Below are 123,896 nucleotides of genomic sequence, written 5' to 3' on the forward strand. Positions count from 1 at the left end.
AGAAGGCAATGGCACCCCACCCCACTGCCATCCATGGGGTCGCTAGGAGTAGGACACGACTGAGCGACTTCACTTTCACTTTTCACTTTCATGCATTGGAAAAGGAAATGGCAACCCACTCCAGTGTTCTTGCCTGGAGAATCCCAGGGACAGGGGAGCCTAGTGGGCTGCCATCTATGGGGTCGCATACGATTGAAGTGACTTAGCAGCAGCAGCAGCAGCTATACAATGAAGCTCCAGGGCGCTTCCCTGGTAGCTCAGAGGTAAAGAATCTGCCTGAAATGAGGAGACCCAGGTTCCATTCCTAGGTTGGGAAGATTCCCCTGCAGAAGGGAATAGCAACCCACTCCAGTATTCTTGCCTGGAGAATTCCATGGACAGAGGAGCCTGGAGGGCTACAGTCCATAGGATCACAAGGAGTCGGACACCAGTAAGCAACTAACACTTTCACTTTCAATGAAGCTCCACACTGTTGTTGTTCAGTTGCTCAGTGGTGTCCAACTCTTTGCAACCCCACGGACTGCAGCATGCATGCCAGGCTTCCCTATCCTTCACTATCTTCTGGAGTTTGCTCAAACACATGTCCATTGAGTCAGTGATACTATCCAACCATCTCATCCTCTGTCACCCCCTTCTCCTCCTGCCCTCAATCTTTCCCACCATCAGGGTCTTTTTCAGTAAGTTGGCTCTTTGCACCAGGTGGCCCAAGTATTGGAGCTTCAGCTTCAGCATCATTCATTCCAACAAGTATTCAGGGTTGATTTCCTTTAGGATTGACTGGTTTGATCTCTCTATATGCTCTTATTCTATTATAATGCATTACCATAATATTAATGTATTATCATTGTCTCCTTGGTGTGTCCTTTACTAAATCACAGCCTCCTTGAATTCAAGGGCCTCTGAGTATTCCTAAGAGCTAGTACAGTGACTAGCCATGGAGGGTAATTTTGGAGCCCAAGAAAATAAAGTCTGTCACTGTTTTCATTGTTTTCACACCTATTTGCCATGAAGTGATGGGACCGGCTGCCATGATCTTAGTTTTTTGCATGTTGAATTTTAAGCCAGCTTTTTCACTCTCCTCTCTCACCTACATCAAGAAGCTCTTTATTTTTTCTTCTCTTTCTTCCATAAGAGTGGTGTCATCTGCATATCTGAGAGAAACTAATAAGAAAGGTTTGGAGCGTTTTCCCGTTGGAGTACATGGAGGTACCGGGAGCTGGTTCAGGAGGTCATCTTTGCTCCTTTCCCCAGACCTTTGCCATAGCCTCTCTTCCATTTATAATAACTGAGTAAAGTACACTGTTTCCTTAAGCTCTGTGAGCCACTCTAGCAAATGAACTGAACTGAGGAGGAGGGTGTGGGAATTTCTGATTTATAGCTGGTCAGTCAGAAGCACAAGCGACCACCTGGACTTGCGTTTGGCCTCTGAAGCAGGGAGGACAGGGACCACCTTCTGTGACTGAGCCCTCCCCCAGCCTGTGGGATCTGGTGCTGTCTCCAGGTAAATAGTGTCAGAATGAACTTGTAGGTCTCAACAACACCCACCTGGTGTTGAAGAACGGCTTGATGAGCAGAAAACCCACACAGGCAGTATCAGAGTGAAGTGGTGTTGTAGTAGAATACTGAGAATAGAGGAGACACCCAGGAGCTTTTAAGGAGTTTTTCCTTCAGCCTCCTTAAGCCCCATCTCTTTCCCTGGCACATCAGTGGTTAAGACTCTGCCTTCCAAACAGGGGATGTGGATTTGATCCCTGGTGGGAGAACTAAGGTCCCACATGCCTTGAGGTGTGGCCAATTTTCTTTTAATGCACCTGTGTAGTCATCCAGCTGAAGTGCTGGGTTAGTTGAGGGGATAATATACAACTAACTGAATTCTTTGGTCCAAAGATTTGCCTTTCATAAAAAGGGTGGCTAACCTTTAATTTCAGAGAAGGCAATGGCACCCCACTCCAGTACTCTTGCCTGGAAAATCCCATGGATGGAGAAGGCTGGTAGGCTGCAGTCCATGGGTCGCTGAGGGTCAGACACGACTGAGTGACTTCACTTTGATTTTCACTTTCGTGCATTGGAGAAGGAAATGGCAACCCACTCCAGTGTTCTTGCCTGGAGAATCCCAGGGACTCGGGAGCCTGGTGGGCTGCCGTCTAGAGGGTCGCACAGAGTCGGACACGACTGAAGTGACTTAGCAGCAGCAACCTTTAATTTATTGAGGATGGCCATTGGCAGCTTTCTGAGGCTCAGTTTCTCCACTTATAAAAAGAGGATAATGATTAATATGAATAATTATGAAGACTATGCACCACCACATAATTGTAAGACATGAAATTATGTGTGCTCCATGAGTACAACCATTTAAGGATGCCTGCAGTTATCATAGCCCAAAAATGAAAGGGAAAACAAAAAAGGAAAAACAATTATTTTTTTAACAGAGGTGGGATTATGAATGAGCTTAATCTTTCCTCTAAAATTTCTCTGAACATTGTTTTATAAACAAATGTTTATTTACGAATGAACAGATGTTCAAAACCCCTCTAGACTTCAGCACTCCAACTTTCCTTTTATGTCTAAATAAAATGGCTTAATTATATATCCCAATATTTTCCTATGATATTTTTAAACCCCCAGCTTAGATGAGGGGAGATTTCATTCTCCTGTCCATTTCCATTTGCCCCCCTGCCTGGAGCTGAAGCCCATCCTCAGCACAGCTCCCTGAGCAGAGACCAGCCTCTCTGTCAAGGCAGAATCACCATTAACTCAAGGCTATTCATTCATTCTTATCTTGCTGACTCTTTGAAGAGACAGAGAGGATGACAGAACAGCACAGAACACAAAACAACTTGAAATTTGCATATTATATCCATTTTCAAAATTGTTCCTCCTCCATCTCTGACCAGATGAAAGGACCCTATAAATATACTCTTGCCCCAGCTCTTCTTAACATATAAAGCAGTTTTAATTCTGCATTCATGTGTGTGGTTACTTGGGTCACTCACTGTATTATACTGTACTTGTCTCTCCCACTGTATTATAAGCTCTATAAGGGCATGGTCTATTTTTGGTTTTGTTCATCATTGTATTATCAGCACCTAGCTTAGCACCTGATCTGTGGTAAACATCCCATACATATTTGCTGAGAAAATGAGTAGTGATTGTTAAGTACATGAGATTTCATAGGCACTCACTGTGCTCATGTGCTATGCCTGATCCAGACATTGTTCTCAGTTCTTTTGGTCAAACATCTCATTTAATACTCATAAATGAGATAATATTTTTATTATTTTTGTTACATTAATGACAAAAAAAAGAAAAAACTGAGGCACAGAAAGGTTATGTGATTGCCCAAGGCTACACAGCTTCTAAGTGGAGGATATGGGATTCAAGCAATCTGTGTTGTGAGCCCAAGATCCTAAACTGTATGCAAGCTAAGCTATTTAAATAGATGAATCAGTGAATAAAGAGGCAGATTCTTTGAATTATTTATCCTGTGGAAAATTATCCATCCATTTTTTTTAGGCATTTGGAATAAGGTACAGATGAGACAATTTGCTTTTCTCATATAGCTTATATTAGTGTGTGTGCACTTGAGTTGCCGGCACGTGAGATAAACAATCAACAAATGAAGATATACTATGTCAGCTGGTCAGAAAATAAAGCAGGAGAGGAAAACAGAGAAAAAAAGCAAGTTTTTGCCAGTGTGGTCAGGCAAAGCTTTATTAGGAGAGCTATGTCTAATAGCTGAGGATTTAAGTCAAAGAGAAGATACAGAGATGACTGAGAAATAAATGGCTCCATTAAAAGGATCTGAGAAGATAAAATTCAAAGCCAACATTTATTAAAGCTTCTTAAAAGTCCAGGGCTGGAGAAAGCAGCAAAATAACCTGGGAGGTCATTTTACCCAGCATAGCTGTGGTTGTTCTAAATTCCAAGGTATTGGCAATAAGGCGGCCCAGAAGTACTCCTTCTCTGTCTTTGGCTGGTTGACTGGGGTGCCCTCTACTGCTTGGTCCTGCCAGGCTCCAGGTGGGAAGCAGTGCCAACCAAAGAACACAACATCACCAGTTAAACTCACCTCTCGGGAATTCCCTGTCGGTGTAGCGGTTAGGACTCCGAGCTTTCAGTGCACAAAGCATGGGTTCAATCCCTGGTCAGGGAACTGAGATCCCCATACTATATAAATAGATAAATGCATGTCTGATTCATTAAACCAAATAGCAGTGCTTAGTCACTTAGTTATGTCCAACTCTTTGCAAGCCCATGGACAGAGGAGCCTAACAGGATTCTCCAGGCAAAAATACTGGAGTGGGTTGCCATGCCCTCCTCCAGCGGATCTTCCCAACCCAGGGATCAAACCCAGGTCTCCCACACTGCAGGTGGATTCTTCACTGTCTGAGCCACCAGGGAAGCGTGAGAATATGGGAGTAGGTAGCCTATCGCTTCTCCAGGGGAACTTCCCAACTCAGGAATCAAACCAGGATCTCCTACAATGCAGGCGATTCTTTACCAGCTGAGCTACCACGGAAACCCAAAGTGAAGTCATTTAGTCGTGTCCGACTCTTTGCGACCCTATGGACTGTAGCTTACCAGGCTCCTCTGTCCATGGGATTTTCCAGGCATGAATACTGGAGTGGGTTACCATTTCCTTCTCCGGGGGATCTTCCCTCCCCAGAGACTGAACCCGGGTCTCCCACATTGTGGGCAGATGCTTTACTGTCTGAGCCACCAGGGAAGCCCAAACCACACGGAAATCTAATATAATCTATACCTCTCCAGATCAGCCTATATGCTTGCTATCCTGTGACTTTGCAAGAAAAATGTGCTTTTTAAAATGTCTGGTGCGGCAACCCACTGAAGGATGCACGCATTTCCTTCAGATGTTTTGTTGATGCCCAGGTGGTAGGTTGAGCACTTGGACCACCTGACTCAATGTTGTCTAAGAGGAAAGTCTTGGGAACATGATACCTCATCAGAACTTTTGTTACTAAATCTTTGTGAGAAAATGGATTGAGAGAGATCCACAGAACAAAGTGTTGGTGAAAACAATGAAATGTTTTGATTCCTAAAGCAAGGGAGTTCTCTTTTAAGAAAAAAAAAAAAATCAGGTAGGTGTTGAATGGCCTCAGTTTCTAAACAAGGATGAAATTCACCCACTGGTGGTTTGGATTTTTTATTAATACTATAATCATTTCTCTCTCTTTTTTTTTTACCTTTTATAATTCAGTAGCAGTCCACAAACCAGCAAAGCCACATACAGGAAGCTGGTTAACCTAGACACCTTGAGGTTTTGGAAAATAAAAGAGCTGAACATTTCCTTTGTGCCAAAGGAGAGGAAGTTAAGACTGACTAAGATGCTGTATAAGAAGCCTATTTAGTCAGAAAGGTTTCCTGATTAAGGAGGTAAATTACTTGTTCAGTCTTTCCTCTATTGATCTGCCTAAAGGCCATTAAAATATAGATTATGTCTCAGAAAACTGGATTCAGAGATAAAAGTTCATTAAACCAACATTTCATCAGCAATGCAGCAGAAAGGTCCCTAACAACTGTGTCTGAGAAGGTGTCATCATCTGTTCCCTTGTCTTTGAGGTGATACTACTTACGACTCTTGGAATGCCTTTTTTGGGGAAAGGTGGGTAGTGAGGCTTGTAGGATCTTATTAATAGTTTCCTGACCAGGGATTGAACACTGGGCCCCCCAGCAGTGAAAGCCTGGAATCCTAACCCTTAGGCCACCAGGGAATGCTCTATGAAATCATTTTGGGCATCTTTTATGTATCACATGCAATGCCTGTTCCACTTATACAAAGATAAATACGGCCCTTTCCTGGAGATGATCATAGTCTGTGAGATAGAGATAGAAGTACAACAACTAGGAATAACAGAGACATCCTTGGTGGTCCAGTGGCTAAGACTCCATGCTCCTGATGCAGGGGGCCAAGGTTTGATCCTTGGTCAGGGAACTAGATCATGACTAAGAGTTTGTAGGCCACAAACTAAAGCTCCTTCATGCCGCAACAAAGATTGACGATCCTGTACATCACAACTGAGATCCAGTGCAGTCAAATAAATAAAGATTAAAAATAAAACAATTTAAAGAGTTCAGTCAGTTCAGTCGCTCAGTAGTGTCCAACTCTTTGTGATCCCATGGACTGCAGCATGCCAGGCCTCCCTGTCCATCACCAACTCCTAGAGTTTACTCAAATTCATGTCCATCGAGTCGATGATGCCATCCAACCATCTCATTCTCTGTCGTCCTTTCTCCTCCCACCTTCAGTCTTTCCCAGCATCAGGGTCTTTTCCAGTGAGTCAGTCCTTCGCATCAGGTGGCCAAAGTACTGGAGTTTCAGCTTCAGCATCAGTCCTTCCAATGAACACCCAGGACTGATCTCCTTTAAGATAGACTGGTTGGATCTCCTTGCAGTCCAAGGGACTCTCAAGAGTCTTCTCCAACACTGCAGTTTAAAAGCATCAATTCTTCAGTGCTCAGCTTTCTTTATAGTTCAACTCTCACATCCATACATGACCACTGGAAAAACCATAGCTTTGACTAGACGGACCTTTGTTGGCAAAGTAATGTCTCTGCTTTTTAATATGCTGTCCAGGTTGTTCATAACTTTCCTTCCAAGGAGTAAGCATCTTTTAATTTCATGACTGCAGTCATCATCTGCATGATTTGGGAGCCCAAAATAATGAAGTCAGCCACTCTTTCCACTGTTTCTCCATCTATTTGCCATGAAGTGATGGGACTGGATGCCATGATCTTCGTTTTCTGAATGTTGAGTTGTAAGCCAATTTTTTCACTCTTGTCTTTCACTTTCATCAAGAGGCTTTTTAGTTCCTCTTCACTTTCTGCCATAAAGGTGGTGTCATCTGCATATCTGAGGTTATTAATATTTTTCCCAGCAATCTTGATTCCAGCTTGTGTTTCTTCCAGCCCAGCGTTTCTCATGATGTACTCTACATATAAGTTAAATAAGCAGGGTGACAATATACAGCCTTGACATACTCCTTTTCCTATTTGGAACCAGTCTGTTCTAAAAACAGACTAAACAGAGTTAGTCATTGATTTACTTGATAAATACTTAAGTAAACACCTACTATGTGGATGCCATGCATTGTCCTGGGGATACAAGGATGAATAAGATACAGATTTTATACATCAAAATGAGTCATATTAAAGCAGCTTTTCTGATCTCCTCTGGCCTCCCAGAAAACTCTGGTTACATGCAATTATTAGGTTTTTTGGATAGATGCTACATCCTTGAAAGAAGTTTGATGAAAGTCAAGGTTAGCTATTTCCCCACAACCTTGCTTTCAGCTTACAACAAAAGTGTCTCAGACATTTATTTAAACAAACACTCAAAAAATAAAGACAAAACTAAAACAAATTTAAAAAAAGAGAGAAAGAGAAATAAAAAGCACTCATTAGTAAGCAGAGCCCAAATAGTTTATGCAACCTGGTTCAGAGAGGTGCACAAAGTCCCACCTTCCTGTTCTTTCAGATGTTCTGACTCCTGTCAGGTGTGGATGGTTTCTTTGGTAACTTTCCAGAAGCAATATTCTAAGCCCTTCCGGTAGGGATGAGGAAACTATACAGCAAGGGCTAGACAGAAGGCTATTAGAGGATCAAGCCTGATTCCTCAGGGTTTAAGTTACAACCTTCCTGAGGTCCTTGCGTACTATTTCTGCAAGCACGGGAGGATTTCAGAACGATTTTGGCTGACATGTCTTGAAAATCTTTAAAGTCACCAATTCAAGCCTGCTTCTACCATGACCATCTACCATGATGGTCAATAAACCATAACATCCGATAAAAACCCACTGCTGACGTATAGCGTATTAACTGGCACAACATGGCTTGTTGGTCTAAGCTGTTAACAACAGAGCCTGGAGTAGTCCCTCCTGTCCTGTGAGCTTCCTGATTTAAGTGATGGTGGGTGGACCATCCCTGGACTGTGGGTGGACCATCCATGGACCGTGTGTCCTGATCAGCACCTTGGTTATATGCTATAGGATAACCCATGTTATATGAATATAATACCTCTCAGTGTGCACTAGGTAAATAAACATACATTGGAAGAATAACAGCCTGAGTTTCATGCTACTGTATTCACCTATGTCCATCGTTCTTCTCTCATTCTCAAAATTGCTAAATTTGAAAATTTTTTTCTACCACTTTTCCAAGATAGGGTTTGAAGCTGAAGTACAATGACGAGTGCCTGTGTTGCAGTTATAGGATGTCAATGAGCTGAGCTCACTGCCCAGGCAAAGCCTGACTTGCAGGTTTGTTGTGGGAAAAGCCTTGCCTCTGAATCTAGTCCATGAGAAGCTGAATCTAAATCCTTATTTTATCAGTTCATTAGGTCAGGCTACAGGAGAATACTCACACCAATCAAAATCACAGTTTTGTTGCCTAGACCAGGTTTTCTTGGTAATCTATGTACCTGTAAGTCTGAAATAGTTATTGGCAAGCTGCCCTGTGACACCGGAAAAAGAACAGAAATAGATGGTAATTTGTGAGTATTTTATTCAAGTTATGGAAAAAACATAACTTGGATAAAATACTTTAACTTGGATAAAAATGATCTCATGAGTGTTCCACGTCTCATGAGATCAAATCCTTCTATGATCTGATGAAACAGAGCCCCCTGAACAAATTTTGGTCTGATAAATTCTTATTATACCTTATTTCACTGATTCTAAGATTCACATTTTTAACGTCTTTCAATATATTGCATGAAATATGGTAACCGCCTTTTTTATTACTCTCCATTCAGACTTCTACCTTTCCTGAATCACCTCACTATATTGTAATGAACATTACAGATATCTTGTGTCCCAACCATGAAGATCCATTCTGGTCACATGATCAGACCTGGAGATTTCCCAAATTCCCTTCATCCCCAGGTACATAAATCTTCTCTCAGATGGACTCTTTTTTTCTTTTTTTTTTGGCCTGTGTCCTAAGGTTGAGTGAATCTTAGTTCCCTGACTAGTGATCAAACCTGTGCCCCCTTCAGTAGAAGCTTGGAGTCCTAACCACTGGACCACCAGGGAATTCCCACCTCAGATGGATTCACTTCTGCAGATGGCTAAACTCTACCATTTTCTTCACATTTTTATTGATCTCCCTTTTAAAGATCTAAACTTAGCTTTAAATAGATGATAACTTTAGTACAGTGGTCAAAACATGGCGGTAAGAACTAAAGCCCATATATCAAATTTACCCCTGTCCAAACTCCCTATCAAGGTTCTTATCTTTGTTTTCAGCTTTAGCCAGACAACAAACACTTCTTGATGCACTTTTACAAGAGTGGACATGTTGTCTCATTGCAGCAAAATTTAACACATTAAAATGATCAAGTCTCGGGAGCTTTTCCATGAAGGAGTTAAGACCATAATATTGTCATTGCTTCCCAGGTGGCTGTGATAAAGAATCCATCTGTCAGGGCAGGAGACGCAGAAGACTCAGGTTCAATCCTGGGTCAGGAACACCCTTGGAGTAGGAATTGGCAACCCACGTCAGGATTCTTGCCTGGGAAATCTCATGGACAGAGGAACCTGGCAGGCTGCAGTCCATGGGGTCACAAAGAGTCGAACACGACTGAGCAACTGAGCACGCTCGCATGTCCTGGCTAAGGGGCTTGCTATTTCCTTTTCCAACTCTTTATTTAAGAACTCTGGTTTTGGATGAAGCATGACATAAAACAAGTTTATATAACAGAGCCTGCACCACATAATCACAGATTACAGCTGATGATAAAAGAAAAATAAGCACTTTACATAGGATGACGCTCTAAAAAGAATTTAAATTACAAACCTACACTGAAACCCTCTTGGCTTTTACTAGGCTCTAGAACTGATAATATCCAACTGCAATATATAAATTACTATGTTTAGAGCCAGCACTTGACTCTTAATCAAATCCTCATGCTATTTAATCTGAGATGTTAACACTTTTAATAATTGGTAGGTGATCTTTTCGTATAAGGACACATTATATTTATATATGGTTCAGAGAAGCACTTGAAAATTTACAGTTGGAGTCCAAGTCCTATTAATTTAGCAAGTAAAGATTATTGTAGCTAATAAAATATTCAACTTTTTAAAAAATGGAAAACTTTAAAGAATACGTTCCTCAGTTGTGGTTTAGAAGGAAAGAACACACTCTCTGAAGGCCTGGGCCTGGTTAGCACTGGATTTGCAGTGTGTTCTATGCTGCCTGCTTTTCTTGCTTTATGGATTATTCCCAATCACCCTAGGAAAGGCTGATTATCTTGTCTATAATGGTGAAAAAAGAGAGGCTCAGAGACGCTAAAACAAAAACAGAAAATTTGTCCCGTATACTAAAGCCAGTTTCAGAACTACTATTTTTTTTTTCTTAATGTTTAACCCAGAGCTCATGAGCTTTCCACTAGCAACTATCAATGAATTCCACATGTGATACAAAAGGTCTGCATTTAGTATGACAAATACTCTGACAGTCCCCACCCCAGGTATTGAAGGTAGGAATGTGATGTGAAATGAACAATTTTACAAGTCAGAACACCTGAGAGATCAGCGTAAGTAACTGGTAAGAAGTGTTATGTAATTAATAGTTTCAAAAACAACATCATCATAACTTGGTCTCCTAGACGCTGAAATCGGAAGCTCCTTGATATGATATGTAGCGTGGCTTACAAACAAAAAGGTTTTGTTCAGTACATGTTTTTGTGGGAACAGTGTAACTATGCAGCCCCTATAGGTCAACCAACACAGCACAGAGCTGACCAATGACTATGAAATCTATCCTGAGATCTCCCTCCTCAGTTTCAAAACATTCATCCAGCATTGCATTAGCGAAATAGCCAACAGCTTGTCAGTCTTTCCCCCTATCTTGACCTGGGTTCTGAACAGATTAGGCTTTTTACTTTAACTTGGAATTTAAGTCATTTAAAACATTTCACCTGCATTTAGGTAAAATAAAAATTCACCTAAGACAAGACAATCTATTATATATATATATATATACACATTATACTTACATATATATTTTTTAAATACTCTTTTGATTAATAGTAAAGTTTTCCTAAGTAGACTTAGAAGTTAGACTTTGAAAAGAAAAACCACCATAGGGATTTCCCTGGTGGTCCAGTGGCTAAGACTCCATGCTCCCAATGCAGGGGCCTAGGTTCATTCCCTGGTCTGGGAACTAGATCTCACATGGTGCAACTAAGACTTCAGGTACTGCAACTAAAGATCCCATGCCACAACTAAGACATGGCACAGCCAAAGAAATAAATTAAAATTAATAAAAATTTAAAAAGCCACTATACAGTAAAAGTAGCTATTATTCTCTTTCCTTCAACTTCCAGAAGGAAAATGAACCTTCATGGAAGATTATCTTGGCACTGTTTATGAACTTCGTCGGGCATTTGGGTCTTTTCACCTTTGTCTTTAAGAGTAGTAATAATGTTTACAGTGATTTATTATTTGTATTTTGAGCTTCAAATACCAGACTAACTTCTTTTTACATAATTATTATTATGAGATAGAAGAAAATATTTTGTTTTCCTGTGGACAACAGTTTGATATGCTTTGTTCTAAATTGAAATTATTTAGTTCTAAGACCAGGAAATCTAATCACATGGACCACAGCCTTGTCTAATTCAATGAAACTAAGCCATGTCATGTAGGGCCACCCAAGATGGACAGGCCTTGGTGGAGAGTTCTGACAAAATGTGGTCCACTGGAGAAGAGAATGGCAAACCACTTCAATATTCTTGCCTTGAGAACCCCATGAACAGTATGAAAAGGCAAAATGATAGGATACTGAAAGAGGAACTCCCCAGGTCATAGGTGCCCAATATGCTACAGGAGATCAGTGGAGAAATAAGTCCAGAAAGAATGAAGAGATGGAGCCAAAGCAAAAACAATACCCATTTGTGGATGTGACTGGTGATAGAGGAAAGGTCTGATGCTGTAAAGAGCAATATTGCATAGAAACCTGGAATGTTAGGTCCATGAATTGAGGCAAATTGGAAGTGGTCAAACAGGAGATGGCAAGAGTGAATGTTGACATTTTTGGAATCACCAAACTAAAATGGACTGGAATGGGTGAATTCAACTCAGATGACCATGACTACCGTGGGCAAGAATCCCTTAGAAGAAATGGAGTAGCCTTCACAGTCAACAAGAGTCCGAAATGCAGTACTTGGATGCAATCTCAAAAATGACAGAATGATCTCTGTTCATTTCTAAGGCAAACCATCCAATATCACAGTAATCTAAGTCTGTGCCCCGACCAGTAATGCTGAAGAAGCTGAAGTTGAACGGTTCTTTGAAGAACTACTTGTAGTTCTTTTAGAATTAACACCCAAAAAAGATGTCCCTTTCATTATAGGGGACTGGAATGCAAAAGTAGGAAGTCAAGAAACACCTGGAGTAACAGGCAAATTTGGCCTCGGAGTACAGAATGAAGTAGGGCAAAGGATAATAGAGTTTTGCCAAGAGAAAGCACTGGTCATAGCAAACACCCTCTTCCAACAACACAAGAGAAGACTCTACACATGGACATAACCAGATGGCCAACACTGAAATCATATTGATTATATTCTTTGCAGCCAAAGATGGAGAAGCTCTATACAGTCAGCGAAAACAAGACCGGAGCTGACTGTGGCTCAGATCATGAGCTCCTTATTGCCAAATTCAGACTTAAATTGAAGAAAGTGAGGAAAACCCCTAGACCATTCAGGTATGACATAAATCAAACCCCTTATACAGTGGAAATGAGAAACAGATTTAAGGAACTAGATCTGGTAGACAAAGTGCCTGATGAACTACAGATGGAGGTTCATCACATTGTACAGGAGACAGGGACCAAGACCATCCCCAAGAAAAAGAAATGAAAAGAAGCAGAATGGCTGTCTGAGGAGGGCTTACAAATAGCTGTGAAAAGAAGAGAAGCCAAAAGCAATGGAGAAAAGTAAAGATATACCCATTTGAATGCAGAGTTCCAAAGAACAGCAAGGAGAGATTTAGCCTTCTTTAGCTATCAGTGCAAAGAAATAGAGGAAAATAATAGAATAGGAAAGACTAGAGACCAGAGATCTCTTCAACAAAATTAGAGATACCAAGGGAACATTTCCTGCAAAGATGGGCTCAATAAAGGACAGAAATGGTATGGACCTAACAGAAGCAGAAGATATTAAGAAGAGGTGGCAAGAATACACAGATGAACGGTCCAAAAAAGATCTTCACGACCCTGATAATCACAATGGTGTGATCACTCACCTAGAGCCAGACATCCTTGAATGTGAAGTCAAGTGGGCCTTAGGAAGCATCACTATGAACAAAGCTAATGGAGGTGATGGAATTCCAACTGGGCTATTTCAAATCCTAAAAGATGATGCTGTGAAAGTGCTGCACTCAATATGCCAACAAATTTGGAAAACTCAGCAGTGACCACAGGACTGGAAAATGTCAGTTTTCATTCCAATCCCAAAGAAAGGCAATGCCAAAGAATGCTCAAACTATCACACAATTGCACTCATCTCACACACTAGCAAAGTAATGCTCAAAATTCTACAAGCCAGGCTTCAAGAATACGTGAACCATGGACTTCCAGATGTTCAAGCTGGATTTAGAAAATGCAGAGGAACCGGAGATCAAATTGCTAACATCAGCTGGATCATCGAAAAAGAAGAGAGTTCCAGAAAAACATCTATTTCTCCTTTATTGACTATGCCAAAGCCTTTGACTATGTGGATCACAATAAACTGTGGAAAATTCTGAAAGAGATGGGAATACCAGACCACCTGACCTGCCTCCTGGGAAATCTGTATGCAGGTCAGGAAGCAACAGTTAGAATTGGACATGGAACAATAGACTGGTTCCAAATCGGGAAAGGAGTACATCAAGGTTATATACTGTCACTCTGCTTATTTAACTTATGTGCAGAGTACATCATGAGAAATGCTGGGCTGGATGAAGCACAAGCTGGAATCAAGATTGCCTGGAGAAATATCAATAACCTCAGATATGCAGATAACACCACCCTTATGGCAGAAAGTGAACTAAAGAGCCTCTTGATGAAAGTGAAAGAATAGAGTGAAAAAGTTAGCTTAAAGCTCAACATTCAGAAAACTAAGATCATGGCACTGAGTCCCATCACTTCACGGCAAATGGATGCGGAAACAGTGGAAAGAGTGGCTGACTTTATTTTTCTGTGCTCCAAAATCACTGCAGATGGTGATTGCAGCCATGAAATTAAAAGATGCTTACTCCTTGGAAGAAAAGTTATGACCAACCTAGATAGCATATTAAAAAGCAAAGGCATTACTTTGCCAACAAAGGTCCATAGTCAAGGCTATGGTTTTTCCAGCAGTCATGTATGGATGTAAGAGTTGGACTGAGCACCAAAGAAAGCTGAGCACCAAAGAATTGATGCTTTTGAACTGTGGTGTTGGAGAAGACTCTTGAGGGTCTCTTGGAATGCAAGGATTTCCAACTAGTCAATCCTAAAGGAAATCAGTCCTGAATATTCATTGGAAGGACTGATGCTGAAGCTGAAACTCCAATACTTCGGCCACCTGATGCAAAGAACTGACTCATTGGAAAAGACCCTGATGCTGGGAAAGACTGAAGGCGGGAGGAGAAGGGCACACAGAGGATGAGATGGTTGGATGGCATCACCGACTCAGTGGAGATGAGTTTGAGCAGACTCTGGGAGTTGGTGACGGACAGCGAGGCCTGGTGTGCTGTGGTCCATGGGGTCGCGAAGAGTCAGACACTACTGAGCCACTGAACTGAACTGAAGACCAGGCAATGACATGTGGATGATATCAGAAATATGTTTGCTATCATATCAGGGTGTTACATAATTTAAAATAAAGGATAAGCAACAATTTCACTCTAAGGAACTTCTCTTATTATTGTAGAAACAATAATAATGAATTCCACACAACACCTTATAACCTAGTGACTTACCTGGTGGGCCTTACCTGGTTAAGCTTCCCTGCTGCCAGTGCAAGGGACACCTCTGGATTCTTGGTTGGGAACCAAGATGGATCCCACATGCCCCAAGACGAGACCAAAGCAATAATAAATAAATACGGTATAGTTTAAAACAACGCATTGGTTCTGACACTTTATGTTAAATATAAATTTTAACCCTTTTCATTTCTGTAAATAAATTTTTGTCCACAAACGCCTACGTTTATGGGCAAGTGGTAGGTATAGGCAATTCATCAACGGCCTGTTTCCCTCATATTATGGGATTGCTCTGAGAACCCAGGGGTCATTATGTAAAGGGCATTCTTATTAGCCAGGTACACTATTTTTCATCCTCCTGGAGGTTGACCTTTAGCATTGGGCGGAAGGTCACTAAAACAAGGATTGTGGAGGCTCGTTGAAAGTCGCCTGCAGAGGGTTGTTGACGCAGGAACACAGCTCAGGAATCCACACCCCCTAGTGCATGGGCCTTGCAGGAGGCTGAGCTCAGAGCTTTCGCACAGGGGAAGGCACAGAGGGTTCGGAGCGTGGTGGGCTGCAGCCTGGTTATCTTTAGGAGTCCAGCTCTCCTGGGGATACGTCAGCGGTGGCCTGGCCCGTACAAGTCCAGGACAGGAAGCCCTGAACCAGGTGGGCAGTGGAAGCGGCAGTCGGGCGACTCCCGGCCGGGCAGACCTCAGACCTCCAGCTGCGCCAGCGACCCGGGATTCTGGCGCAAGGCCGGTTGCCCGGGAGTCGCCATGGCAACGGACGCCGGGTTCCGAATTTCGCAGGCGGCGCACACCCTAGAGGCCACCTCCGCGACTCCCATGGAGGTCTATGGCGACTCGGCGCCCGAGACCGAGGAGTGCTGGAGGATTATCAAGAATCTCGAGTCCACTCTTGAACAATTCCGGCTCAGTCCCAGGTGACCGGCGCGACCTGCAGTACCCGGGCCCGCGCCCATGCCGGCACTCCACCGCTCCCGGGTTCTCTAGCTCCAAGCCCCAAGGCAGCTGTTTTGATATCTAAATAATACTACCGTGTACCAAGCACGGACTCTGGGGCCAGACTGCCTGGGTTCAAATCCTCATGACACTCTAAGGGCCCAAGACTTGGACGAGTTAGTCAGCTTCTCTGTGCCTCCTTATCTCTTCAGGAAAACAGCCAAGATGGTGATGCAGAGCGCCTCCTTCACAGTTCATAGCGAACATTCAATGAGTCAGTCGAAGATCGACGTACAAATAGGGTACATAGTACCGTGGAAGTGTTTGCCAATATAACTATCTTGTTCTTGACCCTTTCGAACAGTTTTTTCGTCTTATAATCCTTTGCCCTCCTCTGTCCCAGTTTTATTTGGATAATGTAGACCTGATGCTTGGGAGTGGGGGGAACGGGGAGGGAAATATTTTTCTTTCTAAAAACCTTTTGAAATCCCGTAAACGGCCCTCACTAGGTTAACTGCTCTAGGTGCCCTAAGACAGGGAGCCTCGTGGTGCCAGGTGGGCTGGCTGAGACACCAGCCCTGCAACTGGCGTCTCTCTAGGGTAGGATGAAGGGCCCAGAGCCCCGTGGTGGGGACTGGCGCAGTGAGATGGCGCTGCCAGCCCAGCTGCCCCCGCTGAACTGTATTAAGTGAGTGCGTTTGTGAAAAGGGACGGGGGTGCACTCAGAACCCGGTTGATTGGTGGTGTGAAAGCACTTAATTGGCGGTAGCGGATGGTGGGCACGGTGTTGAACTGCTCTAGTTGTTGACTAAGAGAGATGAGTTCCTACCCTGGATTCCTTGGTGTTCCTGGTGGGGAGCTTCTCCAGCAAAATGCACTGGCTGTGCTCAGCAACCAAACTGACAGTGCCTGGGGCTCAGCCAGTGCTTGTCTGAATGAAGGAGCCGCGGATGCCCCTGTGAGTTTCTCTTCACCGGCAGGACCCAGGCCGGTGTTGGTGCTCTGGTATCTGGTGTGCGTGGGAGAAGCTGCAGTCTGGTGGTGAGGAGAGAATCAGGCACTGGGGAGGCACCAGTCAGCCAACCGACAGAAGCCTGTCCTTTCTGAAGTTTACATCCCAGGCAGGAAACCAGTGATAAATAAGCCGACTCAGTAATAAAGTCAGTTAAGTGGTGGTGAGTGCTAAGGAGGAAACAGAGCAGAAGAAATAACGTGTGGAGTGGGGAAGGGGTTGTAATTTTATGTTTTTCGTCATACCACGTGGAGTGTGGGGATCTGCCAAGGATGGAACCCAGCCTCCTGCACTGGAAGTGCTGAGTCTTAACCTCTGGACCACCAGGTAAGTCTTACAGGGTTATAATTTTAGATTCTGTGGTCAAGAAAGACTTCTTGGAAATGACTTTGGGGAGAAGAACTGCAGACTTGAGGGGGGACCTTTCTGCTCTATCAGGGAGCAAGTGTTCCAGGCAGAGGACAAGAAGTAAAGGAGAGTGGGTATAGGTGTCACAGGACCAGCAATGAGGCTGGTGTGGCTGGAGAAGAGTGATGGGGGAGAGCAGCGGTGATGAATGAGCTCAGAGGTAAGAAGATGGATGGTGCTCATGGTGTGGAACCTAGATCATTGTAAGGACTGCAGCACTGACCTTGAATGAGGTGGTCAGATGTGGTTTCCCAACGCCCCCAAGCAATTCTCTAATTCTCAGCGGACAGCGATTGGGTGTGTCTTGTAGTTTGCTTATTTATTTATTTTACTTAAAGTATGGTTGCTGTACAATATTATGTATTATAAGTCACAGGTGAACAATAGAGTTATTCCTAATTTTTAAAGGTTATACTCCATTTATAGTTACTATAAAATGTTGGCTGTATTTCCCATGTTGTACAGTATATCCTTGTAGCTTAGTTCAGTCCAGTTGCTAGGTCATGTCCAACACTTTGTGACCCCATGGGTTGCAGCACACCAGGCTTCCCTGTCCATCACTAACTCCCAAAGCTTGCTCAAATTCATGTCCATTGAGTCAGTGATGCCATCCAACCATCTCATCCTCTGTCGTCCTTTCTCCTCCCACCTTCAGTCTTTCCCAGCATCAGGGTCTTTTCCAGTGAGTCAGTCCTTCACATCAGGTGGCCAAAGTACTGGAGTTTCAGCTTCAGCATCAGTCCTTCCAATGAACACCCAGGACTGATCTCCTTTAAGATAGACTGGTTGGATCTCCTTGCAGTCCAAGGGACTCTCAAGAGTCTTCTCCAACACCACAGTTCAAAAGCATCAATTCTTCAGTGCTCAGCTTTCTTTATAATCCAACTCTCACATCCATACATGACCACTGGAAAAACCATAGCTTTGACTAGAGGGATCTTTGTTGGTAAAGTAATGTCTTTGCTTTTTAATATGCTGTCTAGGTTGGTCAGAGCTTTTCTTCCAAGGAGCAAGCATCTTTTAGTTTCATGGCTGCAGTCACCATCTGCAGTGATTTTGGAGCCCCCCCAAAAGAAACTCTCTCACTGTTTCTATTGTTTCCCTATCTATCTGCCATGAGGTGATGGGACCGGATAGTTTGTATTATACTGCTTAATCCCCTATCTCTCTCTTGCCCCTCCCTCTTTCCCTCTCCCCACTGGTAACCCTAGTCTGTTCTTGTGTCCTGCAATTTAACTGGAGATAGTGTCCGATTCACAGGTTAAGGGCTCAGCCCCACAAGACTGTCCCTGTCCTCCCTCTTGAGAGGCTAATTGCAAGTCCAGGTTGTCACCTGTGCTTTTGACAACCAGGGCTAACTCAGAGGTTCCTTGAGTTCAGTTAATTTGCTAGAGTGGCTCATAGAACTCAAGAAACCAGTTTACATACTTGGCTACTGGTTTATTACAAAGACCATTAAAGGACATGAATGAGCAGCCAGAGGAAGAGATACATAGGATGAGGTCTAGAAGGGGGATTCTGTCCCTGTGGAATTTGGGGTGCACCCCATGAATTCATTCTTGTTTACCAACCTGGAAGTTCTCTAAACCCTATAATTCAGGGATTTTTACAAACCCTTCATTACACAGGCAAAATTGACCAAATCATTGACTTTTTGTGATTGATTCAACCTCCAGCCCTCTCTGGAAGTAAGGTTGGGGGAGGTGGGATTGGAAGTTCTAACCCTCTCCTTCTGGTTGATTCCCCTGGCAATCACCTCCATCCTTAAGGACTTTTCAAAAGTCACTTCATTAACACAAAATCAGGTGTGGTTGAAAGGGGCTTCTCATGAATAGCCAAAGACACCCAGTTCACCTTTTTCCCCTATTTCAGAAACTGAGGACAGCAGACCAAATATTACAATAAAAGATTCTTTCATTGTGCTTGTCGCTTAGGAAATTCCAAGGGTTTGGGCTGCTGTGAGGCAAGAAGCATGGATGAAGACCAATATATGTATATTATATATATATACATATAGGGCTTCCCAGGAGGTGCAGTTGGTAAAGAATCCACTGAGGAAGATTCTCTGGAGTAAGAAATGCCAACCCACTCCAGTATTCTTGCCTGGAAAATTCCATGAACAGAGGAGCCTGGCAGGCCACAGTCCATAGGGTCGCAAAGAGTCAGACATGGCTGAGCAACTGAGCATGCACATATCTATATCTATAAAATTATAAAACACACTGCAGAGATGGGAAGACAGGAGGGGAATGGAGCAGAGGAATCACATTATCTGGTTTATCTTTCAACCAAATTATTCTGGCTATTGTTTTGATATTAGACTCTAATGAGGGGAAACAATGGAAACAGTGAGAGACTTTATTTTCTTGGGCTCCAAAATCACTGCAGATAGTGACTGCACCCATGAAATTTAAAGATGCTTGCTTCTTGGAAGAAAAGCTCTGACCAACCTAGACAGCATATTAAAAAGCAGAGACGTTACTTTGCCAGCAAAGGTCCATCTAGTCAAAGCTATGGTTTTTCCAGTGGTCATGTATGGATGTGAGAGTTGGATTATAAAGAAAGCTGAGCACTGAAGACTTGATGCTTTTGAACTGTGGTGTTGGAGAAGACTCTTGAGAGTCCCTTGGACTGCAAGGAGATCCAACCAGTCTATCTTAAAGGAGATCAGTCCTGGGTGTTCATTGGAAGGACTGATGCTGAAGCTGAAACTCCAGTACTTTGGCCACCTGATGTGAAGGACTGACTCACTGGAAAAGACCCTGATGCTGGGAAAGACTGAAGGTGGGAGGAGAAAGGACGACAGAGGATGAGATGGTTGGATGGCATCACTGACTCGATGGACATGAGTTTGAGCAAGCTCCGGGGTGGGTGTGCTGCAGCCCATGGGGTGACCAAGTCAGACACAACTGAGTGAGGACAGGGGCAGAAAGAGGGAAACCAGTTAGGGGACTATGACAATAAGCCTCATGGAAAATGACTGTGATGGTAGCAGTGGTTGGAGGTCTGAGACTAGTCAGATTCTAGATTTATGTTGAAAGTAGAACTGATAGGCACAGAGTGCGTAAGATTCTGATTTTTTGAACTGACTAACTGGAAGGATGGAAGTGCCATGAGCTGGAATGAAGAAGATTGAGATGAATAGCCTTGTGGGGAATATCACAGTTCAGTTTAGTTCAGTCGCTCAGTCGTGTCCGACTCTTTGTGACCCCATGAATCGCAGCACGCCAGGCCTCCTTGTCCATCACCATCTCCCGGAGCTCACTCAGACTCACATCCATCGAGTCCGTGATGCCATCCAGCCATCTCATCCTGGGTCGTCCCCTTCTCCTCCCGCCCCCAATCCCTCCCAGCATCAGAGTCTTTTCCAATGTGTCAACTCTTCGCATGAGGTGTCCAAAGTACTGGAGCTTCAGCTTTAGCATCATTCCCTCCAAAGAAATCCCAGCGTTGATCTCCTTCAGAATGGACTGGTTGGATCTCCTTGCAGTCCAAGGGAATATCATAAGCTTACTTTTTTTTTTCCCCCTAATTTAGCTGCACCAGGGCTTAATTGTGGCATGCAGGATCTGTTTCCCTGACCAGGGCTTGAACCTGTATCCCCTGCATTGGGAACTCAGAATCTTAACCATTGGACTGTTATGCCCAAGGTCCCGATCCCCAGAACTGAGAGAACAAGACATCCATGGCAACGCAAATGCAAAAAAGGGAATTTATTGCTAGCTCGAGCCAGGGCCCTGGCTGCATCCAGCACAGTGGAATAAAGCCAGAGCCCCAAGCCCTATATTACAGTAGTATTTATAAGTTTAGGACGAAGACAGGGAATTGGCAAGGTTGGATTGGTTATAAGGGTTTCTTTGCATCTACTAATTGGCTAGATTTTCGCGTGCATGGGCTGTCTTAGGAGATATCTATCTTCGTCCCAATTGGCACAGACCAGGCTACTGGGAGCATGCTGACAGGCTGAGTCCTCCCGTCGGGGGTAATAAATTTTGATCCCGCCTGGGCAGTGTCTCAGCTGTTTCCGGGATGCTTGCTCCAGCCTATTTTAGTCATGGCCTCTATCAGGCCTCAACAGGACCACAAGGGAAGTCCCTGAGAAGCTTACTTTTGGACATAATATCTTGGAAGTAACTCTTAGTCATCCATCTAGGCTTTTTGGTTGTATGAGTCCTTAGGGCAAGAACAATAGTTTACCCTGTATTCTTCTCAATTCTTGGTTAAGACACCTAAAAAGTTTATTAACATGCATATCTCATGTGTACGTAGGAGTTACCTAGGAAAAATGACTAAAACTCTAAGATGGCCCAAACTACCACCTTGAATACCATCTTCAGCTAAAGACAAAAGATGTTGAGTGGAGGGAAGCCAGTTATGGGAGGTTACCAAGAAGAGCAGTAAGGGTAAGTTTTGTTATGCAAATTTGAATGGGTGCCTTCTCCATTAGTAAGATTCTCTTGTGAATTAGAATCATCTTCCTGGTAGGAGAGGAAGACACTTATAAGTGGAGATTTCCTTTATAAATGTAAATTTCTCTTACAAACAGATAACTTCTACTCTGCTTCCAGGGTTTCTCCTGTGTCTACAGTTTCTCAAAACAATTGACTCAAAACCATCCTTATGCTAAAGCATCATATTTAGGGGTGCTATATTCTGCTACCCTTCAAGCCTTAGGTTCAGAAGAGAGGTCCAGCCAGGTTGGATATACCAGTGTGGGAGTAATTGCCACACAGATGCACCTACAAATGGGAGACTTGGTGAGATCACCCAGGAAATGACTGAAAAGAAGTGTGTGAACCTTGGGACACTTCAAACTTATATGTTCTTTCAAGAGGAAAAAAGTGGAAGCAAGAGTGCTTTGTGGTTTGTTTGTTTGTTTCCTTATTTGAAATTGAGCAAGGATGTCCCTAGTGGTCCTGTGGTTAAGACTGAGCTTCCAGTGCAGTGGGTGCAGGTTCAATCCCTGATCGAGGAACTAAGATCCTGCATACCTAATAGTATGGCTGAAAATAAATTAAAAATTTAAACTGAGCAATACACCATTGTGAAAATTTAGTGCACTTAATGCCACTTTCTTGGACTAATTCATTAATGAGCATTTGTTAAGATAGACTATTCTAGGATTTAGTGAGAAGTGTCACTGCCTTCTGTTAATAAATATTCATGGATCTGTTTTCTGTAATAAGACAACATGTTAATTTTGTATCTCATTTATTTAAAAAAAGAACCTATAATTGCTATTTTTCCGAGACTATATTTTATGCATAACAACCAAGCTATTATTCAGAAATCAGATTGCTGAGGCTATAAATAAGGACTGTGTAGGAACCGCTTAGCTAGTTTGTTGTGATGTGGGTTTCCATTTTAGGCAGAGGGGTTGTCATCTAAAATTAGAGACATTTGGAATTTAAGGGGAAGCTGAAGAATGAACTTTCATGTTTCACTTGGATTCTGAATGAGTCAGAACTTTCTGAATCAGTCATTCAGAAGGTTAGGACCAGTTAGGGATAGTAGAGCATAGACCTGTTCTCACAAAGGATGGAGGATAAGACTCTCACTTCAGGCTTATGATTTTTTCTTTTCGGTTGCACTGTGTAGCTTGTGGTATCTTAGTTGCCCAACCAGGGATCGAACCAGTGCCCTTGGCCATGAGAATGTAGAGTCCTAACACCTGAACCGCCAGGGAATTTACAGGCTTGTGATTTTTAGATGAATTACTTACAGTCTTTGAGCCTCAGCTTCCATATCCTCAAAACAAAGAAAGGTAGATAACCTGAAAAGAGATTGTGTGTATTAAGACAGATGCCTTGACTAAGCATAGGGGACACGTTAAGCACTCAGTTGTTAAAAAACAAAATTTAACTGAGTAGATTTGAAGATCTGGTTGGCTTTGTTAGGTGATTCATGAACTGGACAGCATCCCATCCAGCAATTATAAGGGTGCTCCAAGGGGGCTGTACAAAATGGGAGGTTTTTATAAGGGAAAGGGTGGGACAAGGGAGATGTTAGCATAAAGGAAAAAAACCAAGAAGAAAAAAAAGCATTGTTTTTAGGCCAGGACTTACCCTTGCAGGGGAAAGGGCAAGGCAGGGGTTTTATGCAGATTGCCTCTTCTTCCTCTGGGGGCAGAGTGGAGAGGGCCCACACAACAGATAATCTTCTTGGTGCTGGCTAATTAAGGTTAACATTTCTGGGGAAAGTTGAAACCGAAATTCAGTCAGGTATTATGTCTGGATTTGGTATCATGCGCTTTAGAATAAGTAATGCCATTTTGAGCCTGTGGTTTTCTGTTTCACACAATAAATAGGCACTAATTTTATTTTTACCACCTGGAGGAGGTATCTATAAAATTCTTCAAACTGGTTTTAAAATATCAGACTGTATTACTGTAATATTATGGAACCAGAGAGAATAACTGAAAACATTATTCTAAGTTTCTAAATCATATCCTAACGATACATGTATTGGGGGTGATTTTTTTTTGCACTTCTATTCTTTTTCCAGCTTTGAGATATAACTGACAGGTAACATTGTATATTTATCGTAAAACCTGCTCACATTCATAACTTACCACCCACCCTAGATCTTTAGCTTAAAATGGGAAGGAAGGAAAGAACATACATGGTCAAGCTTATTGAAAGATGAAGCTGAACAATAAATAGAAGCTGCTTGGTGCTAGGGAAGGGGAGGAATTGCATCTCTCAAATCACGGAGGTCTGTTAAGTTGGAGGCATTGCAGAAAGAAACAGTTTTAAGTTTAGGTGGTGTTTGTATTTATCGTATTGATGCAGCACTCTGGGTTCAAACAGGAGATAGAAACCTCACCAGTGTTTGAACAAGGAAAAAATATTTCTTGTTTCTTTAATGTTGTTATTTACTTGTTTTTGGCTGTGCTGGGTCTTGGGTGCTTCGTGCTGCTTTGTCTAGTTGCGGTTGGCGGGGGCTACTCTTTGGTGAGATCCATCGGCTTTTCATTGCAGTGGCTTCTCTTGTTGTGGAGCGCGGGGTCTAGGCATGCAGGCCCAGTAGCTGTGGCTCCCAGACTCTAAAGCACAGGCTCAGCAGTCGTGGCACATGAGCTTAGTTGCTCTGCCGCATGTGGAATCTTCTTGGGCCAGGGATCCAACCCATGTCCCCTGTGCCTCCAGGGAAGTCCTATTTCTTGTTTCTAATTAAATATTAACAAGGATTTTTAGTTCAATTTAAAAAAAACCTCTAAGCAGCATTGCAATAGCAAATGTAGCTGTGACCCCGAGGGCAGAAGAAGAGTAAATGCAGACAGAACTAAGAATTTAAAAGGTCCCCCACTCCCACCAAATGCTGAGATTAAGACCTCTTGGGAGAGGATGTGGCTGGTGGTAGAGACACTTGCCAGAGGGTGCTGGCCAGAGCTGGTCCATGGGCATGACTTGTTGTGTGGCCATGGTGAACTTGGTGAAAGATACAGACAGGCCAAGGTTTTTATGTAGCTGGGAAATCCAAATAGTCATTCCTGAAGGTTCTGAGCCCTCAAGGGTCCCGCCTTTTCGGGGGAGTTGGTTGTATTTTTTCATTAATCTTTCCTATTGAGTGTGGAAATGCTCAGAGTCACTCCAGAGAATCTCCTAAGTTCCAGACGTAGTGCTTGACTCCACTGTGTACCAACAACCTGCTTTCCTGATGACCAGAATTAATCCCTTCAACCAGTAGTGTGCCCCCTTTCTCTGCCTTTGGTTTAGTGGTATCAGGATCACACGGTGGCCAGGCGCCAGTTCAATTCACTCTCATCTATTTCAGTAGAACCATTGTTGTGCTTCCCAGTACAAGCAATCTCCCTTTGGGAACTAAGACCTCCAAGCCAGTAGGTCATAAAGTTTCTGGGAAAGGAAGCAATGATTTCAGGGGTGGGTTATTAGGTATAATAGTGAGAGGAGCCTCTTGCATTTTTACCAAGATTCTTGGACCTACAGCTGTGGGAAAGATGGTCCCATGTGCTGAGTGAAGGAGAAGAAGAATATCTCTCCCACCATTTCTGCATTCTTGGCTGAGCCCTCCAACCCCCATAATAAAAGACAGATTAACTGGAGAAAAAATAACAGAAGTTTAATAACATCTATTACTCCTGTATACAAGGGAGATACCCAGGAAAACGGAGTAACTCCTTGAAATGGTTCAAACCACTACCTTAAATAGAATCTCTACCTAAAGACAAAAACAGATGTTGGGAGCCAGTTATGGAAAGTTCCAGAAAAAGCACAGTAAACAGGGGGATGGTTGTAATGCTGATTTAAGCTCATGCCTTCTCCATTGATAAGAGTTTCTAGAAATTTATGCCTAAAATACTGACAGTTCTGACTGAGTGGAATAGGCAGAATCTGAGCTTGCTTGAAGGTTGCATCTAACTTTTAAAAAATAGTTTACTTTGAAATAATTTCAAATATACAGAAAAGTTGTCAGAACAGAACTAAGAACTCTTCACCTAGATTCAGTTCCCAACATTTTCCCATGTTTGTTTTCTCTCTTCTTCCTCCTCACCCCTGCCTCTGTACACACACACACACACACACACACACACTCACACTCCCCCAGACATTCATTATCATCCGTCTTTTTAGAACCTTCTGAGAGCCTGTTACAGACATGTTTCCCATTAAGTGTGAATTTCCTAAGCATTCAAGTGTGTTTTTCCTAAAATGGATACTTTTCCTGCATGACCAGCACACACTCTCAAATCAGCAGACCCACATTGCATGGCCCTATCACAGCCTCCTTTCAAGCTGGGCCAAGAGTACCAGCAATGACTTTTTTTCCCTTTCTGGTCCAGGATCCTATCTAGCAGTGTGTGTAGTCTTTTCCTGTCACCTCAGACGCGTCCGACAGGAAGAGTTCCTCAGCCTCTCCCCACTGTTCATGTCCTTGACACTTTTTAAAAAGTACAGACCTTCTGTAGCATGACCAGCGCTACCTGGATCCATCTTCTGTTTCCTTATAACCAGACTCAGGCCATGCGTTCTTGGTAGGGGTGCCACAGCAGTGAAGCTGCGTATTCTCAGGGCATCAGTTGAGCCAGGGCATGTCATTCAGTCTATTCCCTCATTGGTGCTTTAACCTTGACCTTGCTGGGTTGGTGTCTCCCAGGTCTGCCATAAATTCACCATTCTTCTCTTTGTAATAAATTACTATTTTGTGTGTAGGGAGTGTGTGTGTGTGTGTGTGTGCGGTAAGTTGCTTCAGTTGTGTCCAACTCTTAGCGACCCTGTGGACTGTAGACTGCCACACTCCTCCGTCCATGGGATTCTCCAGGCAAGAGTACTGGAGTGGGCTGTCGTGCCCTCTTCCGGGGGATCTTCTGGACCCAGAGATCGAACCCATGTCTCCCATCTCCAACAGGCAAGTTCTTTACCATTAGCACCACCTGTAGGGCCTAAGTATTACAAAATTTCCTTTTCCTCTCCTGCCTCCAACTTTATTTAGATATAACTGACGCAGAACTCTGTAAGTGTGAGGTGTACAGTGTGATGATTTGGCACATTTTTATATTGTAAATAATTATCACAATAAGGTTAGTTGAAACGTTCATCATCTCACATAGTTACTTTTGTGTGTATGAAAACATTTCAAATTGACTCTCTTAGCAACTTTCAAGTGTACAGTACAATATTATTAACTGTAATCATCATGCTGTACATTATATCCCAGTGCTCATTCATCTTATAACTGAAAGTTTTTACCCTCTGACTAATATCCCCCCATTTCCTTTACCCTCAGCCTGTGGCAACTGTCTCTGTACTCTCTGTTTCTATGAGTTTGACTTTTTTAGATTCCACATATAAATGCAATCAAACAGTTATCTTTCTCAGTCTGCCTAATTTCACTTATGTAATGGCCTCAAGGTTCGTCTGTGTTATTGCAAATAACAGGAATTCATTTTCTTTTTTCATGACTTTTCGTTGTGCACACATATGCACACACTACATTTTCTGTTTTTTGATGTTTATTTTTTATTTATCTGTCTATTTGGTTGCACCATGACTTAGCTGAGGCTCGTGGGATCTTCGATCTTCGTTGAGGCCTGAGGGATCTGTAGTTGAGGCATATGAGATCTTTCAGTTGTGGCATGTGGGAATCTAGTTCCCTGATCAGGGATTGAACCCTGGCCCCCTGCATTGGGAGCATGGAGTCTTACCCACTGGACCACCAGGGAAGTCCACTACCTTTTCCTTATTCATTCATCTGTCAGTGGGCCCCTGGCTATTGTGAACAACATCACAGTAAACGTGAGAGTGCAGGTAGCTCCTTGGGATAGTGGTTTTGTTTCCTTTGGATATATACTCAGAAGTGAGACTGCTGGATTATATAGTAGTGTTGTTCAATTTTTCAACAAAATTTCCTTTTCCTAATCAAACTTCCACTGACAAGCTGTAGCTTTTTAGCTAAGCTTAACCCTAGCTGCCACTGATAACTTCCACCCTACTCCATCACCTCTGTAGTGGCTGCCCACTGGTGATTCTCTGTTTTCACCATTTTCTACGTTTACTAGAGCGTCTCATTCTCATTTGGACTGCTAGATTCCTGTTTTATTCAATAGGCTGTAATCTGATACTTTGATCATTTATTTTGATGCTCAAATTGTCCCAGATATGGCCAGTGGGAATCTCTTCAGTCTAGTTTCTGTCTCCATCATTTTTTTTTCACTCTTTCCCAACTTTTTGGAATAACAAGATGTTCCAGGCTCATTTTATGTTTTTGTTCTCCCAGCTTTGAAACTAGCCATTTTCCCAAGAAGCCCTGGTTCCTTTTAATGCAGAATGGTATTTAAAAAATCAACATCTGTGTTTTTGGTGTGTTCATTGCTACTGGGGTGTCATCGCTTCTAGGTTCTCACACTGGACAGAACTAGAAACAAATGTCCATCAGTATGTGCACATGTACATATGCACATATTTGTACCTATTACTATTTATCTATGTACATAATTATAAAAACCATGCCTTCATACCCAAACTTCCAGTTCCATTACATTGTTTCAGGGTATATCCTATTCTACTTCTTTTTTATGTTTGTAAATTTCATTTCTGGAACTGGAGAACTTGACTTCTATCATCTTCAATACATTTACAATATTTGTTCAGTTTATTCAGTCTCCCAGCCATGTTGCTTTGTTTTGTTTTTGGTCCCACCACTAGGCATGCAGGATCTCAGTATCCCAACCAGAGACAGAGGCTACTCCCCTTGCATTGGAAGCCTGGGGTTTTAACCACTGGACCGCCAGGGAAGTGCCTGTGTCCATCTTTTTAAAAGTGCATCATCTGTGCACTGGCTTTGCCCTCTGGCTCACCCCCTTGTGGTCACCAGACAACTGTGCCAGTTCCTGGCCTCATTTCCACATGTGGCAGTGTCCAGAGTCACAGACGGGACCTCTACCCTGGTGCTCCTGTGTAAAAAGCTTTACATGCCCCCGACAGGCCTTTTCTCCTGTCACACTCCTCAGAACCGAGTCCCATTCCCACTCCTAAAATACCTGCCCAGAAGATTGGGATCACTGCGGTGGGCTGAGACCACACAAGTGTTGCCCTTGATACTGGGAATTTTCTTACCCTTCCCTGAGTTCTGTAGATGTCTGAGACTCTGCCAGCAGCAAAAAGAGGGAAATTGCCATGGGGTACCCCCCATCACGATCTGCTCCACCTGGTCAGCAGACAAGGGAGAGTAGATACATGGATGCTCTCTCTACAGAGGTTGCATTGAAAAGCCTGGGAATGTTCCTTAGGCGTTCATGGCTCTCTTTTTTTAGCTGACATTTTAGAAACCAATGCTTGTGGTAAGTTTGGTCAAATTGACAAAGGACATCCAGAAACTTGGCCTTCTTGTTATGGTTTGACATGTCTGTTATTAAAAGTCTGTAGGAGGATTTTACAAAATACTTCTTTTCACTTTGATTTTGGGGGGGAGAAACTGAGTTTAAAACCAAATATAATAGAGTGGTGTGATCATCTTAAAGAAGTAGTTCTCAATTTTTTTTTTGTTTTGTTTCGGGATCTCTTTACAGTCTTAAAAATTATTGAGGCCCTCAAAGATCTTTAGTTTATGTTTTACTTATTCATAGTTTCCATATTAGAAATTTTAAAGAAGAAACATTTAAAATAATGATAAACCAATTCTGTATTAGTATAAGTAATCTATTTTAAAGAAAACTGAGCTCTTTTCAAGACAGAATCTTTAATGAGAATAGTATCATTTACATTTTTGCAAATCTTTTCAATGCCTGGCTTAATGGAAAATAGCTGAATTCTCCTCTCTGCTTCTGCATTTATCTGTCATCCAGGCACATAACCTGTAGCTTCTGGAACGCCACTGAACACTTGTGAGAGAATGATAGGAGAAAAGATAAATCCAATCTTAATAATATTATGAAAATAATTTTGACCTGTGGATTACTTGAGTGTTCTGGAAACTCCAGGAGTTCTCAGACCACATTTTCAGAACCTCTACCTAAAAGGAATTTTGCTTGCTATGCCCACGCATGATTTACAATGGCCTCAAGCAGCAGCATACATAAAACAGTGGATGAGATTTTAAAAGGAGGCTCATAAATTGGTCATGTCTCAGAAAATGGAAGTCAGATCAGTGTAGCAATGTGAAATAGTTCAGAGAATCTGATAATCCAACAGAGATCTAGGAAAAACCCCAAATCATGAGTAGATAATTAAGTGGTTTTCTCATTTCACCAATCCTTTGAATCTTTAAAATATGATTTACACAAAATATGTGTAAATATGTATCACTGCTGCTGCTGCTAAGTCGCTTCAGTTGTGTCCGACTCTGTGCGACCCCAGAGACGGCAGCCCACCAGGCTCCCCTGTCCCTGGGATTCTCCAGGCAAGAACACTGGAGTGGGTTGCCCTTTCCTTCTCCAATGCATGAAAGTGAAAAGTGAAAGTGAAGTCGCTCAGTCATGTCTGACTCTTAGCGACCCCATGGACTGCAGCCTACCAGGCTCCTCCACCCATGGGATTTTCCAGGCAAGAGTACTGGAGTGGGGTGCCATTGCCTTCTCCGAATATATATCACTAAATATATCTTTAAGGTAATATCTATTATATAAAGCACATTTAATCTCCCCCCTCTTTTATTTTTCAGATTTACCATTTCAGATGATTTGAAGGTTGGCTTTTTCAGCACAGACCATGCTACTCAAACAGATTCCAGTGAGATTCTGCCATTGAAAGAGTTGAGCTTAGCTACACAAAATCTAGTGCAGGTAAATATGGATTTATTTAGAAACTCCTGAGATAATTTGTATTATTTGCCTTCATGTTTCTTTCCTTGACAAAAGTGGAATGATTAACATTTTAAAAATATTAGCATCTTCTATAAACTGAGGTGGGTAACAGTTGTGTGTGTGTGTGTGTGTGTGTGTGTGTGTGTGTGTTAGTTATTAGTATAAACAACTACTTCAGGGGATGGCTACCCACTCCAGTGTTCTTATCTGGAGAATCCCATGGACAGAGGAGCCTAGCAGGCTACAGTCCATTGGGTCGCAAAGAGTCAGAGACAACCGAAGTGACTGAGCATGCAGCATACACGCTGCTTCTATCTGGGGCTTCCCAGGTGGCCCTGGTGGTGAAGAACCTGCCTGCCTACGCAGAAGACATAAGAGATGTGTGCTCGATCCCTGGGTTGAGAAGATCCCCTGGAGGAGGAAATGGTAACCCACTCGAGTACTTTTCTCTGGAGAATCCCATGGACAAAGGGGCCTGGCGGGCTACAGTCCATAGGAGTGCAAAGAGTCGGACACAACTGAAGCAACTTAGCACACACCCACTACTTCTATTTACATCCTATTTATTTCATGTATATTAACTTTTCTTCCTGGACTGCATGGTTTGCAGGATCTTAGTTCCCTGACCAGAGAGAGATTAAGCCTGGGTTCTGACAGTGGAAGCCAGAGTCCTAACCACTGGGCCACCAGGGAAGTCCTTATGCTAACTTGTTTGGTGAAATGTTTTCTTACTCTCTCTGTAATTCTTTTGCCATCTATGAACATTTTCTGTTTAGGATACTTTAAAAATTTTATAAAGTATTTTTGGCATATAGATAAATGTTGAGAATAATATAATGAATAACTGTCACCCATTGTCAGGGAGGAAGAAATTTTCCTCTATCCCTCTAAATTCTTCTGGCTAAGCTAAAAATCGAATTGACTTGAGACAGATTAACAGAAAATCCAACAAAAACTTAAATACCATATACCTAGGAGAGACCCAGGGAAATTGAGTAAGTTGTCTAAATAACCAAAGGTCTCACCTTCAGGTAAAGACGGAAGAGGATGTTGACGGTAATGGTATGGGACTTCAAGGAGAGGAAGGCAATTCACATGAAGATGGAAAAGCAAATGTCTGTAAACTAATGTTTGCTGGGCCTGCAGAGACAGTGGGACACAGAGAGAAACTTTAGCACAGTTTGCTGGGTTCCTGTCTGTCTACACACCTGTTGTTTGTCAGTTGCCAAGTTGTGTCCAACTGTTCTTGACCCCATGGACTGCAGCACACCAGGCTTCCCTGTCCTTCACTGTCTCCCAGAGTTTGCCCAAGTTCATGTCCACTGAATCAGTGATGCCATCCAACCATCTCATCCTCTGTCTGCGTACCTAGTTCATGTTATAATACAGGTATCTATGATGCTAACTCCCTTCCTGAAGCAGGTCCTCCATCTCATTCTTTTAGGAAGTTAAGGGAAAGTTTAAGGGTTCTTCCTGAGTCTTTGGGTCCTTAAAAATAATCAGCCTAAATAAATACTCTTGCCAAAGAAACAGTTTGTGATGGCACATTTTGCTCCCCTATACCACCATATACCTTTGTCAAATCTGATGCATATGTCTATGCTAAGTCGCTTCACTCACGTCTCACTCTGTGCGATCCCATGTGTGAGCAACTCTGTAGCTTGACTCCTCTGTTTATAGGTTTCTCCAGGCAAGAATACAAGAGTGGGTTGCCATGCCCTCCTCCAAGGGAACTTCCTGACCCAGGGATCAAACCCTCATTTCTTAACGTCTCCTGCATTGGCAGACCAGTTCTTTACCACTAGCGCCACCTGGGAAGCCCCAAATCTCAATATTCTATCATATTTCCTTTGGGACTTTAAAAAAACTTTTTTCGAAGTGGTACTTCTGTGGTTGTCCAGTGGCTGGAACTCCAAGCTCCCAATGCAGAAGGTCCAAGTTCAATCCCTGATCAGGGAACTAGATCTCACATGCCACAACTAAAGACCCAGTGCAGCCAAATAAGTTTAAAAAAAATTAAAATAAGTAAATAAACAAATAAAATTTTATTGAAGTATAGTTGATTTACCATGTTGTGTTTCTTACAGCAGAGCCTTGGTGCTTTTTCTGATTGTAAAGAAACAGAACACTTCATTGACATCAGATATTAAGAGTTATTATTAAAAGTCCTAACCAATAAAACAGTGACATAGGGTGGTATACTACTGTAAATAGTATTTTTCTTCTGTTTTTTTCACTTAGTAACATAACTTGGGAATCAGTTATGTACACTGGTGCATAAAGAGCTTCTTCATCGGTTTTACAAGTACATCATACCACAAACTGGCATCATTTATTTAGCTATCCCCTCCTGACGGACATTTTGGTCATTTTAGATCTCTTATCACGATGAATAATTCTGTACATATTCACATGCCAGTAAATCTGGGGTGTAAATTCTTAAAAGTGAAATGTCTGAGTCAGAGGATGCATGCATTAGTCATTTTGGAGGATGTTGCCAAATTGCCCTGCATAGAAATTATAGCAATTACACTCCCACTTTGGAGGGTGTCTCTTTTCCCACACACTTCCCAATGTATTGTATTTTTTTTTTCTTTTTTACTGCATTCTGTGGCATGGGGGTTCTTATTTCCCAGATTAGGGATAGAACCAGTGGCCCCTGAAGTGGGAGTGCGAAGTCTTAACCACTGGACTGCCAGGGAAGTCCCAAGGGATAGCTTATTCTCCCTGGTGGCTCAGATGGTGAGGAATCTGCCTGCAATGTAGGAGACCTGGGTTTTTCAATCCCTGGGTCGGGAAGATTCCCCTGGAGAAGGGAATGGCAACCCACTCCAGTATTCTTGCCTGGAGAATTCCATGGACAGAGGAGCCTGGCGGGTTACAGTCCATAGGGTTCCAAAGAGTCAGATGTGACTGAATAGCTAATACTACTATGGGAGGAAACTGCTGGAAGCCTCCTTTCCCTTCCTCCATCAGCATCTGTTAGTTCTGCAGATTAACTGGAGTTCCCCAATGTACACGACTCTGGAGATGTAATCTTAGATTCAGGACAGGCCCCTGACCAGGTGCCCAAGTTATCTGCCCAGAACCAGGCCAGGTGTTGGAATCTTTACACAGAGTGCCCTTAAGCTCTTTAATGACCTATGTTTTTCCACTTTTAGATTACTAAATCCCTACAGGTGGATTTTGGGTTCCTCAAGCAATTGATTCAGCTGAAGTTTGAGGACCGTCTTAAAGAGGAATCTTACAGACTCTTCTCTTCTCTACGTGACAGGATCATGACCATTGAAAAACATTACCAACAGGTAGAAGTTCTCTCATTTCCTCTGTTTTAAAGTAATTAATTTTGTGGAATAATTTTGTGTTTAGTAGTGTAGGTACTACAGTTTTTAGCTTGGCAACTTATGAGGGTGATTTAATTTGTATATGTTGTCTCTGATGATAGTTACAGGGCTTCCCTAGTGGCTCAGATGGTTAAGAATCTGCCTGCTATGTGGGAGACCTGGGTTCAATACCTGGGTTGGGAAGATGCCCTGGAGAAGGAAATGGCAACCCACTCCAGTATTCTTGCCTGGAGAATCCCTGTGGACAGAGGAGCCTGGAGGCCTCAGCCCATGGGGTCACAAAGAGTCAGACACAACTGAGTGACTAAGCACAGCACGCGATAGTTACATAAACTGTGGCACCTATAACTTTACTATGTGCAGGAACGTTTGTGTGTAGTCTGTGTACAAACTCATTTAAGCCTCACAACTAACCTGATGAAGTACATACAATTATTATACAGATGAGATCTGTATTATATAGATACAGATGAGGAAACCAAAGCACAGAAAGGTTAATTCACCTGCTCAGTGTCACTGGTTAAGAAACCACCGGGGTTTAGGTTCAGGTCAGACAGTTTCATGCCTGAGTTCCAGCCTTTAACTGTAATTTTATATGATCTTATTTGTGCTTTAATGGCTCTGTAGAAGCCAAAGACATGAAAACTCTGCTGTTCTGAGGAATTCTCCAAAATCTTCGATCATGTTAGCATATTCATCTGTCATTAAAAATGGGCATTAGTGTTGCTTTTCTGCTATAAAACAAAATACCTACGTGTTGTTGGCCCTACCATTTTTTAAAAGTATTTTTAAAAATATGGACCATTTTTAAAGTCTCTATTGAGTTTGTTACAATATTGCTTCTGTTTCTTGAGGGGGAGGGGGTTGGCCCCAAGGCATATGGGAATGAACCCGCACCCCTTACATTTAAGGTGAAGTCTTAACCACTGGACCACCAAGGAAGTCTCCAGAGTAACTTTTAATGCATTTCCTCTTTAAGTCCCCCAACAATCCTCAAGTGGAAATCCTGTTATCCCTACCTTACAGATAAGGAAATTTGCTTAAAATGTAAGCGTGCTTAAAGTCAGGCAGGTTAAGTGCTTGCTTAAAGTCAGAAAGATGGTAAGTTGCACAGTGACATTGAAATCCAGTTTTGTCTGATTCTGAAGCCCACTGATTGTTTACACTCCATGCTGGAAGCAAAATTGATAACAGAATCAAGACTATTTTTAAAAGATTTTCTATCTTTCATTTTTATGCATAACAGATAGGATTAAATAATTTGATTAATCAGAAAATCTATTTCTGCTTTATTGACTATGCCAAAGCCTTTGACTGTGTGGATCACAATAAACTGTGGAAAATTCTGAAAGAGATGGGAATACCAGACCACCTGACCTGCCTCTTGAGAAACCTATATGCTGGTCAGGAAGCAACAGTTAGAACTGGACATGGAACAACAGACTGGTTCCAAATAGGAAAAGGAGTACGTCAAGGCTGTATATTGTCACCCTGCTTATTTAACTTATATGCAGAGTACATCATGAGAAACACTGGGCTGGAAGAAGCACAAGCTGGAATCAAGATTGCTGGGAGAAATATCAATAACCTCAGATATGCAGATAACACCACCATCATGGCAGAAAGTGAAGAAGAACTAAAGAGCCTCTTGATGAAAGTGAAAGAGGAGAGTGAAAAAGATGGCTTAAAACTCAACATTTAGAAAACGAAGATCATGGCATCGGGTCCCATCACTTCATGGGAAATAGATAGGGAAACAGTGGAAACAGTGTCAGACTTTATTTTCTTGGGCTCCAGAATCACTCCAGATGGTGACTGTGGCCATGAAATTAAAAGACACTTACTCCTTGGAAGGAAAGTTATGACCAACCTAGATAGCATATTCAAAAGCAGAGACATTACTTTGCCAACAAAGGTCCGTCTAGTCAAGGCTATGGTTTTTCCAGTGGTCATGTATGGATGTGAGATTTGGACTGTGAAGAAAGCTGAGCGCTGAAGAATTGATGCTTTTGAACAGTGGTGTTGGAGAAGACTCTTGAGAGTCCCTTGGACTGCAAGGAGATCCAACCAGTCCATCCTAAAGGAGACCAGTCCTGGGTGTTCATTGGAAGGACTGATGCTGAGGCTGAAACTCCAATACTTTGGCCACCTGATGCGAAGAGTTGACTGATTGGAAAAGACTCTGATGCTGGGAAGGATTGGGGGCAGGAGGAGAAGGAGATGACAGAGGATGAGATGGCTGGATGGCATCCCACTCAGTGCACACGAGTTTGGATGGACTCCAGGAGTTGGTGATGGACAGGGAGGCTTGGCGTGCTGCGATTCATGGGGTCCCAAAGAGTCAGACATGACTGAACTGAACTGAACTGAACTGAATCAGAAAATGACTCTAATTTGTGGATTAGTGGCCCTAGATTTCTTTTCATGAGCATGATTCATCGAAAAAGGACCAGGACCAGAAGAGGATATGGATTCCAAATATACTTCACTATTTTATTTAATTATTTTCTAATTAAATTTTTATTGGAGTATAGTTGCTTAACAATGCCGTGTTAGTTTCTGCTGTGCAGCAAAGTGAGTCAGTTATGTGTGTATACACACACACACATACACACACATATCCCTCTTTTCAGATTTCCTTCCCATTTAGGTCAACACTGAACTTTAACTCTACTAGAGTTGCCTGTGCTATACAGTAGGTTCTCATTAGTGATCTATTTTATACAGAGTTGTGTATATAGGGGGGCTTCTCAGGTGGCTCAGTAGTAAAGAATCTGCCTGCCAATTCAGGAGATGCAGGAAGATGTGGGCTGCATGCCTGGGTCAAAAAGATTCCCCTGGAGTAGGAAATGGTAACCCACTCCAGTCTCCTTGCCTGGAGAATCCATCCCATGGACAGAGGAGCCTGGCAGGCTACAGTCCATGTGGTTGCAAAAGAGTCAGAAAGGACTTAGCATCTAAACAACTACAACAACTAAGACACTAAAAATCTGTGATATGAAGATGAGAGAACATGGTCACATTAACTGTGTTTTTTTTATCCATACACACTCTCTATTGCTTTGGTTAAGTGTAAGTGAAAATGGAATGTGTTGTTTTAGGTGGAAGCGTAAGGGAGATGATTTTATAGTGAGGTTTCAAGGGAACACGATGATTTGAATGATGGATACTTAGTCCCCCCCGACCCTTTGCCCCTTGTAGGTGTGATAATTATATTTGGAAATACATTGTGGTACTCTTTGTATTTATTTTTCATTTGCAGAATGAAGAGAGCTTACGAAAATGCTACAATCAGCAGCTGGCCGATGCCATAGGTACTATCAAAGGAATGTACCAGGTGAGTTTTGAGTGCTGTCAAGGGGCGAGAGCAACTTGGTATCCTGGGAGTGCCCAGTATGGGGCTCATCGTGGATTGCCAGTCAGCATTTTTTAGCTTTCAAGATCTGAGTCCTTGATCTTCAGGTCACCAAAAAGGGATCAGGTCCTCGACTGTTCGTGCTAACTTTAAATTGACCACTTGATGGTGACAGAACTTTCCAGAGACTGGAAACCTCCAGTCAGGTATCTAGCATACCTGGGCAAGTGATGCAGTTTGCCTGGTGAGCGTGCAGTTCGACAGAAGGAGGTCAGGGAGTCTCAAGAGAAAGTTCATCAGGTCTGTAGTAAATCCCAGGGAGCAGTCTCGGATCCTCAGTGGAATAACTTCTCTAATGACGGGGACACTTCGATCTGTCAGAAACTGAGCGTCCCTCTCCTACATGATGGGGAAATTCATCATTTCCCATTATTGTATTTTCATCTTAGTGAGGACCTTGAGATTCTTTTAGTCTTTATAACTATCATCTTGTCTTTCATTGCGGTATATTTGCATAAAGAAACATTGGTATTTATGTATTTGGCTGCATCCGGTCTTACTGCAACATGCAGGACCTTTTGTTGTGGCACACAGATTCTCTAGTTTGGGACTTCAAAGGGGAGGAAGTGGGAACTTCCCAGGTGACACAGTAGATAGGAATCTGCCTGCCAATGCAGGGAACACAGGTTCCCTGGATCGGGAAGATCCCACATGCCATGGAGCAAGTAAGCCCCTGAGGCACAACTCCTGGAACCCACCTGCTCTGAAGCCGCACACTGCAGCTATTAAGCCTGCGTGCTGATGCACTGAAGCCTGAGGGCCCTGGAGCCTGTGCTCTGCAACAAGATAAGCCACTGCAGTAAGAAACCTGAGCGTTGCCGCAGAATAGTCCCGCTTGCCGCAACTGGAGAAAGCCCGAGAACAGCACTGAAGATCCAGTGCAACCAAACATAAATAATTTTTTATAAAGGGGGTTGGGGGAGGAAGGAAATGAAGACGGAAAAGCAAATGTTTGGTAAACAAATGTTTGCTGGGCCTACCGAGACAACGAGGCACAGAGAGGACCTTGATCTCTAGGCCCTGCCAAGTTTCTCCCACCACACCTTGTCTATATATTTTTTTTTTTTTTTACAAAATATGGAAACAGGCCCTTTATCTAAATTCCTTAGGCAGCTAAGGAGAAAGTAACAAGAGAAACTTTCTGAGTTTTCTGTTTCTTAAAAATAATTAGCCCAATTAATCCTCGTGTCAAAGGGACACATTTTGGGGATGGCAAATTTTGGTCTGCTACAATTTTCTCCTGCCATTTCTTCATTTATTCATTCATCTCTGCCAACTGCACTGTTGGAGCACTTAGTAAAATGTTAAATAAAAGGGATGACAGCAAGGATCCTTCTTTTCTATTTTTACATCCTTATTTTTATCTAATCTTACAGGGAATGAATATAGCGTTTCAACATTACACACACTTGCTATAGGAACTTTCAGGCCATTTCTTTTACTATATGACTTGAAAAAAATCACAAATGCATTTTAATTTTGTAAAATGTGGGGTTTTATGAATCTATTGAAGGGCCATATGATTTTTTCCCTTAATCTCTTGGTGTGGTAAAATTAATTACTTAATTTTTATTTGAATGTTAAGTCAACCTTTCTTTCTTTGTATAAGCCCAACTTGATCATGATGTCCTTTTGTTTGTCTCTCAAATTTGTTTCTGAACTTAGTGTGTTTATATTTTGCTTAGGATATTTTAAATCTGTGTTCATCAGTGTGGTGAGCTGTACTTTTCTTTTTTTTATGCTGTTCTTATTGGGTTTGGATATCAGGATTATGGTAGCTTCACAAAATGAGTTGCAGGATATTATCTGCATCCCTGGCAGCATCTGTGTAAAATTAGAACTATTTCTTCCTTAAATATTTTAAACTGCCAGGAAAGCCACCTGGGCCTAGAGGCCGTTGCTTGATGAATATATTGGCATATTTTGAAGTCCTCATTCAATTTCCTTAACTGATTATGAGATAATTTGGGTTCTGTATTCTTTTTGAGTCAGATACAGTGAAGTATTATTTGTCTAGGGCATTTGTCTTTCTTTTAAACTTAAAACTTTGTTGGAATAAAGTCTTATGTATCTTACTGCTGTCAAATATTTTAATCCCACTAACCCTACTACATGTTTTTATTAGTATCACCTTATTGTCTGTTTTCATTGAGTTGTTTTTTTTTTTTTGGAGTGGGGAGGGCACTGCTCTGGTCTCCACTGAGGTGCTCAGGCTCTTCCCTTGTGACTTGCAGGGGCTCTAGTTGCCCTGTGGCAGATGGAATCTTAGTTCGCCAACCAAGCATTGAACCCTGGTCTGCTGCACTGGAAGGCGGGTTCTTTACCACTGGATCACCAGGGAAGTTCCTTGATTAAGTTTTAAAATATTACTTACTATGTTTTTTATGAAATGAGGTCCTATGTTTGGCTTGTTTGGTTACTTTTTAATGGTTCTTGCTCTTTATCTTAACTCATCCTGCTATTTCTATGCATATATTTCAATGTATGTGATCGATATTCCACGTCTTCCGTCTTTGAGGGTCTGATAAGTACTGGCTGTCTCTCATGATATGTCCTTTACTTTCGGGTTTTATGGTGTTTGACTGCAAGCTCATATTTCTGTGGAAGCTCTTTGAGGCCTGGAATAGAGGTGAGTCTCTACAGAGAAGATTCCTGTTTGCTTCTGTGAGACTCCTGTGTCTGTGACCACCTTAACCTAATCTTCAACTTGAGGCCTTTTAGACCACCCAGATCTACGAATGTGGGCCATCTCAACTTATAAAGCTCAGAAGACATTTTCTTCCCTCCTCTATACTTTGAGCCAAGTTTCCAGGTAGGAGGCGATTTCATTTTCCCTGGGGTGGGAGGCGGTGGAGGGTTCAAGGTGGTTGCTTCTAAGTCGTTCTCACACTGAACAGATCACCCTTTGGCTTCTCAGCCTTCATGAGGTGGTCTCCTATTGTTGGGAATCCCCATTTGGAGAGGACCTTTGGGATGCCTTTTCTCTGTGTCCTCTAAAGACATGTAAACCCAAGTTTAAATTTTCACCTGGTTTAGCGATGCCCTGGAGTCCAGGCCACCTTCAGTGTTCCACATACTTCTCTGGATGCCTGCATTCACTTAATTTTGCCCTACTATTCCTTACTTTGTCAGCTCATAGAAGCATTTTATCTATGGTATCCAGATTTTTTGTTGTTTACAAAGTAAAAGTCAGAATAACATATTTTTTAAACATAATTTTTTAAAGTTTTTTTTTTTTTAACTTTAGTTATTTATTTTTGGCCGTGCTGGGTCTTCCTTATACACTTGGGCTTTCTCTAGCTGCAGGGGACTACTTTCTGCTTTCAGTATGTGGGCTTCTCATTGTGGTGGCTTCTCTTGATCCAGCACATGGGCTCTAGGGTGCTCAGGTTCAGTAGTTGTGGTGTGCAGGCTTAGTAGTTTTGGCATACGGGCTTAGTTGCCCCTCTACACGTGGAATCTTCCCAGATGAGGGATGGAACCCAGGTCCCCTACGTTGGTAGGTGGATTCCTATTCATGGCACCACCAATGAAGTCCTGACTTTTTTTGAAACATGCTTTTATTTTTTTCCAGATTATTTACTTGTTTATATTGATTAAAGTATAGCTGCTTTACAGTGTTGTGTTAGGGTCTGATATACAGAAAAGTGATTCAGTTATATATACATGGATATATGCATGCATTCTCAGTCACTAAGTCGTGTAGGACTCTTTGTGACCCCGTGGACTTTAGCCCACCAGGGTCCTCTGTCCATGGGAATTCCCAGGCAAGAATACTGGAGTAGGTTGCCATTTCCTTCTCCAGAAACGTGCTTTTATAAATCTTTGTGTCTTTAACAATTTCTGGGTCACTAATAAACTTTTAGTGTGTATCAAATGCTCAAAACATATATGGCAGAATAAGTGACTATTACTCTTTTCTATATACTTTTTGTATGTCTAGAAGTAGAAAGCCCTGAAAGGATTAGATGCTTTATATGCATCAGTGTTTCATAAACATGTGCTGGTTAAATATGCTTAGTCAACAGTGTATTAATTGTGGTTCATTGGTTTATCTAATTAAAGAATTATTTTAAAGATATAAAAGTGATTCTTTGAATCTTTGCTTTGGCTTGTTGGCATCACTTTGATCCATGACCTCAGACAGCTTTCCAAATCCTGGCCACCCAGTTTGTTAAGGCTTAGTCATAAGAAAGAAAAGTTGAAAATACAGCCTGGATACACACACTTTTGGTTAAGAGGGAACTTTTGTTGATGTGAATGACTCTCTGCTGCCCTCTGGAGACCAGTTCAGGATACAGGTCCAAGTGATTTTTCAGCTGTGGAACAAGGTTTTAAATCTATTAAACTATTAAAACAAGTTCTTGTGTGCTATTATAGTATCTTATTTTCAGATAAAAGAAACTGTTTTGTTAAAACTTGCTCTTTATTTATCTTATTTTGGTCCTGGAAATGTATCAGCTCTGATTCCGATAGGAAAACATATTACTTTAGGTCCCTCAGACACTGAGGGATTTAGAAGCAAATAAAATCCTTTAGAGAGACTGGAGGAATAAAAGCTTGGGAGACTGCCACTAACTTTCAAATCAATAAGCAATTTTTCCAACATCATTTATTGAATATCTCCGCCTTTTCTATTGATTTTTAATGTTTTCTGCATGTAAAATGATAAACAGGCATATTAAATTTTTAAGAGTTTGAGCAAAAATAAATAAGTTATGGGGTTGTATACAGAGGGCTAAGGAATGAAGTCACTACTTCCTTACTGGGTATTTTTTTCTTCTGGAGGAAAATTCGGGCTAGATAGAGAGCCTTAGGGAACTGAGTGTTGAGGGGACTTTGGAGGAGAGGGAGTTGGAGGGATGTTTACACCAAGAAAGGACACAGAGGAGGGGAGGAAGTCCTGCGTAACCTATACGTGTGTCGTTCTGCACAGACCTGATCTCTTTGAATGTGACATGGCTAGGGCTCCAGTTCTTTGTCATAGGCGGCACTGGTGATGGAGCATTAGTTATAGAACCGTGAGTGGCAATGCTTGGGGAAACTTCCTCCTTTACCCAGGGCAGATAATTAATGACAGTGAAAGCAACTATCACTTAGTGACTTATTTACTATGGCCCAGGCAGTATGCAAAGTGCTTCATGTGCTTTTATATTTTTGCAGAAAGACAAAAAAGACTCGTTAGGCTCAAATGGATTGCAGGAAGATGTAAATTTTAATACCTAAGTTTTTATCCCAGTGCCTTCCTTTTTGGTGTGACTGTGATCAGCGTTCAGAAGGAAAGGTGGATGGGACTAACCCTCTTCTTCCACGTGTCCTCACTCGAATACTTGGATAAGACCCTAATATCTCATGTCTTCTCCCCTCTGGCTAAGCCACCATCTCCTGGAATGAAAATCACTATAAGTTGACTTCAAATATTCTCCCACGATATCTTCCTCATCAAATAATCACATCTTTTTTGGTAACTTTGAAGAGATCGTTGCAAACAACTCTTAGTTCATTTTTCAGGAAGACAACGATTCTATGGATAGCAAGTAGCAGTGCTTATTTCAGGGACAGCATTTCAGGTGTGTCTTCTTCCATACTTCCTGAAATATGGATGAAGGTTCAAGGAAGAATTACCCAAATCCATTCCAAGGCTATTATGTTAAACATGAGTCTGTTAAAATGGTAAAATAGTAAAACTATAATTAAAAGTCTCTGAAGGGAGATAGTATGTATTCTTACAATAGAAGCCTTGCTGTGTTGTCATTGTCTTCCATTTTTGGAGGATTGCAGAGGTATAGAAGATCCCATTTTAATGAGAGCACTAACTTTAGATTCCGAATTTTGATGCAGCAAATACTATCCAGGTGTTAAATAATTTTTATTTCAGATTAAAAAAAATTCCTAATGCAAAAAGATACCAATATTTTGGTGTTTGGAGGGGATTAAATTTTCTAGACTTTGATTTATGAAACCAAGATGGGCTTCTGCCAAGGGCAGGGCGCATCCTCTTGGATCGCCAGTAATGCAATGGCCTGAATGAGGCTTTTGTTGAAAAGACAGCGAGAGAGAAAACTGCTTAGATGAAATGACAAGAAAATAAAGACTATAAAGAAAAGAGTTGCAAAATAGGTCATCTCATACTCACTATGACACAAGCTGTAAAAAGCATCTTCCCCCTTAGCTCTGCCCTTTCTCCTGAGTGATCACCCCCTTGCATCCTTGAGTGCAAGCAGCAGGATGTGGGTACCCTTGTGATTAGGGTGTCCTTCTACCTCCAGATGCTGGGAGAGCACCTTTCTTATGCAAGGTTGATCTTCTGCTTTCAGGAAGACAGAAAGGAGGGTCAGAGTGTCCCTCTTGCATTAACCATTTCTTAAGTAACTTTAGTTCAAAATAATCAATATGCCATGGAGGCACATTTTAGGGCTGGTTGCACTGGTCCCCCAACAAAGGATGATGAAATTTTGACAAGCGTAGGGAAAATGGGGACAAGACAGGGAAGCGGCCCACTCGACATCATAGAGGCAATTAAGTTTCAGGGCACAGCCAGGGAACTGCCAGTCCTTTGGTATAAGCGGGCTGAGAAAGTGGTGAGAGCTGATATAGGAAAGGGAACCCATGGAATTGTTTTTTTAAGTCTTTATTGAATTTGTGACACAATATTGCTTTTGTTTTGTGTTTTGGTTTTTTGGCCATGAGATATGTGGGATCTCAGCTCCCTGACCAGGGATCAAACCCACAGACCCTGCATTGGAAGGCAAAATTTTAGCCACTGGACCTCCAGAGAAGTCCATGGAACTTATATTTTATCTCGAAGACATCAAATAATCATTATAGAATTCTAAGCAGCTTTTTTGTGAATTAATTTTTACTGGAGAATAGATGAGTTAGAGTGTTGTGTTACTTTCTGCTGTACAGCAAAGTGAATCTGTTATATTGTACATACACATATATCCACTCCTTTTTGGATTCTTTCCTCATACAGGCCATTATAGAGTATTGAGTAGAGTTCCCTGTGCTATACAGTAGATTCTTACTAGTTATCTATTTTAATATATTATGTATTTTTTTTGTGTGTGTGTGTATATGGCAACCCCAATCTCCTTGTTTATTCCTCCTCTCCGCTCCACAAGCAGCTTTCATGACCTGCTTTAGATTTGCAAACCTGAGAGAGAACTGTTACTGGAGTATTTATGGGACTTGATAAATAATACTTGTCCTCCCCACTCAGGTTCTGGACCTGGTAAAATAAAGTCAGGGAGCCAGCAGACGGAGGTCATCTGCTTCGCTGATAAAACAGACTACGCTGTACCGAAACCCAGAATCTGGCAGATTAACTCCCCTCACAGGCAGAATTGGGCTGGGGCAGTCTCTGTCTGACGGGGCAGAGCATCGGCTCTCCAAAGAGAAAGGCAAGGGGCGGGAGACTGCCAAGATGTGACCATGTGCCTTCTGCTCAGGTTTTAATCAGATAAATGGAGGCATCACTCCACGTGGAAGGAAACAACATTCCCTAGGTTTCTCTTCTTCTCTTAACACATTGAATTTAACCACTTAGCCTGTGACCAACTAGGCGTGTGTCTGAGCCTTAGGGGATGTGGGGAGGAAAGCCCACCCCAGTACCATCCCCCGCTCCTCTGGGCATCCTGAGACCACTGGTGCCTCGGAAGATTCATAATTGGGTTAGAAGAGTGCCTCATTTACATTAAACTCCAAGGTCACTTTGCTCCCCATACTGAGAATTTACCTCCTGGTCTGTTTCTCACCCTAGATTATGTCCAGCTGTGTTGACCAATATTATCTGTCAAGAGGTTGTGCCTGTGAGGTCAAATAACATCATAAAATTATTCTAATAATAAAAAAAACAACAGTTATGTCCCAGATTTGAATATGAACTCCTTACTTTCAACTGCCAACGGAAAAATATTAAATTTTCTTGTAAGACCAAAAGAATGAAAGTCCAAAATAAAATGTTCTTGCCATTGTGAATTAAAATACCGAAGACACACCCCTGCAGCCTTCCCCCTCACTGTTCCCTGCATCAGAGCCAAGTTCTCAGGGTGCATTGCGGTCAGGAGATGGGTGACATGAAGGGAGGATGGAGCAGATGTCAGTGCATCAAGCACCACAGGCTTTCTTCCTGCCAGAGGAAGGGGCTGTACTATGGAAAGGAGACAAGCCATCGTCAATGCTGTGGTGTTGGACTGGAGAGGAAGGTATTGGTGTGAATGTATGTTGTTTAGATGTAGATATTGTATTAGGAGAAATTAATTAGGAGAAATTGTATTACCAGATGGAGAACCAATAGGATGTATGGAGAAGAGATGGAGATTTAAGAAATTGGCTCCTGTGGTTGTAGAGGCTGGCAAATCTGAAATCTGAAAGTAGACTGACAGGCTGGTGACCCAGGGAAGAACTGATGCTACAGCTCAAGTCTGAAGACACTCTGAGAATTCCATCTTCCCTGGGAATCTCAGTCTTTCTCCCAGGGTCTTCAACTGATTGGATGAGGCCCACCCACCATATGGAGGATAATCTGCTTTCAGTTCAGTTCAGTTCAGTTCAGTTGCTCAGTCGTGTCCGACTCTTTGCGACCCCATGAATCGCAGCACACCAGGCCTCCCTGTCCATCACCAACTCCCAGAGTTCACTCAGACTCACGTCCATCAAGTCAGTGATGCCATCCAGCCATCTCATCCTCTGTCGTCCCCTTCTCCTCCTGCCCCCAGTCCCTCCCAGCACCAGAGTCTTTTCCAATGAGTCAATTCTTCACATAAGGTGGCCAAAGTACCGGAGTTTCAGCTTCAGCATCATTCCTTCCAAAGAAATCCCAGGGCTGATCTCCTTCAGAATGGACTGGTTGGAATCTGCTTTACTCGAAGTCTAATAATGTAAATGTTAATCTCATATAAAAAAAATGCCCTCACTGCAATATCTAGGCTGGTGTTTGACTAAATCTGTGGCTACTAGAAAAGGGACCCAGGCTCAACCCCTGTCCTCCCTTTTGGGCTGCAAGTCTAAGGGAGGCCAGAGCTGGGAAAGTTCAGATTTGATGTGTAAGAGTAGGATGGATAGGGATTTGGGATTTTGAGAGTTTTTTTTTTTTTTTGGCTTGCCCTTCTTTCCTTTCTTCATTACTTTCTTTCTTTTATTCAACATGGTTATTACTATCTAAGAGTTAAAAAAAAAAAAAAAGCCATGGCACTTTCCTGAGAGTTCTTCTAAGATGTTGAAACATGAGACAGGATATCAGATTTGAAGGGGTGGTGAAAAAAAAAAAAAAAACTGCTTTCTGCTACCTCCTCTTGAGCCCAGCTCATTCAGTACTCATAAAACATCAGAAACATTCCTGAAGAGAAATGAATCCAATGTGTTTGGGCCTTACAATTACTTTATGAAATGTCAAAAAGCAAAACTTTCTGTTCTTTTAAAGAACTGTGCCCTTCCTCCCTTCACCCCACTCCCATCCCCACCCTGAAGTCCAGAAGGGCTGAGCACATCCTAAAGGCAGGCTGGCCCCAGTGATGCCAAGTGTGTACAGCATCACAGCACAGTTTCTGGTGGGATTTTTTAATGTTTTTATTTATTTTTATTTTTGGTTGTACTGGGTCTTTGTTGCTGCTCAGACTTTAGTTTGGGCAAGCAGGGGCTACTCTCTGGTTGTGATTCACAAGCCTCTCATTGAGGTGGCTTCTCTTGTTGTGGAGCACAGGCTTCAGGGCATGCAGGCTTCAGCAGTTGTGGTGCACGGGCTTAGTTGCCGCTCGACACGTGGGATATTCCTGGATCAGAGATTGAACCCATGTGTTCTGCATTGGCAGGTGGACTCCCTACCACTGAACCACTGGGAAATCCTAGCAGGCAAATTCTTTACCACTGAGCCATAGGGAAACCCCCTGGTGGGATTTTTTTTAGTATTTATTTATTTGGCTGTGTCTGGCTTTTGTTGAGGCTTGCAGAATCTTTCTTTGCAGCACACTGGAATCTTTAGTTGTGGTGCACATGGGGTCCGTTTGCTGCTCCTGAGCTGCAGAGCACGCGGGCTTTGGTAGTTGTAGCAAGCAGGCTCAGTTGCCCCAAGGCGTATGGAACCTTCATTCCCCAACCAGGGATTGAACCCACATCTCCTACATTGCAAGGCAGATTCTTAACCACTGGACCACCAGGGAAGTCCCATGGTGGGATTTTAAATGAGCTCCCAGTGGTTTTTGTCATGTTATCAAGGAGACGACTCAGCCAGTTTATCAGAAGCATCTTTGTTAGGGCTTCCCAGGTGGCACAGTGGTAAAGAACCTGCCTGCCAGTGCAAGAGACCCAAGAGACGTGGGTTTGATCCCTGGGTCGGGAAGATACCCTGGAGAAGGAAATAGCTACCCATTCCAGTATTCTTGCCTGGAAAATTCCATGGACAGAGGAGGAGCCTGGTGGGCCATAGTACATGGGGTCTCAAAGAGTCAGACACGGCTGAGCACACATGCACACATGCTATAGGAAGCACTATAATTCACAGTCACATCACACGCCCTGGTGACTCAGATGGTAAAGAATCTGCCTTCAATGCAGTAGACCATTGATCCATGGGCTTGGGAGATTCCCTGGAGGAGGGCTTCACAATCCATTTCAGTATTCTTGTCTGGAGAATCCCATGGACAGAGGAGCTATAGTCCATGGGTCACAAAGAGTGGGACACATCTGAAGCAACTGAGCGCATGTGCACGTACACACACATACACGAGTGCACACACACACACACAGGTGGATATGCCTGATGAACAGGCATATTGTTGCCTGATTGAGATGCAAAAATCCTCAACAAATTACTAGTAAATCAAATTCAACATTTCCCATTTTACAGATGATAAAACAAACCCAGGGAACTTAAGAAACTTGTTCAAGAAAACAAAGCTACTACTAAGTGGCAGATTCATCTGCAGACCCAAGCCAACCTATTCTGATACCTTTCAGGAGACTGACAAGTAAGAGCTTAATAGGCGGCCTAGAAATTCCAAATGCATGGAGAACTGTGGTCCCACAGTACTTCTGAGAAATTGCGTGCTGAGTGTCAGCACTGATAAAATTCCCAGTCTGGTGAGGAAAGGGGAGAGAAGGCCAGCAAAAGTCAGGGATGCTATTTTGTCCATCGTGCTAAGGGAGTTAGACTTAAGCCTGTGAGGACAAGAAGTACTGTATTTTAGAAAGATCAGTTCAGCCACAGGGTGCAGATTGGTTGGAGAGGACAAAAGAAGAGTCAGGGAAGTCCCTGTGCTGTACAGCAGATTCTCATTAGTTATCTGTCTGTACAGCAGATTCTCATTAGTTATCTATTTTGTGCATATATCACTAGTGTATATGTGTCCAATCCCAATCTCCCAATTCATCTCAGTGCTCTGTGGTAACCTAAGTGAAAGTCACTCAGTCATGTCTGACTCCTTGTGATCCCACGGACTATACACTGAGTGGGATTCTCCAGGCCAGAATACTGGAGTCGGTAGCCTTTCCCTTCTCCAGGGGCTCTTCGCAACCCAGGGATTGAACCTAGGTCTCCCACATTGCAAGTGGATTTTTACCAGCTGAGCCACAAGGGAAGCCCATGGTTACCTAAATGAGAAGGAAATCCAAAAAAAAAGAGGGTGTAAATGTATTTGTATAGCTAATTCGCTTTGCTGTACAGCAGAAACTAACACAACATTGTAAAGCAACTACACTCCAATAAAAATTAATTTTTAAAAGTTAGATAGGTATTTAAAAAAAAAAAGAAGGAGGAAGTGAGTTAAGAGCTAGTGCAACAGTGCAAATGAACAAGACAGAGTCCTGTTGTAACCGAATGGGACCCTATGGGCCTTTCTGGAACAGACCCCTCCCCCATGTTCTCTGCTACAGCTCATCTCTGAAGCACCCGGATAACAGTATCTGATGCACACTTCCTGAGCTATTACACAGATGCTAAAACCTTCACCAAATGGGAGCTGTTAACTACTTAAAGACCATGAGCACACAGCCTGCCGGCCTCCTGGATCCTAAGGAATAATAATATTAATCCCTGTGACACCTCCCAGTTACCATCAACCAATCTGAGAATTTTGCACAAGCTGATCGCAAACCCTGGGGCTCCCCTCCCTCACCTGGCCTTTAAAAATACCTTGCTGGGGAATTCCCTGGCAGTCCAGTGGTAGGGCTCTCTGCTTTCACTGTTAGGGGCCAGGGTTCATTCCCAGGTTAGGGAACTAAGAGCCCACAAACTGCACAGCATTGTCAAACAAATAAATACATTTTTTAAAAAAACTGTTGAAACCCATTGGAGAGTTCAGGCTTTTGAGCATTAACTGTGCTGGACTCCTTGCTTGGCACTTAATAATAAACACTGAACCTTCCTTTACCACAACCTGGTATCAGCAGATTGTGTATGCTAAGTTGCTTCAGTCGTGTCTGACCCTTTGCAACCCCCTGGACTGTAGCCCTCCAGGCTCCTCTGTCCATGGGATTCTCCAGGCAAGAATACTGGAATGGGTTGTCATGCCATCCTCCAGGGGATCTTCCTGACCAGGGATCAGACCCAGGTCTCCTAAAGAATTGCAGGCAGATTCTTTACCATTTGAGCCACCAGGGAAGCCTGATGTCAGTAGATTGGCAGGCCCAAATTTTGATGGTAACATCAAGGCGGTGGATCAGGGAAGGAGAGAAGTAGGTTCAGGAGTGACTTAGAGGTGCATTAAGCTGGAGACATAAAACAGAGTAGATGTGAAGAATAGACCTTCATACTCAGTGCTGTTCTCTAGAATCACCCAATTAAAAACCGAATATTGTCATATGCTTGTTCTATTTTCACTCTTTCAAAGTCTACCGCATGTTCATTCACTGCTTTTTTTCATTAGTGTGGTAAAGACTGGCAGTTATTTGGGGTGTGCTGTGCAGGCTGTTCTCCAGTTTTGGCGAGCAGGGGCTACGCACTAGTTGGGGTGTGTGGGCTTCTCACGGCAGTGCCTTCTGTTGTGCAACGTGGGCTCTCGAGTGTGTGGGCTTCATTGGTTGTGCCACATGGGCTCAGTAGTTGTGACTCCTGTGCTCCAGGATCCAGCTCAGTTGCTCCGCAGCGTGTGGGATTGTCCCGGAAATGGAACCCGTGTCTCCTGCATTGACAGGCAGATTCTTTACCATGGAGCCACTAGGGATGCCCTAGCTTGACTCTTAAATGCTACCCGGATATAATTTTATTCTTCCCAGTCTGCCAGGATTCATCGTATAATATTAGAACAATTTTAGTTTTTAAATTTAACTCTTTAAAATACAATATTATGTATATTAGCAGATATGATTAAGTTTTACTATGTTTATTATAAGTCCATGTGGCCAGATATATTAGTAACAAACAGATGATGAGAATAAAAAATTCTTCCATAATTCCCAAAAGAGTCCAAAATGGACAAAATGCTTTTGCATGTCTGTGTTGAAAATGAGATTTTTATACGTTGGAAGTAAATAGCAGCATCCATTTTATAGCATTTTCCTTGCTTTGATTTTGTGACACAATTCTTCAGAGTCCTGACTGTGAATAGGCTAGCACCTCAAAATCACCTCAATGCTTAAAATAGGTTCAAGAAATGGTTCTACTTTTTTTCCACCTCTCCATTCCAAACCATCGAGGGAATTAGTTGCACCACTGAAGTACATTTCTTTTCTGTTTTACATAGTCAAATTTTTTGCTAGTTTCCTTTACTATTATTATTATTGGCAGACTATATTATTACTATATTATTATTGACAGATAGAGTCCGTGTAAGACATTGTGCTTTGTCTCTTACAGGATAACAGTGTGCTGTAATGCCATTGACACTTTTAGTGTTTTGGTCAATATAAACATCATAATTTACTAAAACTTGCATGCAAGTTGCAAAAATAAAACAACTTGACAAGACAGGAGCTTAAATAAAACATGAAATGGTCTCCGCTGGTGCTAGCTTAGTATCTGACTAGTATCTTTCTCCCCCCAGCAATACTTTGAGGTGGAAGAAGAGAAGACATCCCTGCATGACGCAATGACTGTCAAAATGAACATTTTGTCAAAAAGACTGAGGGAGAAAGAGGAAGTCATTAAGGAATTAAGAGAAGAACTAGACCAATATGAAGAACATGGATTTCAAAAAGTTGTAAGTTTCACAGCGAAGAATAATTTATGTTAATGAAGTTACAGCTGTCTAAAAAGCTCGGGTTTGGAATAAAGAGACTACAGTGGCTGTATCTTGGGTATCTTCTTCACAAAATAAGACAGTTTAACCCTTTTTTTGCTCAATGACATATTCTAGAAAATCCATAATAATTATAAATAGGAGCAGTATAATTGTTCTCAATTCTTATTTGTAAGGGAAATAAAATAACCTATCTTCCCCCCTAGAAAAGCACGTAAATACATTTTTGTTTTATTACAGAAGAGTCCCACCCTTTTTTCTTTCAGTCCAGTCAATCTGAAAGACACAAAACAATCTCAAGTCAGAGGCTTTCAAGAAACCAGCTTGTAACAGGATGACCTTCCACAGAAATGTCAAGAAGGGAAATTCTCAGAGGAGTTTCGCCCTGTTCTCCCTGTTGTACTGGGAGCCAGGAGCTGCTTTACTGCTCCAAGGACTGAAGAGAACAAACGTGGGAAGACAGAGAAAGCCGAAAGGAGAGTTTAGCTACCTGTTGAGGAGATGAATGAGAAGGATCTTGAAACTGTGGACCCTGAATACAAGTTTGTTTTAATCCCCAATCAACTCAAATAGCCATAGCGGGATTTTCATATTAGGTTCTGAGAGCAAGAAGTAGGTTGTTTGAGTAGGAGAGGTGGCCAGAGAAGCCAGAGAGTCAGCCTGCTGAGTGCCAGCTGGCAGGGGCACTTCCTCACCTCAGCTCAGTTTCCCAACGAGGGGGCAGAGGCTCACTCAGAGCATGCGGCTGGCAAATGCTGACGTGGCATGGAAACCAAGGTCCATCCGAACCCAAAGTCCCGCGTGAGGAGGTAGCTTTTTCCTCTGTATAGAGTAAGAATTAAAGGTTGCAATATACATATATATATATATATGTACACACACACATACACACGTATATATAGGTTGGCCAAAAAAGTTTGGGTTTCCCCATAGAATGTTATGGAAAACCCAAATTAACATTTTGGCCAACCCAATATATACACTCTTATAACTTATATATTTCTTATATGTACATTATATTATTATAATGGATTATAGTACTACAGTAATATATATAAATCAATATAACATATATAATTATTATAATTATAATTAAATGTATAGTGATCCCTGTGTATGAAAGTGAAAGTTACTCAGTCGTGTGTGACTCTTTGCAACCCCTTGGACTATATAGTCCATGGAATTCTCTAGGCCAGAATACTGGAATGGGTAGCCTTTCCCTTCTCCAGGGGATCTTCCCAACCCGGGGTAGAACCTAGGTCTCCTGCATTGCAGGCGGATTCTTTACCAGCTGAGCCACAAGGGAAGCCCAAGAATACTGCAGTGGGGAGCCCATCCCTTCTCCAGAGGATCTTCCCCACCCAGGAATCGAACCTGGGTCTCCTGCATTGCAGGTGGATTCTTTACCAGAGCTATCAGGGAAGCCTTGGTCACTAAGCATGTATCACTAAGTGTACATCCTTTAGTGTACATCACTAAGTGTGCGTTAGTGTATATCACTAAGTGTACATTACTTAGTGTATATCCCTAAGTGTACATCACTAAGTGTATAGTGATCCCTGTGTAGATACACATAAATATTGACTCATGTGTGCATGTATACATGTAGGTATATGTATGTATATATACATGTATGTATATGTACATGTATATATATACATATATATGTATGTGTATATATAGATATATATATATGGGAAAACTTTGAGAAGTAATACATTAAAATGTGAATGCTAGGAAGAAACACTTCCAGGTTCCAGGTTGCTGGGCTATTTAAGTGCAGTCCTTGGTTTATCTAAGTCCCACACTAGTATTCTTACTGAAAACCCTCAAAGTTAGAAAAGATAAGAAATTGAACTTGCACCATTCTAAAGGACTTTGTTTACTAACTGGGGAAAGAATACTTTGTTTAATCTATTAGAATTCTTTGTGTTCTATAACAACAGCAACAACAACAAAAACAAAAAAAGAATTCTCTATGTTCTAAAAAAAACAGAGCATCTTCTAAGCAATTTAGTATTAAGTATTCTTATCATCAGAGAAGGCAATGGCACCCCACTCCAGTACTCTTGCCTGGAAAATCCCATGGACAGAGGAGCCTGAAAGGCTGCAGTCCATGGGGTTGCTGAGGGTCAGACACGACTGAGCTACTTCACTTTCACTTTTCACTTTCATGCATTGGAGAAGGAAATGGCAACCCACTCCAGTGTTCTTGCCTGGAGAATCCCAGGGACAGGGGAGCCTGGTGGGCTGCTGTCTATGGGGTCGCACAGAGTCAGACACAACTGAATTGACTTAGCAGCATTCTTATCATAGATCTAATATAATTGAATATTATTTCTTTTTACATATTCTGATTGCCTTGGAGGAAGAGACACATCCAATTTTTGAATTTACTTTTCTTATCTTGGATCTACATTTACTCTTAGTTTTTTGGAGAAAATAATTTAATAGAATTATTAGTAGCAAATATAATAGAAAAGTTGTAATAATTTTGGCTTTTACTCCTGTCCTTGACTAACGATATCCAGCATTGATTAGCAAGGCAATTTTGATCCAATTATTTCCCACTTGTGAAATGAAAAGTGATCTCTGCCCAGCCAACAGTGTTATGAGGAGGATTTATTGTGAACCTGAATCCCTGTGAGTTCTTTGAAGAAAGGCATGCATATAAATTCTAGTTATCATGATGAGGAAATACACAAGTCCTTACTACCATCTGGTTTACTGTTGAAAATATCCCAGTTCTGTAATTGAGCTTCCAACACGAGGTCTTTCTTGGTGTGTTTACACCTCCGATTGTCCTCAGCCTGTTAACTGGTCTGTCTGGACATCCTGGGTAAAGATCAAGATGAGGTGGGCGGGGCTTGGTGGGGACCACAGGAAGCGGGAGGGTCTGCCCCTGCTGTTGTATAAGCAGGTGTTCTCTGCATCTGGTGACATTCTGAAGACCTTGGTGGTGGTTGTCGTTCAGTCGTGCCTGACTCTTTGTGACCCCATGGATTGCAGCATGTCTGTCCTTCACTGTCTCCCAGAGTTTACTCAGACATGGTCCTTGAGCCAGTGATGCCATCCAACTATCTCGTCCTCCATCACCCCCTTCTCCTCTGCCCTCAGTCTTTCCCAGCATCAGGGTCTTTTCCAGTAAGTCAGCTCTTTGTATCACGTGGCCAAAGTATTGGAGCTTCACCTTCAGCATCAGTCCTTCCATTGAATATTCAGGGTTGATTTCCTTTAAGATTGCCTGGTTTGATCTCTCTGCTGTCCAAGGGACTCTCCAGAGTCTTCTCCAGCGGAAGACCTTGGTTGTTTCACTGTAATTTGTCTCCATGGACACCACATCAGCATTGCTGTAAACAACTTTTAAGATTTGAGGAAGGTGAGACTCCTGATTAACTGAGTGTATACATTTTCCCCAGCACCAGAGGACCCTAGTGAAACATCATGCTAGGGCAATGCAGAGCAGGGCTAGTGTACCTTTCGGTAGGATGGACATGAACACTGCAAAAGCAGCCTATCTTTTTTAAAAAAAAATCTGAAATTTCTCTTAAAAAATCTTCTAAGGGCTAGCTTTCCTAGAACTCCATGCCTCTCGTTATAGGTGAAGTCACTCAGTCATGGCCAACTCTTTGCGACCCCATAGACTGTAGCCTGCCAGGCTTCTCCATCCATGGGATTTTCCAGGCAAGAATACCAGAGTGGGTTGCCATTTCCTTCTCCAAGGGATCTTCCTGTCCCAGGGATCAGACCCAGGTCTCTCGCATTGCAGGTGGATTCTTTACCGTCTGACCCACCCCGGAAGGCCTAAATTTGAAATTTCATCTAATACGACCGCTCCCTCTAGCGGTATAAAAAGCTCAGTACAGCAACTATCTGAAATTATATTTGGAAAACCAGACTTGGAGAAACAATTAGAAATTCTCAAAGCAGCAGTTGAAATAACTCACAAAAACAACTTGAAATAAGAAAATTGAATAAACAATAAGGAAAAGTCTAGTTTATTCTTCCTCATAGTCTGATCACATAAATTACTTCATCGTTACTAGTCATAATCTCTCTAAGAATGACAGGAAAAGGAAGGTTTGGTAAACATCTAGATTAGCTTATATTTATGACAAGATGGAAATCAGAAGAAGGAATCTCGTCAAGTTACAGAAGCCTCATCTCTCCAGGTCAGAACATCCTTAATGTTGAATTTTCCCCAAGAGGGCTTCACTTGGTGTCTCAGATGGTAAAGAGTCTGCCTGCAATGCAGGAAACCCAAGTTCAGTCTCTGGGTTGGGAAGATCCTCTGGAGAAGGAAATCGCAATCCATTCCAGTATTCTTGCCTGGAAAATACCATGGATGGAGGAGCCTGGCAGGCTACAGTCCACGGGGTCGAAGAGTCGGACATGCCTGAGTGACTAACACACACAAACACATTCAAGGGCTGAGTGTCTTTTCAGGCTCTGTGAACCCCCTCAATGAGTTAATGGTACTCTGCTATAGTCTGCAGCTTGCCGTGCTATATGCCGATAAATCCACTCAAGAATTGCTGAAGGAGCTAGCTGGTCAGGGTAGTGTGCCTGTGTGTCTGCGTACCCACGAACACGCCTGTGTGCTTCAATTGCAGTTAGAGTTGTTTCGAAAAGACTTCATTTTTCTTTCCTACCCCAACATGGATGAGCTATGCAACCATCATGCCCACCCACCCCCACCACCACCAATACGTAAACATGACTGTTTGTTGCTGACAGTTTTGAAACAGAGCCGTCATTCAAGAGAGGCAGCTCTGCAGGGCTGCACTGCCCCAGTGGGCCACTCTCTTGGCTGTCACTCACTGGGAAAGCACCTGCTCGTCTCTGTGCCTGTCACACAGCATGGGCATGCAGCAGAAACCCCTACCCCCCACCCCCAGCATCAAATTGAGACGTCCAAACACTGTGTGCAGAGCCTGCAGAATTGAGACACCAATGTGGCAAAAGGAAGACTGCTGGGAAGGCACCTGCGATGCCCCAAACAGTGCTTCTCAGCCTCTGCTGACTTTCTGTGTGTATGGATCACCTGCAGCTCCTGTTAAGATATAGATTCAGACAGGTCTGAGTTGGGGCCGGAGATTCTGCATTTTCAAAAAGCTCCCAGGTGATGCCGAGGCTCCTGGTCCTTGGACCACGTTTGGGGTAGTGAGGCTCTGGAGAACATCCATTTCCAGAAATGGTTCTTTCACTACTGTTTGGGATTCTGAGGCCTTGGACAGGGATACTGCCCATCCTGTGGCTGTTCACAGGAGAAATAGCATGTATGCCGGCACTTGGAAGTCCTAGCGTCCACTGCATGATAGAAGAACTCTAAATTGACAAGTTCCTTTATAAATTTTAAATCCCAGAGTGACCATGGATCGCACTGCAGGCTGTCTTCGGCAATAATGTAGCTTTAAACAGCTTTAACTAGTTAACCACCTTTTAATGATCTCCATCCTTCTTAACTTCGGTTTATTAATGCAGTTTGTTTTAAAGAAGTCGTGGTTTCAGTGAGCCCAAACTAGCGGTGTGGGCAGATGGTAGGAGAAACACCACCACAAAACCTGCCACTCAGAGTGTAACAGATGACCGCAGCCGCCCAGAACTATCCCTTTGTTCATTTTGCTAATGAGTGTCCCCATTGCTGTGGGAATCTGAATAGTTAATTACTTGCAGTTCCTGCAGCTGACAGATGGTGGGGACAGAGCTAAAGGTTGACCTCTCAGGAACTGGGGCTGTCCATGGATTTGTGGGAGGGGGGAAACCCTTGAGTTGGAAGTGTTGCCTTGTTTCTTGCTTTTCTACGAGATTTTTAGAAAACCCATTTAGGTGCTAGCTGCCACCTCTTGTAAATTTTACACTTCATCTGATTATTCAAATAGTTCTCATTTAGTTTATTATAATGGATGCTCACGTAATCCACAATGGATGTTCATTTTCTGCCACTGTTAGGAAATGTACATTTAAGCCAATTAAGACAAACGCTGTTGGCTTTTTAAAAAGCTTTTTCAGTCTAGAAATTCATTGTTTGATGTTCTCAAGTTGAACCATGTGGGACAAGAAAATAATGACTGAGATTATTTCTTATTAAGAAAATAGTGTTATAGTTATTAAATTTGTTAGTTCTCATGAGTTAAGAATGAATTGGGCTTAAATAATTTAAGTGGAATGGTGAATCAAAATCATGAAGATTCACAACTGAGCTTAGCGCAAAATTTAACGTCATCATTATAAACATTAAGTCTGGTATAACTGACTTCATTAAAAAGTCCCTTGTTTTTCAAGAGTTTATTCATGTACTATAAAACATGATAGCTACATATTTTTCTTCTGAACCATTATGATGACCACAGAGGAAACCTTTTTTTAATAATTTACTTTCAGTTATCTCTAAAGTTAAATAAAAATATACTTTCAAAAGGACACTAGTTATATTGGGAGGACAGACTTTTTGGGAGGAATGATTTTGTTTTTGAAGAGAGGAGATTTTATCCTTATGTATTTGCACATGGCATTGCTTCTAAAAGAATAGCTTATAATTCATCTGAAAATTAAAGTTTAAAAGTATTTCTAGTGTCCATATTGATTTTGAACAAAGGTATATAAATACTTCTGTCTCTTTTAATGTAATAATACAATGACTTTCAAGCATGTTCTTTACTATTTTGAGATTGTATAATCAGTTTAATATTTTACCATCATGAAATATAAAGTTTTGCATCAGCTTCTCCAGCTCATTACATCTTAATTTTAAAAAGAAGTGCAGCAAGTAAAATCTAGACAGCCATAAGCAAGTATGGTCAGATGTTTTCAATAGCTTTGAAACAGACGAGAAGAAGAAAAGAAGAGTCGCTGTCCCGATAAGCTTCTATTGCGTAAGAAAAAGCGTCTCCCGTAATGGACATGGCAAGATTTAAACAAAAGACGCACATAATAAAAATGTAAATGAGTTTGCTTTACCAAAACTATAACTTTAAAGTCTTTTGTTGTAAGTTATCCTGAAACCTTCTTACAAGGTAATCACTGTTTGCATAGAGATTTAAACCGAAGTCTTCAATAGCATTCAACGCCTGCACAGTCCCAGTGTGACAGGCATGAAAGCCACGTTAATGTTCAGAATATGAATTGCCTCTGGGTGGCTCCTCCACCAAGCAGAAAACCCAACTGTGTGGATATCCGTGTGCCTGATGGGCTCCATGCGGCTCCCAGCCTGGAAACGCCACCGCTTTGACATGCGGTGTGCTCCTCTTGACGCTGGCAGCGCGGACACTGGGAAATGCCACAAAGGCAACAAGCCCCTCCTTGCCGTGCGCTCTGCCCCGCCCCCGCCCGCAGCCCCTTCCCCCGGCGCGGCTGCCGGTCCGCGGGCTCCCCAGCCTGCCTGGTTACGAGCACTTCAGACGCACACAGAGGGGAGTGTGGGTGGAGGGGCCCCAGCTGCCTCCCTGGACGCAGCCTCCATGATGAATTGACCTGAATGATGAGGGCACACAAACAGTATGATATGCATTATTCCTGTCAATAAACTGTCCCCATGTGCTGTGGTCTTTGTACAGAAGGTACTGCAGCCTTTCTTCCAGCAAGCTCTATTTTACTCTCCTTCCCTTGTTACTATTCATATTATAAGTGTGTAATAGAATTCAGAAAATTATATGATAGCTCTTCTGTATCTGTATTGTCTCGTCTTGCATATTTAAATCCTTGGCTCCCTGCTTAGAAATATGGAATTCTCCCTCTTTTAGGATTCTTTTATCAAAGAGAGCAGCCCTCTGAGAACAACTCTAGAAAAGGAAAATTTGGAGTTCAAAATGGAAAATGAGAGACTGCTTCAAGTCATTTCAGAACTCGAAGAAGAAATCCAGCTCAATGTAAAAGAAAATTCAGTATTAGGTAACATTTTAGAGTAATTTTTGAGAAAACTTTATACACTGGGCACGTTTATAAAATTCATGGCCATGCTTGTCTTTTTCAAACATGTGTTTGTTACCAAACCATATTTACATTTAAAATATCAGCTTGTTAGCCACTTCTAATTTTCATTCTTTTCTTGGGACAGGAATTGGTCATACTCCCCTAGCCGTGCCTTTTTAACTCAGGGTGGTTATTTTTAAATCCAAGCATTGGCCTTTGAAAAATGTGCTCATCAGTGCTCAATATCACTTAGAAATATCATAAATATTAAAATTTCATGTGCTTGATCTAAAACCTAAAATTTCTAACATTTTCATATTTGAGCATATATATTGAGGTGTGCTTTGTGAAGAAACAGAATTGGCCCTTCAGGAAAATATACTCCTACTTACTACTTTATCTTCAATTTTTGGCACAAATTTTAAGTACAGATTTCCATCTGTTGACCCTATGCCCCCTTCTTACATACCATAAACATTGGCAAACATTGCATTTAAATCATTGAAGTTGGATTGCTTTAAAGCATTTACAGGCACTGCTATCATTGTATTTATGTTAGTTATACAGTTTTGCCCTTTGAGTAGGCAATATAAAGTTTGTAGCGAAACATTAATAAAATCAGATATGGGGCAGTGTTTCTTGGATATAAGTTACACCAGGCCAGTGGAGTTTCATTTCTCTCCTGATGTGGTGTAATAATGCGTCTTCAGGTTTTGGTAGTTCTTACAAAGTCCATAAAGTGCCACCTGCTAAAGCAGTTTGTATTGGCTGTGACTAACAGCAAAAATGTTCCTTGCTAGACTAGATGAAAAGCTTTCAGCCTTCAGCCACACTTGGATCTTGAACTTAGTTCTTAATCCCTATCTGACCAGCCGTCTGAACAGCAGGAAGAAGGCTGTGAATGTCAAGGGCAGTTGTGAAGGTCATAGTCCCGCTAGGACTTGAGTCCACCGTGCCTGCCAGCAGTGTATAGCCTGCCCTGAAGCAGGCAGATTGAATACAGGGCCATAAGCTTGTAATTTCATGGTTGGCCTCTCTCTCCTTTTGTTTACAGAAGATGAAATTATAAGTCTGAAAGAGATAGCAGAAAAGGATCATAAAACTATTCAAAAGGTACTGTAACTTTTTTACATTGATGAATGACTCTTTTCAATGGAAATATCAGCATAATTAATGAGATAACACTATGCCCCCGCCTTGTCTTGTGATGTCGAGAAAAGTTGATTCCTGTATTTAGTGTTGTTTGGGATGATTTCTCTAGTAATGAGAAAGGATTCCATCTTGAAAATGAACTCATACTTTCTTTCATTTGGCATAACTGTCTACCTTGTTGACTGTAAGGAATTGAAAAATCATATGACCCAGGGAGTCCAAAGATATGCTTGCGGAAAAATAATATTAGGAACGGGCAGCCTATTTTCGTATCAGATGTTGTTTTATCTCCATTTCTCTGTATGTGAATGAACTGGGTTTGAATTTTGCAGAAAATCTGTATTTAGAGCAGGGAATGCTTTTGACATCATAAAAATCAAGATTTCCTGGGGCATCCGATGTCACAGAACCACGGCAATTTCTGCCCTGCACACCCAGGTCAGAGTCCTGCTTTCAGCTTTCTCAGTTCTCAAAACCCTCTTCTGTGATGGTCAGTTTGCACTGCCAAAGGTCCTACAACCCAAAGACAGCACTGGTCTCTGATCTTTTCCCAGTGCTGAGCACTGGTACACTTAAAAATATTCTTTGAGTGATTTCATAGAATAAGAATGTATCTCTAGATAGAGTTCATATAATTTACAGATAAAAATGTGAATTTACATCCTCGAATTATTCCAAATAAAGTTTTCCACAAACTGAATCGAGTATCAATTTTTAAATGAAAATTAAAGTTAGATAAAATTAAAAATTGAGTTTCTCAGTCATGCTGGCCTCATATCCAGAGCTCATAAAGCTTAAGATTCAGATTTCAACCTAGATTTTGCATTTCTGGTATTCTTAGGTTTTATTTTTCATTTTTAAAAGTTTTTTTAAATTTTATTTATGTACTTACTTACTTTCGGTGGTGCTGTGTACATACAGGATCTTAGTCCTCAGACCAAGGATTAAACTCACACCCGTGCAGTGGAAGGGTGGAGTCTTAACCACTCAACCACTAGGGAAGTCCTAGTCTTAGGTTTTAGATAAAATCACTTCCAAGAACTGATTTTTATTTTTTGGCCACACAGCATGAGATATCTTAGTTCCCCTACCAGGGTTCGAATTTGAGCTCCCTGGATTGGCAGGGTGGAGTCTTAATCACTAGGCTGCCAGGGAAGTCCCAAGAACTATATTCTAAAGAAATGCATACTGTGATGGTCCAGAGTTGGGAGATGTTTCCTGTGATCACTGAATCCATCACAGGTTTGCACAACATGAAGTCATTTTCTGGTGCTTGAGCCCGTTTTCAATGGTGAGGGTACAAGTGTCATTCTTACAGAGATAATGAGAGTATAAGAATAGACCAGTTTAACCTTCTTGGCATCAACTTCTAAGGCTAAAAATGAAATCTCAGCTTTCTAGTTTTACTTAATAACCTGCAAGGGCATCATCTCAGTTTATGTAAATATTTCTCCAGTTCTCAGTCTGTGCTGTCACTGGTGAAGATGAGTCAGACAAGCTTACTCTTCTCTGGGAGGAGTTCAAGGAAATTAAAAAAAAAAAAATAAGTCTCACCATTAAGGCATCAATTAGAAAGAAACATCCTCACTGAGTGGCTGGTCATACCTTGTATGAGCTCAAGTATTCTGATTAAATGCTGCCTTCATTCTCTAGAGCTGCACTGCCCAGCGTTAGCCACGTGTGGCTATTGAAAGCCTATGTCTAGTGCAACTGAGAAAATGAATTTTAAATTATGTTTACTTTTAATTTTTAAATTTCAATATAAAATACTGATATTTGTTTCAGTTACTGAAAAAGTTTTATGTATATTTTGAATAATTTGAGCATGTGAATGTACGTTTCTATTTGTAAATTTTATGAAATCTAAATGCAGATCAAGTATCTGCCATAAAATTTTAGCCTTCAAATTGAGATTTGCTCTAAGTGAAAAATACACACTGGATTTCAAAGACTTAGGTGCTGTAAGAAATGTGAAATATTTTGCTAATGATTTTTAATATTGATTATTATATACTTAAGCTATTTTGCATAGCTATTGGTATAAATAAAATATATTATTAAAGTTAATATCACCTTTTTTTACCTTTTTAAGAAAGCTGTTTAAAATTAGTTATATATATGACACATTTTTATTTGACAATTTTGTTCTAGACAAATATAGCAAATCTGTAGTTTGTTTGATCATATTTTTTTTTTCCTGTCTCTCTTCTTTTTTTTCTTTATATGCACTAGGCCTCCACACAGATGTTGAATGTAGACATGACTTGGTTTTGAGCAGGAAAAATCTAGACCCTTGGGTCTCTGTTCCATTTCTGACACTATAGTTACTTGGGCCAGTTTCTCATTCTCCTTCTTCCTGAGTTTCGCAGATTTACTGTGTGGATAGAATGAGATAATGTACGTCAAAAGGTTTTGTCAATTGGAAAGCAGACCAGGAGCTGTTGATCAAACTGAGAGCTAATATTTACTGGTTTGTTTCCAATATCCTTCATTAAATCAATTGATTCAGCAATGTTCATTAGATGCCTTTTAGTGACAGACACTGCTGAGATACAGAAATTTTATACACACATACATACAAACACACACACACGGGCTTGTTGTGAAAGATCAAGTCTAGAGAGAGAGACAGTGACCATAGGGGAGTGTGATGGGGCTGTAATAGACGTATGTACATGGGGAAACAATGAAAACAGTGAGAAACTTCATTTTCTTGGACTACAAAATCACTGCAGATGGTGACTGCAGCCGTGAAATTAAAAGACGCTTGCTCCTTGGAAGAAAAGCTATGACTTTTTTTTTTATATTAAAAAGCAGAGATATTATTTTGCTGACAAAGTTCCATCTAGTCAAAGCTGTGGTTTTTCCAGTAGTCATGTATGAATGTGAAAGAAAGAAAGAAAGTGAAGTTGCTCAGTTGTGTCCGACTCTTTGTGACCCCATGGACAGTACCCTACCAGGCTCTCCATCCATGGGGTTTTCCAGGCAAGAGTACTGGAGCAGGTTGCCATTTCCTTCTCCAGAGGATCTTCCCGACCCAGGGATCGAACCTGGGTTTCCCGCATTGTAGGCAGATGCTTTACCATCTGAGCCACCAGAGAAGAGTCTCGTATGAATGTGAGAGTTGGACAATAAAGAAAGCTGAGCATCGAAGAATTGATGCTTTTGAACTGTGGTGTTGGAGAAGACTCTTGAGAGTCCCTTGGACTACAAGGAGATCCAACCAGTCAATCCTAAAGGAGATCAGTCCTGAATATTCATTGGAAGGACTGATGCTGAAACTAAAACTCCAATGCTTTGGCCACATGATGCGAAGAACGGACTCATTGGAAAAGACCCTGATGCTGGGAAAGATTGAAGGCGGGAGGAGAATGGGACGACAGAAGATGAGATGGTTGGATGGCATCACTGACTCGATGGACATGAGTTTGAGTGTGCTCCGGGAGTTGGTGATGGACAGGGAAGCCTGGCATGCTGCAGTCCATGAGGTCCCTAAGAGTTGGACTTTGAAAGACTGATCTGAAAATTGACCTGGAAGGTTCTAGAAATGCTTCACAAATTGTTCCAGACCTATCTCCTACTCCTTTCTCTTGAACTGATTCCAGGTGTTTAGGATTTCCCTGGTGGTTCACACGGTAAAGAATCTGCCCACAACGCAAGAGACCTAGGTTTGATCCCTGAGTCACCCCTGGAGAAGAGAATGGCTACCCACTCCAGTAATCTTGCCTGGAGAATCCCATGGACAGAGGACCCTGATGGGCTACAGTCCATGGAGTTGCAAAGAGTTGAACACGACTGAAGTAACTTAGCATGCATACATATAGGATGGTGGAAGGCTACATACAGAATATGAATGTGTAAAGTGTAGGTTACCCCCATGGAATTCTGATGTGGCTAGAGCAGGAGGTGGGATCTAGTGAGACCACGTGATGAGATTTGTGTGAGTACAGGAAGAGGGGGGTGTCTGGGGTGTGAGGAAGGAGTAAACAGAAACCAGAAGAGTATAAAGGAGCAGCTCAGAAGCCTTTGGATAAGCTACATGTTTCCCTTTGCAGCCCTCTCTCTGCTTGCAGGCGTGTCTGACTCTTCGTGACTCCAGGGACTGTAGCCCACCAAGCTCCTATGTCCATGGGGTTTTCCAGGCAAGAATACTGGAGTGGATTGCCATTTCCTCCTGCAGGGGATCTTCCCAACCCAGGGATCAAACTGGCATCTCCTGTGCCTCTTGCATTGGCAGGCAGATTCTTTTACCACTGAGCTACCCGGGAAGATTTTCATCCCTGGATACAATTAAAAATGAGTTGAAAATGGGACTGAAACACTGTTAAGATTCAGCAGCTTTTATGTTTAAATTTTAGTAGTCAAATAACAGCTGAATCTGTTTCAGCTGTGGCTACAAGATGAATTTCCTCCTGAGAGGGGACAGACCAGCAGGCAGAGGTTATATCCCAGGTGTGGCAGTGTCAGGATACAGGGCAGCGTTGGTTGCTATGGGGATAGTTGGGGGCACAGCCAGCCTGGATCATAAGAGATCAGGGAAGTTCAGAGGAAGGGCACTGAGCTGGCCCTCGGAAGAAGGGTTAGAGTTCGCCAGGAAAGGACGAAAGGGAGGGAAGTGGGAAGAGCCAGAACGCGTGTATGGGGAGGGTACGTGACTGATTACGGCAGGAGGATGTGTGGGAACAGGGGTGGCTGGAAGCAGGGGACAGGGCTGAGGATCGTTATGCATTTCAGAGGGAGTGTGAATTGCCTCCTGAGTGAATGGGGTGTCTTGGACACTGGGGCAGGATGGGATTCATGTTTCAGAGAAAGAACGAATGGAAGAAAGGAAAATCCAGAGCCAGAGAGACACCAATTAAAAGATTTCTTGTATAAACTGGGATAACTTAATAGAAAGTCCTAAAACAGGAAGAAGACAGTGACATGGGGATGAAGAAGCGGGTAGCTGAATTCAAGAGATGATTAGGCAATAAAAGCCATGGTCTTTGATAAGATTGAAAATGGGAGAGATAAAGGAAGAGAAGTGGAAGGCTGATACTCAGATGCAAATGAGTACAGTGGTAGAGCAGCAGAGAGTGGATTTCGCAGAAACCAAGCAAGAGGTTTGAGAGTCCCTTGGACTGCAAGGAGATCCAACCAGTCAATCCTAAAGGAAATCAACTCTGAATATGCATTGGAAGGACTGATGCTAAAGTTGAAGCTCCAATACTTTGGCCACCTGACTCGAGCCAACTCATTGGAAAAGACTCCGATGCTGGGAAAGATTGAGGGCAGGAGGAGAAGAGCGTGGCAGAGGATGAGATGGTTGGAGTCAATGGACATGAATTTGAGCAAACTCAGTAAACTCTGGGAGACAGTGAAGGACAGGGAAGCCTGGCCTGCTGCAGTCCATGGGGGTTGCAAAGAGCTGGACACAACTTAGCGACTGAACAACAACAAAGCAAAAGGCTCAAGAAGAGAGGATCCATTCTAGCACTTCCCAGAGGCCAGGTGTGCAAAAGACAAGAAACGAAGGATTGGACAATTAGCTTTGGCAACTAAAACGACCCTGGTAATTCAGTTCAGTTCAGTCACTCAGTTATGTCCAACTCTTTACAACCCCACGGACTGCAGCACGCCAGGCCTCCCTGTCCATCACCAACTCCCAGAGTTTGCTCAAACTCATGTCCATTGAGTCAGTGATGCCATCCAACCATCTCATTCTCTGTCATCCCTTCTCCTCCTGCCTTAAATCTTTCCCAGAATCAGGGTCCTTTCCAATTACCCTGGTAATTAATGAGGTCGTTTTACTGGAACATGGTAGTAACTGAGGAATGGAGTGAATGCAGACGTAGAGACAGTGTGCATGGGCAGCTTTCTAGAAGTTTGATCGTGGATGGCCAAAGAGAGGTCAGAGAGTGGTTGGAGGGGGACGTGGGGTTGAGGAAGGAATTTTTTTAAAGATGAAGCTAGAGTATTATTAAATGACATCAGTGGAAAGAAGAATGAGCGGTAAAAGTACAATAGAGAGAAGAGGTCACTGATAAGAGACCCAAGGAGGCAGGAAGACTTGGGGCCAGTGGCTTTGGTGTTTGCCAGTAATTGACGCCTGTTGGAAACTTAATGACACTCCTTTTCAGACCAAGGTATAATGACTCAACAAAAAAATCTTTTCCTTTCCTTCCATTTCTCATTCCTTTACTTTCTCTAAACCTGCTGTTCAGCCTTTCACATCTTCCACACCACCACCACCTCCCCTTCTGAGGCTCTCATGTACCCAGACCCAACTCTCCCCAACCCTGCCACTGGAGACAAACAGATCCCTGCCTTTAGGGGACATTGCACGCTGGTTATGGGACTTTTAACTCAGAGTCACTGCTCCCTCCTTCTACCCATCCTTTTACTTGGATCTAATTAGCACCCTTTGACAAAAACACATTTTATTAATTTATTCAAGTACAGTTGGTTTGCAATGTTATGTTTCTGCTCTACAGCAAAGTGATTCATCTATGCATATATATATTCTTTTTCATACTTTTCCATTGTGGTTTATTGCAGGATATGGAATATAGTTCCTGTGCTATTCAGTAGGACCTAGTTATCTATCCATTTTATATATAGTCATTCATATCTGTAACCAGCACCCTTTCTAACCCAGTGCCTCTCTTCCCATCGTTACTATTTTCCCCAGTTCCATTCGTCTATGCTGTTCTCTAATTCAGAGAACACAGTAGACATGTGGATTTTTTCACCTCTGCACTCTCTTGCTCACCCTGTCACTTAGCCTAACCTCTTTTCCTTGTCATCGGAAGAGGGGACCTACCTCTTTGCCCTGACCCATCCTTCCACTTACTTGCCTGACTCCATCTTCTCCTTCCTTCTCTTCTGAGATCTTTCTTCATCAGCCAAACTCTCTCTCTTTCTCCCTCTCTCATGCCTTTAAGCATCCCCCACTAGCCTATATACATAGCCAAGCCATCATTCTGGGTGGTGTTCCTTGACTCTGGTCACCCCTGAAGCCATTACCATTCACTCTTCAAATGTCAACTAAAGTAAACTTGTCTATGTATCTACCAGCCTCTTCTTCACACTGCCGCCGTTGATAAGGTCACCGTGAGATTCATCTTGCCCTCAATCCTTGAGGTCAAGAACTATGTCTTATCCTTTATTACCTTTATATGAGCCCTCAAAAAAGTCTGCTGGAAAAAAAATCCCTTCCATGTTCATCAAAGTCATTGTCGAAACTTGATCTCCTTACTCCTCAAATCTGGACTCAGCTGTGCTTCCCACTTAAATGAATGACATTGACGTCTGTCCCAGAGGACCCACTGACAGATCAAGCGTTTTTCTCTGCTTTCTTCTTCTTTTTTTTTTTTGGCTGCTCTGTGCAACTTGTGGGAGGGATCCTAGTTTCCTGACCAGGATTTGAACCGGAGGGCCAAGTCTTAACCACTGGACTGCCAGGTAATTTCCATCCACTCTGTCCTTTGTACCTTATATCTGGTTGCTCACTAGGTCTGGAGACTTTCTTTCCAAAATACCTCTCGTCCCTTTTCTCCACAGCAACGTTGTCACAGAGTTGGCTGTGACCCCATCATTTGCCCGTCTGGATAGATTCCTACTTCATTCTCCTATCTCCACTCTCTTCTCTTCCAAGTCTAGCTTCCACACTGCTGCCATGGTTACCTAATACCCCAGTCTCACTTACATGCTACAACCTTCAGTGCTTTCTTTCCTATTGTCTTCAACATAACATCAGACTGTCTCAAAATGTTCTACTTGATTTTGTTGTGCTGGGAGCCACTAAGCCCTTTCACATTTGCTGTCTCAAATTCTTTCCAGAAGAACTCTTCTAAGTAGGTGTTTTTATCCTAATTTTATAGATGAGAAGACAGACTTGAAGCATAGCGTTACATAAAAGCAAGAAAAAAGGCCTGAAGCATAGAATTACTTTACCCACACAGCGTAAGCTGCAGAGCTCTCTTGTGAACCAATTCTCATTCTGTACGTTACACCAGTCTGCCCTCCCCTCCTAATTGAGGTGAGCAAGGCCCCTCGTAATATCACCCTGAATTTCTCTCTCCCTTCATTTCCTGCCATTCTTGTCTATATGCACCCTGGGTCCACAAACACCAAACCTTCCCCAGTTCCTACATTACTTCAGGCTTTGCTGTGGTTACTTTGCTGTCTTCATTACCATTTTCTTGGCCTTTTTCTTTCTCCAACTTGTTGAACTTCTACAGATACTTCAAGACCTTTGTCAAATAGCCCTTCTGTGCCATTAACACCAGGGATAGCCAGTCTGTTTATAATTATAGGATTACCAAGTTATGTGGATGTTTAGGCTTTTTGACTCTGAAGACTTCATGTATTAACTTTTTTGTTACATATGACAGTCATTTTTTCAGTGTTCTCCTAGTATACTGTAGGTGCTCTAGGGAAGGGAATTGTTCTGCTTCACTTCTACACCTCCACAGCCGAACAAATGTCTGGCATCTCAAAGGTGTTCCATACATGTTTGTTAGATTGGTGAATATATGAATTAATTGAACTGAATGGATGTCAGAATGAAGGGTTGAATTTTGTCGGTGTTATATACCGCACACACACACTATCATTTAAAATACTGAGGCAAGTCAAGTTGGTCCAAAGGCCCTACAGTACATACTTTGACGGTTGTTTTCAATTGATATGAATATGGCTTGATATGTATATAAATACAGCACCAAAACCTAAAATAAGAGAAATGGTTCATCTAAAGGGTAAAGCAAAATTGTCCTTTTTGATACAGACTTACTTTATTATATGTTGATGTCACATTTTGAAGGGGGAGTAGGGTGAGAAAGGTTGTAAATAAATAAACTGGCATTCTCTGTATGTGTTTTGCCTGCTTATATAGTTAAGAAATAATTATATAATAGTATGTTATTATTACATGGTAATCTGTGACCATTTAATTTTTGCTTTGATCATATTGGGATCCATTTTTCTCACGTTTGGAATCAAGATCTTTCACTAAATTTGAAAGGGGAATCTCAGGTGTTTTGTTATCTTTAATCAGAATGCAATATTCTTCTCTTTCAGCTAATTGATGGCAGAGACAGATTAATAACTGAGCTTGAGCTTGAAAAATCATTAGTTCAAGATATGGTAAGGGGATTTACATTATTTCTTAATAAATTTGAATCCAAGAATTTGATCATGAAAGTTTTATAAACTTTATTTTTAACTGTTTGCTGTGAACTTTTTATTTCACTTTTATCAACAGTCTAAATGCATGCATAATTATAAACATTTTTAATGATTGTTTTGTAGAAAACAATTTGAATAGTATTATAATAAATATGCTTACTATGTGGAAGAGTCTTATACAAGAAACAGTATTACAATTTAAAGCAGTGTACAAAATTTTTGTATTTTATTTTAGGGATTAAAAAAACAAATATGAGAGCCCAATATTTTGAAGGATTTGCTATTTTTAGTTACAAATTGCCATAAACGACAACAAAAAACAGCCCAGCCAGATATTTTGGCATTCTGTGTTTGTCTCATAAGAAAACACTGCCTTTTTATGTTCTTTTAAGAGAACTTTCCAGACGGCTGGTCTTTTATTTTATCAGTTGACTACCCACCCCCACCCCCAGGCTCCCCACCTCACCCCCCACCCAGCTTATGGTGTCTTAACTTTGGCTTTCAAACTGATCACCACTACTATGTCTTTGTTACAGTAAACTGACTGTGTTTATTATAATCAGAAATAAAACACAGCTTGACTTGCGTTCTAAATGTGCTTGAAAAGAATATGATACTGTTTAGAAGAGAAAAGGTTGTTCATAGGAAATCAGCGCCACTTCAGATATTGAAACGTTCCCTTTTCTGCAGCTTGTCACACTTTGTGCCAAGTCATGACTGTTTCCCTAACTCTGTTTTGTTGCTCTCAGCACCATGTGTTTTGGGTGTCTTGTCATAGAAATTAATGCAAAACAATGCTCTGGGATTACAATAAAGCCTTCTATGAAACCAACTTGGGAATGCAGGCAAGGAAAAAAATAATTATGGCTAGTAATCTACAGAAACTGTGTGTTAACAAATGTGTTGGTTTAAACTCTTTACTGTTTTTCTAAAATTTGTATTTTGTTTTGGGGTATAGCCGATTAACAAATAATGCTGTGATAGTTTCAAGAGAACAGCAAAGGGACTCAGCCTTACATATACCTGTATCCATTCTCCCCTGAAACCTCCTTCCATCCAGGCTGCCACATAACACTGAGCAGAGTTCCATGCGCTCTACAGTAGGTCCTTGTTGCTTATCCATTTTAAATATAGAAGTGTGAACTCTTTGCTTTTAAATACCTGGTATATAAAAATCATCTCCATGAATTGAATATACTTGGTCAATTTCTGCCTTACCCTCTTCTTCTGTCATTCGCCCCGCCCCAAGTCCCAGAGTGGCTTCTGAAAACAAACAGCTAAATGTGTACATTGTCATTAAAATGGAAAATGTCTTTATCGAATGAGAAGCAAATGTTAAACTGTCAGTCTGTTAGCAGTGGTAGAGAAGAAACTGAACCACTTCACCAGTGAGTTCGTGCCTATGCTAGGAACAGACCTCACCGTTTATGAATTACTTTGCCTCTTTATTTGAACTGTAAGTGGTTAACCGGTGCTATTATATTGCCCACGGGGGAACCAACTGGTTTATTTTGTTGTTTAGAAGTTGAGAAGTTGAGCACCACGCTTGTTGCCAAGCAGCAAGATTTTGCATTGCAAACCTTATGGCAGCAGAAGAACCTCCAGCATGTTCAGAACTGGTCTGGAGGGTCATTTTTTCAGTAGAGTGAGTGCACGTCTCATGATTGGGCGTCCATGGCATGCCTTTGGGCCCAACAAGGTCACTATTTGACACTCCCCCACCCCCACCACCAAGGGATTCTGTTATTCACTTGGAGGGAGACTTGCTTTGTGGCTATCTGAACTTTGTTGCTACAGTGCTTACCCTGCCCCAGAAATGGAGATTTGCAATGGGGGCCAGATGGAGGAGTGGGAGAAGGCAGAGGTGACCAGAGTCACTTTGCAAAAATTAAAAGACTTTCACCCTCCCTGGTCTGTTACTGTTTTCAATACAGTTTGTGTCCTGACCTTTTAAGAGCCTAGTTTAAAAGTCGAGGAGCTTGTAGTAAAAAGGCAGGGTGGGTAAGTATAGGTAAGCATTAAAGTATGGATTAGCTTTAGAACAAGAATATGAACTAGTTTTGAATCTTTCTATGATTCCTGTGCTCTGTGGCTTTTATTTATCCTTGTTTTGTTCCAATAGAGATATAATTGCCATTTAACATAATATTGGTTTCAGGAATACAGCATAATGATTTGATATATGCATATATTGCAAAATCATCAGCACCAGAAATCTAGTTAGTTAAATATCCATTATCACATAAACTTACACCATCTTTTTTTCCTGTGGTGAGAACTTAATTTATTCTCTTAGCAACTTTCCAATACACAACATAGTATTGTTAACTAGAGTCACCATGCTGTACATTACATCCCCAGGACTTATTTATCTTATAACTGGAAGTTTGTACCTTTTGAGCTCCTTCACTCATTTTGTCCTCCACCTCAGGCAACCACCAATCTGTTCTATGAGTTTGCCTTTTTTTGGTGTTATTATCTATGTTTTTTAAGATTCCACATATAAGTGAGATCATGCAGTATTTGTCTTTCTCGCTCTGATTTATTTCACTCAGCAAAATGCCCTCCAGGTCCATCCATCGTGTCGCAAATGGCAAGACTGCTTTCTTTTTATGGCAGCATAATATTCTGTTGTGTAAATATACCGCATCTTCTTTATCCATTCATCCATTGATAGACTCTTAGGTTGCTTCTGTGTCTTGGCTGTTGTAAATAACAGTGAACATGGACTGCATATATCTTTTTAAGATAGTGTTTTGATTCCTCTGGATAAATATACAGAAATGGAAATGCTGGATCATATGGTAGTTCTATTTTTTATTTTTTTGAGAAACACCTCTGTATTGTTTCACATAGCAGCTGCACTAATTTACATTCCACCAACAAGTGCACAAGAGTTCCCTTTTCTCCACATCCTTGCCAACCCTTGTTATCTCTTTGTCTTTTTGGTGACAACCATTCTAACAAGAGGGAGATGATCTCTCATTGTGGTTTCAGTTCATATTTTCTTGATGATTAGTGATGCTGAGCACCTCTTCATGTATCTGTTGACCATCTGAATATCTTCTTTGGAAAAATATCTACCCAGATCATCTGCCCATTTTTTAATTAGATTATTTGTGTTTTTGCTATTGAGTTGTATGAGATCATTTTGTATGGTGAATATTAACCTCTTGTCACATATATGATTTGATATATTTTCTCCCATTCTGTAGTTTGCCTTTTCATTTTATTGGTTGTTTCTTTTGCTGTGCAGAAGTTTTTTAGTTCAATGTAGTCCCAAATTGCTTATTTTTTCCCTTGTGCTTTAGAAGTCATATTTTAAAAAACACCAGTAGAAGCTTTCCCCCCATATTTTCTTCTAGTTTTATGTTTTCCTGTCTTATATTTAAGTCTTCATCCATTCTGGGTTAATTTTGTGAGTGGTATAAGATAGAAGTCTAGTTCTATCCTTTTATAAGTGACTATTCAATTTTCCCAGCACCATTTATTGAAGAGATTATCTTTTCTCCATGGAATTTCTTGGCTGCCTCATCAAGTATTAGTTGACCATCTTCTTGATTCTGTTCCATTCTGTCTCTGTTTTTAATACTGCTACCATACTGTTTTGACTCTATAGCTTTATAACATAGTTTGAAATCAGGAGGTATGATTCCTCTAGATTTGCTCTTCTTCCTTAGGATTGCTTTGGTTTGGGGGGGACTTTGTGGTTCCACATAAATTCTATGATTGTTTTTTATACTTCTGTAAAAAGTGCCATTGAAATCTTAATAGAGATTATATTGAATATGTAGATGGCTTTGAGTAGTATGGACATTTTAACAACATTAGTTCTTACAGTCCATGAACATGAAGTTTTTTTTCCCTTTACTTGTATGCTCTTTGATTTCTTTCATCAATGTCTTGTAGTTTTCACTCCCTTGGATACATATATTCCTAAATATTTTACTGCCTTTGGTGATATTGTAAATGAGATGCCTTTCTTTTTACTCTCACAGATAATTTGTTGTTCATGTATAGCAATGCTACTGATTTTTATATGTAGATTTTGTATATCGAACTTTCATTATCCTGAAGCTAACAAAAAGAAGGTCCCTATGAGAAAACTACCATAATTGAACTCTTACCCTTAACTAATTTTCCATCTGTTTCATCTCAGTGCACCTTGTTTCTAGGAAACAATCCAGACTTCAGATAGAAAGGAATTATGATGTCAGGGCACAGCACTGACTTATCTCTGCAGTGGCCTTGATCTCACACTGGGTTCCTTGTTGCCCAAGTTCCTTCTGAGACATGCTTCAGATCTGTCTGTTACATGTAACATGCCAGTGTTTGGCCGTTTAGCTAGAAAAGTCATATTTTGGTAACCCAATCATTTACTCTTTTAAAATACATGTCTGATTTTCTGTGCCTAGGAGCCATCACAGATTTCCAATGGAAATAGATGAGTCCTTGACCCAAGGGGAGGATCTTTAGTGGTTATCTTATGTCCCACCATGGTATGTTGACTGTGGAGTCAGATAACTTGTCTCTTTAATTGCTGGGTCTTCCGATTAAGATAAAATTACTCAAGGAGCTTCATCTGCACTTGAACCTAATTTATATAATGAGATCTTGACCTCAAGCAGATGCTCTCAGAGGATGAGATTTTTTTGAGGCCTTGAATAAGGATGAATGTATTTTGCATATGGTAAAAATGGAAAATGTTGGAGCCAGAGGGCAAAAAAAAAAAAATATATATATATATATATATAAAGCATTTGAGAAAGTCCAATATACATTTATGATAAAAGCTCTCAGCAAACTGGGAATAGAAGGAAACCTTCTAAAGTTGATCACAAATACCTATGAAACATAACTGTTAGTATATTTCATAGTGAAAGGCAATGTTTTAAGTCTAAGATGAGAAATGAGACAAGACTTTTCTTATAACTTCCATTAGACATTGTTATTTAGGTCTAAGATGAGAAATGAGACAAGACTTTTCTTATAACTTCCATTAGACATTGTTATTTAGGTCCTAGCTAGTACAATATTCAAGAAAAAGAAATAAATGGCATACAGATTAGAAAGGAAAAAGTACAAATGTTTTTATTCCCAGATAACCACAATAATTTATATAGGAAGTCCTAAGGAATCTACAAAAACCTACTAAAATGATAAAGTGAATTTAGCAAGAATGCAAAGATCAAAATCATGTGTTTCTATATACTAGCAATGAACAATCAAAAACTGAAACTTTAAAAAACTTGATTTACAATAGCATAAAAATAGGAAATAGTTATGGATAAATTTGATTAATTATGTATAAAACCATATGAAATACTGAAGTTAAAGATTTAAATAGATGGAGAAACATACCATGTTCATGATTCAGAAGATCCATGTTGTTTAACTGTTATCTCTGAATTGATTTGTATATACAAGCCTAATCAAAGTCTCAGTAGGCCTTTTTTTTTTTTAAATCAACAGTCTTCTGTAAAATGTATATGGAAATTCACGGACCTTGGTTAGCTAAAACAATTTTGAAAAAGAGCACAGCTAGAGAAAGAACTCCCATAACCTGATTTTAAGACTTACTGTAAAGACACACTAGTCAAGACAACATACTGCTAGTATATGGATAAACATATAGATTGATGGAATAGAACAGAAAGCCAAGAAATGGACTCTTCAGGTCCTATATGATGAGCTGATATCTAACAAAAGTACCAAGATAATTCAAGCAGGAAAGGATAATCTTTTCAACCAGTGATGCCGATATAATTGGACCAGTTCAGTTCAGTTCAGTCACGCAGTCGTGTCCAACTCTCTGCGACCCCATGAAGCGCAGCACGCCAGGCCTCCCTGTCCATCACCAACTCCCGGAGTTCACTCAGACTCACGTCCATCGAGTCCGTGATGCCATCCAGCCATCTCATCCTCTGTCGTCCCCTTCTCCCCCTGCTCCCAATCCCTCCCAGCATCAGAGTCTTTTCCAATCAGTCAACTCTTCGCATCAGGTGGCCAAAAGTATTGGAGTTTCAGCTTTAGCATCATTCCTTCCAAAGAACACCCAGGGCTGATCTCCTTCAGAATGGACTAGTTGGATCTCCTTGCAGTCCAAGGGACTCTCAAGAGTCTTCTCCAACACCACAGTTCAAAAGCATCAATTCTTTGGCGCTCAGCCTTCTTCACAGTCCAACTCTCACATCCACACATGACCACAGGAAAAACCATAGCCTTGACTAGACAAACCTTAGTTGGCAAAGTAACGTCTCTGCTTTTGAAAACGCTATCTAGGTTGGTCATAACTTTTCTTCCAAGGAGTAAGCGTCTTTTAATTTCATGGCTGCAATCACCAACTGCACTGATTTTGGAGCCCCCCAAAATAAAGTCTGACACTGTTTCCACTGTTTCCCTATCTATTTCCCATGAAGTGATGGGACCGGATGCCATGATCTTCATTTTCTGAATGTTGAGCTTTAAGCCAACTTTTTCACTCTCCTCTTTCACTTTCATCAAGAGGCTTTTTAGCTCCTCTTCACTTTCTGCCATAAGGGTGCTGTTATCTGCATATCTGAGGTTATTGATTCTGGGCAAAAAAATGAACCTTAACGTTTACCTCACACCTCATATAAAATTTTACTTGAGATGATTCGTGAGTATAAATGTAATAGTTAAAGCCACAAATTAATAAAACAAGGCCAAGTAGGGATCTTAGTGCTATCAAATTTGGCAGAGATTTCTTTAAATAGTGTAAGCTGCATTTTATCAAAATTAAAAACGTTTGCTCTTCCAAATATTGAAAGAAAACAGAAAAGGTGAGCTACAGAGTTGGATTATCTTAGCAATAGTTTTTGCCAAACTGATCTCTATATGCAATAAAATTCCAGCCAAAATTACTATAAGGCTTTTCATGGAACTGACAGGCCTATTTTGAAATTAGTATGGAAGGGATTTCCCTGATGGTCCAGTGATTAAGAATTCATAGGTTCAATCTCTGATCCAGGAGGATCCCACATGCCATGTAGCAACTAAGCCCATGCACCACAACTCAAGAGCCCAGAAGCTGCAACTGCTGAAGCCTGCACACCTAGAGCCCAAACTCTGCAACAAGAGAAGCCACGACAAGAGAAACCCGTGCACTGCAGCTAGCTCCTGCTTGCCACAACTAGAGAAAGCCCTCAAGCAGCAATGAAGACCTAGCATAGCCAAAAATAAATAATAAACAAAAATTTTAAAAATGAAATTAATATGGAAGAACAAGGGTCAAGAATAGCTAAGAAACAAGGTGAAATAATGACATGATGGAGTAGGGAGAAACTTCTGTGAGTTATTAATATAAATTTAAGGTGATTAAGACATCATGGTTCTGGGACATGGTCAGAGCTTTGGGAGGAAATTGAGAACCCAGTAGCAGAACCAGACATACGTAAATACTCAGTATCTATCAGTACCACCGCTGCTGCTAAGTCGCTTCAGTCGTGTCCGACTCTGTGCGACCCCATAGCTGGCAACCCGATAGGCTCCCCCGTCCCTGGGATTCTCCAGGCAAGAACACTGGAGTGGGTTGCCATTTCCTTCTCCAAAGCATGAAAGTGAAAAGTGAACGTGAAGTCGCTCAGTCGTGTCCAACTTGTAGTGACCCCATGGACTGCAGCCTACCAGGCTCCTCCATCCATGGGATTTTCACAGATCAATGCAAATAGGTTGAATTTTCACTAAAGATGCTTGACAATTGATTAAACACTTGCCTAAAATAAAATTGGCTCCCTACTTCATACCATGCATATCCATTTTGTATGAATTAAGGATTCAAATATAAAGGGAAATTTTCTTTAAATTTTAGAGGAAAATTGTTAAGCTCAAAGTAGAAATTATTGCCTAAACGAGACACAAAATAAACCAGGTGTAAATGGAAAATTAAAAGTTTCAGGGACTTCCCTGGTGGTCCAGTGGCTAGGACTCCACACTTCCAATGCAGGGACCCTAGTTCAACCCCTAATAAGGGAACTAGACCCTACATGCCACAACTAAAGATCTCGTGTGCTGCTATTAAGACCTGGCGCAGCCAAATAAATTGATTAATTAAAAAAAATCAACCCCATGAAAATTAAGGGCCCCTTTTCATCAGAAGATGTCTCAAAGAAAATTTAAAGATCTAGCCACAAATATCCAAAAATATTCACACCATTCATGTATTCACAAAGCTGTTTTCAAGAATATGTGAATAACTCCTTCAAATCAATAAGGAAAAGACCACCCAGTAGAAATCTGGGCTGAAGTTTTTAACAGACCCTTCACCGAAGAAGAAACCCAGTGACCAGTGGAAATGTGCTTGGCTTCATGAGTAATATAACAGTGCCAAATGCTGCTAAGTATGTAGAGTAAAGAATTCTCATAAACTGCTGGCGAATATGTATGTTGTTACAGAAACTTTGGAAAACAAATCTGGGTTATCTGCTGAAGCTGATCATTCTCTTAAAATATGCCCCAAAGTTCTGTTCCTAGACATATAACATCACCAAGGAGCTCCTAGCACATGTGCCTGGGGGAACAGGTTCAAGAATATTTAAAGCGATATTATATAGAAAAGCAGAATCCTGGGCTTTCCCAAATGTTCATTGACAGGGAATGGATAAACACGTTATGCTGTACTCATACTCTTGGATAGTATATAGCAGCGAATATGAATGAACTGCTTACAGTATCAACACAGGTTAATCTCAGAAATGATGAAGTGAACACATTAAGGGAGAACACAGAAATTATGATTTTTTTAAAAAGTTTAAAAGTAAGCAAAACTAAATGTGTATATTGTTTAAGGATACCAATGGGATGAAGTGGTAAGACTATAAACCTGACAAAAAATTAATCAAGAAAATAAAAGGGAATTCTAAGGACAAAATTCAGAATAGTGGTTTCCTGGTTTGGAGTTGGTTATAGGATCGTGACAGTTACACAGGGAGCTTTAACACTGTGGCTGTTGTTCTTTTCTCAAGTCAGATGGTCATATTAATTTTACTTCTAACTTATATTTGCACTGCATGCATTTTGGCATATGTAATTTTTTTTAATTGAAGCATTTTAGAAACTCATTTTCTGCTAGAACCGAAATGCTTGAAGGCAAGGTTTGTGCGTATGCTAAGTCGCTTCATTTGTGTCTGACTCTTTGAGAATCCCCTGGACTGTAGCCAGCAAGCCTCCTCTGTGTTATTTATTCTAAGAGCCTAATACAGTGTGGCTGAATAGCAACACAGTGCAGTGCCTGGTACACAATAATGTTAATAAAAACACATAAGCAAACAATTGCATGTTTTCCTATAAGCTCTATTACAAAGTACTTTTTCTTCTGGAAGCGAATTTATTTTCTCTCCTAATTTATTTATATTTAATATTGTGACTTATATTCCCATAATAGTTTGGGCAGCCTAATGGTTTAAAATGCTACTCTTTCATTGCTTAAGGAAGGTTTACTGCAAATTCTCTTTTTTCATCTTTGCCAATGATAACAAATGACATGGGTCTTTAATTCCACAGGTTAATAAGCAGAAAGAGGACCTTGAAATGAGAAGAAAGTATGACGCCATAGTTGCCAAGGTTGGCATTTAAGTTCTTTATTTCTTTCCTTTTATTCTGTTCATCTCATATTTGGGCATCTGAGTTGAAGAACCTATACACACCATCCAGAGGCTTTTCACTTTCTCGCATCTGAGTTTGAAGGAGAAAATGCTTAAAAGTGAGGCAAGGCATGTAAGTGGGAGACGAGGACCTGGGGGGTTCGAGCAGTGAGAGCAAAGTGAGAGCGGGAAGTATCGCTGGTGTCTTGACCCCCAGGCTCGGTGCCCTGGCCCTTCTGACGCCTGTCCCATGGCTTCCACCTGCCAGCCCTGCCCCCACTGCCTTCTTAGGAATATGAAACACTCCTCAAGCTACCACCTCATCCCACCCCACAAAGATCCCACCTCCCCAGGAACTTTAGAAATCAATGGTCTGTTGGTATGTTTGTCTCAGTACTTGAGCATCAGTTGGGGGGGTGGAAAAACAGGCCCCACCCACAGACTAAATCAGGCAGGGTTTGGGCTTGGGGGATAAAGGATGGTGGCACTGTGAGCAAGAATAGATCTAGGCCCCTTGGGAATGAAGACTTCCACCCTGTGGTTCTAGCTCAAGAGAGGAGGGCAAGGGAGCAAAAGTGAGGGAGGAGAATCTGAAACACGAATAATGAGGATGACATTATGGTTAATAACACAATGGTTGTTCTTCTGTGCCAGAGCCCCAGAAGCACCAAGGGGAAAGAGACCCTTTCATCCCAGTGGCCCTCACAGCCCAAGAGTGCAGGTGTAATTTCTCTGAGGCCACGTTCTTCCTCCGTCGGTTCATCGCCTTCTAAGACCAAGAGGGTCAAGAGTTCAAAGAAGACTTTAAAGGAGGAGCCACCCACGGTGAGACTGGTTCACAACCCGTGACACCCTCACCTACAGAGGGCGCTGTTAGCACCGCTGCAACCTCAGCGTTGCTCGTCTGGTCCAGCAGCAAGGCCAGTGTCAAAACACTTGGCTCTCCTTGCCCGCTCTGTGGGCGTCTGGACAGAAGGCTCTGGCTGCTCTTTCTACACCAGCGTGTCCTCATCAGGCCCCTTACCTTACCCAGGAGGATGCCACCTCTGTGCTTAGCTTGGTGGTTTGTTTGGCTTAGTCACCAAGCCTCCGTGGATCTCTGTTAAATTAGTAAGATAGAGAAACCTTCCAAGCACTTTCAAGGTGTAAAATCTCTAACTCATGACTGCCCAGTATCTATCAGAGGCTTGCAGGATCTTAGTTTCCCGACCAGGGATTGAACCCATGTCTTCAGCAGTGAAAGTGCAGAATCCTAACCGCTGGACTGCCAGGGCACTCCCCTAGTTGTGGGAATAGCTGCATTTCTCTGAGCAACTGATCTATCCTGTGGGCACTGTGAATCGTAAAACCGGTCATAACTCCTTTTCCACACCATTTGGAAGCTTAGATGCTGATTGGTGACACGTACTTGCAAGGTACAGCATTTCCTGGAGAGAGTCCGACCACGAGCACATTTTGGTTTCCCAGACTCTTGTTGCTGTGTGTCCCCACATTCTTCCTCCTTCTCTCACAGAGGGCAGAGACTACCGCTTCAACACTCGGGGCAGGAGGACAGAGTAGAATCTTGCTCACTGTGTCATTCTGGCTCCAGACAGGGCAGGAAAAGGCATCAACCTCTCTCCATCACTCACCAGGCAGGAGGCTCACCACTTGAACCCAGCGGAGGGGAATGAGGGCAGTGGAGCTGAGGTGGAGGGAGGCAGGTGTGATGCTTAGTAGGGAGTTGCTCCACTTGGAAGGAAAGCCCAGGAGCTGAGAAAAAACACTCTCCTCTACAAGCACTTCCACTCTGCAGAGAGTTAAGATGTATCAACAACCGGAAACCGATGTAATTTCCCAATGAGGAGAATGACACTTGGAGAATATGGAGCATTCCTGACCAGTGACTAGGTTCTGGGAGTAAGATTTTTTGGAATCCAGGTCTGGGAAGTATTTTGGGCAGTGAGGGTTGAGGGAGGCAGGACAGGGGGAAACCCACACACACAAGAGAAAAAAAAAAAGAAAGGCAAAAAGCAAGTGCTGGGCTTGAGTTTGCAGTGCTGCCTGCTAACCAGGGTGGGGGGCCCAGCCTTACTGGGTGAGGGACTCTAGTTCAAGCCTGAGACTTAGGGAGCCTGTGGCCACAGTGGCATCCCGTTCCAGAAACCTCTGAGCTGCTGTGAAATCGGGGTGCATGCCAGCGGTCTGTGGTCTGAGGCTCTGAGATGATGGTGGGAGAATCGCGGAGCAGGGTCAGAAACCGAGACAGAGCAGCCTGGTCCCTGCAGCAAGCCCAGGGCTCTAACTCAATCCTAGCATTGCAGACTAGACACTCCGTGTCCCCAGTTTACAGATCAAAACTGAGCCTCCAAAGTCCCAGCTACAAGGGGCTAAAATACTGCCCATTCTCCCCCAGGGAAAATGTATCATGAAGGGGAGACAAAAAAAAAAAAATACATCATGATGAGGAGAAAGGATATCTGAGAAATTGTCATGAGGATTTTCTCTTAAGTGTCCCAGGCTTTCCTTCTGACCGAAATGATTGTTATCTAGATGTTTCTGAAGCTTAACAGTACATTTTGTCAGCTGCAGAGACTCAGAAGTTAATGTGTAACAGTAAGTAAAAATTGGACTGGGGGAGGGGAGAGATGATGTAAGCTGGACTTAACATTTTCATGGGAATTGACTTGATTTTTAATGTGAAATATATTTTTCTAGCACACTGTTATTACTTTCATATACACTTTTGTTAATGATAATCCTATTATAGTGAGTGTTCCCTTCCATCCCCTCCCCATGCAGTATATTCTTCATTGTAGATGAATTCTCCATATATGTACTCTGGTTATCATTTTCCTGTTTCTCAGAACTCTTGAATATTTTGTCAATACCGAGGTAGTTGGACTCCTTAAAAATTGTCTCTAAAGGGTTTTATCATCTTGACCATATGTAGATGACCAAACGGAGGGCTTGCTGCAGGAACATTTTACATCAGTCATTTACCTTATCTAATTAATCATACTTATTTTTTGAAATCTGTGTCATTCTGTGGGAACAGCACACGTGCTTCACCCAGTGGCGCACACGGTGATAAACGGAGTATTTAGCCAGTCTGAAAAGTGTGATAGGAACATTGCTGTCTGATTTCCGTTTATGAAAGATTTCACAACGTGAAATTTGTGTTTGGACAGCGTTTTTGTGTAAAGTTTATTTTTTGATAGCTGTAAAACATTTCAAATACTGAGGTTTCACAGAACAAGGTTAAAACTGGGTTCCTAGCTTCCCCTCCCCTCCGCACCCCCAACCCTGCTCCAGGGTAATTAGTGAATTAAGGCTGCACCCAGTAAATGCTTCTCTGGAAGACTTCTGAGCTTCCACGGGGTCACCTGTCTGTGCTGATGGAACATATGGCGTGTGCTTAGATCTGCGGAAAGCATCGGGACCTTTCCGTGTGGGAAGTGGGACAGGGGGCCGTCAGTCGTGTTCGCGTCCGTAAACTTCACTAGATACAAAGCAATTTGGACAGCATAAAAGAACTTTCATGAAAACTCTGGAATACTATTCTTTAAACAATTCAAGAACTGCACGGTGAAGTACTTTGCAATAGTGTTATAAGTATGAGCATAGTCATCCTGCAAGCTAGTAATTTTTAAAAATTATTATGATTATGTGATATGGAATTATTATGGGTGTAGAGTATTCTAGGTAAGGTGGATGAAAGGAAGATCTTTCCCTATTCCTCTCCTATACATTCCTTTTACTGAATTGAATTGCACGTGAAGTGGAAAATAAACTCCACCAGAGAAGAAAATCATACAATCTGTTCATTGTTTCATTATTTTGTTATTTTTTTTCCTCTGGGCTTGGCTTGCTAAAGCAGGCAGTTCATAGTTCTGCAGAGCTATGTGAAAAAGCCAGTGTTTTTGCCCTTTGTTGATCTGTACCCCCACCCCTCCACAAGGTGGTGGAGTAATACAGAGCTGGGACCATCCTGAACACGTATACAGTCTTCAGAGGCTGTCAGAGGGAATTTACTGTATTTTGATAGATTGCATGCTAAGTCATTTTAGTCGTGTTTGACTCTTTGCAACCCTATAGACTGTAGCCCACAAGACTCCTCTGCCCATGGGATTCTTCAGGCAAGAATGCAGTGGTTTGCCATGCCCTCTTCCAGAGAATCTTCCCAACCCAGGGATCAGGGAACCGGTGTCTCTTATGTCTCCTGCATGGTCAGGCAGGTTCTTTACCACTGGAGCCACCTGGGAAGCGCATTGATTATGTTGACACAACAACATTTTTCCTAATCATACTGAATCTTTGTTTCCTGATAGGAATGACTCTTTTTTTTTTTTTTTCTGACCATGCCAAGAGGCTTGCAGGATCTTAATTCCCCCACCAGGGACTGAACCTGGGGGTCATGGCAGTGAAAGTGCTGAGTCCTGACCACTGGACCACCAGGGAAGTCCCCAGTAGAAATAACTTTAAGATGCAGAGATTAAAAAAATAATAATAAAATGCAGAGATAACTGAAATCATACACTACAATTACTTGTTTTTGTTTTTAAATCAAATTTGTCATTTGCCACTAAAGTGAATGCATCTTTAGATTCTGCTGTCAGAGACCAAAATGGAAAAATTGGAGAAATATGTTTAAAATTCAGCCAAAAGGTGGCTTTGACTTTTGTGTTATATTATTCTAAGTAGCTGGATGATAAATAAGTACTTATAGTATAGTTGGAACTGAAAATATTTTGGTGAAAATAATCTCCAATGTCTCTTGCACAAATGAAAAAATTTTTTGTTAAAAAATCACTTGAAAGGTTTTACACTTTGCTTCTTGTTTATTTTCATTGGGGAACAATGATAACATTTTACTTGTAAAATTTATGATATCTTAGTATAATTTAATTTAAAGCCCTAAGATATTGCTATGGAAACCAGGGAAAAAAGAGATTTGTATCACTTTTTATTCTTCTATAGACACTCTGAACCATGGGGCAGACACTAGGTCCTGACATGTATTAATAATATTAATTGATAATATCACCTGGTAGTAACAGGAAATGTCACCCAGGAGCTCCCAGGGCAGTCTTCTGGCTCCTCACTGTGTCGTGTTGCTTTATTCCATTTTCCTGGGTTTTAGCTGTGGGCTTCTCCCCAGTTCTCCCTGGAAGTCGGGGCCAGTCTCGAACACCAGGTCATTGGGTCTGAGTCCTGACACTGCCCAGACTTGGGGCTCACCCCCTGAACATTTGACACACTGTCACTCATCTAACTGCCCTCGTTGCATCCACCAGTTATGCTGTGAATTCAATCACAGATAGACGTCATAGAACAACTTCAGTACCAACACTCCCCAGCATCAGCCTGAGGCCGCTACACCCCACCCTGGATGCTAGCAGTGCACTGCTGCCCATCCTCTTTGGATCCAGATCTTCCACCTTGTCAGTTTCTTCAGCCCTGACCTCTGCAGTCCTAGGTCCCAGGTTTCTCCTGAACTCCTAGGGTTTAGTTTTTATAAATCACGTCAATTTCCTTTTCTTTAGGCATGTATTTTCATAGACTTTTCTGCATGGAATGCTTCAGTGTAGTCTCTGTTCCTCAAAAACCTGAACTACTTAAAGGAAAGCTACTGTTTCCCCTTATTCACCTGTTACATATGACTGCTAACTTGCATTTCCAATCAGCCATAGGTGACTAAGGATTGCTCACTGAATTGATTCTATGCCAACCAAATCCAAAGAGTTTTTTAATTTTGTTAGCCTTTGCAACCTTATTAGGGAATCAAGGTGCACTGATTTTTAGGCTTTTTAAAAAATTTGAAAATAGCCTGAAGTTCTCCTTCACCAGTTTCTATGTGGGAGATAGTGCTCTGTTCTATCCAGAATAGAACAAGGACTTATTGTAACCAGGGCCCTGAAGTGTTATGGAGTCCAGTTAATCCAGTGACTGAAAGCATTATGGTGAACCCATATTGAACTACACGCCACCAGAACTGATAGACATCAGCATGAACAACCTAGGGAGTAATTCTGATGATCTGTCTCTCTAGCTGAAAATATACAAGTAAATTCTGATTAAGATACACAACATTTTTGTCCAGGATTCTGGCTTTTACTGCTGATGCCTAGATTCAATCCCTCATTGGGGAACTGAGATCCCACCAGTCACATGGCTGTTCAGTGCCACTGAATATATAACATATAGATAATCAATTACATACAGTATTTCAATCCACAGAAGTAACAGTTTCCTTAAGCAATTTCTGTCAGTTTGCTAATGGTTTCTTAATATTTTGTTTCTACTCAGAGGCTGTTCCTCCTCTTTTCCTGTGCTTGTGTCATTCTCCATTCCATGCCCCTCCTCCCCACTGCACTACCCACCATACAATGGCACATTACTAGTGTTCAAAATTAGTAGTTTGCTTAGAAGATAATTAGAAAGAAGTGATAATGTCAAAGTCAAGATCAGCGAAATTTTAGAGACAGAAGATCATCTTTCTTCCTGAGTTAGAAACATTGTTTTGATGATAATATATTTGATGGTTTAAAGGAGAGATTCAAGGCGGTATTAAATCCAGAATGAATGGCCCAGGCTTAAGAAGAGGGATGTTGGTGGAAATTGGGAGAAATTAAAGAATGTAATGATTCTTTGCGAACAAAAGGAGAAAGGGGGTATGATAAGGAATATGGTTGATTTTATGACAGCTAATAAACATAATTGTGTTTCTGTTATTATTAATAGAAACCTTGGCTACTGATTCCAGATTTAGATTATATTTATTGAATGTTGGTTTTTAACCTGTTGTAAATGCTTAAATATGGGAAACGTTTAAGAATCATGATTTCTGTTATGAATAAAACTTATTTCTTAATTTTATGGATTTTAGTTCTATATATATATAAGGGGCTTTCCTGTGGCTCAGAGGTTAAAGCGTCTGCCTCCAATGCGGGAGACCCGGGTTCGATCCCTGGGTTGGGAAGATCCCCTGGAGATATATATATATACGTATATATATATGAAGAGCCCTGGTGACTCAGATGGTAAAGAATCTCCCTGAAGTAAATTCAAGAGAGTATGAGAAATATTTTTAATGAGTTATTTCTAGTCACAATGTTTGGTTTTCCTTGTAATAATTTAGTGTACATTTTCCCACTTAGGAAGTTATCTACTTTCTATTACCACTCATTTTTACCTCTGTCTATTGTTTAGCAGTCCGGTGTTTGCACCTGTCAATGAAGTAACCACATAAAGACCAGCACATGTATTCCAGTGAAAGTGGAATGCCAGCAGCTGGCAAAACAAAATGACAGTTTAATGTGGACAGAGTCAGGATTCAATATAACGTGCTACAGCAGGGTTGAAAGTTCAACTCAAACTGGAGAGCAAACACTCTAGTCTACACGCGGGACTTTTTTTTTTTTTTTAATGAAAAGAGAAGCTATCTTTGTCATGCTAAGAGTATTGTCTTTGGGAGAGATTGAATAATTATTTGCTTTACATAAGATATGCTTTAGCAGGGTTTTATCTCTAGTTATTACAGAGTTGATCATTATATGAGCGTCAGGAAAAGGGAGCCTTGAAAATTGGAACTAATTTTTATTGTACACGAATTTAAACACAGAATCAATTTTTAAAATAAACTTTCAACTACTGATATGACTTCAGATAGAGTGAAATAAATATAAATGTCCTTCTCAGTGGAAACTTATTTTGCTTTGCCAGTTTGTTTTCCTAACTTTCTGTGGATTCTTTTTATTTCACTTAATTAATTTGTTTATTCACTTATTTTTACTATTGGCCACACTGGGTCTTTGCTACTGTGCGTGGGCTTCTGCTAGTTGTGGCAAGTGGGGGCCACTTGATAGTTTGGGGCTTCTCATTGCGGTGGCTTCTCTTGGTGAGCGCAGGTTCTAAAGCTCATGGGCTCAGTAGTTGTGGCACAAGGGCTTAATTGCCCTGTGGCATGTGGAATCTTCGTGGACCAGAGATCCAGCCTGTGTCTCCTGCATGGGCAGGCAGATCCGTTTGTATACAGCCCCTCCAAAGCTTGGGGCTGTTATTCCTATGGCTCTTCGGTCCCCTGTTAACCAATGGCAGTGTACGCAGTGTGTACTCCTTGTGCCCTGGTCAGAGAGGCATTTCAAGTGGATTGTGCTCTTTGAGAACAGATAGGTGGAGGGAGCCCCCAGAGTGCATGCCTCCCATAGCTTGAGTGATTCCCACATATTGGAAGCCAAGGAAGGCTGATGAGAATGAAGACTTTCACTGTTTTGTTAAATTAGTGTTGCTGTGCCTCTGATTTTGTTTTTGGTTCCTTTCCTGCCACATGGGCCTTGGGGAGATTGAGTCACTATGCTGGTGATGGTAGGTGGTAGTTTTCTCCAGGAAGGTGTGGAGACAACCAAGGGAACAATAATTTGGGTAGTTCTAGGACCACCAGAAAGCCCTGCAGGATGCGAGGACTGATGGAATAGAAGTTAGAGTTTAGTGAACGAAGGTAAGAGCATAGGGTTACGGTCAAGTTCAGGATTAAGTCCTGCTGAGAATTCACCTGTCAGGGGATAATCAGAAATTATCAGCAGAGGGTTCATAGACCACAATATAGACATTCAGATATTGAAACCATAATAAAGGCAACCCCAGTAAGAGCTAAACATTTGCAAATAAAAAATAGAGCATGTGAGGAAAGAGAGAAGGTAGCAGGTAATTCGAATGCTCTAAATTATTTTTTTTAATTAAAATTTTTTTTCCATTGGTTTTATTTTTACTTACTTTTTAAAATTAAAGTATAATTGATTAAAAGTAAATTTGTAAAGTAAAATTATAAAATAAAATAATATTTGTAAAGTAAAATTGATAAAATTACAGTATTGTGTTAGTTTCAGGTATATGGCAAAATGATTCAGCTATATTTTTTCAGATTATTCTTCCATTGCAGGTTATTTCAAGAGAGTGAATACAGTTCCCTGTGCTATATAGTAAATAAATGCTCTAAATCTTAATCTTTATTTGTGGAGAGCCCAAAGCAATAAAGGCCACTATTTATTTATAATTATAACAATGAGAAAAACTAAAAACAAAACCTTTGGCTTCTGGGAAGTGAGAGTTTATGTTCATATATACTATCTGCTGTTTATATTTTTTAAATGTGCATGCTTTCTCCATCGTTAAATATCTAAAGTAACAGGGATGATGAAATTAATGTTAGTATGTAGAATAAATGACAGTATGTGTGACATACCTGGCACATAGTAGACACTGAAAAATTAGAACTTTTATGACTGTTAATTACAAATTTTGTCATTTTTTATATGTGGCAACTAATGTCAGCTGCATCCTCACTGTCCCTTCAAATGTAAGTAAAGTTGGCTCAAGCCTACATTCTTTGCTTTATGGGAGCCAAAAGGGTGTCCACTGGTTTCCACAGATGCCCATGGCATCCTCTCATGGCTACTGCTGGGTTTAGGCTCCTTCTCCTACTGAAAAAAGTCAGTTCCTGAGTTTCATGGCACTCTGTGTCATCCCAGTTCACATTTTGTTGAATCAGATTCTGAACTCAACCCAATTCTTCAATTGCTACTAAAACCACCCACTCACAGGACACCTTTTAGATGGACAAGGTTGCTGAAGGTGAGTGAGAGGGACAGTTTGCATCACCCAGATACCATTTCACATTGAATGTTGGGCATCACCCGTGGGCACAGGTCACCTTGTGCCTTCACCACGCACCAGCGCCTCTTGCCTTAGGGTCCTGCCTGGCTATCCTCTCCTTTTATAGCTCTTCTCGTTGCTCAGGGGAGTGTTGGATTCCTTTCACTTTATTCAGCAGACCTGGCTTCAGATCCTGCTTGGCTGAACTGACCCCCTTAAGACAGGCAATAGATCAAAAGATCTTGCATAGCCAAATAAGTAAATAAATTTAAAAATAAAGTTTATTTATTAGTAAATAAATGAGCAAATAATGCATTACAGTCTAAAACCCAAAAAAGTACAAGTGATTTACTTAAGTATTTTGAAATGCAGCATTTTTATATGTATAAGTGGGATTCATTTGATGTAATTCAAAAGATAGTTGAGGAAAATGATTTTTTTTTAAGCTTGTGACTTCACTGGGTGATAACTGCCTGCTTATTTAAAAATATATACATATATACATATTGACCCATATACAATTTCAGAGTAATGCATTTAAAAAAACAAATTTTTTAAAAAGCAATAGTGGGAACATTGGTTTTAATCAGTTATAACTGTTCAATTGCAAATGCAGTGGGTAAACCCTGAATCTTGTAAATTAATTGAGGCAGTCAAGATCCCTATGGAACTAGTGTTGGCATAATTTTTCTCATTTGCCTTTCTCTAAACTACAGAAAAACCACACCTTCATGCTTGATTTGAAATGTTGTATTTACCTTAGTTTATTTCCTCTCCAGGCTACACATGGAGCACCTGCTGTGATGCAAGGGGAGAAGATAAAACTATCAGTGGCTAAGGTATAGTAATGACTAATGTGACCATTATTATTAACCTAAATGTTGTTTATATGGATGCTGACTATTCTGAGAAAGTAGCAATGACTTCGAAAGCTACACCAAGAATCAATCTAATGGAGAGACAGAGCACCTGATTGCCTCTATAGGGTGATGGCCTCTACAGATTCTGGGGTAGCTCCCTGCCACATCCAGAGCAATCTCATGACATGCCTATAACTCCACTGTTATAGATTCATTCCTTTGCCATAACTTCATCCCCTTGTAAAATATAAACAATAATGAGAAATAACATATAGCTCTAATGTGACTGAGTTGGTCAGATCCTTTCCTGAGGATAGTTTTGATAGAGGAAATACAGTAACTGGGGGCAGCTGACGCTATAATGAAGAGATTTAGAAAACACGATACCTAGTAGGGGAGGGGTGATGAAGAAAAATTTTGGTTGCTTCATAATGTTGTCTCACAGTGGCTGCTTTGAGGTGAATCATTTACAGGAAATTGAGGTATGGGATCTTACATTCTTCCAATTCATGGGAATTTGCAAGTAAATGTAACTCATTGTTCTCTCAAATTATTTTTGATGGTATGCTATGTAATAGAAATAACATTTCAGATTTATGGATAAAACAATACAAACAGGATTCATATCACTAAATTTGTCATGTATTTTCTATTGAAAGATTGAAGAAGAGAAACGTGTTTTGGAAGAGCAAATACAAGTATTAACGTCTAAGTTAGAGAAAGAGAAAAAGAAGTCAGAAAGGTATTGGTAATAATAATTTATAATTGTTCATTTGCAGCTAGTACATACTGTATATATATAACCATCTATAAATTTATTACAGGATTAAAAAGGAATCAGAACATATCAACAAAAACTGGGAAAAGAAATTCTTAATTCTCAGGAACAGGTATAGTGTGGTGATATATACAAAGTCTATTTGTAAAAACCATGACTAATCATCTTTTAAGGAAATTGGGAGCCTAGCATTTTTCTTGTGTATTGAGTAATATAAAATGCCATCACATGCTTCTAATAAGAAATGCAAAATAGCTGACCTAAAGTAGAAGAGTAGTCAAAGTCACTTCAAATAAAAACTAAATTCCAAACTCTGTTTTATTCCTGATCTCAGTGTTTAAATGTAAATAATCAACAGGATGGACAGACTCTCTTGATAACTGGTTTAATCGGACCCACAGAGTCATCTTCCCCCATAAGACTATTAAAACATATTCCTGCTTATTTGCACATGATAATAGTTATCTTCAGATATAGAGATCTGAGTGAGTGAGGGGGGTGTGCTGTCCGGTTGCTTAGAAGAGACTCCCTCCCTCCCCTCAAGGAAGCCTCATGTGCAGAAGTGCTGGGATGAGCGTTGGCTCATGTGTTCAGGAACAGTGAGGACACCAGATGGCTGGAATGACGTGAGCAGGGGCGAGTGGTAGAAGAGCTCAGAGAAGAAGAACGTTTGAGGTTTTGCTCCGAGATGGGAAATCACTAGAAGCTTCGTTTTTCATTTTTGTCTTTCTCCTCTGCGCTGGGTCTTCGTTGCTGTGCACCGGCTTTGTCTGGTTGAGGCAAGCAGGGGCCACTCCTTAGTTGCGGCGCGCCGTGAGCTTCTCTTGTTGCAGAACATGGGTTCTAGGTACCGGGCTTCGGTAGCTGCAGCACACAGGCTCACTAGTTGTGACGCACAGGGTTAGTTGCCCCATGGCATGTGGAATCTTCCCGGACCAAGGATCAAACCCGTGTCCCCTGAATAAATTTCTCCAACATTTCGGCCTTGAGGGAAGTCCTCTCTGGGTCTTCATATTACCAGTTTATTTTAAAAGGATGTAACTCAGGAACAGCCAAATGGAAGAGACGCACAGGGCAAAATTCCTGGGAGGGCTCTCACACTCCTGCTCCCTGGGCAATGCTGCTGTCCTCGCACCTCCACACGTTCACCAACCCAGGAGCTCTTGTTTTTAATTGGTAAGAAAATCTCTTCTACATGCCTACTAGGTCATTACCACACTTGAGAAACCTAGCAATATAAATCCTTTAATATTTCTTATTAACCAAGTCATATTCAAATTTCTTGGTTATCTCAAGGGAATCTTTTATAGCTGTTTGTTTAAATCAGGATCCGGAATAAGTAGACCACTGCATTTGGCTGTTACATCCTTTAAACCCTTTTTTTTTTTTCCTATAATAATCCCACATAAGTCCCTTTCTTTCCAGTCCCTTGATTTGCTAGAGAAATGTGTTCATTTTTTATGTAGAAGGTCCCCCATTCTGGATTTGGCTAATTGTTTACACGCATGTGTGTATATGTGTGTGGGGTGCCTTTTAGCATGTTCTTCAGTCTGTACTTCCTACAAACTGATCTTAAATCTAGAGAGTTGATTAGATTCAGATTCAATATTTTAGGCAAGACTACTTCATGCGAACTACTAGATAATTCTTACTCATCCCATCATATGGCACGTTAGTGTCTGGCTTTATTTTAATCATGTTATCAGCCTGATTCATGAATTTCAAGGTTTACCAATTGACCTTTCTCCAAATGATCTTAACATCTATTAATAATCACAAACCATGAGTCAAGATTTCATTAGGATGGCAAATTGTTAATACTTCAATTTTATCCTTCCTTCTGCATTTCTTAGCTAATTTCTATCAAAGAAAAACATTCCCCTCAACTGGTTACCCTGAAATATAGTTTCAGATGAGATGAGGCAAGATAAATGCTTGATCCTGTTTGTTTATCAATATTCAGAATAATGAGTTGGTTACCCTGAAACCTCATTGAAGAGTCTTGAACTAAGGAAAGACCCAAATGATCTGATGTCTTGAAAGAATAATTCTGACTTCTGTATTGATACAAGGCCATAGGGAAACCAAAGGAAAGGCAGGGAGAAAAGTTAGGAGCTCCAGAAAGAATAAGCCTCTTTTAGGCAAAACATGATGGTGATTTGACTGGGATGGGAGACATGGAGGTGTTGCTGCTGCTGCTGAGTCGCTTCAGTCGTGTCCGACTCTGTGCGACCCCATAGACAGCACCCCACCAGGCTCCGCCGTCCCCGGGATTCTCCAGGCAAGAACACTGGAGTGGGTTGCCATTTCCTTCTCCAATGCATGAAAGTGAAAAGTGAAAGTGAAGTTGCTCAGTCATGTCCGACTCTTAGCGACCCCATGGACTGCAGCCTACGAGGCTCTTCCATCCATGGGATTTTAGGAGGTGTTGAGAAATGATTAAATGTGGGCTATGTTTTGAAAGTCGTCTATGGGGTTGCACAGAGTCGGACACGATTGAAGTGACTTAGCAGCAGCAGCAGCAGCATGTTTTGAAAGTAGGAGGTACTGAAAGATTTGCAGCAAGAGGGGAAAGAAAGAAGTCGTTTGATTGCAAAGATTTTTTACAACAGGAAAGATGAAGTTGCCTTCAACTTCAAACAAGCAAGCACATTTTGTCAGGAAATCAGTTTTGATATGTGAAATTCAAGATGCCTCTTAGTAACCTAAGGGTAGATGTCTAGTGGCAGATGAATATATGAATCTGGAACTCAGAAGAAAGTTGAGGCTGGGGGCATACATTTGGGGTGCATTAGTATAGATGGTATTTAAAGTCACAGGATTAAATGAGATTAGCTAAGAATAAGTGTTGGAGAAAAATGGAGAGATACAAGGATTGAGTTCTAGTATTTGGTGGTATCTGACTTTCAAAAGCTTGTATTGATCTGATGTTTTCCCTTTAAAGGATGTCCCCTTTTCTGAACTCTTTTCATCTTCTTTGCTTTCTTTTCAGCTTGTGAAATTTGTTTGTGTATTCTTATTTTTAACTTCTTGTCAATTTTGAGTGAGTGAAGTTGCTCAGTTGTGTCTGACTCTTTGCGACCCCATGGACTGTAGCCTAACAGGCTCCTCCATCCATGGGATTTTCCAGGCAAAGGTACTGGAGTGGATTGCCATTTCCTTCTCCAGAGGACCTTCTTCCCTGGAAGAAGAAAAGTCCTGGCTTCCCTGGTGGCTCAGAGGGTAAAGCATCTGCCTGCAATGCAGGAGACCTGGCTTCGACCCTGGGTCAGGAAGGTCCCCTGGAGAAGGAAATGGCAACCCACTCCAGTATTCTTGCCTGGAAAATCCAATGGACAGAGAAGCCTTCAGTCCATGGGATTGCGAAGGGGTGGACATGACTGAGTGACTTCACTTTTGTCAGTTTTAGATGTTACAAATACCTTTTCCCAGTCTATGAACTTTGTGTATATTGCCCTTTATTGTACAGAAATTCTTCATCTTTATCCATCAATATTTTTCCTTAGATGTATTTAGAAAATCTTTCTCCATCTTCACTAAGATATTCTCCCACTTTTTAAAACAAGCCTTCTTGACTTACCTCTCATATTTAGGTCTTTATTCCAGCTCTTTCTGGAGTGGGTTGTGGTGCCACTTTGGTCGCATACTATGTTCTAGTATATTCTTGAATCTGTTTCAGTGTTCCTATTTTATTCCATTTATTTTTCCTTTCCAGGATATTATTATACTATTATTTTGTGATATATGTTAATATCTAGTATTAATAAGGCTATTCCTCCTTATTTGCTTTTCACGGCTGGAAAAGATATAATTTTAGAAACCAAAGAGTGATAAGTTTCTATTAATACTTAAATTTTTTTACTTGCATTTCTTTGTGCTTATATTGAAAATTCTAGTTTCTCATCACATGAACATAATACCAATTTGCTCTTTCCTATGATTTCTGCTCATTTTAATTCCATTACATGTTTTATTTCAGCTTTCATGTCCTTAGGAATGAGATGTTTACTAGGCACACATTATTTCGTCAGTTTGCAGTGCTGGCTGATACATCCTTCAATTATGTTGTAAGTACACATTGGGGTAGATGCACTTTGTCTCTTTGATGTCTCTTTTTGAACTTAGCTTTTTTAGAATCCCTGATCTTAGCCCTGGAGATATTACAGGAGGCACTGTGCTAGATGCTGAAAGCATAAGACAGTGTTTGAACCCAAAGAGCTCAATGTAGTATGAGACAGAGATGTGTAAACAAATGGCTCCCATGCAATATGGTTGAGCTCTAGTGGAGGCAAGTGAAAATTTTAGAGGAGGGTGACTCATTCCTCCTGGGAGGAATCTATTAACCTGACCACTGTGCACATGGATGGAACATAGGAACAATCACAGCTAAAAATCCAAATATTTAGTCACTTCCAAATGGAAAAAGGAGGTAAAAGAATCTGTTCCTAGTACCAGGTCATTCATTTTTACACTAGAAGTAACCTATAGATGAAGCCCAATTCTTAAATAGACTTTTTAAAAATTGAAGTATAGTTGATTTACAATGTTGTCTTAATTTCTGATGTACAGCAAAGTGATTCAGTTATTATTTATATACATATGTGGTAGTGGTGGGGGGCTTCCCAGGTGACTCAGTGGTAAAGAATCCACCTGTCAATGCAGGAGACATAGGAGACTCAAGTTCTATCCCTGGGTGGGGAAGATGCCCTGGAGGAGGGCATGACAACCCACTTCAGTATTCTTGCCTGGCAAATCCCATGGACAAAGGAGCCTGGCAGGCTACAGTCCATGGGGTCGCAAAGAGACGGACGTGACTTGCGACTGAGCACACACACACACATGTATATGTATGTACACGTGTGTATATATATATATACACATACATATATATAACTGAACATATACACAGTGTATATATATTGTTCTTTTTCAGGTTCTTTTCCATTATAGGTTATTACAAGATATTAAGTATAGTTCCCTGTAATATAAGTAGGTCCTTATTGTTTATTTTACATATGCTCAGTTCAGTTCAGTTCAGTCGCTCAGTCGTGTCCGACTCTTTGCGACCCCATGAATCACAGCACGCCAGGCCTCCCTGTCCATCACCAACTCCTAGTGAGTATCTATTTAATCCCAAACTTCTAATTTATCCCTCCCCGCCTCTCCCCTTTAGTAATCATGTTTGTTTTCTATGTCTGAATCTATATCTGTTTAGTAAATAAGTTCATTTGTATCATTTTTTAAGATTCTATGTATTAAGTGATATCATAGACAAAATAAACTGTGATATTATATCTATGATATATACTATATCTGTGACTATCATAGATATAAAATAGACTATTTTTAAACCTGTTTAATGTTTTTGCTTGGGAGTTGTAAAAGTAATGATGCCCAGTGTAGAAATATAATCAGTAAATTGTAAACAATGAGTAAATTAACATAATATAAATGCCATTTAGAAACTCCTGTGATGCTAAGTGTTTTGGGGACAAATAAGGTTTGTGAGAAAGGTCACAAGAAATATAAATTTTGATTTCTTGCTTCAAAAGGCTTACAATCTAAAATCACTTTCTTTTAGAATTTTTTTCCACAATTTTCACTTTAGGATGATTTTTTAAATCCAAGTTGCGGCAAGAGATCAAAGAACTTAAGAACATTGGCAAGATGATATTATTTCTAATTTTTAGCTAAATTTACATAGCAAAATGAACCTTGCTGTGCTTCACAAATAGCGCTAGTAGTTTAAAAAAAAACCTGCCTGCCAATACAGGAGACATAAGAGATATGGGTTTGATTCCTGGGTTGGGAAAATCTGCTGGAGGAGAGCATGGCAACCCACTCCAGTATTCTTGCCTCAAGAATCCCATGGACGAAGGAGCCTGATGGGCTATAGGCCACGGGGTCACAAAGAGTCATACATGACTGAAGCGACATAGCATGCGCACATGCGAGAAACCTGCTAAGGATTTTTAATAATTGACTCCCCCAAAGTGTTCCAAAACTGGTCTATATATACAATAGTCTCTTCTCCTTCAGTTTTTTTCTCTTCTCAACCAAAGATTACAATTTTTTGGATATTTCTTTTTATTTATTTATTTGGCTGTGCTGGGTCTTAGTTGCAGCATGCAAGCTCTTTACTTGCAACATATGGAATCTAGTTCCCTGACCAAGGATCAAATCCAGGCCTCCTGCACTGAGAGCTCGGAGTCTTAACCACTGGGCCACCAAGGGAGTCCTCACATAAATGTTTAAATGGTTTATTTGTCGAGGGGAACAAAAAGGGAGTGGGAGCAGGCTGTAGGGGGATAGAAAAATGCATGCAAATGAGTATGCATACATACAAAGCAACAAGAGAGAAGCCTTGAATAGGGAAAACGTCACATAAACTCCCAGGGTGCACCCACAGACCTCAGACCTCTTTTTTATAATAATGCTTGGTGTGCTTTTGGTCATTTTCACCAGCATATTTTTAGTGTCGTGATTGACTGTGCAATATATGATGTTGGTGGCTGTTCTGCTTATGTGCTGCTGCTTCTGAACTCCTAGAAGAGATGCTTTTGCGTTTTCACTCTTCAGTTCCTGGGAACCAGGACCACTACTGTGTAGCTTCCAGGAACTGAGTGGTGCTGGGGATGTCCTTGTGAGACCTGGCCAGTTAAAAGGAGTGGATCCCAAATGGCTTAGGGAGAATCAAAAGGAAGAAGAGTCAGAAGAGACATTGAGGAAAACATTTTGCTTGAATTTTCTCACAAAGTAGCCTGAATTAGGAAAGGATCTATTCCTTGCGGCTCAGTTGGGAAAGAATCCACCTGCAATGCAGGAGTTTCAAGAGACTCAGGTTCGATCCCTGGATTGGGAAGATCTCCTGGAGGAGGAAATGGCAATCCTCTCCAATATTCTTGCCTGGGAAATCCCATGGACAGAGGAGCCTGGAAGGCATCAGTCCATAGGGTCACAAAGAGTCTGACATTCCTTAGGTTTAAAGGAAATTATTTCCCCAGTGATATTTGAGCAATTAAGTTAGAAGCATAATATTCATATCTCAGTTAACTAAGGACTGAAGAGCATTCTACCTCCATTTGAGTTGATCTTTATTTCCCCTGGATAACAATGGTACATACCCTTTGTGTCTTTCAGAGAGTTAAACCTTTATTTGTGCAATCCAAAATGAACTTGGCAACAGTGAAGACATCTTCTACAAGTGTTGATCATTCATCTTCGGTAGGTAGATTACTTTTTTCCTATTTAACATTTAATCAGTCAGCATTATTCAGCATCAGTAATTAAACATCTCGTTTTACCTACAGGTAAACATCAAGAATGAAGATGTAGGCAACAATCAGATTTCCTTCCCACTTTCACCACAAGGTAAGAATCCTTATTGTTGAAGAAAAGGTGCACACACACAGGATGGGTAATGAATCAAGATTAGTAGCACTTTTCTTTGTCATACTGAGATGTTTGGTTTCTGGGTGAATGCACGGCTTTTTTTCCAGCCACCTTATAAGACTAATGCATTGATACGATGAATAAAAGAATGTTAATATGTATTTCTGAATATATATCTCTGTTAATTAAAAATGAGAGTCATACATCAAAAGTAGAAACTGTCTAGGTTGAAATCCTGTTTTCTTTTTTTTTTTTTTTTAACTGCCAACAAACCTGAGGCTCCTGTTAAATTCCTAGTTTCCAGTTTAATAATAGAAGAAAAATCTGACCATTTCTAGCATTCTTTATCTCCCACCAGTCCTTGCAGGGCCTCAAATTAGACTGTTTGGGAGGTGGAGGTACATTTTGTTCATAAGTTTCTATACGTCTTTAGGAAGCAACCGTGCTTGCTTTTCTCTAATGAAGATGTTGTATTAACAAAATGCAACATTCTTCATTTGAATTATAGATAGTAATCAAAGGGTGTCAGTAATTTCTGATTTTCATTTCTTGGATTCTTTAAAAGTAAAGTTTTATCATGAATATTTATATAGGGAGGACGTGTGTGAAATGAGTTTAAATCCTAGACCCTAATTTTAAAATCATCTACTTTTTGAAAACAAAATTGAAAAAGGAACCTCTCTCCTGGGCATCCACGCAATGGAGAGACTTTTTCTGTAGTGTTTACAGGCGTAGGTAGTATCTTTTCCAGAGGTGCTTGCCTGGGTGCTGGGAATCTTTTGGCAGCCACAGTCCTCTCTACTTCCTGGACTGACATTTTTGATCATAGTAACACCCAGATATGCAGATGACACCACCCTAATAGCAGAAGGTGAAGAGAACCTAAAGAGCATCTTGATGCAGGTAAAAAAGGAGAGTGAAAAAGCTGGCTTAAAACTCAACATTCCAAAAACTAAGATCATGGTATCCAGTCCCATCACTTCGTGGCAAATAGATGGGGGGGAAAAAACTGAAAACAGTGATAGATTCTATTTTCTTGAGCTCCAAAATCACTACAGACAGTAACTGAAACCATGAAATTAAAAGGCATTTGCTCCTTAGAAGAAAAGCTATGACAGACCTAGACAGTTTATTCAAAAGTGGAGACATCACTTTGCTGACAAAGGTCCATATAGTGAAAGCTATGGGTTTTCCAGTAGTCATGTATGGATGTGAGAGTTGGACCATAAAGAAGGCTGAGTGCTGAAGAATTGATGCTTTCTAGCTGTGATGCTGGAGAAGACTATGGAATCCCCTGGACAGTGAGGAGATCAAACCAGTCAGTCCTAAAGGAAATCAACCCTAAATATTCATTGGAAGGACTGATGCTAAAGCTGAAGCTCCAATACTTTGGCCACCGGATGTAAAGATGGAAACTCTTTACAGCTCACTGGAAAAGATGCTGGAAAAGATTGAGGGAAGGAGGAGAAGGGGGTGACAGAGGATGAAATGGTCAGATGGCATCATTGACTCAATGGACATGAGTTTGAGCAAACTCCAGAAAATGGTGAAGGACAGGGAAGCCTGGCATGCTGCAGTCCATGGGGTTGCAGACTTGGGCATGACTGAGTGACTGAACAAAGACAACACCCAGACTGGATTCTATAGTGGCTGCTAGCTTAAAGCATGGCAACTTTTTAAAGATATCAGCACTTTTTTGGGCGGGGGGAGGCCACACCATATAGCGTGGGGATCTTAGTTCCCTCACCAGGGATCAGACCCAGGTCCCTGCTGTGGAAACGCACAGTTCTAACCACTGGACCACCAGAGAATTCCCAAAGATGTCAGCATTTAAATAAAGGGCTAGATCTGTAGACTGTTGGAAATTCCAATCCCTACAGTAAGTTATTTCTAAAATATCATAATGTATTAGGGGAAGAAAGAATATACTCAATCTGATTTTGGTATTGACCATCTGGTGATGTCCATGTGTAAGGTCATCTCTTGTGTTGTTGGGAGAGGGTGTTTTCTATGACCAGTGCATTCTCTTGGCAAAACTCTGTTAGCCTTTGCCCTGCTTCATTTTGTACTTCAAGGCCAAACTTGCCTGTTACTCCAGGTATCTCTTCATTTCCTACTTTTGCATTTCAGTCCCCTATGATGAAAAGGATGTCTTTTTTTGTGTGTTAGTTCTAGAAGGTCTTGCAGGTCTTCATAGAACTGTTCAACTTCAGCTTCTTTAGCATTAGTGGTTGGGGCAGACTTGAATTACTGTGATATTGAATGGTTTGCCTTGGAAACGAACCGAGATCATTCTATTGTTTTTGAGACTACACCCAAGCACTGGATTTCAGGCTCTTTTGTTGACTATGGGACTACTCCATTTCTTCTAAAGAATTCTTGCCCACAGTAGTAGATATAATGGTCATCTGAGTTAAATTCCTCCATTCCTGTACATTTTAGTTCACTGACTTCTAAAATGTTGATGTTCACTCTTGCCATCTCCTGCTTGACCACTTCTGATTTACCTTGATTCTTGAACCTAACTTTCTGGGTTCTTATGCACTATTGTTCTTTACAGATTCAGACTTTACTTCCATCACCAGTCACATCCACAAGTGGGCATTGTTTCCACTTTGGCTCAGCCTCTTCATTCCTTCTGGAGCTATTTCTCCACTCTTCTCCAGTAGCATACTGGGCACCAACCAACCTGGCGGGGGGCGGGGGGGGGCGGGCGGTCATCTTTCAGTGTCCTATCTTTTTGCCTTTTCATACTGTTCCTGGGGTTCTCAAGGCAAGAATGCTGAAGTGGTTTGCCATTTCCTTCTCCAGTGGACCACGTTTTGTCAGAACTCTCCACCATGACCCATCCATCTTGGGTGGCCCTGCATGGCATGGTTCATAGTTTCATTGAGTTAGGCAAGGTTTAGGTCCATGTGATCATATGGACTGAGCACTGAAGGCTGAGCATGGAAGAACTGACGCCTTCAAACTGTGGGGCTGGAGAAGACTCTCGAGAGTCCCTTGGACTGCAAAGAGATCAAACCAGTCAATCTTGAAGGGAATCAACCCTGAATATTCACTGGAAAGACTGATCTGAAGTGGAAGCTCCCACACTTTGGCCACCTGATGCAAAGAGCTGACTCATTGGAAAAGACCCTGATGCTGGGAAAGATTGAAGGCAGTAGGGGAATGGGACGACAGAGGCTCAGATGGTTGGATGGTATTACTAACTCAATGGACATGAGTTTGAGCAAGCTCCAAGAGATAGTGAAGGACAGGGAAGCCTGGGGAAGAAAGACTTTCATGATTTATCATTAAAATGTAAATTGTTAAACTTGCAATCTTTGTTCTACTTGACATTTTAATTAGAGCCTTAATTAACAGCAAAAATCCAGTTGAGAATTTTACATCCAAAAATTATTTTTCTGAGCCAAGCAAACCATTTTCTGAAGGTCCATTTTTAGTCATACAAACCAACTTTGATGGCTACCTGGGCCATGAGGGAGCCTCAGCCAAAACAAACACTGGCATTCCCTTTCTTCTATTCTGAAAATGCAAAGTGTAGAGTTATTTCCACCCTGTCTACTGAAAACTCTCCTAAAATTCATTAGCCCCCTTCCTCCAGCTTACTAATAAAACTGAAAGTAAATGCTATTTTATGATCCATAATTTTCCAGGATGCCACAAAGCGCATCATCCTGAATACGACTCTGAGCTGCAGAGAAGGAGTGGGTAACAGTGTCACACAGAAAATCTCTGGGCATAACCCTGACATTTCTTTCTATAAAATCTCTGATTTAACTTTGCCATGTCACATTCTCCCCTCTGAAGACAGTGTGGGGAAATCATTCAGTTAACGAAAGTTTCTGGTTAATTGGGTTCCAGTTAATCCCAAATCAACTAGAAATAAATTTTCTACTTGTAATGGTCCAAAAAGCCAACACATAAATGCCAGGAGGAAATTGAATTACAAATTTACTAATTCGAAAAGTAAATGATTCTTTTTTCATTGGAAAGCTGTCTTTCATGGGTATGGGGATGGAACAGTATGCACACTAGATGTTCGAGAGGCCAAACCGTCTTCACAAAACAAGTCACTCCAAGCTTCTCAGGTGCTTCCGAAGGTGGAGAAACCCCTCCAGGCCCCTAGGAAATAGTTCAGTATATGATCAATGTTTTCAAGCACTAGTTCACAAATTCGTTTTCAAGGAGGTGTTTAGCTACATGACTCATGTGAACCAATAGACAAATCATTGCTTTCTATAACATGAGGGTGACTGTAACCTATCTGGTGACAGAAGCCAGACTGAACCCTTTAAAGTCACTGTGTTATTGAGGTCTGTATTTTAAATTATGTAAATGGAATATTAATATTTTAAATACCCTATGGAATCCTCAGTGTTGCTTTAAAAATCAAGGTTTTTATATTGTATATTTATACAATAAGATACTTCTGAAAATTATGGATAACTAACATTTAATGGGTGTAGGTACTATTCTAATGACCTTCCCTGGTGGCTCAGTGGTAAAGAATCCACCTGCCAATGCAGGAGACAAAGGTTTGATTCCTGGATTAGAAAGATCCTCTCGAGAAGGAAATGGCAACCTACTCCAGCATTCTTGCCTAGGAAATCCCATGGACAGAGGAACCTGGTGTGCTATAGTCAATGGGGTAGCGAAGAGTTGGACATGACTTCGACTAAACAACAACCAACTATTCTAAATACTTTTCAGGTTTTAGCTCTAACCCTCACAAAAACCCTGTAAGGTCAGCACTCTTGCCTTCTCAAGTCTATAAAGGAGACAGTGGATACAGAGGGGCCTAGTAGGCTGCCAAGGTTATGACTACAAATAAATAGATTATTATTTTTACAAAAAAGGCTGGGTTCAGACTCAGACAATGTGGCCCCAGGGGCCAGCTTTGTTACCAGTCAATTATACTGACTTACTCCAAGACACATGCATGACAATATGTGTGGTCCCATTTTCAACAGCACACAATGCGAAAACATGTGATGTAGCAGAAAGGCTTTGCAGGTAGACAGGCTTTGGTTCCCATCTCATTCCAGCCACTTACTCCCTGGGTGACTTCATCTCAGCTCCTTCTGCTGTGTAAAATGGAGGTGGTGACTCTAACTCCTAGCTTTGTTATGAGGATTAAATGAAGTGACTTGCCTAGCTAACCCCATCCCTACCTTTCCTCCTGACCTATGGATAATATAATCCCTGGGTTCTGAAAATAAAGTCTGGCAAACCTGCTTTTTAACCCATTACATGAGAATTATAATGTTCTCAAAAGTAGGCTAGTGATTTAAAAGAACTGGTGTCTCCTTTAATTCTTATGTCCACCATGCATAAGAAAGAACAAAGTTTGTCATTAGTATCAGATCATACTGTAGATATTTTGAAAAGGGCCAAATAAAACATAAAACATAACTTAAAATCCATCAGAGGATATATTCTTCCCAAGCAAATTGAACTTTACTCTTTGTTACGTTGCAAGCTTTACTCCAAAAAATTCTAGTGTGAAGCAGAGAGTTGCTCTTGCAACAAAGAAAATTTAAGAGATAAAGAAATCCTCATGAATATAAAGAAATTTAAAAAAATGAGGTATGATACTATTGACAGAATTTCAAAGCAGTCTTTTTTACACAGTAGTAATTATCCAAGGAGATCCCAGGTAACATTATTAATTTGTTTGCTACTTTGCTGTGATAAAATTTGGGATCTGAGCAGCCCATTGTGTACTGTGCACTGCGGCAGATTTTATGTACTTAAGAAGACCTTTCTCACAGTCCAGTAATTAGGTGCTATTGACATTGTAATCTTCGAAAATGTTCCTAATGGGCCCCAAAGACACGAATGTCATTGATAAAACCTCAAAGTAACAGTGACCCTTTAAGTGGCTTGTCGGTAAGAGAAACCTCAAACATAAATATCTGAAACGCAGGAGAAACCCAAATTTAAACCTAGATTACATTGTATTGTTAATTTTCTGAGACTTTTAGCGAAGTAACATGGAAGAGATGATCTTAAAGGTTTTTAAAGAATGGTAGAACAATTGTAGTACATTGGATAGGTTTTTAAAATCTTTCTTTTCACCCTTTGAAACGTTAGACCTGAAAAGTGTTTCATTCTTAAGTAGTTGTAGCGCGCACCAAAAGTGGAGTTCAGTTCCCCCGTTTTTGTTTTAAACACAAAAATAATTGTAAAAATCACACAAGAGAAGTAACTTAAAAGATAAAAAGGAAAGCATTTTAGGCATAAGTGTTAGCATTGTTTTACATATTCTTTCTAGACTTCAGCTATAATTAATATAATTTAGTAAAGTATTCATATTCAAATGCATATTTTATAATATTGCTACATATGTACATTCATACCCAAGCAATATACATAACTGATGGTATGCAACATCACTTCACATGTAACTGATGGCTATTAAAAATGTTAAAAAGGGACTAACCTGATTTACTAAATATGATGTATTAAGGTATCTATTAATGTTTATGATGTCACTGTTACCAACTTTTCTACTACTTCCCTTATTGTCACCAATTACTTATAATTCAGATGTTCTGTTTCTAGCTTATATATGTCATCCTTGTCTTTCAGATTTGGGCTGACTCTTCACTACCTTTTCCTGGGAATTTTCCTTGCTCTTTATGCCTTTGTTCTTTTTGAGACTTTCTATTTGAGGCATGAGATTTAAGATATTGAATGACAAATTAAAGTCTGGAAGACCAACAGTGTGTCTCTTAACATACCTTTCCAAATACAGGGAATTTTCAATGGCATAGGGAAGAGTCAAGATGACTCATTGGATTCAAGAATTAATTGCAAAAATCCAAAGTTTTCTTTCTAACTGAAGCTTTGTCAATTGATCAAATAGGGAATTGCAACATGTGAAAAATTAAAATGAATAATCCATGCTTTGAAAGCAAAAGGCAAAGAAGAAAGGGAAAGATATATCCATCTGAATGTAGAGTTTCAAAGAATAGCAAGGAGAGATAAGCCTTCTTAAGTGAACAATGCAAAGAAATAGAGGAAAACAATAGAATGGGAAAGTCTAGAGATCTCTTCAAGAAAACTGGAGATATCAAGGGAACATTTCACGCAAAGGTGGGCACAATAAAGGACAGAAATGGTATGGACCTAACAGAAGCAAAAGGGGTGTCAAGAATACACAAAAAAACTGTACAAAAAAAGGTCTTAATTACCTGGATAACCATGATGGTGTGGTCACTCACCTAGAGCCAGACATCCTAGAGTGTGAAGTCAAGTGGGCCTCAGGAAGTATTACTACAAACAAAGCTAGTGAAGGTGATGGAATTTCAGCTGAGCTATTTTAAATCCTAAAAGATGATGCTGTTAAAGTGCTGCACTCAGTATGCCAGCAAATTTGGATAACTCAGCAGCAGTCACAGGACTGGAAAAGATCAGTTTTCATTCCAGTCCCAAAGAAAGGCAATGCCAAAGAATGTTCAAATTACCATACAATTGTGCTCATTTCACATGCTAGCAAGATAATGCTCAAAATCCTTCAAGCTAGGCTTCAGCAATCCATGAACCGAGAACTCCCGTGTGTACAAGCTGGATTTAGAAAAGGCAGAGGAACCAGAGATCAAACTGCCAACATCCTCTGGATCATAGAAAAAGCAAGGGAATTAAAAAAAATTATTTTATTTCTGCTAAGCCTTTGACTGTGGATCACAACAAACTGGAAAATTCTGAAAGATATGGGAATACCAGACCACCTTACCTCTCTCCTGAGAAACCTGTATACAGGACAAGAAGCAACATTTAAAACAGGACATGGAACAATGGACTGGTTCAAAATTGGGAAAGGACTATATCAAGACTGTATATTGTCACCCTGCTTATTTAACTTATATGCAGAATATATCATGTGAAATGCTGGGCTGGATGACTCACAAGCTGAAATCAAGATTGCTGGGAAAAATATCAACAACCTCATATATGCAGATAATACCACTTTAATGGCAGAAAGTGAAGAAGAACTAAAGAGCCTCTTGAAGGTGAAACATGAGAGTGAAAAAGCTGGCTTAAAACTCAACATTCAAAAAACTAAGATTGTGGCATCTGGTCCCATTCAGTTCAGTTCAGTTGCTCAGTCGTGTCCGACTCTTTTCGACCCCATGAATCGCAGCACGCCAGGCCTCCCTGTCCATCACCAACTCCCGGAGTTCACTCAGATTCACGTCCATCGAGTCCGTGATGCCATCCAGCTATCTCATCCTCAGTCGTCCCCTTCTCCTCCTGCCCCCAATCCCTCCCAGCATCGGTGTCTTTTCCAATGAGTCAACTCTTCCCATGAGGTGGCCAAAGTACTGGAGCTTCAGCTTTAGCATCATTCCTTCCAAAGAACACCCAGGGTTGATCTCCTTCAGAATGGACTGGTTGGATCTCTTTGCAGTCCAAGGGACTCTCAAGAGTCTTCTCCATTACTTCATGACAAATAGATAGGGAAAAAGTGGAAACAGTGACAGATTTTATTTTCTTGGGCTCCAAAATCACTGCAGTGGGTTACAGCCACGAAATTAAAAGACACTTGCTCCTTGAAAGAAAAGCTATGACCAGCCTAGACAGCATATTAAAAAACTGAGACATCACTTTGCTGACAAAGGTCCATATAGTGAAAGCTATGGTTTTTTCAGTAGTCATGTATGGATGTGAGAGGTGGACCATAAAGAAGGCTGAGCACTGAAAAATGGATGCTTTTGAACTGGAGAAGACTCTTAAGAGTCCCTTGGACTGCAAGGAGATCAAACCAGTCAATCTTAAAGGAAATCAACCCTGAATATTCGTTGGGAGGACTGATGCTGAAGCTGAATGCAAAGAGTTGACTCACTGGAAAAGACCCTGATACTGGGAAAGATTGAAGGCAGTAGGAGAAGGGGATGACAGAGGATGAGATGGTTGGATGGCATCACTGACTCAATGAACATGAGTTTGAGCAAACTCCGTGAAGGATAGGGAAGCCAGGCATGCTGTAGTCCATGGGGTTGCAAAGAGTCGGACACAACTTAGTAGCTGAATGACAACAATACTTTGAAAATGGTGTTAATAGTTGAAATGGGGGCTTCCCTGTGGTTCAGTGTTAAAGAATCTGCCTACCAATGCAAGAGAAACGGATTTTATCCATGATCTGGGAGGATCCCATATGCTGCAGAGCAACTAATTTTGCACAACTACTGAGTCTGTGCTCTAGAAACTGAGAGCCACAACTACTGAGTCCATGTGCCTTAGAACCCATGCTCTGCAATAAGAGAAGCTACCGCAATGAGAAGCTCACATATTGCAACTGGAGCGTAGCCCCCTCTCACTTCAACTAGAGAAAATCCTGTGTGGCAACGAAGACCAACACAGCCAAAAATAAACCAATAAAATTATTTTTTAAAATAGTTAAAACAAGCAGGCGGGCAAAAAACTTTGAATTTGTAAGTAAGATCATAACAACTTAGCAGAAAAAATGTCACAACTAATACATGTATTTTATTAATTTGATGGACTGTCTCGTATTAATTCAGTCTAGTGATGCTTTTAAGTATCCCTGTGTGCTCAGCCACTCAGTTGTATGCAACTCGCAACACTATGGACTGTAGCCCACTAGGCTCCCCTGTCCATGGAATTTTCCAGGCAAGAATACTAGAGTGGTTCGCCATTTCCTCCTCCAGGGGATCTTCCCGACCCAAGGATCAAACCCGAGTCTCTGGTGTGTACCTGTATTCGTGGGCAGATTCTTTACCACTGCATCACTTGGGAAGCCTGCTTTTAAGTATATGTAGACAGAATTTCTGCAGACAGTAAAGAATCTGCCTGCAATGCAGGAGACCTGGGTTCAGTCCCTGGGTTGGGAAGATCCCCTGGAGGAGGGCATGGCAACCCACTCCAGTATTCTTGCCTGGAGAATCCCCATGGACAGAGGTGCCCGGTGGGCTACAGTCCAAGGGGTCACAAAGAGTCAGACATGACTGAGCAACTAAGCACAGCACAGGCAGAATTTCATTGAATAAATGCCACAAAGCATATTCCTAATCATGCCCCAAACTGGTACTCAGAGGTCTCCAAAACATGAAGCATAAGGCAAGAATACTTTCTGGTGTGTTATTCATTTATTGGGCCATGAACTGGATTCCAGCTGGATCCAGTTGGATTCTCTGGATCCTGTGGCCACTGATTTCATCCTAAACCCCAGAGGCTCATTGCCGCCCAGCTACTTAAGAGTCATTATAAACCATATAAGCCTTTTATGGTGGTTAACCAAATATTGAGAAAGGTTTTAGGTAGTGTAGAGTGGCAATGGCACTCCACTCCAGTACTCTTGCCTGGAAAATCCCATGGGCGGAGGAGCCCGGTGGGCTGCAGTCCATGGGGTCGTGAAGAGTCGGACACAATTGAGCGACTTCACTTTGACTTTTCACTTTCATGCATTGGAGAAGGAAATGGCAACCCACTCCAGTATTCTTGCCTAGAGAATCCCAGGGATGGGGGAGCCTGGTGGGCTGCCGTCTATGGGGTCGCACAGAGTCAGACACGACTGAAGCGACTTAGCAGCAGCAGAGTGGGTATTAATTTTTAAATTTGGTAATGTTTCTGTTAGAGAAATGGCAAAATGTTGCAAGATATTATGTATGGATTCACACAAATTCATGGACATATCAAGTACACTCTTAAGTGAACTGGGAGTGACATCTTTGTGAAAGGTTGTTGCTGAACCATGAAAAGACGCCAGAATTCTTGACCTCCGGAGAAGAATTCAATCTGGGGCCAGAGACGAGGCTTGATCGCTCAGAGCTTTTCTGTAATAAAGTTTTATTAAAGTATAAAGGAGATAGAGAAAGCTTCTGACATAAGCATCAGAAGGGGGCAGAAAGAGTACCCCCTTGCCAGTGTTAGCAATGGAGTTATATACTCTCCAATTAGTCATTACAATGAATCAAAAGAACGTCTGGAGTTTGTAAAGACCTCAGCAGACCTACTCCCATAATTTACATTTTAAGATTTAACTTATATGCACAGTACATCATGAGAAACGCTGGGCTGGAAGAAGCACAAGCTGGAATCAAGATTGCTGGGAGAAATATCAATAACCTCAGATATGCAGATGGACACCAGCCTTATGGCAGAAAGTGAAGAGGAACTAAAAAGCCTCTTGATGAAAGTGAAAGAGGAGAGTGAAAAAGTTGGCTTAAAGCTCAACATTCAGAAAACGAAGATCATGGCATCCAGTCCCATCACTTCATGGGAAATAGATGGGGAAATAGTGTCAGACTTTATTTTTTTGGACTCCAAAATCAGTGCAGATTGCAGTGATTGCAATCTGCAAAATCAGTGATTGCAGCCATGAAATTAAAAGATGCTTACTCCTTGGAAGGAAAGTTATGACCAACCTAGATAGTATATTGAAAAGCAGAGACATTACTTTACCAACAAAGGTCCGTCTAGTCAAGGCTATGGTTTTTCCAGTGGTCATGTATGGATGTGAGAGTTGGATCATGAAGAAAGCTGACCACCAAAGAATTGGTGCTCTTGAACTGTGGTGTTGGAGAAGACTCTTGAGAGTCCCTTGGACTGCAAGGAGATCCAAGCAGTCCATCCTAAAGGAGATCAGTCCTGGGTATTCATTGGAAGGACTGATGCTAAAGCTGAAGCTCCAGTACTTTGGCCACCTCATGCGAAGAGTTGACTCATTGGAAAAGACTCTGATGCTGGGAGGGATTGGGAGCAGGAGGAGAAGGGGATGACAGAGGATGAGATGGCTGGATGGCATCACGGACTCGATGGACGTGAGTCTGAGTGAACTCCAGGAGTTGGTGATGGACAGGGAGGCCTGGCATGCTGTGATTCATGGGGTCACAAGAGTCGGACATGACTGAGCGACTGAACTGAACTGGACTGAAGATAACAGGATTAGCCAGAAGGTTTAATCCAGAGACTATCCTCAGGCAGGATACATTATTGTTATATAATCCTAAGGAATGTAGAAGAAAAAGTTTGTCCTTTCTTCCTCCTTGAGAATTCCAGACCCCTTTCTCCTTGGGGACCCCTGGACTTTTTATCAACCTGCTTAGGAAATGACTCTCATTTGTATGTGAAAAATACCATATGAATATTACTTTCAGCAGGAGGAACTCCGGGTTTGGAGTTTGAGGAAATAAATTGAGAACCAAAAGCAGATATTTGTAAGTCAGTGTAAAGAAGTATCACAGGACTCTAGTCCTCAGCCTGTCCCATTCCTGGCTGGTTCATCTTCTTTAATGCACGTTCCTCATCTTGAATCAATCACATGAAAAAAAAAATAGGTCATAGGAAAAAATAAGTTGTGTACTATTGTATTCTACACAAATGTAAACTAGAGTGACAAAAAATTATAAAGTAATCTTATTACTTGTGTTCTCATATTAGTAAGAATGCATTGAGGGAAGGCTTATAGGTTTATTTAATTTAGAAACTTTTTTTCTATGAAATATTTCAAATATTCAGAAAACAGAGAATTACAAGTTGAATACCCCCTGTGTATGTGTACATCTTAGGGTATGTGCATGCTAAAAAGTATCATTACTTCAGTAATTTGGTAAATTCTGTTTGTCTTAATTTTATCTCCCTTTTGAGGGTAGTTTAGCAAGATATGATGTTCAGGGTTAGCAGTTATTTTTTCCTCCACATGTTGTTACTGTGCCTTTGCCTTTGAGCCTCTGCTCAGGGTCACTGAAGTCTGTTGTCAATTTATCCACCATTTGTTGTTATTCAATTGAATCCATGCCCCCTGCCTTGGGAGTATGGAGTCTTAGCCACTTGGACCACCAGGGAAGTCCCCGAGCCTCCCTTAACTCGTATACCAGCCTGTTCTTGTTCTCCCCCTACTTATCAGAGCATCCTTCTCAGTCTCTCCTGATTCTCAGTTCTGCCACCAGCTCTGAGTAGTGAGTGTTGGAGTCACTGAGGATTTCATCCTTTGATTCACTTTTGTTATTCCTCTGCTTAATCCTTCAATAGATGTCTGTGGTTTTTAGGATAGAACTAAATTCTTCAGTTTAGCTTATAAAACCATGCATAATCCCTGCCTCTCTCCTACATGAGCTGCCTAATCTAGTCATAACAAACCACCAACTGTTTGTTTGAAATAGCTGTTCCCTGCTATTCCACGTTCTTCTACGCTTCTGTGACTTTATACATGCCTGCACCTAGGTCATAGGTCTTCTGCCTGCTCTTGCTGGGGCTCACTCATATCCCACAGTTAGCTGGCCATCAGGTTGGGTGTCTGCTGAGATGACAGAGGCAATCACACCTTATAGTTCTCATCATTGATTAGACAAACCTAGTCTTGCTTTCATGGTGGTGTCAGGATTCTCAGGAGCAGCAAAAAAGAGCAAGTGCCAATACACACACAGGTCTGTTGAATCTGCTGGCACATTTGCTCCTGTCCCATTAGGGCAAGTCTCGTGACTAAGACCAGTCAACATGGGAGGCAACGGGAAAGGCCATGAATGCCAAGGGCCCACACTACTTAACCTCCTAGGTTTCACCTTCTTTTTGTTAATGCATTCATTTATTCATTCCTTCCCTAGACTTTATGAGCACCTACTATATTTTTTTAATTGAAGTATTGTTGACTTACAATGTTGTGTTAGTTTCTTGTGTACAGCAAAGTAATTCAGATATATATAGGTATATGTGTGTATACATATATATGTATATTCTTTTCCATTACGGTTTATTACAGGAAATTGAATACAGTTCCCTGTGCTATACAGTAGGACCTTATTGTTTATCTGTTTTATATTCAGTTCAGTTCAGTCACTCAGTCGTGTCCAACTCTTTGCGACCCCATGAATCGCAGCACGCCAGGCCTCCCTGTCCATCACCAACTCCCGGAGTTCACTCAGATTCACGTCCATCGAGTCAGTGATGCCATCCAGCCATCTCATCCTCAGTCGTCCCCTTCTCCTCCTGCCCCCAATCCCTCCCAGCATCACAGTCTTTTCCAATGAGTCAACTCTTCGCATGAGGTGGCCAAAGTACTGGAGCTTCAGCTTTAGCATCATTCCTTCCAAAGAAATCCCAGGGTTGATCTCCTGCAGAATGGACTGGTTGGATCTCCTTGCAGTCCAAGGGACTCTCAAGAGTCTTCTCCAACACCACTGTTCAAAAGTATCAATTCTTTGGTGCTCAGCCTTCTTCACAGTCCAACTTTCACATCCATACATGACCACTGGAAAAACCATAGCCTTGACTAGACGGACCTTAGTCGACAAAGTAATGTCTCTGCTTTTGAATATACTATCTAGGTTGGTCATAACTTCTTCCAAGGAGTAAGCATTTTTTAATTTCATGGCTGCAATCACCATCTGCAGTGATTTTGGAGCCCAAAAAAATAAAGTCTGACAGTGTTTCCACTGTTTCCCCATCTATTTCCCATGAAGTGATGGGACCAGATGCCATGATCTTCATTTTCTGAATGTTGAGCTTTAAGCCAACTTTTTCACTCTCCTCTTTCACTTTCATCAAGAGGCTTTTTAGTTCCTCTTCACTTTCTGCCATAAGGGTGGTGTCATCTGCATATCTGAGGTTATTGATATTTCTCCCGGCAATCTTGATTCCAGTTTGTGTTTCTTCCAGTCCAGCGTTTCTCATGATGCACTCTGCATAGAAGTTAAATAAGCAGAGTGACAATATACAGCCTTGACGTACTCCTTTTCCTATTTGGAACCAGTCTGTTGTTCCATGTCCAGTTCTAACTGTTGCTTCCTGACCTGCATACAGATTTCTCAAGAGGCAGGTTAGGTGGTCTGGTATTCCCATCTCTTGAAGAATTTTCCGCAGTTTATTGTGATCCACACAGTCAAGGCTTTGGCATAATCAATAAAGCAGAAATAGATGTTTTTCTGGAACTCTCTTGCTTTTTCCATGATCCAGCAGATGTTGGCAATTTGATCTCTGGTTCCTCTGCCTTTTCTAAAACCAGGTTGAACATCAGGGAGTTCACGGTTCACATATTCTTGAAGCCTGGCTTGTAGAATTTTGAGCATTACTTTACTAGCATGTGAGATGAGTGCAATTGTGCAGTAGTTTGAGCATTCTTTGGCATTGCCTTTCTTTGGGATTGGAATGAAAACTGACCTTTTCCAGTCCTGTGGTCACTGCTGAGTTTTCCAAATGTGCTGGCATATTGAGTGCAGCACTTTCACAGCATCATCTTTCAGGATTTGAAACAGCTCCACTGGAATTCCATCACCTCCACTAGCTTTGTTCGTAGTGATGCTTTCTAAGGCCCACTTGACTTCACATTCCAAGATGTCTGACTCTAGTTGAGTGATCACATCATCATGATTATCTGGGTCGTGAAGATCTTTTTTGTACAGTTCTTCTGTGTATTCTTGCCACCTCTTCTTAATATCTTCTGCTTCTGTTAGGTCCATACCATTTCTGTCCTTTATCGAGCCCATCTTTGCATGAAATGTTCCCTTGGTATCTCTAATTTTCTTGAAGAGATCTCTAGTCTTTCCCATTCTGTTCTTTTCCTCTATTTCTTTGCATTGATCGCTGAAGAAGCCTTTCTTATCTCTCCTTGCTATTCTTTGGAACTCTGCATTCAGATGCTTATATCTTTCCTTTTCTCCTTTGTTTTTCACCTCTCTTCTTTTCACAGCTATTTGTAAGGCCTCCCCAGACAGCCAATTTGCTTTTTTGCATTTCTTTTCCATGGGGATGGTCTTGATCCCTGTCTCCTGTACAATGTCACGAACCTCATTCCATAGTTCATCAGGCACTCTATCTATCTATCAGATCTAGACCCTTAAATCTATTTCTCACTTCCACTGTATAATCATAAGGGATTTGATTTAGGTCATACCTGAATGGTCTAGCGGTTTTCCCTACTTTCTTCAATTTGAGTCTGAATTTGGTAATAAGGAGTTCATGATCTGAGCCACAGTCAGCTTACATTGGCCAAAAGGTTTGTTCTAGTTTTTCCATAATTATGGAAAAACTCAAAATGTTTGGCCAACCCAATATATAGTAGTTTGTATCTGCTCATCCCAAACCCCTATTTATCCCTCCTCCACCCCCTTTCCCCTCTGGTAACCACTCTATGTCTGTGAGTCTGTTTCTGTCTTATAAATAAATTCATATTTTAGATTCCACATATAAGTGATATCATAAGGTATTTGTCTGTCTTTGTCTGACTGACTTAGTATGATAGTCTTTAGGTCCTTCTATGTTGCTGCAAATGGCATTATTTCATTCTTTTTTATAGCTGAGTAATATTCCATTGTATATATGTGCCACGTCTTCTTTTTCCACTCATCTGTTGATGGACACTGAGGTTGCTTCCATGTCTTGGCTAATTGTGAATAGTGCTACTATGAACATTGGGGTGCATGTATCTTTTTGAATTATTATTTTTTCCAGATATATGCTGGGGAGTGGAATTGCTGGGTCATAGAATAACTGTGAGCATGTACTATAAACAAAGCCTTGGGCTCGGTACTGAGGATGCAGAGAATCTCCTCAGTGCTTGAAACATCTATTCTAAGACTGATTCCCAAAGACCAGCACATTCAGTAAAAGTAACACCTGTATTTACAGAGGTCCCAGGAAGCAGGGTGAACCTGAGAATGCCCCCCTGCATCTGTCACCGTCACTGCAGCAATGGCTGCTACCTCATGATATAGGATTAGCCTCTTCCTCGATAAAAATCATAAAAAGCCAAAATATGGAAACAGGATTTAAAATATTTTCAGTGTGTAAATTTTTTCAAACTGTAATTGAAAAATGACTCTATTTCTCTGGTGGCCTATAAATTCAAGCATGAGGTCATGTGAACCCAGCATTTCCTCTAAATATCAGATGTGGGTTAGAGGAACAGTTAACATTTTAATCTTCCCTGTTTGTTTCTAGGAACAAATTTGCTTGCAACTTCAAACTCATACTGCTGCAAATTACAGAGACCAAAAGTTCAAATGAAAAAAATCCCTTTTCAGATAACTATCTGAAGCTTCCATATTAGGTATAATGATTTTTTTTCCCCCCAGGATTAGGACAGATTGCATGGGGAGCCCAGGCTTTCATAAAGAGGGGGGTGGGAATTGACTTGGGCCTTCATTTTCTCACAAAAGGCACAATGCAAAGCACATCTGTGAACATTGCATAATTTGTTATGTTCTACAAAGAGGTGGGTTTTTGTTGTACACATACCAAAGCTATTTGGTACTGTTCACCAATAATCTCTATTCAGGTCCAGAAAAGAAATTGGTCTCAGAAGAGTGAAAGGAGAGTAAATTTTTCTTTAAAAATTAGATACAGATTATCGCTTCAAAATGCAGGAGGGAATTTTACAAGTGACGGTGCACTGATTAGCTTTCCAATGGACATCCAGTCCTTTATGAATCACATACTAGCTGTGGTCAACTGTGACCAATGTGGTTTATTACTCTCCCGAAGAGCTGAACTGAGATTACCCATCTAATTTAACTGAGAAATGTTGGGTGAACTTGAACTGTTTCATGGACATGAATGACCAGAGAATTTATTTGATAAGACATTAAAGCCTGAATATGGTAACTATCTCTTTGATGGTTTGATACAGTCATTTCTTTAGTTCATTAGCAAGTCTCTCGTAGATTTTTGTTGTCGTTATTATTCTTCGGGTGATTATGTGTGCAGCTGAAATGAAAAATGAATGTTTCTGTACAACATCACTAGAAAAAATTTTAAAACTTACCTTTACCGTAAATACTCATGACAGTTTTTAATGTAGTCTGAAAAGTGACATCAACTTTCAAGGAAAGGAAGCTAATAGTAGTAAAATTGTGGGCAAATTAATAAATCCACTGTATTTTCATGTGATAGCCCCTAAATTATTTTTAAATGTTGTCTTCTGATTTCATTTATTAAAGGGAAAAAAGACTTCAGGAAGCTAACACCCTTCACATTTTCTTTGTAAACTTGGGAACTTTTGTTGATGGCACCTCAATGAAACATTTAAGATCACTTTATCAATTACACAGCACACAAGGCAGCATCAGATGAAAAGGTGCTTTCTCTTCGTATGTCTGTTAACATTTAACATAAATTCTGCTGTATTCCCAGTGACCAGTGCTAAGGTATAATTTGGACGTTTGCATCTTTTTAAAAAACTGTATTTAAATACGCTAGTTTTAAAACTGCTCAGAGAAACTTAGAGATGTAAACTCTTAAGAATAAATGACAAAAATCCCACATCGTGTTCCTAGTGACTCTTTAAATGGAATTTTTCATTGAAACTTTGTCATTAAAATAGGAAGGCCTTTTGGTTGTGCCCATACAAGCATAATAAATTGTATATGTTTGTGATACTGAATGACTCTTGCCCATATGCTGCACTGCAAAGCTACATGAATGAGGCATTTACCAAATCAGGCCCACCACATTAAACAGAAAAACAATCTTTATTCATGGTAACTTATCAGTTTCAATTAATCAACCTTAACAATGGAAATTCTGATGTGTTCAAGCAACTTGAAAGCAATAGGTCATCTTGAGGGCAGCCATGTTGTGTCTTTGTGCCTAAGGTTTCAAACAAAGGGACATCTCCAATAAATATACATGCATATACATACATACATGTGCATATATATACATACCAATGGATGGCCATATCTATGCCAGTTACACCAGCCAGAACGCATGTTAAGTGTTTATGACTTTTATCATAGCGAATGTAATTGTTTTCCTCCTAGTATACTTTTTGAGCTCTGTAAGTGTAAACAAAAGGAAAGAAATTTCCATTGGATGACCATCCTTTCAGTTTCTGTGCTGCTATGTGAATAGCATTGTGCAGACCATTCCAATGGTTTTGAAAAGGGGTAACCATTGGTTTGATTTGGTTACACGGTTTAGTAAAGCACTCCCTCCCACTGCCTTAGGGTCTGTGAAAGGTCTGTGACCTGTTTAGAACTGCCAAGTGAAATGTCATGTCGCCCCTCCCAAATGGGAGTATCTGCATTCATTTGATCAGTATAAAAAATGATTGGGGATGGTGAGAGCAGTGCTTTTGAATTGCAATTTATAGCAGTTTACAAAAATGCACATTGTTGGAAAAGAAAACATGGAAGTGTTTCTTTCTAAATTGCATTACCTGTGAAATGTCATTAGTCTTTTAAGGATATTTACATCCTTTTTTAAAATTATTATTTAGGAGGCTTACTTCAACTAAGGAAAATCAGAATTTTATTATATGATCATTTTTTTAAATTTGTGTTTTGGTTCTAATACCAGAATTTAAGGCACACAATGTGTCCATGTTCTTAGGATAAACATAATTTGTTGTCATTTCCAGTTATTCATTCTGTAAGATGATCTTTGCTAATCAGTTGCATTAGTGGAGGATTCCCAATTATCTTTCCCAGATTCTAGAGGAGATTCATTTGCTGGTTGATGGTCTTCTCTGCTGGATTTCTAATAGGGAATCTGAAACCACAGTCATATTTAATTCTCCCAGGTCTCCATCATCCTTTCAATGGTTTACTAATGAAACTTCTTCGTTGGATGAATACTTTCTAAATTATTTTACCTGTCAATTCATCTACATGTATGAACAGTTTCACAAAAGAAAATGTTATTTCTTTTCATGAAATGCATACAAGAGTCCATGAACTTTATCCTGAAAGTTAAGGTAGGATGTTCAAGTTCATAAGTCTTAATACAGCCACTTGGGTTTCTGAGGTCTGGAAGTCTTGAAAACTCCATCTCTTCACCTTAGGCAGTGGGTAGAGTCAGACATTATTTTGAAGAATTCTATCAGGAAGAAAAGTTACCCCAGGAAAAAGGCCTCAGAACTTCCCTGGCTCATAATAGGAGGAGAGAAAGAGGAGCCCTGCTTCAGAAAAGACTTGACCCAGATACACTCCCTAGCACTCCACTTTGAACCTCCCAACCATTGAAAGCTGAGCTTGTCACGTTTTTATCTTTGTTCATGTTAAGCCTTGGAATGACAGCCCGGCTCTGTGTTCCCCTCTCCCACTGCCCCCGCCGGCCGTAAGTGTCCACATTGACACCTACCGGTGACCGCAGGCTGCAAGTCTTTGTTGCCTTCTCCACGCTCCTGGCTTTCACTGGGATTAGCTCAGGGCCTTTGTTCCCCTTCAAAGCTGGAACATCACATCCCATGTTGTGGCTTTCCTGTCTCAGACCCCCAACGCTTTCCTCACAATTTACACACCAGGTAAGTGTCCCTCCCTAGGGAGCAGAGAGCCCAGCCTGGGGTGAGGGGTGGGGAGGGCAAAACCTCCCCATCCCCAGCTTTAGAACCCCCCCCCACCAAGTTGATTTTCTTTCCTTCTTACTCAAAATTTTCTATTTCATAAGGAGGAAAGATTGAAAACACAATGGAAATGTAAACCCGAGTTAGGTCCTTGAACCCAAACACAAGTCCACCCCTGCCTTGTTTTAGTCTCTTAAACGGCTCCTAATTCTAGGGCGGTAAACTTCGGGAAGAAGATCATTTACTGGCCCTGGTCACAGGCACATCAGACCATTTCTCCAGTCTGGGAACAACAGGAACCCTATCTCAGGGGAAACTTCACCGGCACACGCTCCTTTAAAGGCCTTGGAGGAGCTGACCGCCAGACTGACCTGCCCCACCCTCCCCTCCAGTTTACTGAGGAGGCCCCCCCAGCCGGGGCTTGGAGAACCCACTAAAAGTGAGGCAAAGAGTCAAAGTGTGTGGGGAGTGGTTTAAGTACAGTTTACAAGGCCTTGGAGAACCCACTAAAAGTGAAGCAAAGAGTGAAAGTGTGTGGGGAGTGGTTTAAGTACAGTTTACAAGTACTTTACTTAAGTAAAGCAAATTACACCTCTCTTCATCTCTCCCTCTGTTTAGTGAGGTCAGAATATCTGGAGGAAGAATCTCCGGAGGAGAAGCAGTCGACGCCCCAGAACACCACAGAGAGCGACACGGCTGGTCCCGAGTAGCAGCAAAGAACACTGCGCTGCTCAGAGCAGGGGGTGGGGCGGGGGCAGGAAGAGGGCCCTTACCACCCTGGCGTAAGGCCCGCCTCCCTGACGGGGGACACTGTCTTCAAGGCGTTTCTAACCTAACTGTACCGTCTTCAGATGCCGCATACTCATTGGCGCATCGCACTTGAAGAGAACGCGAAGTGCGCGCTCTGAGCGCGCTTTGTGCGCACCTTTCCAAACCCTTCAAGAAACCGCTGGCTGGTGAGCGGGGCGCACAGACCGTGAGCCGCCGCCAAATCCATCCGGGCGCCCCCTGGGCTCAGCGGGGCGCCCCCAGCGCGTTAGGGTGGGAAGGAACGAACTTCAATTAAAACTTAAAAGCTTGAGGCACTAACCCTGTGTCATTCCCTCTCTAATCCACCTGGAATCCCTGTAACGCTAAGTCAGACTGATTTGCTGTCTACTCATCCACCAACTGATCCATAAAGGCGTACCAGAAAACCTCGCAGGAGATTTTAAATGTCTTCCAAGGAGGTCCACTCTTACATAGGCGCGGGGCTCCTAGACATATCTTAAACGCCGTAAACAATTTTTTAGTAAGTGTGGAAACTCTTTGGGGTTGTGTTTCCTGGTAAGTATCGAGATGAAGATTCACGCATCTCTTCTTTCTGAATGTCAGGCACCATTTTCTGAAAGACCGGTTTGCTTTCATCCGTGCGTAATGGTCAAACCAGCCCTTTCGGTTCCCTTGTCTATAAGTCAGGCTCGGTCTGCAGCCCAGTTTCAAGATCGTAAGCTCTGGCTTACAGATTTATAAAGACGTTTATTAAATCTCAAGAAATATATTTGTGGTGGCTATCACATAAAGCTGATGTACTCTGGTGCAAAAGAAAGCTACAGAGGCGATTTGTTTGTGCGTAAAAGGCACCAGATTTAACTGGAGAGAGACGTGGTATTTTCAACGCGAGGACACAGGGTGGCATAGCGCCCTGAAGCATTATTCGAGCTTCATCTACTATGCACTATATGCCACCGTCTCCAAAGGAGTGTTGCCCTAGAAACTTGTTTTAATCTGCTGCTATATATCAACACCTTGTTTTAGCAGTCCTTGGCTGAATTACAGTTACACAGTTTGGCGCTTCTTTCAAATTTCCTCCCATCAGTTTGGCTAAAGAAAGGAATTTTTCTCCTTTAGAAATGAATTGGCTTAATTAGTAAGTAGATTAATGGCAATTGCTGGTGAGTTGGTTTCCAGCAGAGTTTCACCAGAGAGGGTTAATCGGAGTCAGGTCTGGAAGCTTTCCCAGAACTGGCTGCCAGCCATTTCCACCAACCAATCAACCCTACAAGAAGCGGAGGAAGTGAAATAGAATTTATATTCTCTGGGCTGTTATCCTGGACGGAAATTCCTTGGAAGCAGCCTCCTGGTTGAGTGTAGGATGGACTATTTCACTTTAGAATTTCCAGAGAAACCTCGAAAGGTTTCACCTTCAAGATTTATCTGGGTACCAAAGAGGAATTTCACATGGCACAATGAGTGACTCTACAGAACACTGAGGGCACACTGAAAATGCTTGTGAGGCTCTTAGTCAATTTCAGGTTTTACAGAAGTTGTGCAAACCTCCCAAGTTCCTCCCTAAATCTTATCTACCAGAAACTTTTTACAAACTTCAGTTGTGTGTTCTGCAGCCTTTTCACTTATTTTTTCCACAGTGATAAAAATGCATTCATAGTTTAACTTGCAGCTGCATTACTCTTGCAAAAAAAAAAAATCCCTGCTGAGAAATGCATATAATAGGAAAAACAGATCGGCTGGACAGCAGTGTAATTAATGCCAGAAAGGGCTGAGGCCGGTTTCATAGTTTGTCTTTTGAGGATATTAAGACGAGACCTGGTGAAAAATGACGCATGCTTTAGCATTTCAGAAAGCTGGCAACTGGCAGCGCTTTTCCTTTTTTCTTTGACTTTCTGCCTCAGAACAAAGAGGTCGGCAGAACTAGCTAGGTTGTAATGAGTTCTATGTCCCTAGCACATTAAGTGCATCATGGAAACATATTGTATCGAAATAGTTTGGAGGAGAATACCGGGGATGAAAGAGAATGGGTGCTTTGATCAGCTCCCTGGGGTCCTGAGCTTGCACAGACTGACTTGCAAGGCGTTATTCAGCTCCAGCTAGACACACTTACAACACCATTCAAAGAAATTTGCATATCTGTAATTTATCACATTGGTCCAGAACATTTTTGCAAGGTAAATAAAAGTTGGCTGAATAAAAAAAATCAATCATCGCATATATAGTGGAAACTGTGAAGCCTGTCTCCATTAAAAGCATAAATAAATATGTCCATGAAACATGATGATTTAGAGGCTGATTTTATTATAAAATGTCCTTAGAGCAACAGGTTATGTGCTGACAGAGTGGCTGCCATTTCTTTGTGCTTCTACTTTAGGGCAGTGTATGTGCAGCTTAAAGGCAGAAAGTTGAATAGATGTGTGGCTATAACCAGCCCGCGACATGCAGAGCAAAATTAGTACACACTTGGAGGAGATATGAAAGATGGTTCAATCTCCTTGGTGTCTGAAAATTCTAAGGTTAAATTTCATTTCTTCTCCTGTCGATTTCGTTGCCAAGCCCTGGTTGCTGAATTTAGAAGCTCAAAGGGATGAAACATCCCGACATCCGGTCAATAGGAAAACTTGCTTTGGAATGCCCCATGAGAACAAGTGAAAATTTAACAGGCAGGCATTGTTCTGAGTTTTTAAACAACCCAGTTAAACAGCAAACAAGAATCTTCAACTTGACCTTGAAAAAGGCTGTGGGCCTGCAGATAATCTATCAAACAACTGTGGATGACAATGATATATTTCAAAGTATTGTCAGATGAAAAGATTGATAAATTTGCTGCTGCGAAGGGAGAACTTTGGAAACAGGCACAGGCAATTTACCACACTCTCTCTGCAGCCTCCTTCTCGGTCCTCGCCCCCGACCCCAACCCTACCCCTCCACCCTCCAGCCTTGCAGCCAACTCAGAGGAAGAAGGCCAGTAAATCAGCACTGTAATATTTCTTAAGGGGCACAGAAAAGCTGTGAACAGTACTTCTCATATTAAACGCAATATTTCTTTGCTTTCGTGGGGAACAAAAGTCATAGCAAGACGTCTTTATGGCCAATTCAGTCAAAGGCGCATCTCCGTTCCCCCTGCAGAAAGGTCAGTGTTGTGGTGTTTGGTCCACCGAGGGGGTGTTTTCACGCTGAAAACTGAGCCAGCTGTCCCTGTCACACCCTCGCCATTGGGGAGCACGCACTAGCTATGGTTATTAGGCACATTCTACACCTGCAAAAATACCGATTTCCAAGACTTTTCAAGGAACCCCTCCCCAGTTCTCATGCCCCCCTCCTCTTTCCTCTACTACATTTTGACAACACAATTCAAGCGCTGGATGAAAGCACTGCACGCAAGAGGAAGGCTGGGGAGGAGACAGCTCAGCCAGCCCCTCGTGGTGTCTATTGAGCAGCCATCAAAGAAACAAGGCATCAAGGATGTTTTCAAAAGTATGGAAAAACTTCCAAATAATTGCTTAAAGGCATCTCACATGTTATTTCCACACATGCTGTTGAACCCCAATATTTAAATTTATGCACCAGTGTTAGGTGTGTGTTGGGGGGGGGGTGTAGCCCAGAGTCCTTCCTTGAGAAGTGGTTCTTTAACAAATTCTACTTGGAGTTAGCATGTCACTGACCAAGGCCAGGAGATAATTTTTTTACCCCCCAGGACTGTCCCAATTCGAGTCCACATCACTTTTTGAAAATCCAAATGCCAACACACTGTTGCTATCCATGTCACAACGCTTGTCCAACTGGATTTCATAATAAAACTCCTTCTAGAAACATCCACTCCTTCTCCCAGGAAACCAATTCCATAGGCTGGCACTCCAAAGATAGGTGACTACCTAGCTATTTGGGAGACATTCTGTGGCCCAAACAAGAGAGGAGCTAAAGGGGATCCTGTGCAATTGCTGAAAAGAAATCGGTAAAACCCGAAATAATTCAGGAAAATTCAGTCTAAGGGTGAGAATATTTCAGGCGCCAGCTCTTCCAAGATAGGAGCGGGGGAAAAAAAACTATCGTTCTCTAGGAGTACTTGGGAGTGGGGTGGGGGACTAAAGAGTCCTATCTGGCGGAAAGGGGTTGTGGGACGAGAAGGAAACAAGGGAGGGTTCAATGAGTCCGTGGTGTGTTCCTAATCCAGACCTTTGTCTAGTCCTTCCACTCAAAGTAGAAAGAGATACGGAAGTCCCCAGAGTGGCCAAATGCTGACATGCCCGGGACGCCTTGGTTTTCCGGGACAAAGGCAGGGGTGAAGCACACCGCGTGCCACGAGAGGCAGGGAAAGGGTGCCTCTTACTAGCAGGGACCCTAAATTCTTCCTGGCGTCTGGGGGCTTCTGCACAGCCCACCACCACCAAGCAACGCGCCGGCGCCTCTCCAAAGCGACATCAGCGCAACAGCTTGTTGGGAACAGGTGCCGACCCCCCCACCAGGGAAAGCGTTGGCGTGAAGCGGCGTGGGTCTGCCAAAACCCAAGACCCCCCAGTGGAGCAAGGGGAGATTCCCAGGTCTCCGAAAGTAGGGGCGGGCTAGAAACCCGCGCCCCGACCGCTGCCGCTGTTGGCGCTGGCGCCTCGGCCCAGAGGCAAAACCAGCTCGCCGCAGCCTGCGCCCTGGGCCACGGGACCCTCTGCAGGCGGCCGTCCGAGGGCTTCCCGCCCGGCCAGGGGGCGTTGTTACCCCGGGTCTCCCCAAAGGAAGCCTTGGGTCCCATCTCCTGCCCTCCTTCAGGCCGTTCGGCCCCCTCTCTGCTCGCCGCTTCCTGGAGCCCCTCTTGGAGACTTCCATGCGCAAAGATTGCAGGGCTGCGGAGAGCCCGGT

The 123,896-nt window shown here is 41.4% G+C and overlaps 1 protein-coding gene across 1 annotated transcript; it reads left to right on the plus strand.

Annotated features, from left to right (window-relative positions):
• The first annotated feature begins 9,183 nt into the window (after positions 1 to 9,183).
• Positions 9,184 to 121,318, plus strand: CUNH10orf67 (chromosome unknown C10orf67 homolog). Its single transcript, XM_040247328.1, has 19 exons — positions 9,184 to 9,189; positions 15,461 to 15,891; positions 16,123 to 16,212; positions 30,450 to 30,570; positions 33,753 to 33,896; positions 37,198 to 37,272; positions 51,330 to 51,485; positions 59,267 to 59,414; positions 60,490 to 60,548; positions 69,651 to 69,716; positions 79,281 to 79,340; positions 80,015 to 80,185; positions 89,773 to 89,832; positions 90,513 to 90,595; positions 90,678 to 90,743; positions 94,611 to 94,698; positions 97,772 to 97,855; positions 97,942 to 98,002; positions 118,890 to 121,318. The coding sequence occupies exons 1-19, from the start codon at positions 9,184 to 9,186 to the stop codon at positions 118,979 to 118,981; spliced, it is 2,061 nt and encodes a 686-aa protein (XP_040103262.1). The 3' UTR covers positions 118,982 to 121,318.
• The last annotated feature ends 2,578 nt before the right edge of the window (positions 121,319 to 123,896 follow it).

This window comes from Oryx dammah, unplaced genomic scaffold (genome assembly GCF_014754425.2).
Source record: "Oryx dammah isolate SB20612 unplaced genomic scaffold, SCBI_Odam_1.1 HiC_scaffold_10, whole genome shotgun sequence".
NCBI lineage: Eukaryota > Metazoa > Chordata > Mammalia > Artiodactyla > Bovidae > Oryx > Oryx dammah.

Coding starts and splice junctions, on each gene's coding strand:
- CUNH10orf67 (XM_040247328.1), top strand. Junction 89,833..90,512: donor TAAAACTATCAGTGGCTAAG/GTATAGTAATGA, acceptor TTCTATTGAAAG/ATTGAAGAAGAGAAACGTGT. Junction 98,003..118,889: donor CTTCCCACTTTCACCACAAG/GTAAGAATCCTT, acceptor CCCTCTGTTTAG/TGAGGTCAGAATATCTGGAG.